Here is a 119,570-nt window from a genome sequence, read left to right as displayed (position 1 = left end):
GGAACAGAGAAAGTGGGCAGGGCCTTGAGCACAGGTCCTCTGTGACCCTGTATGGGCCTCACAGCCAGTCAGCCTGGTCTACAGGGTCCAGCCAGCTCCCAGCAGGGGTGGCAGAGCCTGAGGAGCAGCTAGAGCTACCCAAGGCTGGGGTGTGTACACACATGTATGTGCAATGTGTGTATATGTGCATGTGTGTGTATTTGCATGTGTGTTTGCGTGCATTTGTACTGCATGTATGGGTACATGCCTTCAGGCTCATCAGCTTAGGGTCACCATACTGGGTCAGTTATGGGGCATCCCCAGGGGCAGCCACCCTCCTAGGGCTTCCTTGCAAGGCAGGTCCCACTGCATCCACACCTTGCACAGCTGTCAGGGCACGGGCTCAGGCTATGGGGAGACGTGCCCAAAGTCCCACAGGGGGTGGCAGCAGCACACAAATGGGGCCCCAGGCCACCCCCACCCCAGAGGCTGTGGGCCAGCCTTGCTGGAATGCCTCCAGCATAGCCAGAGGGTCGGGGCCCCTGTGCAGTCAAAGCACCCTCCCACTCCAGCAATTTGTGCAGCTTTTGGGAAGCCCCGCTGTCTGCATCTAAGGAGTGGCCGGGAGCCTGCTGTATGGCAGGACCAATGGGTATCTCGAAATGACTTTTAGTCTCGTCAACTGTCCAGGGCTCCAGGCCCCCATGAGAGGCGCGTCTGCCCTTAGTCTCCCCCGGACTCTGAGCTCACCTTGAAAACTGAGGCTCAGCCCGTTCATTCCTGAGGCTCAGCCCAGCAGACTTGGCCGTGCATCCGGCTGAGAGCCCCTCCCAGCTCAGCTCCTCCCATCCTGCATCCCGCCCGCCTTTCTCCAGGGAGCCTGAATGTTGGTGTTCCTCTAAATTCCCATGTTGAAATTCTAACCGCCAATGGGATGGTTTCAGGAGGTGATGAGGTGTCAAAGGCAGAGCCCTCATGAATGGGACCCCAGAGAGACCCGACGCCTTTTCCCATGTAAGGACACGGAGAGGAGGTGCCGGCTCTTAGGCAGCAGACCCTCACCCAGCCCAGAATATCCCCATGCCTTGATCTTGGACTTCCAGCCTCCAGAACTGTGAGAAATGAATTTCCGTTGTTTACAAGCCACACAGTCTAGTGGATTTTGTTACAGCAACCCGAGCAGATTAAGACAAGCACCTCCCAAAGAATCACTGGCACAGCAATCCCTGTCTTCAGCCTCCAGGGAACCTGACCTACGACAGCAGCCCTCCCAGCTGGCATTCCGGCTGCCATGTGCTGTGATGGGTGCCAGCACCTCTTAGTTGGGGTGAAGGGGAGGGGCCAGCAGCATAGCAAAGGGGAAATCCTTCTGGATCGTCGCCTCTCTCTCTCCAACCCTCTCCATCACCAGCATCAACCTGCAAGTCAGGTCACCTTGAGCCAAAGCCAGAAGGAGCCCCACCCTCGCTGGGCTGCTCCGTGCTCAGGCTGCTCCGTGCTCAGAGCTCACCCTTACCCTTGCTGGGCTGCTCCCTGCTCAGAGCTCCACACTTCCTGGTAGAGTCCCCTGAAGTTCTCCTGCCCAGAAGTTCCTTCTTTCTGCCCAGACCTCGCTCAGCACCGTCATCCTAGGAATAAAATCCCAGGAATAAACTCATCATTCCAGGCCTCCCAGGAACTTGGGTTCTGGTCTTGTCTCTGCCCCGCCCTCTTGTGCAGCTGCTGGGGGCCTCCAGCCCCTGCTCACTCACCCACGCCCTCTGCACCCTCCACTTGAGAGAATTCTGGTCATTCCCCTGGCCCTGCCCTGCCCCGTTGTCTGGGAGTTGCTGGAGGGCTGGATCATCCCCTCACCCTCTCCCTGTCTCTTGGTGTGTCTGGCCAGGGCTCACACAGGCAGCTCCAGGGAAATTCCTGTGGCTCAACTGCTGGGTCCTGCACTGCCACCACAGTCACAGCCAGCTTGAGCGGTGACAGGTGGGAAGAAGTGAGTCAGGGGAGCTGACCTGCAGGAGGGGCTTTCAGGAAGGAGGCATCCTACAACCCCAGGGCGCCATGGGTGTGCCCCTTGGAGGCTTGAAAGCCCCTTTGGTCCTGGGCAGGACCTCCAGAGGGAGCACGGCCAGCGGTTTGGGGTGGACCTGCCCAGATCTTGTCTTCTGCATAAACAGGCACACGGCCTGGGCTTCCCTGCCACTCACACCTTGATTGGTGGCTTTCTTGCGTCCCCTCTATAGCAGAGGCTTGTTCATCTTAACCACTGATGTCTCTTACATTCTCTAACTGGCCTCTGATTGGAAGACAGGACTCTCCTGTCACAATCATCATTACTTTGTTTTTACCTTCGATGTTGCACTGGACATCTTTGTACGGTGGCCTCTCTCTGTGTGAGTATTTCCACAACATAGACCTCTAGCGGTGGAAGTGCCAGATAAGTTCTGGGAGATTCCACCAAATTGTCCTCCAAACCCCTGTGTCAGATGCGCTGATGGGAGTGTGCCTGTTCCTTGCATCCCCTCCCTGGCTGCCATTACCAAGGGGGCTGTCTCCGCCGGGCTCTAAGCACACGTGTTGCCACTGCTGTTTAATTTTCTCATCTTAATGGTGGTAAGACCAAGCAAACACGCCCTGGCCACGGTGTGTCCTGTGGATGCCTGTGTTTTTCTCTGCCCATTTTTGTCTCCTGTTGATCATCTTCCACCACCAGGTCCTTCTAAAACGGCTTTGTCCTGTATCTGGAGAGAAGTGCATGGGGTTGGCCCGGGGCTGCCCACGACGGTGCCGCCTTGGTCCTGGAGAGAAGCGCGTGAGGTTGGCCCGGGGCTGCCCACGACGGTGCCGCCTTGGTCCTGGAGAGAAGCGCGTGGGGTTGGCCCTGGGCTGCCCACGATGGTGCCGCCTTGGTCCTGGAGAGAAGCGTGTGGGGTTGGCCCGGGGCTGCCCACGACGGTGCTGCCTTGGTCCTGGCTTCTGGCCTGCTGCATGGTGGGACTCCACCTGGCTGGTTCCAGCCCCATCTGCCCCCACTTCTGCTGCCCGTGCATGGCGTCCAGGAAGAACTGGGGCCCAGGACAGAAGGAAATGGGAAGAATGTCAGGGTGTGTACATCACCCAGAAGTACAAATGTTCCTTGAAAATTCTGAGCTGCTCTGTCCTGAGCTCCAAGAAACTTGCAGCTGTGCTGAATTATGCGTGGCCACAGCGGCTAAGGAGTCACAGCTAAGAATGTGCTGAGATAGGGCCAGCTTCTCAGGTTGCAGAACTGGTAGCTCAGATCCTGGGACTGTGACAGCTGGACCCACAGGGTCCTCCTGCTTTGGCCCCTCCCATGCGTATCTTAGCCAGGAATCTTTCCAGATTCTAGTTGCTAGAGGCAAAAATCTCAACCCCAAATGGCTTAGCAAAGGGAATGTATGGATTTGTGTGATGGAAAGTCTAGAACAAAGTTCAATTTCAGGTGTGGCTTGATCCAGCAGCTCAGCACTATTGCTGAGAACCAGGATTCTCTGTGTATGTTTGCAGTTCCGTCTTCATCCTGAGACCCCCAAGATGCTTCTGGCAGCTTCTAAGGCTGCAAGCTTCATGATTTGCCTCTAGCAAGAGGAAATAGCCTTGCACCAGCACCCCGGCCGAAAGCTCACGCTCCACTCTGATGGGCCTAGCTGGGGTCGTGTGTCCACTTCCAAACAATCACTGGCCAGGAGGATAGAATGTGCTGACTGGGTGCCCTGGGCTCCAAGCTCCAGCCCTGAGGCCCATGTAGACTCAGTTTCCCCAGACTGTGAGGACCCCTAGCAGAAGACCAAGGTGTTGGGCACGGAGGGCGAGGTATTGAGAGCCTTGCCTCAAACTGTTGCTGTGTGGCTGTGCTTCCATGGTCCCGAGGGACCGGGAGACTCTTCCTGTGTGATCAGAGTTGTTCCCATGTGTCCCCAGGCCCAGCCAGTTGCCGACAGCCAGAGTGGTACCAACACTGGTGACCGATTGGTGGGCATTACCAGCTTCCCAAACTGGGATGCCTCTCTCCTGCAGGACGGGGCAGTGTGAGGGTCAGGGTGGGGAGGGTGGGGGAAGAGAAAGGACTGGGCTACGGGGACACTGAGACATCTCCCCACCCCACCCCTGCCCAGGAAAGGGGGGCGGGGCTTGTGCAGAGGCATATAAACTGTTGGCCTGATCAGCAGTTTAAAATGTTGTTTCAGGCCGGGTGCCGTGGCTCACACCTGCAATCCCAGCACTTTGGGAGGCCGAGGCGGGCAGATCACCTGAGGTCAGGAGTTCGAGACCCGCTTGGCCAACATGGTGAGACCCTGTCTCTACCAGAAAAACAAAAATTAGCCAGGCGTGGTCGTGGGTACCCATAATCCCAGCTACTCAGGAGGCTGAGGCAGGAGAATTGCTTGAACCCGGGAGGTGGAGGTTGCAGTGAGCCAAGATCTCACCAATGCACTCCAGCCTGGGCGACAGAGCGAGACTTCATCTAGAAAAATAAACTAAAAATAACATTGTTTCAATATTAAAACAAGCTTAAATACATTACAAAGTGAAATTCAAGTGCATTTTAAGGATGAAACAGGAGCTCTTGAAATCCCAAGTTCATATCAGGCAGCTCTGGCTGGGCCAGGTCTCAGAAATGAGATCTGTTTCTTTAGAGACTTTGAGGAATGCTCACTGGGTCCCCAACTCACATCTCTGTTTTGAGATGACTTTGTTAATTAGTCGTCCACCACGGCCAGTGTCGATTCATTCAACATTGACATTTTTGAGCGTCTGCTGGTTCCAGGTTCTGCACTGGGAGTATGTAGGGGGGCAGGCACAGCTCGGAGTGTCCCCCTTCAAGGGATGATCAGATGGACGGCAGTGAGCACCACAGAGAGCAGGCGTGCGGGCCCTAATGCAGGCGTTGGCCCTGCCCCGGGCGCTGCGGGGTAGTGAGGAAGCAAGGGAAGCAAAGACCCGGCAGCAGGAAGACTCGGTGTGTTTTTGAGCCTGGAGAAGCCACATGCCTCCTCTCGTGTGCTGGAGACACAGGGACAGCTAGGCATGTGCCTGGCCCCGGAGTTCCCGAGCAGCACAGTCTAGAAGGCTCACAGCCGCCGTCCCTGCTACAGCCAGCAGCCGAAGCAACCAGAAAATGCACAGGGGCATGGCAAGTGGACGGCCACGTGTCCACGTCTCTAAGGACTGCGCAGCCATGCAAACAAGCAGACCATTGCCACCAGGACACAGACGAGTCTCATGCCACACTGGACATGGTCTGGGCTGTGCCATCCACTTACATGGATCCCCCAGAACAGGCGAGACCCACCAGTGCTGGGCAGGGGCCGACGCCTGCTCTCGTCAAAGAAAACTGAATGCAGAGGCCATTGGTTTGGACAAAGCTCCTGCAGGAGGCCCAATAGACAAAACCAAAATGGAGTCACTCATGCTGCGGTTCGTAAGATCTGTATCTGACCGCCCCCATCCTTCCCAGAAATCAGGGAGAGATAGCAGCCGAATCCCCAAACAGGCCACCAGAAGCCAGCAAGAAACCAACATGATAAGGAAGTCCCCTCTGCTTTAACTTTTTTTTTTGAGACAGTCTCGCTCTGTCCCCGGGCTGGAGTGCAGTGGCGTGATCTTTGCTCACTGTAACCTCCACCTCCCGGGTTCAAGCGATTCTCCTGCCTCAGCCTCCTGAGTAGCTGGGACTACAGGTGTGCACCACCACACCCAGCTAATTTTTGTATTTTTAGTAGAGATGGGGTTTCACCATGTTGACCAGGATGGTCTCGATCTCCTGACCTCGTGATCCACCTGCCTCGGCCTCCCAAAATGCTAGGATTACAGGTGTGAGCCACCGTGCCTGCCTTTTTAATTTTTTTTCTTTTGAGAGAGAGTCTCACTCTGTCACGCAGGCTAGAGCACAGTGGTTCGATCTCAGCTCACTACAACCTCCGCCTCCCAGGTTCAGGCAATTCTCCTGCCTCAGTCTCCTGAGTAGCTGGGATTACAGGTGCCTGCCACCACACCTGACTAATTTTTGTATTTTTGGTAGAAACCAGGTTTCACCATGTTGGCCAGGCTGGTCTCGAACCACTGACCTTGGGTAATCTGCCCGCCTCGGCCTCCCAAAGTGCTGGGATTACAGGAGTGGGCTTTAATCCTCTACTTTAACCTTTACAGGAAAAGTAACTTTGAAGTGACCAGCGCGCCTTTGGTTTCTGTCTACTTTCCTCAGGCCTCTTCTGTCTGTGAAACTGACCTCCGACCTCCCCTCGGCTCATTAGAGCATTCGTTCTGTTTTATGGAAAGAGGTGTTGCCCAATTCTAGAGTCGCAAATAAAACACAACTAAGATCTTGAAACTAAATGTGTTGTTGTTTTGTCTCTGACACTCCTTCTTGGGGAGAAGCACTGACTGGGGGCCAGCAGGAGGGGGTTTCAGGGGAGCAGGAGGGTGTGTGTGTGGCCCTGTGGGTGACTAGTGATGAGGTGCAGCTTACTACCTGCACACAGGTGTCTCCTGCTGAGGGCCCCCACCTGTCTGCAGGTGCGCCCTCTCTGTACCGCAGTCCAGGTGTCCTCTCTCTGCACCCTGAGTCCAGGCGTCCTCTCTCTCTGCACCCTGAGTCCAGGCGTCCTCTCTCTCTGCACCCTGAGTCCAGGCATCCTATGCTGTTTGCTCCCACACCAGGGTGAGGAGGCACTGCCAGAGCCCCAGCCCTGGGGACTGGGAGTCCCAGGACCTGGAGTGAAACTCAGCCCTTCCACTTCTGAGCTGTGGGGTCACTCAGCGCGTCCCCACCCCCGTCTCCTGTAAGTCACTCAGCACATCCCCACCCCTGTCTCATCTGCAGAATAGGAAAATGGACGGTTGCTTCCTCCAAGGGTTCTTGTAAAAGTAAACAAGGTGAAGGGAGGATGGTGGGGACGGAAGGAAGTCCCTCGAGGTGAAGGGAGGATGGTGGGGACAGAAGGAAGTCTCTCGAGGTGATGGGAGGATGGTGGGGACGGAAGGAAGTCCCTGCTACGGCTGCTGTGGGGGCTTCTCAGTGCAGGGTGGTGCCTCCTGGGCTCCGGCAGGAAGAGGGAGGGGCGGAGACTGGGGAGGGCACTGGTGTGTCAATCAAACTAACGAGGGCAAGGAGAATGCGAGGCTGCCTGGCGCTTCCTGTGCTTCCAAAGCCAGGACGCGGTCGGGGGGCCCTCCTGAGACCTTCCTCACACTTCCTGCTCTGGTTTGAGTGACATCTCCTTCAAAATTTGTGTTGAAAGAGAGTCCCCCCTGCAACAGCATTTAGACATGTGGCCTCTGGGAGAACGGGACGAGCACCTTGTGAATGGGATCCAGGGGGAAGGGAGCACCCTCTCCCCCTCCCACCTTGCACCATGTGAGGCCACGGCCTTCATCCCCTCTGGAGGAGGCAGCGATCAGGCGCCTTCTGGAAGCAGAGAGCAGCCCTCACCAAGCAGAGACCCTGCTAATGTCAGTGCTGGACTTCCAGCCTTCAGAAAAACTCCATTCTTACATACAACCCAGTCCAAGGTGTTTGTTCCAGCAACACAAACGGAGCGAGATGCTTCCCAAACACTGGCTTCATGTGACATTTGGGAATCCTAACCCCATGCGGGGCCTCCATCAGGAGAGCCAGAGAGAGGAGAAGGAGAGAGAGGGAGGGAGGGGCGTGTGGCGCTGGCCTCCGGGGAGGGCAGACAGATCCACAGGCAGCAGCCTGGCTTTCCTTCTCTTTGATTTTTTTCATTTGTTTAATGATCCGAATGCTTGAGCAAGAAACCCCAGCCTCGCCTGCCTCGGCCTTTTCTCTTTGATCCCTGAGTTGCTGAGATTAAAGATGAGGTCCCAAATGAGAGCTACCAAGATGCGGTCGAGCGGCTCCAGCCCCTAGGCTCCCACAGAGAGGGTCTGGGGAGATCCAGGGGAGGGGCTGGCTTGGGGCCTGGATCCAGGGGAGGGCCAGTGAGGGGCCTGGACTCAGTGAGGCCTCCGTCTTGTACTGTGTCGGGCTCAGGGCAGTGAGCCCTTCTCCTGCTGGGGGCCTCATGCAGAGAGTTGTGCCGGGGGGACCCAGGGGGCTCTTTGAGGGCTGGCAGCCAGTCCTGGGGCAGCCTCATCTGCAGCTGACCCTGCTGCCCCCTCGAGAGGCACTGGTAGCACCTGCCACCCAGCTGGGTCTAGGCTGCGCTGGTCTGGTGTCCACGTTTACTCCTGGTGTCAGCCAGCGGCTGCGGCCACGGCCCTACCCCATACGCGGTGCACCCCGAGGCTGGTGCAGCCCATGCTCTGTGCTGGAAGAGCCCACACCTGCGCCGGGAAGCCCTGCAGAGGCCGCGGCTGCTGCCAGGCACTAAATGTCAGCTTGACACAGCCTGGCGCAGAGCTGGGTTCTTTCTGCCCCCACTCCTCGGCTGTGTGGCCTCCCCGAGACTCAGCTTTCCCCTCTGAAGACAGGGGTCAGGCCACCTGCCTCAGGGGCCAAGGAGAGCACACTGGACAAGCACAGGGCTGTGTGCTCGGTCCCGGCCGAGGCCCAGGGGTGCAGTCTGCATTGGCTTGGCTGTTCTTGCTGGTGGCATGGGGCCTGGGGAAGGATGGAGCCTAACGTAGGCTCAGGAGGAGGGACGGCAGGCCAGGATCCAGAGGTGTCTGTGGGGCGGCGATGGCTGTGGGGTGGGCGAGATGAGCCACACCAACCCTTGCCGTCAAAGCTTCCTCTGCACCCAGGTGATCCGAGCTCCCCACCAGCGCAGTGGAGTGGCTGTGGCTGCAATCCCCTAGCCCCAGCGCCCTGCTCCAAAAGCAGAGAGGCCAAGGCAGGAGACCGCAGGAGCCCTGGGCCCACTGCGTGTCTCAGGAAGCTCCCTCTCCCCTTACACTTATTTGCTCTCCTCTCGGCTGAGGCTCCCTCTTCCTGAAGGGTGAGTGTTGCAGGGCAGGCAGGCTCGGGGCCCAGCCAGGGGGCAGCTGCAGCCAGGGCCAGGGGCATTGCAAAGCACCAAGAACCGAGGACACACAGGCTCGGGGTCTCAGCTTCCTGCTGTCCGTCAGTAGAGCTGGGAGGGACACAGGCTGGGTCTCACCTGGCCAGAGGTGTGGAGGATGCAGAGGCCTCTGACCGGACCAGCCACGTTCACCTTCACATTTGCCATCACACCCTGAAGCCTGCGGCCACCCGTGCAGCTGGAAGCTGAGGCGGCAGGTGCTGAGCCAGGTGGGTGTCAGACCGGGGACTCAGAATCCTGTGAGGCCTTCATTCGGTTCCCACCTGCTCTGCGTGGGAGACTTGGCTGAAGTGGAGGAGAAAGTCAGCAGACCCGCAGGAGGGTGCGTGCGAGGTGCACAGGGAGCTGCTCTCTGGGGCATGAGACACCACCCGGGCCTTCCCAGGCTCACAGCATCCCCTGGGGAGGGAGGCCCCACATGTGTGCACAAGAGCCACGGGGATCTTCTCCTTAAACAAGCTACGTGACTCTCCCGGGACAGGCCCACCCACCCAGAGCTCCCATCTCTGGGAAAGGACCCCTGACAGGAAGGACAGGAAAGCCCTGAGGCTGGTTCTGTGGTTGCCACAACAGGAGCCTGGAGGAAAGTCAGGAAAGGTGCAGCCTGGGGAGCAGGCTCAGGAAGACGGCCCGGAGGCTGGGGCTCCCCTCTGGGAGCTGCGGCCATGATCCTAGCTGCCCCTCTGTCCCCTCAGCCGAGGGCTCATAGCACCAGGGAGAGTCTGACGGCCACGCTCAGGCCGAGGCCATGTCTCTACGGCCAGCCCGAGGACGCGATTGATGTTGTGCACACACAGCCCGCATGGCTGCACAGAAGCATCCGAGTGAGGGAGAGGCGGCACTGCCAATGGAAACCAGGGTGATTCAGTGACAGACGGCCCAGGAAGCTGACGTGTCTCTGCCTCCGAGAATAAGAAGACAGGATGGGAAACGATATTTCTGGCGAAGAACAATTCCAAAATGGTGGTGGTGGCAGGGTGTGTGCTGTCAGGGCCGGAAGTGGGGGGCTGCACTGCTCTGTGGGGAGCTGGCATCTGGGTGGGTCCTGAGTGTGGGAACAGAGTTCAAGGGGGTGGGGCATTGCGGGGAACAGGACCACACGTACCGTGAGGGTCCAGGGAACAAGAATCTCACCCAGGAAGCCTGGGCTGAAGCCAGCTGGGAAGAAGCTTCGGCAACTCCCAGGCAGCTCCCAAGAAACCTCTGGGAAAATGCCCCACCCGAGGCAAGCATCCTGGGCTGCCCCTGAAGTCCAGCGCAGCCTGATTCCCACACTGGGAGTGCACACACATGTTGCATTGTTGGGCAGGACGTTCCTTTCGGGAGGGAGAAGCTGGGACTGGAGAGACCCGGGCCAGGCTCTGAGCCAGAAAGGGGCCTCTCTGTGTGTCTGCAGTAAACTGGAAACCAACCAGCACGCTTTTCTTTCAAAGGAAGAACAGAGTCGACAACATTGCCTGTGGGCCTGGATGAAGGGGTCGGGCTGTGCTCTCTGTGGAGCCATGGGGATTGGCCTCTCCTTCTCCAGAAGTGTTTGTTGCAGTTGAAAGTTCTGCCAGTTTCATCTGAAACTCTGTGGCAGTTCTGGCTGCCCTTGGTGCACGGGGACAGGGATGTTTTGGCAACAGAGGGACCTTTGCAGCCCCGCACAGCCTCTGTGGACAGCTCTGCCGGGAACCCAGGCTTGGGTTCCTCTTCCTTTCCTTTACCTGTTGTTTCTGCCACAAGGAAGGTCTGCCCTGCGGGCAGGCTGGGGCTGCTGCAGGTGTGGGAGAGCAGCGACTGAATGGTGGCCCCCCAAATCTAGGCCTGGCACAGTGGCTCACACCTGCAAACCCAGCACGTTGGGAAGCCAAGGCAGGAGAACTGCTTGAAGCCAGGAGTTTGGGGCAAGGTTCTTTGCAGATGTGATTAAGGATCTTGACATGAGAGCATGCTGGATTACATAGGTGGGCCCTAAATGGCATCACAAGCATCATAACAAGTGACACACAGGAGAGGAGGAGGTCATGCAAAGGTGGAGGCAAAGACCAGAGCGATATGGCCACAGGCTAAGGACGCTGGGAGCCACGGGAGCTGGGAGGGGCAGGAAGGACCCTCCCCAGAGCTTCGAAGGCAGTGCAACCCTGCCCACACCTGGATGTTAGATGTCTAGCCTCCAGAACTGTGACATAATAAATTTCCATGGCTTTAAGCCGCTAGTTTATGGGAATTTGTTATGGCAGCCCCCAAAAATGAATACACTGGGTTTACTAAGAAAGATAAAAGGAGAAGACGCACAAGGTCCTGGTCTGAACAAGCTGTCACTCTCCTGAGTTTCCCTGCCCTGGAGGCCTTTCTCAGCTTGCCAGTCCTCCCAGGAATGCATGGGCCCAACTCAGCCTGCGTTTGTGCTGACTGGGGTGGCTGTCCTTCCATTGCTGTCCTTCTCTGTCCTCCTTTGTCCATCACTGTCCTCCTCTGTCCATCACTGTCCTCTGCTATCCTCCACTGTCCATCACTGTCCTCCGCTGTCCATCACTGTCCTCCGCTGTCCATCACTGTCCTCCGCTGTCCCCCACTGTCCATCACCGTCCCCCGCTGTCCATCACTGTCCTCCGCTGTCCATCACTGTCCATCACTGTCCTCCGCTGTCCATCACTGTCCTCCACTATGCATCACTGTCCTCCTCTGTCCATCACTGTCCTCCGCTGTCCATCACTGTCCTCCGCTGTCCATCATAGTCCACCTCTGTCCATCACTGTCCTCTGCTGTCCATCACTGTCCTCCGCTGTCCATCACTGTCCTCCTCTGTCCATCACTGTCCTCCACTGTCCTCCGCTGTCCATCACTGTCCTCCACTGTCCATCACTGTCCTCCACTGTCTGTTGCTGTCCATCACTGTCCTCTGCTGTCCATCACGGTCCTCCGTTGTCCATCACTGTCCTCCACTGTCCATCACTGTCCTCCGCTGTCCATCACTGTCCTCCGCTGTCCATCACTGTCCTCCACTGTCTGTTGCTGTCCATCACTGTCCTCCGTTGTTCATCACTGTCCTCTGCTGTCCATCACTTTCCATCACTGTCCTCCGCTGTCCACCACTGTCCTCCGCTGTCCATCACTGTCCTCCGTTCTCCATCACTGTCCTCCGCTGTCCATTACTGTCTGTTGCTGTCCATCACTGTCCTCTGCTGTCCATCACTTTCCATCACCGTCCTCCACTGTCCTCCACTGTCCATCACTGTCCTCCACTCTCTGTTGCTATCACTGTCCTCCTCTGTCCATCACTGCCCTCCATTGTCTTCTGCTGTCCATTATTGTCCTTTGCTGTCCATCACTACCCGTCACTGTCCATCACTGTCCTCCACTCTCTGTTGCTATCACTGTCCTCCTCTGTCCATCACTCTCCTCCTCTATCCATCACCTTCCATCACTGTCCATCACTGTCCTTCACTCCTCGGTAGGACCATCAGCTTTTACTCTCTGGAAACTGGATGATATTTTCCTGCCTGGCTGCTCCAGCTCTGCCCAGAGTCCCCCAGGTGGGCAGGCTGTGGCATTCCGGCCCCCATTCCCCAGCCCCTTAAGCGACAGACTTGTTGGGAGCCTGAAGACAGCCCACCTGTCCTCAGGTGTCACTCATGCTCACTGCAGTTTGCTGCTGCCCCAAAGTCTAGCTCCGGGCAAGGGTGGGGGCCTCTGACTAGGGTCTTCCCATGTGGGATTCTGTGTAAGGATGGAGACATGCTGCCATTCCGCTTTTAAAGCTGTCACTCTTAAGCAGAAGGAATTTGAACAAGAACAAGAGCAGATGAAGTGTCCCAGAAAACCTCACCACCCACAGCTGGCCAGGACCTAACAACTGACCTGGGCCAAGTCACAACTGCGTCACCCGTGAACCAGGTGTGCAGACGGAACCCGCCTCTGGAGGCTGCTGTAACGTTCACGTGGCGACACTGCGCCTGGGGTCCCCGCGGCTGGCTGCTGCCGTCAGTGTGCACCAGGGCAGGTGGAGCATGGGCTGTGCACGGCATGGGCCCTGTGCAGACCTGCTCTGCTGAACTCTCAAAGGGGCTGTTCTGACCCCTTCACCAGAACTCGTAACTTAGGAGCAGGGGATGCCCACGACGGCTCCTGGCTCTGACACTGGCTCCTGCAAGGGACACTAGGGCATCGTCGCATCCTCAGCAGGTGAAGGCTTTTGCTTTCAAGAGGAAGAGCAGGCAGCCTGGGAGGACAGAACTGCAAGGCACATGCATGTCCAGGCAGCTTCCCCTGTGAGAGACCGAGAGAGAAGGATCCACCCACACAGGCAAGGCTGAGCAGGTGCCCCTTCCTCTCCCTCAGGACCTCAGCAGTCGGCTCCGGGCCTTCCTCTGCTTACGTGGCTCCTCTGCTTACGTGGCACCTTTGCGAATCATCTTCTAGGAGTCCACGTCCTTCCACCAATGGCTCCAAGTGCCTGGAGGAACCAGGGTTATGGGGGGCAGGGATGGTACCGCCGTATTTAAAAATCAATGTCTTACATATTGTATAAACAAACATTAATTTTTTCACATCTTTTAAAAATTGGGATACAATCCTCACACCATAATAGTCACCCCTTTAGAGTGTAGTGCTCAGTGGGCTGCAGTATATTCACAGAGCTGTGCAAGCATCACCACCATCTAATTCCTGAATATTCTTATCTCCCCAGCACTGCAAACAACCTGAGGCTCCCCCTCCCTCCACAACTGGCCACACCTTTGCTCTCTGACCTTTGGGGCTTGGAAGCTACCCCCCCCACCCGCCCATGAGCCTGGATTACAGATCTGGGGTGGCTCCCCGCAGTGCAGAAAACCTGACCCTTGGTCTTCTGTTAACCCCTCCTGATCCCCAGGACTGCGGGACACACAACCAAAATTAGGAAGGCAAGAATCCTCAGTAATTTGTAAAATCTCGAGTGGGGCAGGAATTCAGGTTGCCATGGGAAACCCATCTCAGGCTCCTCAGGCGGTGGGTGGCAGTCAGGGAGCCTGCCCTGCCACTGAGTAAAGACCAAGTGGCAGCCCTGGCCCGGCCACCTGCCGTGATCTCCTGCTGTTCTGCCCCCACGGGCTTTCTGACCGGCTGACACTCTGGCTCACTGTGTCCACATCCTGCTCCTCGAGGGCCTGGCTGGGACCCTTCCCTGCCTCCAGCACAAGCTTCTTCCGGAAGCGCAGGCTTTACCGGGCTCAGCCCCATCCAGACCCCAGGACCTGCCCTGGACAGCTGGGTCCTGCCTCCACCGTGCACAGGGCCTCAGGCTGTCCCAACCCCAGGCTCCATAGGCCCCTCCCGCGCAGGCAGGAGGCCGGTCCAGGCAGTTGGAGCAGACCTGGCCTTCAGGTCTCAGCCTTCCAGCAGAGGAGCTCCCTGTGGGAGGTGGGCGAGCCCGGCTCACTCCCTCCTCCTGAGTCCTCGGCCCGCCCGTGGAGGGGACCTCTGAGCTCTGGACCCGGGTCCAGGACTTCTCCAAGCCAAGGAATCTCTGAGACTTTCAGAGAAAACGCCTCGGGGATGCGGGTGGCTCAGACCCCCTAATGGGAAGGTTGATGGGGATCTCACGCCGGAGGGCGCAGGGCGGGAGCAGGTGCCGCGAAGGTCATCCTGGAGGAGGGGGCGGACGCCGGTCATCCCTGCCGCGTCCGGGGCGGGCTCCCCTCAGCTGCAGGTCTGTCCTGGGGCCGCGGCGCCGCCCCTCGCTACCCGAGAAGCCGCGCCATCGCCCCTTTAAGAAGGGTCCCCCTCTCCGGCCGGCGCGAAGCCCCCAGGGGCCGCAGGCGGGGGTGGGAGGGGAGACGCAGCGCAGCTGTTACCCGGGGGTGGGGCTGGGCCGGGGGTTGCGGGGAGGAGGGGGGAACGGGATGCGGAGGGGGCGGGGTCGAGGCTGCAGCGCTTGGGGAGCGGGGGCGGGAGCCGAGCGCGGGGCACCCGGAGGCCTCCTGTACAGGCGGCACCATGGGCTCCTGCTCCGGCCGCTGCGCGCTCATCGTCCTCTGCGCTTTTCAGCTGGTGAGTGGCGACCCCTCCGCGAGCCTCCCGGAGCCCCAGGTGCCCGACCCACGGCTGCTGGGTCCCGCGCCAGCTCCAAGGGGGATGCCTCGGACCCCGGGCTGCTGCGGCCGAAGGTGGCGTCGCCTGCGGGGCGTGGGGAGTCGCGGCGCCCGGTCCCGTCCCCGGTGTGCGTGCGCGGGGGACGGCCGCGGGTCCGGAGCGGCGGGGACAGGTGCCGGGGAGCGGCTGGATGGGCGGGCGGGACGGAAGCCTTCGGGCGGGGCCGCCTGGACCCCATCGCCTGGGGAGGCGTGTGCGGCCCCGGGTGCATCCCCGGGTGCGCGCGTGTCTCTGTCTGTGCGAGCGTTTCCCGCAGCCGGCCCCGGGCGCCGAGTGAGCGGCCAAGTTCCGATTGTGAGATCCGGGTGGGGCGATGACGGAGGCTGTGCCTGCGAGTTTGCGAGTGTAGGGGGCGGGGGGTGAGAGCGTCCTGCCCACCCGCGAGCAAATCGGCCCCGCCCGCCCCCGCCGCCCCCCATTCCGCCCGGCGTGGAGCGATGCGGAGGCGAGAAGGGGCTGGAGCCGATGCCCGGGGCGCAGCGCGGGTGTCTTCTGTATCGGGATTGGCCGGGGCTCCCTCGGCCAAGTTTCCATTCTGCCCCGGAGTCCGAAGCTCCCTGGGACGCCTAGGAGGCGGATTCTTTCCCGGAGCCCGCTGCCCTCGAGGGAGGGGGCTAAACAAAGACCTCGCTAGTCCGGGCTGGGGAAGCTTCTTTGCTTCGATGCTAATTGGCCCTGGGTCTCCCGTCTTAAAAAGGAAACGATGCTTTGTGGGCTGCGGAGCGCAGCTAGACCGCGCGCCTCCCTCCTCCTCCTGAAGCTAGAAGGGCCAGAACGGGCTGTTTCAGAGTTTTGAGCAGCAAAACCCTCGGAGTCAGTGGCTGTGCAGCTTGGGTGTCCTGTCCTCGGCTTAGGGGCACAGGCTTGTGGGGGGACCTGGGCACGGCGGAGGCATCGTGTCCTTCCTCCAGGAAGGAAGGAGCTTCCGGAGCTTTCCTGGGAGGCTCGCTGGGGCTGCGGAGATAACCTGAGGCCCTGCAACAGGCTGGGGAGCCCAAGGACCATCCCAGGCCTTGGAACAGTTGGTATCTTTCAGTGAGTGGCTCCTCAGTGGCAGGAGTCCCTTAGGAGACTGATGGGGAGGGGCTGGAAGCAGGAATGGGGAGGGCAAGGGTGGTCCACTCGAAGACTCGAATGCCCGTCGGATGACCTCATGAAGGACAGGCACCAGCCTGGACGGTACCCCAGTTTGGAGCATGGCCAGTGGCAGTTGGTGGTGCGTGGGCGTCAGGAAGCGAGGCTGCTTTGGGGGACACTAGTGACATTGGTTTCCATCTGTTGAACGTGGTGTGAGGATGTGCTGGGGTTGATGGTGCTGGGGTTTGGGCAGGAGAAATGGGTGCTTCAGTCTCAGGTGCAGGGTGAGGCACGGCTGTGCTGGTCGGATGTGACCTCAGGGTGCAGAGGGGCGGGTGGGGTCGTGTTCCCGTTTCACCTCTGCGGTGGACAGTAGACAGATGGGCGCACATGCAGGCGCTTGGAAATTTGGTTGCAGCCAAGAGGGAAAGAGTCATCCTGGCTTGAGGGCCGCAGGGCTTCACTAGCAGACCTGGGGACTCTCCAGGGACTGGGCAGAGCCGTGTCCTCTCAGGGCCAGCCTCTAGGGTCGCTGCTGAACCGCAGCAGGGAGCTGTCAAAGGCCTTTTGTCCTGGCCGCGCTGGTAATCTGGCAGCCCACTGTGCCTCCTCTGCCTTGGGGAGGAAGAGTCCTTGACCACAGCTCTAGTCACTGCATGGGGGTGGAGGGCCCGGGAGGAAGACGGGGTTGGGCAGCCCTTTTTTTTTTTTGACAAGTCTGAGAATTTTGTGTTACCAAGCTACAGGACAAAGGGCCCAGGCATCTCTTCTGAGCGCCTTTCTCCCCAAAGAACAGTGTGAACTTTGCTAGCTCTAAGCGGGGCTGTGCCGAGTCCGATTCCCAGGCTCTGCCTTGCTGCATTGAGGAGACCCTGGGAGCCAAAGGCCCAGGAAAGGGTTTGGGGCTGGGTCCTCGCAGGGCCACCAGGGTCACCTGCTTCCATGGTGGCATGAGACTCACTGCTCACGCATGTCGCCACATGTCATGGAGCCCTGAGCCTCTGCGAGCCTTGGCTTCGAGATGAAAAAGACGCCCCCTGCCCCTCTGTGCTGCAGGGTCTCCATCCTGGAGCCAGACCTGAGGCTGCTCCTCAGGCCGAGACCCCTTAGCCGAGATGTGCAACATGTCCCAGCCGCCAGCTCAGACCTCACAGAACTGTGCCCGGCGTAGGCAAAGTGGGCCAGGGCAAGAACTGCCCCCTTGGGGGGCTCGCTTACCTTCCCCCCGGGGCTCCGGCAGGGCAGACATCCCTCCTCGTAGGTTAGTGTCCTCTGGGCAGTATGGGGAGGCCTGAGACTTAAGAGTTTTGTGGGCGGCAAGCCACCCAGGTGCCGAGGCAAGAGACCGAGGGTACGAGATGTTCCACTGTAATAAAACATATAATACAACAATAGTTATACTAGATATAGATCATAGACATGATTATATATGAATATCATTAATAATTAGTTTGTAGCAATTACTTTTTGTTCCAATATTATAATAATCCTTGCTCTACAATCGTAACCTAGGAAAAACCAGGTCATACAGAGATAGGAGCTGAGGGGACATAGTGAGAAGTGACCAGAAGGCAAGTGTGAGCCTTCTGTTATGCCCGGACAGGGCCACCAGAGGGCTCCTTGGTCTAGCGGTAATGTCAGTGTCTGGGAAGAACGACCGTTGCCAAGTGGACTGTGGTCTAGTGGTAGCGTCAGTGTCAGGGAAAAACACCCGCTACTTAGCGGACTGGGAAAGGGAGTCTCCCTTTCCCTGGGGGAGTTTAGAGAAGACTCTGTTCCTCCACCTCTTGTGGAGGACCTGACATCAGTCAGGCTCGCCCGCAGTTATCCGGAGGCCTGACTGTCTCCCTGTGATGCTGTGCTTCAGTGGTCACGCTCCTAGTCCGCCTTCATGTTCCATCCTGTACACCTGGCTCTGCCTTTTAGATAGCAGCAGCAAATTAGTGAAAGTACTGAAAGTCTCTGATAAGCAGAAATAATGGCGTAAGCTGTCTCTCTCTCTCCCTCTCTCTCTCTGCCTCGGCTGCCAGGAAGGGAAGGGCTCCCGTCCAGTGGACACGTGACCCACGTGACCTTACCTATCATTGGAGATGGCTCACACTCCTTACCCTGCCCCTTTGTCTTGTATCCAATAAATATCAGCGCAGCCTGGCATTCGGGGCCACTACCGGTCTCCGCGTCTTGGTGGTAGTGGTCCCCCGGGCCCAGCAGTCTTTTGGCTGGGATGGGGGATGGGGGATGGAGTGGCTGGGGTGGGGGATAGGGTGGCTGGGGTGGGGGATGGAGTGGGTTCTGCAGCATCTTCTCTTCTCTGGGTTGTGCTTCACCAGCACGTGGGAAGGAGCTGGTGACGGGTGGGGGCAAGTGCACCAGTCCCTGCAGTTAGCGGCCTGGTCATGGCTTTGCTCAGGTTTTCTTGGTCTCCTAAATATAAAATACCAACTTTATATTCCTCAGGCACCTTTCCCTCCCCCCCGCTGGTTCTCTCTCAGCCCCGTGTGGAGGGCCAGTTCAACAGAATCCTGTAATGTCCTGAAGTGGAGGGGAGACTGCCTGCCTGCCAGAGAGCAGCCTCACCAGCACTGTCCCCAAGGCCGAGATGCAGGCAGCAGGCTGGGGCCTCGGCGTCCGGTACCCTTGTGAATCTGCATCAGTCCCTCCCAGCCATCTGACCCCCCCGAGTGGTGTTTTCTGGGCTGTCTGTGTGTCTGTCACCTGGCCCTACAATTCGTGATTTAGAACAGCGCCCGGTGTTCCCATTCTCCAGATGAGGAAACTGGGGACAGAGGGGATGGGGCCTACTCAAGGGAGGAATGCTCACACGGGGACAGACGGTGACACGCAGGGACACACGGGGTCCTGTCAGGCTCATTTGGGGGTTTTTCTTGGAAGAGCCAAGCACACAGTAGATGCTCAGTGCCTGCTCGGTGGTGGTTATGGAGCAGGAGTTAGAGCCCTGGCGTCCTTCGTCAAACAAAGGTGTGGTGGGCGGGCGTGGGGAGGAAGTCCCTGCTGAGATCCTGTCACCTTGGCCCAGTACCTGGCTGGCGGGCCTGGGGCCTCCCTCGGGTCCACCCTTCATGGTGCCCGCCCTGCTCCTAGGTCGCCGCCCTGGAGAGGCAGGTGTTTGACTTCCTGGGCTACCAGTGGGCGCCCATCCTGGCCAACTTCGTCCACATCATCGTCGTCATCCTGGGACTCTTCGGCACCATCCAGTACCGGCCGCGCTACGTCATGGTGGTGAGTCCTGGGCCCAACCCCCTTTATGGGCAGGTGGGTTGGGGTGACCAGGATGGCGGCTCCCATGGCACCATCCTGGCATATTTTCCTGGACACCACTGAACACCCCACAAATGCCAACCCAGACCCCTGGGTTCAGACCTCTTTGCTGCCTGGACATCTAGAATTCTGGTTTGGACGGAGGGGCTTTTCCGAGGCTGCTTGAAGGAGCAGCTGCATATATTGGGGAGCCCCAGGCACTGAACGCCTTCACGAATTCATGCCCTCAGTAGCCAGGGATCTGGGTGCTGCCATGATCCCTGCTTTACAGATGGGAAAACAGGCACAGAATCACTGCCGCAAGCCCAGGGTGGGACCTGGACCCCAGCAGACCCCTGGCCGTACTGTCCTTGCTGCATCCTCTGGAGAAGCTGAAAGAATGTTCAGAAAAATGTCTCTCTGCTCAGTCAGCATTTTCATTCAGTGCAGAACCAAATAATCGGTCCAGACCAGTGGTTTGCAGCTGACTTTTCCTGTAAAGGGCAGATGGTAAATACCTTAGGTGCTGTGGCCCGTGCAGTCCCAGCGCAAAAGCAGCTGGGCTGTGTGTACACAAATGGGTGTGGCTGTATCCGCAAAACTTTATGCACAAAAGCAGCTGGCAGCTCTTTGGGGCGCTCTCTTGGGGGTGGTTTTTGGGGTGCTCTGCAGTGGAGGCCTGTGCTGTCCACATGCAATGTCTGCCCGGTGAGGCGAGGACAGGTCATGGCAGCTCAGCTGGGGATGCTGTGTCCGTACGCCGACCTGTGCTGGGGCTCCCTTGAGCTGGCTGTCCCACCGCCTCATTCCTGGGGCACCCACATGGGAAAGCTCTGAGACGTGTCCCAGGGTGGGCTTGGGGGACCCCTTTCTCCATGCTGTGCATTTGGGGGCCGCCAGACTCAGGAGCAGAGGCCGCCCCTCCTATGCGATCATGGGACCCCTTCCCCCAGGGGCTGGGTGCAAGCAGGTGTGCCCGGGAGCCGCGTTCAGCTGCCGCCCCATCCTCTCCTCTCCCTAGTACACGGTGTGGGCAGCCGTCTGGGTCACCTGGAACATCTTCATCATCTGCTTCTACCTGGAAGTCGGTGGCCTCTTACAGGTGAGTACAGACCGGGAGGCAGTGGAGACCCTTCCCTGGGGTCCAGGCTGGGCCCCTGGTAACACCCCCTGTGTTTGCCCTTCATCTGTCATCTGAGGCAGGGGCTCAGTCTGTGCATGGCTCTGTCCCCAGCACCCAGAACAGCCCTGGTCTGTAGTTGGTAACTCAGTAAAGGTTTGGGGAAAGACCAGTGATTTGATTGGTGAAAGAAAGGCGTCTGTGGGTATTGGCAGGTGAGGGGGCTCCAGCTGGGGAAGAGGGGCCTCAGAGCAGGGGCAAACTCTGGCAGAGATGTGCAGGTGAATGGACACCACCCTCCTGGGGCCACATGAAGTCCTCTGTCCCAGCCCGACCAACCCTCCAGGCTGGTAAAGCCTCGTGCTTCCTGCAATGCAGGGAACCAGGAGAAACAGGGTGGGGGCCATCGCGGAGCCGACCCTGACCGAGGCTGTTTCAGGCACTTTGCTTGCAGCTCAGAGGTTGGTCCTAAAGCCAGGGTGGGTGGATTTTGGTCTCCCCCAGGGGCTCTCTGCTCTGGCCTGTGCAGCACAGGTGGGCACTAGGGCAGGTGCCCATCCAGGCAGACGGGCCCGCGCTTCCTGGAACCATACCTGGGGCTGCAGCCGGGGAGACTGTCCTGAGGCAGACACACGTCACATGGCAGCTTTGGCCAGAGGCACGAGGAAGGGGCCCGGTGCCCCTGAGAGCGAGTTCTGGGGTCTGGGCAGGGAGGCCTTCCTGGAGGAGGAAGTGTGTGGGTCGAGGGCAGGCACAGGAGCGGCTGGGAGGGCCTTGGTATTCCTTTCCATACCATGGCTGGAGCCCTGGGGGTAGGGTGCAGTGGGAGGACAGGGGAGGTGGGAGGACAGGACCTCCCCTTGCCTTTCTGTGGTGGTGTCCCTGCAGGCTGCAGTGGGTGAGGCCGCCCACCTCCTGGTGCTAATTGGCCCTGCTCCTGCACCTCTATCCTAGGACAGCGAGCTACTGACCTTCAGCCTCTCCCGGCATCGCTCCTGGTGGCGTGAGCACTGGCCGGGCTGTCTGCACGAGGAGGTGCCGGCAGTGGGCCTCGGGGCCCCCCATGGCCAGGCCCTGGTGTCAGGTGCTGGCTGTGCCCTGGAGCCCAGCTATGTGGAGGCCCTACACAGCGGCCTGCAGATCCTGATCGCGGTGAGCGTGGGGAAGGGGGCCCTGGGGTAGGGATGGGTTGATGAGGGAGGGGACGTGGAGCTGGGGGCTCATCTCCCTGGGGTGGGGCCAGCTGACCAGGCCCCAGGCCTGTCTCTGCCTTCCTCATCCCCCACCCTTGCTGGAGAGGTTAAGGTATCATGGGTGGGTCCCATGTGGCTGGCACCTCAGTGCCTCCTCTGCAAACCACCTCCCCCAGGCAGGGCCAACCCAGGCCCTTTCTCAAGTTGAGCGTGGTGTTTGCTGTGGGGAGTGGGAAGGACTCGGATCAGGCCGAGACACCCTGCCTCCGGCTTTGATGGCCCCAAGGAGGAGGGGCATGCATCTTCCTGACAAACCCATCCATGCGTGTCCTGCTTGTTCCCTCGGCTACCCCGAGCCCATGCCAGTCACGGGAAGTGGACGGAGCCTGAGGCTGGGCCGGCAAGAAGCCCCTCAGCCTTGTCGGGAACCCTGGAGTATGCACCTGGCAAGGCTGGCACCACGTGACCCAGGTCTGACTGGACAGGGATTCTGTGGTCCCGGGTGGCGCTGAGGAGCAGCTGTTGCTTGTGCAGGAACGGGACTCTGCCATCCTCTCTGGCCCTGCACGGGTTGGTAGAGAACAGGGGCTACAATGCTGCTCCTGGTCTGGCCACATGGCCACTTCCCCGCTGTGCCTCCTCTGTGAGCCTAACAACCTCCCCGTGCCTCAGCTCCCACTTCTGTAAAATGCAGATGGTGCCAGTGCCTTCTCGAAGTGCTCAGAAGGAGGCAAAAGCTGAGGCGGATGTGTGGAGGGTGCTCGGTCAGCGTTTCACCTCAAGAGCTCCTGGGGCAGGGCCGATGTGACTGTAGCATGGCTGGTGCGGTCGCTGGAGGAACTTCTGACCGATCTCGAGGCTCCCTGGCTTGCCCTGGTGCACACGGTGGTGTTGACGCAACACACCAGGTGGACATGGGGCTTCTAGGAGCGAGGCTCCATGGCCAGCAGCTGGCAGTGGAAGCGGAATTCCAAATCTAAGGAGCCCGTGGCCTGAGCACACGTGACGGTGTGGGTGGCCTCGTGAGCTCCGCGGGCTCCTTCCTGGTCCTGCAGGAAATCAGGCCAGGCAGGTGCTGCCCCATAGCAAGGGGCCACAGACGCACCCCGCCAGCTCCAGTCGGGGCCTGTTTCTCCCACCAAAGCCACTCAGCAAGGCACAGAGGGGGCCCCAATTGTCCCCAAAATATGTGGAACTCAGGTGCCTGCCACTGGAGGAGAAAGAGTCAATTTCACAAGTGTGCACATCAAAGCTCCCGAGATTAGGCTTTGTGAGGAGGCAACAGAAACAAGCTAGGCCGGACGCGGTGGCTCATGCCTGTAATCTCAGCACTTTGGGAGGCCGAGGCGGGTCGATCACGAGGTCAGGAGATGGAGACCATCCTGGCTAACATGGTGAAACCCTGTCTCTACTAAAAATACAAAACAATTAGCCGGGCGTGGTGGCGGGCGCCTGTAGTCCCAGCTACTCGGGAGGCTGAGGCAGGAGAATGGCATGAACCCGGGAGGCAGAGCTTGCAGTGAGCCGAGATCACACCACTGCACTCCAGCCTGGGCGACAGAGCGAGACTCCGTCTCAGAAAAAAAAGGAAGCTAGAGGGGAATGAATGAAGATTCTCTCGGAGCTCTCGGAGGGGGCTGGCATGCTGTGGGAGCCGAGGCTGGAGGAGTGGGCGCTCTGCGTGGCTGGGGAGGTGGGGCCTCCTGTTGGCTTTTATCCTGACTCCCAGGGATGGGAATTTCTTTGATAGGATGTGGTTTCTAAATTCCAGCCAGCTAGTCCTCGCTAGGAGCCTGCCCCTGCTGTTTGCTCTGGAGGGTCTGGGAGAGGCTGGCGGCTTGGTTGGCCTCTGCCCAGCTGTGCTGGGGAGGGAAACGTTGGTGACAAGAGAGTTGTCTGACAAGGCCAGGCTCTGGGGGGTGGGGCGTGGGGCCTGCAGATCCCAGGCCTCCATGCAGCAGGGAGAGGGGAGAGCTTCAGGGTGGGCCTGGGGCTGGAGCCAGGAGGATGAGCAGGAGGCGGTGGTGTGCAGGGCGGGGAGCACGGGGGTGTGGGACAGAGGTGGCCTGCAGGTCCCCAGGAGGGCACTGGCTGGAAGGGGCATCTTCCAATGGCTCCCTAAGCGCGGCTGCCTGTTCAGCACCACGGCCAGCTCCAGGACGGGGGCGTCTTGGGCTCCTTTGGCGTGGCGGGGAGACGAGCCATGGAGGTTGCCCACCCTCGGCCCTGCTCCCACCTGGCCATGGCATGGAACCAGAAATGGGCATTTGGGACACAGCTGCTTGAGTTCGCCTCAATATCAAGGAGACAGGTCTGCCTGCCTCGTGGTAAGAGAGGTCTCCTGGCCCCTGACTGACCCCTAGAAAGGAGCTGGATTTCCAGGAAAGCAACCGCCAACTCGCCTGTATCAGATGGGGTGGGGGGTCGGGGGGACAGAGCCCAAGCATGTCCAGCCCTGGGGCCTGGCCTGCATGTCCTCTCTCCTCTCCTGGGCACGGTGGCCTTCACGGGGGGCTGTTGGGCCAGGTCTATGGAGGAAGAAATCAAGACCAGAAGATGAAGTGAATTTTTGAGGTCACCCGGCTGCTCAGAGGTTGGCCTGAGGTGCAGCCAGGAAGGTTTCCTGCTTCGTTCCGGGGCCCCTCCAGTCACAGAAGTCACAGACCCACTGTCGCCTCCCTAGATGTTGTGGCCTGGAGTGTCTCCGGCCAGGCCCTCTCGCTCATGCTGTTGGTGTTTCTGGCTGCGGCAGCACTGCCTCCCTTTGCCAGAGCCCTTTTTCCCTCAGTGGCCCTGGATGCAGGTGTCTGTGAGGTGTGTGGGGCTTTGCAGTGGCCTGCCCTCTGCTCTGGACTCCCAGTCCTTCCCCTCTCCCTGCCTGACCCCTGCCCCACAGGCAGCAGCCAGCCCCCAACTCTGCCCGGAGTTGCCCGCTGTACCCCGAGTCCTCAGCCTGTCTCTCCTGCACTTTGCTGGGCTCAAAACTAGAATCCCAGATGGCTTGCTTCACAGAGGAGGAGGAACCCCTGGTGGCTACTGGCTGGAGTGGGCTGGGGCCAAAGGCAAGAGGCCCGAGGGGACGCTGGGCTGGGTCTGTGCTGGCCTGGGGTTCATCCAGCCTGGGCTTCTGTGTCCTCACCCTGCTCCCTGCAGCCACTCAGGCTGACCTGGTCATCTTCCCCACCCAATATCCATTATCCTCACCCACCTGCCCCTACCCAGTTGAGTGGGGTGGGATGGAAGGCAGGGGTGCGTCCGGAACTTGAGAGCTGAGGATGCCCACGGGTCAGCTCTCCCACTCCATGTTACAGAGGAGGAACCTGAGGTCCAGGAGAGGCAGGGCCTTGGTGGTCTGGGGCGCTCCGGTGCGTCTGCCCACATCGCCGCAGTGACACCCCGCAGTCTCGCCTGGCCGCACTCACGCCCCTACCTGTGGTGTCTTTCAGCTTCTGGGCTTTGTCTGTGGCTGCTATGTGGTCAGCGTGTTTACGGAGGAAGAGGACAGCTGTGAGTATGGGGCCTCCGCAGGCAGCGGGGCGGGAGACGGCTACAGAGGTGGCAGCTCTGAGTCTGTCCTGTCTGGGGCAAGGCGAGAGACCTCCCCACTTGGGAGGGACCCCACGTCCAGCAGGGCCTTGCTCACGGCTGTAGGCCTGAGCGAGGACTCGCCACACACCAGGGAAGAGATGAGCAGAGGTCCTGGCCTGGGGGCTCCAGTGGTCAGCTGCCCCCCAGGTCCAAGGGCTCCTGTGCTTCGGGCTGGGCCTGCCCTCATGATCCCTGCAGTGGCCACAGGTAGAAGGTCTGAGCTCAGACTGCCGAGGTCCAGGCCGATGCAGCCTCCAGGCAGATCAGAACCGGGCCCCATGGCCAGGACGTTCACATCAGGCCCTCAGTGGCAACCTGGACCCATCTAGGCAGCTCAGAACCAGGCCCCGCTGGCCGGGACACTCACATCAGGCCCTGGGTGGCAGCCTGGACCCCCAGGCCCCACTGGTCGGGACGTTCACATCAGGCCCTTGGTGGCAGCCTGGACCCATCTAGGCAGCTCAGAACCAGGCCCCGCTAGCTGGGACACTCACATTAGACCCTCGGTGGCAGCCTGGACCCCCAGGCCGCACTGGCTGGGATGTTCACATCAGGCCTTCAGTGGCAGCCTGGACCCATCTAGGCAGCTCAGAACCAGGCCCCGCTGTCCAGGACACTCACATCAGGCCCTCAGTGGCAACCTGGACCCATCTATGCAGGGTTTTCATTTTCCCTCTGCTCGCCAGCCCCTGTCAGCTTTCCTGTGATTTGCAACACGAGTGGTCCACACTCAGGCGCCCTCGCCGGGCCCCTCATCCTGATGTGGTCTCACAGGAAGACCCTGTGGAGAAGGATAGAGCCGGGTGGGGAAGGGCAGATGCCAAGCAGGGTCTGGGTGTGCCCAGGGGGCCCACGGTTCCTATGGACAGAACTATCCCTGGGGTCAGAATCCAGTTCAGAGCCATCTGTCCCCAGGACTCCAGGAGCCATGGAGTCAGCAGTCCACATGTCAGAGGGCACCCTACCCTCAGACCGGGCCTGATTCCAGAGGCGAGGAATGCCCTCAGAGCCTCAGCCCCCAGCGCCCAGCATCCCTCAGCCACTCTGCTGCTGATCCTAAACCATCACTCAGAGCTCAGCCAGCTTCCTGGGAGGAGGCAAACGGCTTCCACATGCTGGTTCCATTCAAACATTTTAAGATGGGAATCCCATTTGAACCTGGGGTTCAAAATGCATCGACTTTGCCCAGCAAGCCCCTGCCGCCTGCTGGCTGTGCAGACACAGTGTCAAGGAAGCCGTCGGTCTGAACGTGACAGAGGGTGGCCGGAGAGTGGGCGGAACACGGTGCAGCCCCTGCACAGGCTGGAGGACCCGGGCTGTCCTACCCCCGCCATCCCCCGAAGCCATCCCTGCACATGCCAAGGACCCGGGCTGTCCTACCCCCGCCATCCCCTGAGGCCGTCCCCGCACAGGCCAGAGGAACTGGGCTGTCCTACCCCCGCTGTCCACCGATGCCATCCCCGCACAGGCCGAGGACCCGGGCTGTCCTACCCCTGCCGTCCCCCCAGGCCGTGTCCCCTCTGCTGTCACGTCAGGGCTCTGGGCACCGTCTGTGCCCCCAAGGACCCCTTGGGCTTTGTTCTCTGGTTGGGCTTGTTTTCCACTCTGACATCTTTTCCATTGTGTGGGTTTTGTTTTATTTGGGTCTTGATTTCTTTCAGTTGATTTCATTGGTGGATTTGATCCATTTCCTCTCTACCATGTCAATGAAAAGCCACCCAGCCTCTTGTCCAAGCAGGCGTACTTGTAAGTATGGCTGGCAGAACCTGCTCTGCGGCCAGCCTGGCCAAGCTGGCGCTCACAGTGAGAGGCTGCCTTCCCTGGGGGCCTCACCAGGCACCTGCCTGTCCGTTCTGCCATCCATCCGTCCATCCATCCACCCTCACTTTTCTAACATCTGCTTCCTGCCAGGCTCTGGGGTGGTACTGGGGCTGCAGAGACCTAGGACCCAGTCCCAGCCCAGAAGCTCAGAGCCCAGCAGAGATGGAGCCTGTGGGAGGAGTTGGGTCCAGGAGTCGTCTCTGAGTCAGGGGCCGCAAGGGTGTCCTGAAGAGCCACTTCCCAGCAGGTGGCATGGGGGTGCCGTAGGGGTCTCTCCGTGGCAGGAGCTGGGGACCTGGTTTCCTATCTGGCAGAACCAGACTTGTTTCTTGAAAGGCAGTGTCCACAGCTCTGCAAACCCCAGACTTTGGCATGGGGTGCCGGGGCTCCCAGCTGGCCTCCTCTGAAATAGCTTTTGCCACACAGCCCGCCCTGTACACAATCCTAGTTTGGGGCTCAGAATAGGTGGCTGCACCGCCCCTGGGCTGCCCAGGCCCCCAGAGACTCCTGATGGCACGCCCCTGGGTAGCCCCGGCCCTTCTCTCCTGAAAATGAGGGCTGTCACGGCAGGGGCCGTTCAAGGTAGCAGGAGCCCAGCTCCCATGTCAGAGAACAGGGGAATAAAGACCTGGGCAGGGGTGGGGTCACACGCAGGCCCTGAGCCAGGGTCCCAGGCACACCCCTGGGTGAGCCCCCACTCCACTCCCAGCCCCACAGGCCAGACCCCACTGAGATGTCAGTAAACAGGCACAGGACGCTGACCTGCTGGCACAGGGAGAGGCAGTGGGGGCTTTCCAGAGCCCCAGCCCCACCCACCTCCTTTCTGCCGAAGGTCTGAAGCCGTCCACTGCTTGGACTTTGTTCCATTTCAGGTTCTCCAGGGGGAGGGGGTGGCAGCCCCCAGTGGCCGCCCCAGCCCTGTTCCCCCAGGTGCTCTCTGACCTTGTCCCCCCAGGCCTGCGTAAGTGAGGAAACAGCTGATCCTGCTCCTGCGGCCTCCAGCCTCGGCGACTGACCAGTGACAATGACAGGAGCTCCCAGGCCTTGGGACATGCCCCCACCCAGCACCCCCCAGGTGGCCAGCAGCACCTGCCCTGGGTTCTAAGTGCTGGACACCAGCCAGGGCGGCAGGGCAGTGCCACGGCTGGCTGCAGCTTCAAGAGAGTTTGTAATTTCCTTGCTCTTAAAAAAAAAAAAGAAAACATACAAAAGAAAAGGCAGAGCCCCACATGCCCACCTCCTCCGGCAACATGGGGGTCACAGCTCTGCCCCCAGGCCGTCTTCTCGTCGAGGAGCCCCTCCCTCAGGTGCCCACCTGGGGCTGCTGGACCCTCGGGCTGCAAGCACTGCTGCTGGGATGCAGCGACGCGGGAACGGCGCAGCCTCCCCAGGAAGTCAATGTGAGCCCCGAGACCCCTCAAGTGGTGAGGGCCCCAGTTGAACATGGAGGGTGCCCAACCCCAAACTCGTGCCGGAAGAACCCCCACCCCACCCAGGAGCTGAGGCTGATGGAGCCCTGGGGTGGGGGCTGGGCTTGACCAGGAACGGCAGAGCCAGGCCCCAAGGCATAGGGCAGGGCACGTGGTGGTGACGAGCAGGCGGTACTCTTGTAAAGAGGGGTCTTGGGCAAACAGTTCCAAAGGCTCCCCCAGGTATCATCAAGTTGGTAAATAAACAGGAACATGGCCCTCACCCACTCTCCGGAAGATGCTGAGCTTGGGGGACAGTCAGGGGTACTCAGGTGGGGCCTGAGGCCTGCCCGTTCCTTAAAATACTGGAGGATAAGCACGAGGGGGAGGCAAGGGGCCCGGAAGGGGGTGTCCGCGGGAGTGGGGGAAGTTTGGGGAGCAGCCTGGAGCCAGCTGGACCTAGGCAGGTACTGCCCTGCCGGCCTGGAGAGGTGGTGACCTGTGTCTGGTTGGGCGGGTGGGGAGGCAGCTCGTGGTCTGGAACAGGCTGCTGGGTACATTCAGGGAAAACCCACTTTATTTCTATTCAGAAGCATTCAAATAGGTACAGTAAAGCCATCCCCCACACCAAGCAGGGGCTTCCTTCTCCACCCCGGGCAGTGGTCGGGGAATCAGGGCTGGTCAGTGCTGGGTGGACACCAGCTCTGCCGTCCTCAGCAGGCCCAGAACACAGTCCAGAACAGGCAGAGAGGGGCAGGGAGCCCACTCCGCAGCCCAGCTGGCCAGCCATGGCACCTAGAGGGAGAGGAGGGGTGGGTAACTCAATGGCAACCGACCATCACAAACAGCCTCAGGTCCCAGAATTCCCTGCCCGACCACTTTGTCCCCCGCCAGAAGATCTTCAGACACATCCCGGGGATAACTACAGAGGCCCTGGGGAGCCCCGAGGCGGTCACAGCACCTGTCCCTCGGCCAGCATGGGGCATCCCACCCACTTCTCTAAGAACAGGTTCACACACCCCCTTCCCACGCAGGTGTTCCCACCATGCCTTGGTCCCGGGTTGAGGCCAGGCCCGTGTCTTGCTTGTGTAAGCCCAACCCGGCCCACCCTGTTTCCCTAAACGCCTCCAAAGCCGGCTTTCCTTGACCACTGAGGAAAATCAAGGCCGAGAGGAGCCAGCAGGCGTCGGTTAATGCGGGCAGGCAGAGCTGTGGTGGCCCCCAGGGCACGGTGCTGAGAAGGACCAGGCCCCAACCTAAGCGTCAAGGGAGGTAGTAAGATTGATGGGCACTATCAGTGGGACCTGGGGGCGGGATAAAGACAGGCAGACGCTGCCACCCGGGAAGGGCCTGCATGGGTTCAGGAGGGCCGGGCACGGCCGGCTCAGGGCCACCTCCGGAGGAGGGCTGGCTGCGCGTGGTGCTGGGGCACTCACCTGGCCTAGGACAGGAAGGTGCGCACGCGGCTGCGGACGGGGGCTCTGCAGATGGGGCACAGCTGCAGGCTGGGGGCACACTCAGCACAGACCAGGTGGCCGCACGGCACAAAGACGATGGACACGGCGCGGTCCAGGCACACCTTGCACCTCCTCTCCTCCTGCAGCCGCCGCAGCTGCTCCTCCACATCCCTGGCTCCTGGGGGCTCAAGAACCCACCACGCCCTCTGGGCCTGGGCTGGACTGACTCCTCCTAGGAGGACAGGCCTGCAAAATGTCCCCACACCCTGGCCCCCACCCTCTATGGGCCATGGAAGGTTGGGGTCACCCGGCCCTCCCCTGCCCCAGCCCCCACCCCAGGGGGTCCCGGGCCTGCACCTGGCTCCTGGGCGCTTTCAGACTGGACCTCTCTTCTGTGCGTGGGCAGCTCAGGGTCCCCAGAGGCAGGGACTGTGGACAGTTAGGATAGACTTGAGGCCTAACTGCCAAGGAGAAAGCCGGGCTGGCCCAGATACAGGTCCGCAGCCTGTGGGGTCCAGTTCTGGCCGAGAGTGGAGGGGCTGCAGAGTACCCCCGCTCCCGACACTTCTTCCCACCCCTCCCACAGCGTAACAGGATCCAGAGGCTTCCTGGAGGGGCCACCAGAGAGCCTGTCCCTTGTCCAAGGCCCTCTGCACATCCAGCCCATCTGGCAGTAGCTGCAGATGCTGTGTGCTGGGCACTGTTGGGGGTGGTATGGCGAGGAGCGATGGGCTGTGCCCAAGGGGTAAGCTGGGAGAGAAGCAGAATGGGGCCTGGCACTGGGGGAGGCCCCTGCCGCCCCACCCCCACCCTCACATAGCACAGCCCCCTGAAGCCAACCCCGGCAGCAGCCTCACACCCAGTCACGTGCCCGTCACTCTCCCTGCTGTCCGGGAGGGTGGAGACACCCAGTGGCCTTGGCCAGGCACAGGCTGCAGGCGCACAAGGAGTCAGCAGGGGTGGTGTCAGCTCTCACCGGAGGGGGCCGCAGGGGCTGCATCTTCCGGTTCTTCCCACGGGTCCTGGAAGGAGCCAGAGACCATCGGTGCCTTGGGGAAACAGGAGGGGCAGGACCCCACTGCCGCCCGGAGCCCCGAGGAGAGGTGGCGCTCACCCAGGAGCCCAGCAGCAGGGAGTGAGTCTCCTGCACACTGTGGACAAAGTCTCTTCCTTTTGACCGGAGCAGGAACTGACAGCTGCAGATGCCCCACAGATGTAGGTTGGGGTTCAGGGCCCCCACTGTCTGCTTCAAGCCCTTGGATCCCCGGGGGTCAGGGTTGGGCCCCCTCCTCCCGCCGCCCTGCAGTGCCCGTGGGCATGGGCGAGGAGGGCTGCTTTGGGGACGCCTCCATGGGGTTTCAGGGTAGTCCCATGGGAGAGGCATTTCTGCCCCCAGCAGCCCTTCCGAAAAGGGGCCCTCACAGGAAAAGTGGGTACCTGCTGGCCAGAAGCACCATCCACAGAGGGGCCTCCCCAGTGCCCTGTGGGGCCAGGGAGGCAAAGCAGGCCTGGTGTTGGGTCGACAGAGCCGTTGGGGGCCCTCCCCTGACCCGTGATCAGACCCGGGACCCCCCGGGGGCGGCCGGTACCTGGGGAACCACTTGGCATGCTCGGTCCAGGGGTCGTCCCCGCGCTTCCAGCTCTGCAGGCCCCCGTAGCAGAAGAAGCACCTCACCTTGTCCTGCTGGCCTGGAGTGCAGAGAGATGCTGGCCCCAGCCAGGCCCCACCCAGTCCCCGGGCCCCCAGTGTGTCCTTCCAAGGCTATGAGAGCTTCAGCTGGAGGAGAGCTCCCAGGTGGCGAGAAGGAGGAGGGGGTGGGCAGGGGGCTTGGTGGGAGATGTCACTTGCACCTCATTAGCATCAAAGGTGAAAAGGGGACAAGGGTGACTGGGGTGCCGGCCAGGATGGGTGAGAATGTTCAGGAAAGGACTGAGCTGGCATTTGCATTGTTCACAGAGTGAGCAGTGGGAGCCCCCCAGGGCTTGGCACATCTATGGCCCTGGGGCTTTAGGAGCCAGAAGGGCCCCTCCCCAGGTCTCTGTTTCCCAAGATGGATTCCCAGTGAGAGGAAAAAGGGAGGCTGCCCTAGAAGGCCAGTCTGGGGCCAGGCTCGGTTTTAGGAACTCACGCCTCCCTTTGGGGGTGGGGGACCCCTCATCTCTCTACTTCCTGGTGGCCCCGTCCCCTCCTCGGCATCCATGCGATACGTCACCTGCCACTGACATCACAGGTTTGGGCTGCATCGGGCACTGGACCTCTACCAGCCCCAAAGACCCCGGCTCTGCACCTGCTATGCCTCTTGCCTGGCCTTTGCCTGCTAAGCCTTGGACCTCCAGGGAGGTGGGTGAGCTGGGCCTGCCCCTTCACGCCACAGCTCCTGACTGTCCCAGCCACTGTTCCCCCCACCAGCTGTCTTAAGTTGGTCCAGCCTTACCAGGATGGTGCCCCCCAGAGCCCACTGCTGACAATGACCGTGGCTGTGCCAGTATTTGTAAAGCCCTCGGTGGGCCCTGCTGCCCTGTCCTTCAGCCAGGAAGTGGCAGAGCTGGGACCTGAACTCAGGTCTGACCACATGGTCCGTAGCTGTAGGGCTGAGGAGCAGGCCCAGGCCAAGACTAGGATAGGTACTCCGGGGACTTGATTCAGTTGGGGAAGACCAGACAGTAGCTGCCAGGTTGGGGCCTGGAGAAATTCCCCACAGGCTGGGCATCCAGGACCTTCTGGCTGACCCTTGGTCACCCTGATCCTGTTCTTTAAACATCTCCTCTCCCTGTGCAGAACAGCAACAGGGAAGATGAGGGCCCCAGGCAATGTCAGCCCCACCCATTTCTATCACAAAAGGGTATTTGTGCACCAAGCTGGCGGCCTCCGAAGCTGAGACCCCCAGACCGTGGCCAGAGGCAGCCCCTCCTCATGTCCCACGGTCTGAAACACTCAGCCAGCAGAGACTCTGGGGGAGGGTGTCAGGCACGAGCCCGTGGGCACTGAAGCGGCTTGCAGGACCACTGCTCCGTCATCAGGCCAGACCCTTCCTGTTGGGGGATGGATGCTACGGAGGAGGCAGAGCCCTGGGCTGGAAGGGTCCAGAATCGTGCCCGGGCCCATGGCAGGAAGGCCCCCCCGCCCGGGACTGACCTGTGTGGAAGAAGCCGGCAGCAGCCAGCAGCTCGGGTGGCACCTCAGCGGTCAGCGGCCAGTCATAGAAAGAGGCCAGGCGCAACTCCTCAGAGCCCATGCCGGGGAAGGCAGGCCCCCTGGACAAGGTGGCCCCGGCGCCCTCCTCCTCTTCCTCCTCTGCCAGGGGCCGCAGCTGGCCCAGGATCTGCCCATCCACGTGGTCCCAGGCTCTGCAGGTGTCCAGGCCTAGGACAGGGCTGCCCAGAGAGCGGGGTCCACAGTGCTCCTGTGCGGGACCATCACCAGCTGCCCAGTGGCTCGGCTGTGGTCCACAGTGCAGGCACTTGGCACTGTCTTTAGGCCCCATGGAGGGAACACCGGCTTTGACCTGGTTTGCAGCAGAAATGGGGGCTGATGGCCAATCCCAGAATATGCCCAGCTGGCCCTTCTGGAGCTCCTGACCCCCGGGGCCCACCCCGGGGACAGCAGGGATAGGCACAGGCCTGCCACCAGACACCCTGGGAGGGGAGTATCCCAGGGCCCACAGCTTTCTGGAAGTGGCCAGGGTGGCCTCTGGGGTCACATGCTCTGTGCAGCGGGGGCGTGTCATGGGGCCCCTGGCAGGGTTGCAGATGCTGCTGACTGCACGTGAGCAGGTCATGTCTCTCTGAACAAGACAGGAGGGAACTGAGCATGGAGACCCCTCCCCAGGCTGGTGCCTGCCCCAGGGCTGTGGGGGAGGGGTTGGGGAGCTGGAGATGATGGCTCCAAGGTCAGGCGCCCAGGGCAGCCTCTGGAAGCAGAGAAGGCTCAAGTAAGGACATATGGGCTGTGCTGCCTGTCCAGGCAGGGGCCGTGACCCCCCACCTTGCAGGGGTGACTCTGGCCTCACAGGGGCCTAGTGCTGCGTCTTGCAGAGCAGGGAGGCAGGTCACCCGGCTGTTCTCTGAAACATCCCTCTGCCCCAAGGGGCTTCCGCAGGTCTGGGAGCAGCTCTTGTCCTCAGGCCAGGAAAATCAGAGCAGAAAGAAGGGCCTGAGCTGCCCTCACCTCCCCCTCCCCCTTCCCCCCTTCACCCTCCTCCTTCTTCCCCTTCCTCCTCCCCTTCCCCCTCCCTGCTCTTTCCCTCCTTCCCCCACCTCCCCTCACTTCCCCCCATCTCCCTCCACCTCCTTCCGTACCAGCCTCCCAAGGTAGCCAAGGGAGAGGCTCTGATGTCCCCAGAAGAGGAGTACTCAGTGTCAGTGCTGGAATCAGAGTTCCTGAGGTGTGCTGTGACCCTGGCTGCTGGTCCCAGCTCCACACTGCGCCATGCTGCCAGACCCCACAGCGAGGGAACAGGGAGGAGCCCTTCACCCCACAGCGAGGGAACAGGGAGGAGCACTTAACCCCACAGCGAGGGAACAGGGAGGAGCCCTTCACCCCAGAGCGAGGGAACAGGGAGGAGCCCTTCACCCCACAGCGAGGGAACAGGGAGGAGCCCTTCACCCCACAGCGAGGGAACAGGGAGGAGCACTTAACCCCACAGCGAGGGAACAGGGAGGAGCCCTTCACCCCACAGCGAGGGAACAGGGAGGAGCACTTAACCCCAGAGCGAGGGAACACGGAGGAGCACTTCACCCCAGAGCGAGGGAACAGGGAGGAGCACTTCACCCCACAGCGAGGGAACAGGGAGGAGCACTTCACCCCACAGCGAGGGAACAGGGAGGAGCCCTTCACCCCACAGCGAGGGAACAGGGAGGAGCCCTTCACCCCACAGCGAGGGAACAGGGAGGAGCCCTTCACCCCACAGCGAGGGAACACGGAGGAGCACTTCACCCCACAGCGAGGGAACAGGGAGGAGCCCTTCACCCCACAGCGAGGGAACAGGGAGGAGCACTTAACCCCACAGCGAGGGAACAGGGAGGAGCCCTTCACCCCACAGCGAGGGAACAGGGAGGAGCCCTTCACCCCAGAGCGAGGGAACAGGGAGGAGCACTTCACCCCAGAGCGAGGGAACAGGGAGGAGCACTTAACCCCACAGCGAGGGAACAGGGAGGAGCACTTAACCCCACAGCGAGGGAACAGGGAGGAGCACTTCACCCCACAGCGAGGGAACAGGGAGGAGCACTTCACCCCACAGCGAGGGAACAGGGAGGAGCACTTCACCCCACAGCGAGGGAACAGGGAGGAGCCCTTCACCCCACAGCGAGGGAACAGGGAGGAGCCCTTCACCCCACAGCGAGGGAACAGGGAGGAGCCCTTCACCCCACAGCGAGGGAACAGGGAGGAGCCCTTCACCCCACAGCGAGGGAACAGGGAGGAGCCCTTCACCCCACAGCGAGGGAACAGGGAGGAGCCCTTCACCCCACAGCGAGGGAACAGGGAGGAGCCCTTCACCCCACAGCGAGGGAACAGGGAGGAGCCCTTCACCCCACAGCGAGGGAACAGGGAGGAGCCCTTCACCCCACAGCGAGGGAACAGGGAGGAGCCCTTCACCCCACAGCGAGGGAACAGGGAGGAGCCCTTCACCCCACAGCGAGGGAACAGGGAGGAGCCCTTCACCCCACAGCGAGGGAACAGGGAGGAGCCCTTCACCCCACAGCGAGGGAACAGGGAGGAGCCCTTCACCCCACAGCGAGGGAACAGGGAGGAGCCCTTCACCCCACAGCGAGGGAACAGGGAGGAGCACTTAACCCCACAGCGAGGGAACAGGGAGGAGCTCTTAACCCCAGAGCGAGGGAACAGGGAGGAGCACTTAACCCGAGTGAGGGAACAGGGAGGAGCACTTGGAACAGGGAGGAGCACTTAACCCCAGAGCGAGGGAACAGGGAGGAGCACTTAACCCCAGAGCGAGGGAACACGGAGGAGCACTTAACCCCACCGCGAGGGAACAGGGAGGAGCACTTAACCCCACAGCGAGGGAACAGGGAGGAGCACTTAACCCCACAGTGAGGGAACAGGGAGGAGCACTTAACCCCACAGTGAGGGAACAGGGAGGAGCACTTGGAACAGGGAGGAGCACTTAACCCCAGAGCGAGGGAACAGGGAGGAGCCCTTCACCCCACAGCGAGGGAACAGGGAGGAGCCCTTCACCCCACAGCGAGGGAACAGGGAGGAGCCCTTAACCCCACAGTGAGGGAACAGGGAGGAGCCCTTAACCCCACAGTGAGGGAACAGGGAGGAGCACTTAACCCCAGAGCGAGGGAACAGGGAGGAGCACTTAACCCCACAGCGAGGGAACAGGGAGGAGCACTTAACCCCAGAGTGAGGGAACAGGGAGGAGCACTTAACCCGAGTGAGGGAACAGGGAGGAGCACTTAACCCCAGAGTGAGGGAACAGGGAGGAGCACTTAACCCCAGAGCGAGGAAACAGGGAGGAGCACTTAACCCCAGAGTGAGGGAACAGGGAGGAGCAACTTAACCCCAGAGAAGCCAGGGGCAGAACAGGAACCCCAGGGACACCTGGGCGGGACAAAGAGGACAGCTGGATGGGGCCCAGACTTCGACACCCCCCAACCCCCGACTGAGCCCTCAACCCCAGCAGACCCAGCTCATCCACCCAGCTGGCCCTAAAAGCCCCCTGTCATCCTTCGGCCGCTCTCCCCTGCTGTTCCGTCCTGGATGGGGGCGTGCAGGCTCACAGAGTTTGGAAGAATAAAGAGGAGTCTCACGCTGCAGGGCCGCTGGTTGCCACGGGGAGCGCAGGTGAGCAGGAGAGGGTTAGCTGCAGTGAAAACCGTCCCTGAGCTCGCCTGGAAGCCTGGCCCACTCACTTCGCACTGCTGTGCCGCGTAGACCCAGCTGCTGCCCACCACACTTTCACACCTGCTCCCCACTCTCACTCACGGCGGGGGCTGGGGCTGCACCCACCCTCCCAGGAGGCCTCTGGTGACTGTTCGGGTCATACTCAGGCCAGTGCTGCTGGGCCCCAGCGAGACCCCCAACCCTTTCCTATCCAAAAGCCACCTGTTTTCCTGCAGAAATCAAAGTGAAGGATGTGGCTGGAAACCCCTCCCAGGCTCTTAAGGCCTCTGGGGTGTCTGCAGGCCCTGCTGAGGATAGAGCCCAGAAGCCAGGGCTGCAGGGGGCAGAGGGAGAGGCAGCAGGAAGCTCAGGGGCAATAGGAGGGGTGGGCTGTCGGGAAAGGGCCTGGGGGCCGGCAAAGGAGTTAGGCTAGACACAAGGTAGAACTTCCCAATGTGTTTTCTGGGATGATCTCAGGGTACCACGCCTTCGTCCCCTCTCTGTCCTCCAGCGTCCACCTCTCTTTCGCCCCCTCCCTGTCCTCCAGCGCCCACCTCGCCTTCGCCCCCTCCCTGTCCTCCAGCGTCCACCTCGCCTTCGCCCCCTCCCCGTCCTCCAGCGTCCACCACGCCTTCGCCCCACCGCTCTGTCCTCCAGTGCCCCCTCAGCACAGCGGTTACCTTTGGTCACTTCAGCAAAACCCCGAGTGTGGGCCTGGGGCCCTTTCAGGAGGACGTGGGCCTCAAGCTGGGTGGATGTGCTGCCTGGTTCCCAGTCTGCCCGCAGTGCACCGGGGAGGTGGGACGAGCAGCCACTGTCTCCGCCTGCTTCTTCCAGGGGAGGGCCACATGCAGCACCCAGGTTTGCTCTGAACTCTCAAGCTGGGGACCCTCTGAGGTGGGCAGGCAGCAGAGGCCACTGCCATGGCCTGTTATGGGACCCTCTCTTCCCACTGCTTGGGGCTGGGAGAGGAGACAAGGTTGGTGTCACTCCTGGAAGTGGAAGGAAAGGCCCTGGGCCCACTGGGGAGTTGGGGGTAGCTGGGCCATAAGCCCAGCCCCGCTCCTCCGGTGGGATGGCTCCCCGAGGTCCTGTGCACCTCCAAACCCAGCAGGTGTTTCTCCACACGCATCCCAGTTCCATCCCAGGGTGTAACTGTGCAGGGAGCTACCGAGGGGCGCTCAGCCGCTTTGCCGTGCGCGGCCGGCCCAAAATTCTCAAAACAAGGACTATCCATATGTTGCTTATTTAATTAAATAAAAAGAAATAAGGAGCTAAAGATAACGGTCATGTGCCTATTCCAGAAGTGTTGGGAATACTGAGAGTATAAAGAAAGCAAAGTTCGCTGTCTGAGCCATCCCTGTGGGCACCGGGGTGTGTGTGTCTGGATTTGGCAGTTGCCCTGCAGCTTTGCAGGATGACGCCGTGGGGTGGGGCGGGGTGCATGGACACCTCTAGGCTTCTTCGCAATTCTGCATCTACAATGATTTCCAAATAAAAGCTGGGAAAACCCGTATGCCTTCTCCCTGCCGAGCGGTAAGCACTGCTCTTACTATTTTGCCGTTTTCTTTCAAACATACCCTACACATCTTTATTTGCTATTTGCCCATTTTTCAAAATGAATAAACATCTGTCAGTACCTAGGAGGGCCCCCTGTGATGCCCCCTGGGTCCCTGTGAGTCTTTACAATTAAGTCTCCCAGGTGAGAAGATGTCAGATGGGGAGCCGTGGGGAGAGGCCTCCAGGTCAGTGAGAAAGGAAGCCCCGGGCCCAGCAGGGACTCCCAGAAGCCCCAAGACCCCACAGCAACTGGGATTTGCAGCTAAGGGAGATCCTGGTCTCCCTGCAAGATTTGGAACCAGCAGGAGTTGGAGGAGAATCTCCCTAAATTGAGGCCCCCCACAGTGATGGGGACTAGCCTATGAAGGCAGGAAAAGAGGAACGTCGTCAGGGCCGGGCTCAGCACTCTCCACCAACAGCTCCCACCTCCTCCGAAGCCATCCAGCCATCCGGGAAAGTCCACGCCCTGAAACTGCGTGTGGGTGCCACACGAATGAGCCCTGCTCTACTCCATGAAGCCTGGGGTTGGGGCCACGTGGGCAGATAGGCAGACCCGCTGGGCACAGGGTTCCTATTCCTGTGTGGAGATGGGGGTCTCAGGAGGGGCCTCCAGAGAAAAAAACATCTCCCCCAGGGCTGATGCCTGACCTTTCACAGACAGAGCCTCAGAGTCTCTTCCTGTTAACTTTTCCTGTGGGAATGCTTTGTGAGTCATTAGCACTTTAGTATAAACAAGACTCTCGACTTTCTCAGAAGGAAGGTAGTGGGATTTTTAGACAGGGATGGGATTAGCCTGGGATAAGAGGGCTGAGTCAGAGCCTGTGGCGGTCCAAGTGCTCTGACCAGAAGGTGAAACTATCAGAGGCATGTGAACCAGAGCAGCTCCACGTTGAACAGGAGCTGGGTAAAATGAGGCTGAGACCTGCCGGGCTGCATTCCCAGATGGTGAAGGCATTTTAAATCGCAGGATGAGACAGGAGGTCAGCACAAGATACGGGTCATAAAGACCTTGCTGATAAAACAGGTTGCGGTAAAGAAGCCGACAAAAACCCACCAAAACCAAGATGATCAGGAGAGTGACCTCTGGACGTCCTCACTGCTACACACTCCACCAGCGCCAGGACAGTTTACAAATGCCATAGCAACATCAGGAAGTTACCCTAGATGGTCTAAAAAGGGGAGGCATGAATAATCCACCCCTTGTTTAGCGTATCATGAAGAAATAACCAAAAAAGTGGGCAACCAGCAGCCCTCATGTCCGCTCTGACTATGGAGTAGCCATTCTTGATTCCTTTACTTTGCTAAGAAACTTGCTTTCACTTTACAGACTCGCCCTGAATTCTTTCTTGCAGGAGATCCAAGAACCCTCTTTTGGGGTCTGGATCCGGACCCCTTTCCTGTAACAAAACTGTCTCCACAGGGCTGACAAGAATTGCATGTCGGGTTCTGGACAGAAATATTATTATAATTAAGCATTAATCAGACTGCACGGTGGCCCGCTTTCTCGCTGCTAAACATCACCACGTTGCCCTCGGTCGTGACCACTGTGTTCCCATAGACGGGATCCCTGATATTAGAGTCATGAGGCTTTTGTTGAGGATTCCTTAAGATGTTTTTCAGACCCCAAATTCCAGCAACCAGTTTGAAGACCCTCATGGAGGGATGGGATCCACATGAGAACAGCTTCTCCACTCTGTCCCATGGCTTCACCCTGCAACCTTCTACTAATCAACCATCTGCACATTTAGTCCACTCCAAAACTCTGGAAAACCCCAGCCTCAAGGCAGGAGGACTGCTTGAACCCAGGAGTTCAAGACCAGCCTGGACAACATAGTGAGGCTCCATCTCCACAAAAAAATTTTAAAAACGTAGCTGGGCATGGTGGTGCACAACTGTGGTCCCAGCTACTTAGGAGGCTGAGGCGGCAGGATTACGTGAGCCCAGGAGTTGAAGGCTGCAGTGAACTATCGATAGTGGTGGGAAAGGAAGTGCTGGCTAGAGGAGGGCATGGTCCCTGGCTAGGGCTCCACCCACAGGCCTGTGTGCCCGGACCTAGGTGAGGATAGACACACCCTGCCTTCATGTCCAAATGTTGCATTTCCCAAGACCACCCTGCCCTGCCACGCCATCTGGTGCCTATAGAAACCTAGAAACCCTGAGACCTAGCGGCAGGTACCCAAGCCCTGGACATGGAGTGGAACCCATTGGCAGAACACACAAGCGGCTGGACGTCGAGAGGCCGTCAGGGGGAGCACGCTGGCAGAGGAGCACACTGAGACCCGGGCAGGCGATTGGCTAGTGGAACCATGCAGAGTTTGGCCGGGATGGTCGGACGAGAGCCCGAGCTGCCGAGCTGCCTGACTCCAGGAGAAAGCCATCTCCCTTCTGGCTCCCCCATCTGCCGAGAGCTACTTCCACTCAATCAAACTTTGCACTCATTCTCCAAGCCCATGTGTGATTCGATTCTTCCGGCACAGCAAGAACCCTGGGATACAGAAAGCCCTCTGTCCTTGCGGTAAGGCAGAGACCTAATTGAGCTGGTTAACACAAGCCACCTACAGACGGCTAAACTAAGACAGTGCCCTGTAGCACATGCCCACTGGAGCTTCAGCTGTAAACATTCACCCCTAGAAGCTGCCATGGGGCTCCCTGCCCGTCTATATGCTCCCCTAGGGGTTTGAGTGGCGGGGCATCAAAGAAGCGAGCCAGTCCCCCATCGCAGCCCCTGCGAGGGGACAAGGAAATCTTTGCCATTTCACTATGATTGTGCCCCTGAATTCCAGTGTGGGACCCTGTCTCAAAAAACAAACAAACACCAAACAGACATCAAACAACAACAACAAACCCCAGCCCCAGATTCCTCTGGGAGATGGATTTGAGGTTCCCTCCCAGCAACTTCTTTAGTGACCCTATGATTAACCCCTTCTCTGCTGCAACCCAGCATCTCAGCATACAGACTTGCCCTGTGCATTGGCAGCAAACTATCATGGTTACAAAGAGACAACTAGGGCTAGGAAGGAAGAGAGTTTCCCTCCAGCTGTAGCAGGAGGAGTCATAGACAAAATTCCTCAGACACTGGATTGTGGAAAGAAAGAGCTTTATTCAGCTGGGAGCGTCGGCAGACTCACGTCCTAGAAACCGAGCTCTCCGAATAAGTAATTCCTGTCCCTTTTAAGGGCTCACAACTCTAAAGGGGCTGTGTGGGGCGGGGGGGCGTGATCGATTGAGCAAGCGAGGGGTACCTGACTGGGGGCTGCATGCACCAGTAATCAGAACGAAACAGAACGGAACAGGGAGTTTCATAATGCTTTTTTATACAATGTCTGAATCTATAGATAGCACAAGCAGTGAGGTCAGAGGTTGAATTTTAATACCAGGCCCGAAATGTGGTGCCCAGTTGTCTATGATTTTTCACTTCTGCCTATTCTAACTTCTACTTTTTCAGCAAACAAGAAATTAAGTGTAAGACAATATAAGGAATGGTCTCCTCTCTGACAGCTAGATGTCAGCTTGCTTTGGGATTCCCTGGGAGGGTCCCAACCAGGACAATGTGCCAAGCCCTGTGCTAAGGTCATCACCCACATTCCCTCACTGATCTCCTCAGTTACCCTTTGAGATGGGCACGGAGCTTATTTCAGAGGTGAGGAAACCGAGGCTCAGAGAGGGGTACAATGAGTTGGCTGAGAGCGGAGATGCAGGCCCAGGAAGCCTGTCCAGGGAGGCAGCGGCAGCCACTGCCGGGGGAGACATGTTCCCCACACGTGGGGTGGGGCCGCAGTGGGGCGATGGCCTGAGAACCTGTCGGGAAGCCGGTGCTCCTGTGCCCTTCTTCATCAGGGAGGGGAGACGGGGAGTGTGGACAGTTCTTTTGATGGGGCATGAATGATCATCAGGGAGAAGAGAGGGACTCCAGAGACAGGAACTAACTTGTAAGTGATTCCCTTTGGAATTCGAATGACCTCTAGAGGAGACATTATCTGGGGGACAGGTCTGTCCAGGTAAGGCTGCATTGCTGCTGCCCTCTTTTCTGAGGTTTCAGGGAAGGGGTGGAAGGTGACTGCGCTTCTCCGTGGTGGGGCCTGGCCTAAGGCAGAAAAGGGAAAATCACAGCAGAGCCTCTTCCAGCATCTGCCACCCTTCAGTGGCCTCTGACTTAAAGCAGTGAGTACACCAGGGCACCATATGTGAGCCAAAAATAAAATTCCAAGCCCCTAGTTGACTGAATGGACACCCCTCTTGGCCAACGGTACTCAAGGAAACCTGAAAAACAAGTTCAGGCCATGACAGGAAGTTGGGGGCCAGACAGGCCTCATGAGACCTCCTCCTTTTGGAGTTCAGGAACAACTGACCAGCATTAACATTAAAAACGAGCTCTTAAGCCTGACAAAACAGGCCAGGCACAGTGGCTCAGGCCTGTTATCCCAGCACTTTCGGAGGCTGAGGCCGGAGGACCTCCTGAGCTCAGGAGTTCAAGACCAGCCTGGGGAACATAATGAGACCTCATCTCTCAAAACAAAACAAAACAAATTAGCCAGGCGTGGTGGTGTGCACCTGTCGTCCCAGCTACTCAGAAGGTAGAGGCAGGAGGATCGCTTGAGCCAGAAAGGTCCAAGCTGCACTGAGCTGGGCCACTGAACTCCAGCCAGGATGACAGACAGAGATCCTATCTCCAAAAAAAAAAAACCAAACTGACTAAACAGACTGTAAGATCCCGAATGCCAGCCTGATTCTGGCATAACATCACATGACAAACAAGGAAAGAAAAATATTTTATCCCCAAATACATTTCTTTGCCATAGTTTGAAAAGGCCTTATTGGCTGGGCATGGTGGCTCAGGCCTGTAATCCCAGCACTCTGGGAGGCTGAGGCGGGTGGATTGTCTGAGCTCAGGAGTTCAAGACCAGCCTGGGCAACACGGTGAAACCCCGTCTCTACTAAAATACAGAAACTTAGCCGGGTGTGGCAGCGTGTGCCTGTAATCCCAGCTACTTGGGAGGCTGAGGCAGTAGAATTGCTAGAACCTGGGAGGCAGAGGTTTCAGTGAGTGGAGATCGTGCCACTGCGCTGCACTCCAGCCTGGGCAACAGAGTGAGACTCTGTCAAAAAAAAAAAAAAAAAAAGAATCAAGACTGGGCGCGGTGGCTCATGCCTATAATCCCAGTACTTTGGGAGGCCAAGGGAGGCAGATCACCTGAGGTCGGGAGTTCGAGACCAGCCTGACCAACATGGAGAAACCCTGTCTTTACTAAAGATACAAAATCAGCCAGGTGTGGTGGTGCATGGCTGTAATCCCAGCCACTTGGGAGGCTGAGGCAGGAGAATCGCTTGAACCCAGGAGGCAGAGGTGGCGGTGAGCCCAGATCACATCATTGCACTCCAGCCTGGGCAACAAGAGTGAAACTCCATCTCAAAAAAAAAGAAAAAGAAAAAGAAAAAAGAAAGAAAAGACCCTGCAAAGCCATCTTGCGTGGGGGAAAATTGGTGTCTGTAAAGAATCTCTATTAACATAACTAGCTCTTTCCCTTCCAGGCCCTCCCAATCCTGAAGACGTTACCTGAGCGTCCAGCACCTTCTAAAGGTCTACATAGGAAACATTTGCCATCTATTGTCTTTAAGGACAGACACTTATGGGACTTCATCTTCGTAGTAAGAACCTCAGTCTCCACAACCCCTTATCTTAACCCAGATGCTCCTTCCTATTGGTCTTTAGATAATAACCTGACTCTTTCAACCAACTGCCAATCAGAAGATCTTTGAATCCACAATCCACCCAGGACCTGTAAGCCCCCACCCAGGACACGTAAGGCCCCACCTAGGACACGTAAGGCCCCACCCAGGACCCGTAAGGCCCCACCCAGGACACGTAAGCCCCCGTCTAGGACCTGTGAAGCCCCACCCAGGACCTGTAAGGCCCCACCCAGGACACGTAAGCCCCCATCTAGGACCCGTGAGGCCCCACCCAAGACCTGTAAAGCCCCACCCAGGACACGTAAGCCCCCATCTAGGATCCTTTGAGTCGTTCTGCCTTCCTGAACCTGAGCAATGCGCACCTCACATGTACTAATTGATGCCGATGTCTCCCTAAAAGGTAGAAAACCAAGCTGTCACAACCACTGGGACACAGGTGCTCAGGACATAATGAGACTCTGCCTCAGGTCACGGTCACTGGTATTAGGCTCAGAATAAACCTTTTTAAATATTGTACAGAGTTTGGCTCTTTTTGTCACATGTATTTTGGGGTGAAATTCGCCGGGCTGCTTCACCACCCTGGCCTGCTGTGGCATGGCCATGCCCCACACCCAGATGTGCCTGACGAGGGCCTGGGACAGAGGGGCCTCGGAGGCCTGGTGTGGTACTGCAGGGACCTCAGGTTCCCTTCCCCACCCTTCCCTGCCCACGTCCTGCTTAGAGATCTGTTTGTGGTGGGAGAACCTTGGGGCGGGGTCCAGCCTGCCTCCACCTGTGGTCCCCACAACCACTGCGTCTGGGCCGTCCAGTCCTGGCAGTCCTGGGATTCTGGGTCAGTGGCTGCAATGAAAGGCTGGGCTTGTGGTTTCAGTCACATGAGGCCAGGTCCTGCTCGCCTCCTGGCCGTGCCGGCTGGAATGAGGCTGGACCTGGAGCCCACTTAAGCTGAGGAGGAGGAAGAAAGGGGTGGGAGGGAGGAGGAGGAAAGGGGTGGGAGGGAGGAGGAGGAAAGGGGTGGGAGGGAGGAGGAGGAAAGAGGTGGGAGGGAGGAGAAGAAGCTCCAATTCCTGTTCAGACCTCAGGCCTGGGTTCCCAGGAAGCTCAGCAGGTGTATGCTGGGCAAGGTGGGCCGGTTACTCCTGTGACAGGCAACCCTCCCGTGCCCAGCCCCACTCCTGCTGAAACAACCCTGAGTGCCCTCGCCAAAAGTGGCTGAGCTGATCCCCTCCTCCCCAGCTTGGGGGGCCAGAGCCCACCAGCGCTGGAGCAACCCTCCCTGTGGCCACAGAGCAAGGACTCCAGGTGACCGCAGGGCTCTGGACAAGTGCATCAGAGGCCCACAGGAGGGGCTTCCAGCTTCTGAGCCTGGCAACGGCATTAAGAAGCTCGAAGTGAGACAGGCAGGCTGGCTAGTTTCCTGTTTTCAGATGGTCTGGAGGGGCCGGGTGCGGTGACTCACACCTATAATCCCAGCACTTTGGAAGGCTGAAGCAGGTGGGGATCACTTGAGGCCAGGAGTTCGAGACCAGCCTGGCTAACATGGTGAAACCCTGTCTCTACCAAAAAAAATTAGCCCGGTGGGGTGGCATGCGCCTGTAATCCCAGCTACTTGGGAGTCTGAGGTGGGAGAATCGCTTGAACCCAGGAGGCAGAGGTTACAGTGAGCTGAGATTGCACCACTGCACTCCAGCCTGGGCAACAAGCAAGACTCCATCTCAAAACAAGGCCGGTGCAGTGGCTCACGCCTGTAATCCCAGCATTTTGGGAGGCCAAGGCAGGCAGATCACCTGAGGTTGGGAGTTTGAGACCAGCCTGACCAACATGAAGAAACCTCATCTCTATTAAAAATACAAAATTAGCTGGGTGTGGTGGCACGTGCCCGTAATCCCAGCCACTTGGGAGGCTGAGGCAGGAGAATCGCTTGAACCCCAGAGGCGGAGGTTGTGGTGAGTTGAGATCACGCCATTGCACTCCAGCCTGGGCAACAAGAGCAAAACTCCGTTTCAAAACAAAAACAAAAACAAAGACAAACTCAGGACCCCAATTCACTCTGCCACAAGAAAAAAATTAAACTGAAAGCTAAGTCATGTGAGAAGCTGCCTTTTTTTTGTTCCTAAGCAGGTAGTTACAGATAACAGGTGAAGCATCGCTACATGAGATGTTTACCTTACTTCATGCAAGTGCAGGTTTCCGAGCATGAGAGGAACACACAGCTGACGATTCCCCGCCTGCTCCTCTTCTCTTGCAGCATGTGATTACCAAGGCCTCCCTCTTGCCCCTCCAGCCTGCTTTCCCCCACTTTAAATGGTGGGGCCCTCAAAAGCATCTTTGGAGAAAGGCACAGACCGCAGACTAAAAGGACATGTGACTCCATGTGCTTTTCTTCTGGGCATGTCCCTAACCTTGGCAAAATAAACGTCTTGATCGATTGAGCCCTGCCTCTCACGCTTTTTGGCTTACAGCTTCCTCTCCGAGTCTTAGGTGGAGCTCTCCAGAGCAGACCCCAAAACAAAAATGAGCAGTAGGTATGTTCCCGAGCGGTCACTGCCCTGGGCACCCCGCTGAGGGCCTCCCAGAGCCCAGGGACTCCCCAGGTGTCCTGCCATGGGGCCAGCATCCTAGGGCAAGTCCATCCCTCTGGGCTTTGGCTGTGGTGAGCGCTGGCTCCCAGCCAGCGCCTACAGAGCAACAGGCAGAGTTGCAAGAGGCCAGCAGGGAGTGTGCTGAGAAGACCAGCGTGGGCCCAGAGCAGGCCCCACCACGGGCTTCTCCCCACCTGCTGAACTGGGCTGGGATGGATGCTGACCCAACCATGGGTCTCAGTCTGGATGGTCAGCGTTCCTCAGTGCCGCTGCAGCTGTCTGGACCACACCTCCCGCGGCTGTGGCCCAACTTGGGTCCATTAGTCTGATTTATTTTCCTGGCATGCCTGGCCCAGGCCTGTGGGGGGCAGGTGTGGGGAGAAGCTTATTCAGTACAGCTGAGCCTGGCTCCTTCCTGCAGCTTCCCAAGCCCCTGTGGCTTGCGAAGCTGAGCTGAGAGGCCACCTAAGGCCAGGGATGGACAGAAGGCCTGTATTAATGGGGAGGGCGGGAGGATGAGAACAGCAGGCCTCTGTTCCCACAATCCTGCAAAACCCAGACATCCACTGAACAGCCCTGCTATCTGTGAGCTTCTGGGCATCATTTGAAAACATGAGATGCGCCATCTCTGGCCCCAGATTCCAGGCTGGGAATCCAGGAGGTGGTTGAGTCAGCTTTAGGAAAGGCTAGATCAGGGAGCTCTGGGACCACAGGGACGACTCCGGAGAGGGAAGTGGAAGCAAGAGGCTGCAAGAGGCAAACTGGACACTGCACTCCCCAGCTCCACACGCAGAGTGAGCGGGACCAGTGAGCACTCCCCAGCTCCACGCGGCAGAGGGAGCAGGGTGGATGAGCAGGTCTTAGCAGCTTGCCAGCCTCGCTGAGTGTTAGGCATATGTGGAGCCATCAGGCTCACCCGGAGGTTTCAGGCTCACCCAGAGGCCTCCTGAACATGTAGGTCACCAACTCCACCCCAGACTACTTTGATTTCTCTGTTGGGGGTGGGTGGGGGGACAGAGGGGTGGACATGTGTGTTAATTAAAGCTTTCTGGGAATGTGAAGGACCAGAGTTGAGTATCACTGCTTAGAGTCTGAGCTTGGCCGTCAAAGACATTAGCCACTAGCTGCGTGTGTCCATTGGAATTTAATTAAATAAAATTGAAAGGGCAGTTCCTCAATTTCAAGGGTTCAATAGCAGCACCTGCTGGACACAGCAGCCCACAAGTTACAGAATGCCCACCAAGTGGGGTGAACCCCTCTGGCTCTCCCTTCCACATGCTGCCTCCCAGCTGGGGAAACTGAGGCAGGTCCCTGGGGAGCTGGGAGGTGCGCGCCAAGGACCTAACTCCTGATTCAGAGCTCCCTCTGCTGGACATAAAGGAGGTGACAGCACAGAGGTGACACCAGGGGCCTTGGAGCTATCCCTGCAGACAAGTGACGACCCCGGTGGTGGTCCCAGGTATCCCCAGGGTGAGCATGAGATTGCGAGGAGCCACACGAGGCTTTGGAGAGGAGGTGAAGCAGGCGGCTTCAGGCAGAGGGAACAGTGTGGTCCTGGGGGATGTGCATGTGGCTGGCATCCTGGGGACTGTAGGCAGACGGGGGTGCCGAGGTGTGTGGGGCTAGCGCACGGGTACCTGGAGCCCCTGGTCCAAGAGGCACTTGGAACAAGGGAGGGACCTGAGCAGGGCTGGACTGTCCAGACACACTCCTCCTCTGTGGAACTGTGGGCCAGGCCCGAGGTTCGTATGTTATGCTTGTCCCTATGGTCAGGACACTCAGCTGCAGGTGACAGAAACTGAAAGCTAAAAATGAAATGTATTGCTTCACCCAACCAAAAGCACAGAAGTGGACCATTTCAGACTCATCTGGATCCTGGTGTTCAAGCATCTTCATTCACTTGCTTCTCCCTCTCCGGGCTGGCATCAGTTCCAGGCAGGGGCGGCTGCGGACAGGTGCTGTGCTCACAGCTCAGCACTTCCAGGAAGAAAGCATCCCATTCCAGAATTCCAGCCTCTGTCCTGGACGGGTGCTCACAGGCTCCAATCAGGCCCAGGTGAGGCATCCACCCCCAACCACAGGATGCCCTGAAAGAATATTAGGAATGAGGTCACTCAACTGAAGGGAGCTGCATGCCGGGCCGGCCAGTAGGGTCACCCAAGACAACTAGCAAGCCACGTGGAAGGGTGGGGGAGTCCAGGTGGCCTTCCCCGTCCTGGGACAGGTGCTCCCCTGGGGAGAGGCTGCTGTTTGCAAGGGCAGATGAACGCAGCAGCGTCTTTTGCTAGCGCAGTACTCAGCACCCCACACGCCTCCCTGTAGCACCGCCCAACCCCACGTCCTGTTCTCCAGAGCCAGCCCTGCCCATTCTCATTCCTGCCTCACCTGCGGCCGTCCCCAGGCACCTGGCCCAGGTAGATCCAGCCATTGTGGGGCCTCCCTTTCTGGGCCACCTACAGCTGTAGCTGTGAAGTCTGAGCCTGCAGGTGCCTGTGTCACCTGATCATGTTGGTTACTCTGTGGTCCTCCTCCTGACATGGTTTCCTCCCCACTTTCTTGCTTGAGTCTTCCCCATGGTCCCCCTCTTTGAAGACCTCTAGTAGAGCCCCAGAGTCCTGGTGGCATCCAGGGACTGCGCTGGTGTCTTTCAGACCCAGGACTGGCCTCATAGGATGTGACCCAAGTGGCCCCACACCCAGAGGGTGCTGTTGTCACCATCTTGATATTAACACGTCTTTGAATTTGTGTTTTGTGAGTGCCGTCTGATGAGATGGTGGCATGCGCCTGCACTTGGGGTCTGGGAGCCTGACTTGGCACAGCCCTCCTCCCCCAACCCCCAGGAATGGTGTTTGGCCACCCAGTGACCCCTGCCAACCCTCATCCCAGCAGGGACCCGGGTGTGGGCACAGAGGGATCAGGGGCACGGCCCGTGCACGGAGCCACGGGGACAGGTTCAGGTGCCTGTGAAAGTTTCCCCACCCCTTGCCCAAGAGCACATGACGTTAAATGACAAATAAAAACACCATCACAGGTGCAGAGAGGGGCGCTGGAAAGAAGGAAAGAGCCTTCTCTTGCTGTTTGAATGAGGGCCCCGATTTTTCATCTTGCCCTGCTGGGACCCTGCCTGGCTGCCAGGCGAGGCCTCTCCTCACCAGAGCAGAGCCCAGTAGGCACCTCTTGTGGCAGAGCCTGCGTTGTCTCACCGCTGAGGGTGGCCCCGGAGGCAGGTGGTGCTGCAAGAGCAATGCAGGCCTGCAATCCCTGCAGTCCGCAGCTACTGCGATGACCAAGGCATGCTCACATCTGCTCCCTGAGCCTCCACCTTGGGGCAACGGAGACATCGGCCCCAGAGCACCTGGCACTGGTACTTACAGACAGATGACAGTTCTCTGCAGTGGGAGATGAGGCTCTTGGCAAAGTGGAGTTGAGACACCCCCATTTCAACTCCTGGAAAAGCAGGGAGGGAGCTGAGGCCTGGAGACCAGCAGGCCCGGGGCTGGTGGCTTTACTGTCCAGGCTGGGCTGCTGGCCCCTGGGGGATGTCATGCCGATGGAGCAGGGCCAAGGACAGGGCAAGTGTCAGGGCTCAAGAGCAGGTGAAAGCTCAGGGAGCTGCCAGAGTAACTATGTGGCCTGGGCACTTTCATTAACTTCTCAGAGGCTTAGCTGCTCCAGCAATCCAGAGCTGCTCTAACTCCCTCGGCTCTCTAGATGCAATGCAGAGCTTCCTTCCACGTGCTGAGCTGTCTTCCCCGCACCTGCACTCGGCAGTGGACACGGGGGGGCCCTGCTCAGGGACCTGACCTTCCAGTGGGCAGGCAGGTGCTGCTGTGTCCTGCCTCCTGCTGTCCATCCACCTGGGGCACCCTGCCTGCCTGCCTGCATCCTCACTTGGCGAGTGCCTGCCTATCCTGAGTCTCTGGGCTCCTCTCTGTCCCGCCTCCATCACAGCCCAGATCCACGGTGACCTATCTACCTCTGCCTCCCATCTGGGTTGCAGGAGCAGCACCTGGCCTGTTCTGTCCCCGTGTGTGGAGAACAGCAGGTGCTCAGTGGAGCTAGATGAACCTTTGCAGGGCTATGGAAGGTCCCAGCACCAGGAGCTCTGCTGGGCAGGGGCCACCTCGTGCCCCCACGCCCCACACACATAATAAGTATGTGCTCAGTTCACACTTGTGGGGTGAATGGTCCAATGAGAAGCTTACGGAGAGAAGGTTTGAAAACTGTAAAGTGCCGTGCATCATGGGAGGCATGTCAGCGCACTCCACGTCAGCGCACTCCCCACACTCCACGTCAGCACACTCCACGTCAGCGCACTACACGGCCGCACACTCCACACACTCCACGTCAGCGCACTCCACACACTCCACATCAGCACAATCCACGTCAGCACACTCCACGTCAGAACGCTCCCCATACTCCACGTCAGCGCACTCCACACACTCCACATCAGCGCACTCCACGTCAGCGCACTCCCCATACTCCACATCAGCGCACTCCACACACTCCACATCAGCGCCCTCCACGGCAGCACACTCCACGTCAGCGCACTCCCCATACTCCACGTCAGTGCACTCCACACATGCCACATCAGCGCCCTCCACGGCAGCGCACTCCACGTCAGCACACTCCCCATACTCCACGTCAGCGCACTCCACACACTCCACATCAGCACACTCGTCAGCGCACTCCACGTCAGCACACTCCACGTCAGCGCACTCCATGTCAGTGCACTCCCAAGGCACAGGGAGGCAGGAGGGGCCAAGAGAGCAGGAGCCGGTTTCATCCAGGACAAAGCAGCCCCACCAGGGAGTACAGTGGGGAGCACTTTTGGAAGGAGGCCTGCCGACTGGGGATGAGCCTGGGGTTGAGCTGAGGGAGCAGATGAGGACCTGAGACAGCATTCGTGGAGAGGGCAGCTGCGTGAGTGGCTGGTGTCCATCGAGACAGATGGGTATCTTCACCGAGAGCCCCCAGAGGCCAGCTGCAGGGTGAGCTGTGTCCGGCACTCAGTAGGGGTTTGGTTCAGCCAGGGATCATCTGAATTCAGGGCCCACAGCGTTTGGACCCTGCACCCAGCTCAGAAACCTCCTCTTGGCGGGGAGTTTTGGTACCGCCTCCTTGGGGGCCATCTGGCAACATCAGCACAATGGCCAGCGTAAGCGCCTTTGTCCCAGTGATTCCATGGGCAGTAGCCTCCTGCCAGGTGTTTTCGCACATGTGTGCATGTGTGTTGGGGCCAGGACACTCACTGGATGAGGCTGGAGCCCATGCCCTCCCTGGAGAGTAGGTGGGTGGACGGTGGGTGTTGATACTCAGCAGCCCTGTGGATCCCCAAAGTGCGGTTTCCCAACAAGTGAGATGCAAGGGCAGATAGTGGAGACAGAGACTCATGCTTGCACGCACAGGCAGGCATCTGGAGGCCTCCCTCTGTGAGGGGTTTGGGGGTGGTGGTTTTTGCTTCCCACCTTATATCCTTTGAGTGCAAAGATAGCTTTTTAACTATGCGCCTGTGTGACTTTCAAATAAATAAAAACCCAAACCTTCTTAATGTCAGTCATGTTTAGACAATCCCATACCACTTGGGGGTGCTGCCAGGAGGGGGTATTGCCGGGAGGGGGTGCTGCTAGGAAGGGCTCTTGGATGAGCAACAGGTTCCCTGAGCAAGAAGTTTCCCGTCTGAAGGCAGACGGCCCACAGGGGATGGGATCTTGTCTGTCATTGAGGGCACAGGCTTAGAAATGGCAGACATTGTCTCAAGACGGCTGGGCCACCCAGAGAAGTGGCCAAAGTCCTCTGATCCATTTCCATCCATGACATGAGGAGCTGCCTGCTCCCTGCGAGGGAGAGACAGTTGTTCCCTAACATTCGGTGCTGGGTGACCTCCCTTTTCCTGGCCAAGAGCTGGGCTGGGGTGTGAACCTGGGCAGGCCGGGCAGTGGACGTGGCCCTCCAAGGTTATAGGCAGCTCAACTCCTGATTTTCTGTGACACCCTCCCAGGTCCTCAGGCCTGGCCAAGGTAAAGGCTTTCCCCCCAGAACTGGCCTGGGGACCTCAGCCCCCGCTGCTGGTGCCACAGCCCCTGCATTCAATTCACTTTAGGGCCCCCTGTTCCCGTCAACTAGACCTGTCCTGCCCTTGGGCAGCCCCCAGTCTCCTTCCGTGTTAGGGTCAGCATGGAGCCTTCTGGAGTTCAGGGCAAAAGCCTGGGTGGGTCCAGGCAGTGGCTGTGGGATCCTGCCAGCCTCTTTCCTGGCCAGTGGGGCTAGGCTGGCATGGTGGTGCTTCCTCAGGCCTCACTGTGGGGGCCTCTCCTTCCATCTACATTTGTGAGTAGAACCTACTCAGCCCCAGGAGTCACCCTCCAAAATCTCTCCATAGGCATCACTGTGAGGCCTCCCCAGTGATCTCTGTAGTGAGCTGAAGAGTGTACCCCCAAAACTCATGTCCACCTGGTACCTGTGACTTTATTTAGAAATAGGTTCTTTGCAGATATAAACACATGACGATGAGGTTATCCTGGATTAGGGTGGGCTCTAAATCCAGATGAGTGTCCTTGTAAGAAGAGACACAGGCACAGAGGAAAAGGCCATGAGGTGACGGAGGCGAGGAGGAAAGACCAGGAAAGGCTGCCGGCCTCCACCGGAGGCTGGAGGAGACTAGGATCCTCCCCGAGGGCCCTGGAAGGAGCCTCTGTCTCCACTTCAGCCCAGCAATACTGATCTGAGACTTCTGGCCTCCAGAACTGGGAGAGAATAAATTGCCGTTATTTTAAGCACCCCAGTTCCTGGTACTCTGTTAAGACAGCTCCAGGAAACTGAAACACCTCTAGGTTCCTGCATTGCCGGCACTCAGCCATCTAAGAAGGCCCCTAAGCTCAGAGTGGCCACTTCCCGCAGGGCCAGTGCTGCCTCCTGTGACTGGCTGGGTATTTGTGGGTGAAGGCAGCAGGTAACAGCCAGTGTTGACAGAGCCCCGGCCTGACGCCAAGGGCTGCACACCCAGTTTCTTCCGCACACTTATCCTGTGAAAGGAGAGTAATTACCCCACCACAAAAGAGGAAAGGAGGCCTGAGGCTGAAGGCCCTGTAACTGGCTGTGAGGCTCTGAACTCCAGTGGTGACCACTGCACCGTCCTGGCCCAGGGATGGGAGCTGGGGGAGAAGACAGACGGGCTCCAAGAGTCCGAGTGTCTACTCTGACCACCCAGACACCCCCTTGCTGCAGTCATGGCCACCAAACAGGTCAGTGTCCTGGGAAGCAGGCACTCAGGTCCTGCCCAGGATGCGCAGGCCTTATCACACAGAGGCAGGTGGCAGGGTGCCCCCAGGAACCCCACTGTCCCTACAGTCCCCACACATCTTCTCCATGTCTGCCACCATCCTGGAAACGTGCTGTTCATTTTCGGATCTACCCCAAATGCACAGATTTCATCTTGGCCTGAGATGCCTGCCCATGGCCCAAACACATCAAAGTCCCAGTGGATCCAGATTCATCCTCAGGGCACCAGACATCCCCCAGCTCTGTTCCAGGGAAACAAGCCCAGCCTGCTTTCCCCAGCTTTAGGCGAGGCAGGGCTCCAGGGAGACCTGGTGATGAGCAACTTGGAGCAGCAGTCCTCTCTGTGGCTGACCGGCCTGCTGGGGGCAGTTTCCACCTCCTCCTGCAGCAGTGTGAGAGGCTGTCTGCTGCCCCACTGATGCGGATGTCCAGGCTTGGAGCCGTCTTGGGACTCCATTGCCGTCCCTGCTGTCACTGTTCACCCTGCTTAGCGCATCTGCCCGGGCCCACTTTGTGGAAAACACTCATTTGACGTCAGCCTGCCGGACACCCCATTCCAGGTCTTTCTCCTTCAGCAGGACCCAGATCCAGGCCACGTGAAGATGTTACACCTGCCAGAGCTGGAAAGAAAAATATCAACCTGGAAGCCTCTGTAGGGAGTTAGCCACAAGAGTGGCAGGAATGGATACTGGCTGCAGGGAGCGAAATTCAACACCTGACCAGAAGGGCGTCCAGGCTGGGGATGCTGAGGGGTTAGGAACTGAGAACTGGGCTCTCTTTGCACAGTTGCAGCTAAGAAGGGGCTGTCCATCCTCGAACAAAGATGAGAAGTCCCCTAGCCCGGCCTAGGCTGGGGCACAGAGCACTGCTGTAAGTCTCTTTTCCTCCTGGCGATGAAATCGGGGTCAAGAATCTAACATGAGAACTTGGTTATAAGCCGGCGAGCCTCTCGCAGGTCCAGGGGTGCATCCACAGAACAGCTGACCTCCGGGACCGGGCTCAGGGCTCCGCTGCGGCTGAAGGCCAGGGCCGCAAAGCGAACAAAGCCCGCAGGTCCCGCGGCAAGGGCCGGGGCGCGCGACCTGGAACACGCGGGGGCTCGGAGCTCTGGGCGGGCAGGTGTTTGTTTGCGCGTGGGGGAAGGGCAGACCGACCCCGGACAGACCCGTAGCCCGGCTGTCGGACCAGAACAGCGTTTAGTCTTCGGACCTTGGGGAAAACCACAGTGGCCTCAGTGCCCGTAGCGCGTCGGGGGTGCGGCTGTAGCCGGGGTGTGTGTGGGGGGGGGTGCACACCTGGCCGCAGCCCGCCAGCCCCTTCCCGCCAGGCCCCGCGGCGCCTCCGGACACGCCCCACGTGACTTCCCCGGCTCAGGGCTTCCCCGCCCAGCCAGCTGCGGTCCCCGCCCCGCCGCGCGAGACTGGGACCTGAGAGCGAAATCCGTCCCGTAAGACGGCAGCGCGCAGGCGCGAAGCGTGGCGGCCCGGCGCGGCGCTCCCGGCCTGCCCCGCGTGCACGCTGACGCCGCGCAGTCTTGTCCCCTACCGCCGCCGTCGCCGCAGCTGTCGCCGCCGCCGCCGCCATTGGAGTCGACGCCTCCTCAGCGCGTCCGCGTCCCGGGCTCACCGCCACTGCCACCTCGTCAGGGGCCCGCGCGCCCAGCAGCCGCCGCCGCCGCCCGGCCGGCGCCCGGGGAATTGGCGGCGGGGCCCGGGGCCGCGCGAGCTAGGGTGACAGGCCCGGCCTCTGGGGGAGGCCCGAGCCGGCAGGCGCCCCGGCCCCGCGTCTAGTTGTTCATGAAGCATGTCGGCCACCAGCGTGGACACCCAGGTAGCGGGGCAGGGTTACAGGGGCCGCGGCCGGGGCCGAGTCGCGGGGTCTGGGTTGGGGTCCTGGGGCTGGAACGCAGAGCCCGGGGTCGCGGGGGCCGGGCCCAGGCGGAGCCGGGGTTTTGGGGCCAGGGTCGCACGTGACCGCGCCTCGGGGCCAACGGAGCTCGCGGCCCGTTGGAGATCAGTTCTCTGGTGAATAACTTTGTGTTTCCCTCTTCCCCCGGGTTGTGTGTACCCCACGTCCCGGCCTGCGGCGGTGCAGAGAACAAAAGGACAAGATAATAAAGGTGAGCGGAGTCCCGGGACGGCCGGCGCGGGCTGGAGTGGAGGAGGACGGGGAAGGAACGGTCCAGGAAGCTGCGTCTGGAACCGGAAACTTTCTCTCTTCCGCCAGCTTCAGGGAGATAAAACTTGAGGTTGTGCGACGATTCTGGGAGATTTGACAGGTCGAAGACAGGGGCTTCTCAAGAAGTGAATAAATGATTGCTCAGAGTAATTTGGGCCCTTCTTTCCCCACTGCATGGTAATGGATTTGCTTTGGGGAAGGGGAGGTAGGAGAGCCGGGTGGACATGGCCGCAGGGGATGAGCGACTTGCCTTGTTCCGCCCAGCAGGGGCTGCTCTAGGAGAGGGGCAGTCCAAGGTTCTGCAGGCTAAGCTCCATATTCCGGGTAGTTTCAGCCCCTGTTTTCCAAGTCTGTTAGCATCTCCTGTGACATTATGGCTTGGGATAAACCCTCAGAGCGCACTTGTGTGAAAACTGTTAAGTGATACTTCACGTTTACTTGGAACACTTTTTTAGCCAGTTTGTGTGTCAGCTCAGGTGTAACCAAATACGGTTCATCTTGTTTTAAGATTGGAAAAGGCCCAGCACTTTATTTACCTTTGCTTTCTTTTTCTGGCTGAGCATAATAACAGTGGGAAGGTAAGTGGTGTAAAAGGAAAACCAGTCTTGGGGCACCCAAATCGCTGAGCCAAAGGGAGAAAGCTATGCTGGGAACTGCTGAGGGCAAACCTGCCTCCCATTCTATTCCTGAAAAAGATAGCTTCTAAGACAAAGAAAGTTACATATCTCCCCCAGAGTTTCCCCACAAGGAAATTCCTGGTGGACAAAGGACAGAACTCAGAGTCATTCCTGCTCACTGAGATAAATGCTTATCTGATTGCTTCCTTTGGAAAGGCTAATCAGAAATTCAAAAGAATGCAGCCGTTTGTCTCTTATCTACTTATGACCTGGAAGCCCCCACCCTGCTTCAAGTTGTCCCGCCTCTCCGGACCAAACCAATGTACATCTTACATTGATTGTTCTCATGTCTCCCTAAAATGTATAAAACTAAGCTGTGCCCCGATCACCTTGGGCACATGTTGTCAAGACCTCCCGAGGCTGTATCATGGGTGTGTCCTTAACCTTGGCAAAATAAATTTTCTAAATTGACTGAGACCTGTCTCAGATATTTGGGGTTCACTGTGGAGAGTCAGATAATAGCTCCCAACAGTCCTTCAGTTGCAGCCCCTTCCCTCCTAAGTTTTCTTCCCTCCGTTCTCCATACATCTGGGCATACATTCTGCATTTGGGCTTTTGGAGGCTCCATTTGTATTTGCCACACATAAGTCTTCTTAGACCATGTCAGTTTTCACCCTGGTTATGTGTTCCTTGCACTATGTGTTAACACTTAATTTGGTTAACCTCACCAAATTACGATTAAGCCTTTATTTAAAATTTAGCGTAAATTATTGAAAGTTTCCCGTCCCCCTTCTAATTAGTTGTGTAAACATCAGTTCTATACTGGTTGTACTCCTTTTAAAAGTAAAGCATAATTTCTGCTAGAAATAGATGGAAATAGACTTTGCTAACTTTGACTTCCATGCTTAAGTAATCTTTTAAAATTTGAGGGTAATATTTTGCAACTTTTTGTTCTAGTACAAAATGGTTCTTTACATCAGAAGGATACAGTTCATGACAATGACTTTGAGCCCTACCTTACTGGACAGTCAAATCAGGTGAGTTTATTTTGTTAGCATATATTTGTTTTTAAGTTGGTTTTAATTGTTTTGTAACACACCTTTACTGTCATTTCTGATTTTTAAATTATCCTAAACAACAAAGCAGCAGACTGTAAAGTATTAGAAATGATAGAATGCTCATGAAGATGTGCCTCCTGTTAACCTTGGGCATGAGTGGGGTGAAAATGATTTTCCCCGTGGAGGAGGCAGCATCCCACTGGGGCCGGGATGCAAACAGGTCTAGTTGGCTCCAGTGTTTGTGGGTCAGTGGTGTGTCTTGCCTTTGACGCAGTGGAGGTGTGTGTGTGTTTCTGAAGCTTCCTGGTTATTTTTAGCTCTGGATGATTGGAATTGTGGTCTGGGGAAGCAGCTAAGAGCTGGGCTGTGGAGCGACTGTGAAGCCAGACGCCGCCTGGGTTTCAGTCTTTTTTTTGAGACAGAGTCTCACTCTTGCCACCCAGGCTGGAGTGCAATGGCGTGATCTCAGCCTACTGCAGCCTCTGCCTCCCGGGTTCAAGCAGTTCTCCTGCCTCAGCCTCAGGAGTAGCTGGGATTACAGGCACCCACTACCACGTCTAGGTAATTTTTGTGTTTTTAGTAGAGACGGGGTTTCACCATGTTGGCCAGGCTGGTCTCAAACTCCTGACCTCAGGTGATCCACCCGCCTCGGCCTCCCAAAGTGCTGGGATTATAGGCGTGAGGCACTGCGCCTGGCCTGGATTCAGTTTTAACTCCACCACTGACTGGCCTGTGTCCATGGCTTGCCTTCTCTTGCCTCAATTTCCTTTTCTGTGGAAGAGAGAGAGTAGTAACTCTTTGTAGAATTGTTGGGAGGATGACATCAGATGGTGCACATAAAGCGCTGAGACAGTACCTGATACAGCAGGGCCCAGCGAGTCATAGCTGCCCTGTTTTCTTAGGTAATTCAGGCTTTCTCTGCCTTGGCACTGTGGACATTTTGCATGGGAACATTCTGTTTTGGGGGCTGTCCTGTGCATTGTTGGATGTTTAGCAGCCTCCCTGGCTTCCCACCCACTAGATGCCATTAGCAACTCCTTCTCCCCATCCCCAGTTGTAGCAAGCAAAACTGTCTTGGTGGATGTTTTTTGGGGGATACAATTGCCCTGGTTAAGATCTACTGGGAGCTGCTCTCTCTCCTCTGTGCTGCTGTTGCAGCAAAACTCTCAAGAGAAGTGGTGTCTGTTTATGTCTGTTTAAGAGTCCAACTCGGGAATCAGACTTCCCCTGCCTCACTTTTCTACCTCCAGGCTGGTGGCTTGGATGAGGGGCTGCACCTCTGTGAGCTCCTCACTTTGGTGAGCAGGCCTCATGGGGCAGCACAAAGCAGATGCTCTGAGTGCTCCATTTCGTGTGCTGTGATTCACATTCCTTCCTCCGCCATTCCAAGTAGCCCTCAGCTACTGGGCATGTTTGCTTTAAAGTAAGACCGGGCTTCACCTCTTCTCTGTGAAGAAATAAAACTAGTCTGCCCTTTTCTTAGGTGTCTTAGAACTTCTTAGAGTGTTCCTTCATCCCCTTCCCTCCTACTGCACTTGGTGAATCAAGCAGCTTAGAGACCAAGAAACCTTGTACAGATGGAGCCTTGGCAGCCCCGCCCCCCACTCCGACCCTGCTTTTGTTTCTTGTCTCTTGGTTGCCTTCCGAGAATCTGCCCCCCTCCTCTGGGCAGAACTGACTTGACTTTAGTGATGGGCCTTTGGATAGAGGTAGTGGTAGGAAGTTAACTGATTTTTTGAATATCTTGTTTTCTAGTGTGTTCTTATTATTTTAGTACTTTAATGGTATTATGTACTGAATTTTAGCCAATAAAGGGGGAGGGAGGTTGCATCAGTACACTTAAAAGTGTGTGTGTGTGTGTGTGTGTGTGTGTGTGTGTGTATTTTGGAGACAGGGTCCTGCTCTGTTCCCCAAGCTAGAGTTCAGGGGCATGATTATAGCTCACTGTAGCCTCAAATTCCTGGGCTTAAGCAATCCTCCTGCCTCAGCTTCCTGAATAGCTGGGACTACAGGCATACACCACTACACCTGGTGATTGATTGATTGATTGATTGTAGACACAGGGTCTCTTTATGTTGCCCAGGCTGGTCTTGAACTTCTGGGCTCAAGTGATCTTCCTGCTTTGGCCTCCCAAAGTGCTAGGGTTACCGGTATGAGCCACCGTGCCCAGCCAAAAATATTTTTATAAAGTCGGAGCTTTTGTGTTGTTTGGGAGGATTTCTTTACAAATCGATTATTTTTATGTCAGCGGGTGTCTTAGCTCCATATGTAGAGTATACAGTATGGTTTTATAACTTTTGATTTACACAGACATACCTCTGGAGCCATGGCCACAGTTAAGATAGTGGACATATCCATTAGCTCTGGGTCCTTTTTTGTTGGAGACAGGGTCTCACTCCATTGCCCAGGCTGGAGTGCAAGGTGTGATCACAGCTCACTGCAGCCTCGACTTCCCAGGCTAGGTGATTCTCCCACCTCAACCTCCCAAGTAGCTGGGACTGCAGGCATGTGCCACCACGCCCAGCTAATTTTTTAATTTTTAGTAGACATGAAATATTGCTGTGTTGCCCAGGCTGGTCTCGAACTCGTGGGCTCAAGCAATCCACACGCATCAGCCTCCCAAAGTGCTACGATTATAGGCATGAGCCACTGGTGCCCAACCTAACCCTGGGTACTTAAAAGAGAAAAATCCAGATATGGTTTGTAGTAGCCAGTTGGAGGCTACTGTGGTTCCTGTTTTGTGTGAAACTGTAATACTTAGAATGGTTTAGAAAGTCTTAGGAGAATGCCTGCCTGTTAGGTTGGTTTCACTTGTAATGGGCTGTGAGGGGTTGTTGTCGTGTGGCGGGGGTCCTTCCCTCAGAGAGGCTTCACCCGCCAGAAGCCTTGCTGTGCTTCTGGCGCTAGAGTTTCCGTCCTAGTTGCCCCTGAGGCCCTTGCAACTGTAGCCGCTCAGTATCTGTCTTCTAGTCTGTGACTTGAATGGGAGTTGGGGGAGCAGAGGAACTGGGAGTGAAGGGTTCTGGGTTGGGCTTGATTGTCGTGATTTTCTCTCTCTTTTTTTTTTGTTTTTTGAGACGGAGTCTCGCTCTTGTTGCCCAGGCTGGAGTGCAGTGGCGCGATCTCAGCTCACTGCAGCTTCCACTTCCCAGGCTCAAGTGATTCTCCTGCCTCAGCCTCCCGAGTAGCTGGGATTACAGGCACGCGCCACCATGCCTGGCTAATTTTTTTTGGTATTTTTAGTAGGGACGGGGTTTCTTCATGTTGGTCAGGCTGGTCTTGAACTCCCGACCTCAGGTGATCCCCTCGCCTCTGCCTCCCACAGTGCTGGGATTGCAAGCATGAGCCACGGTGCCCAGCCGATTTTCTCTTTTGAGGCTTTGCCTGCTCAGGGACTTCTGGTTTCCCAGTTCTCTGTTGTTTTCTGAAAGGAAAGACTGTGAAATGACCCAGAACAGTTCCTACTCAGAGTTTAGAAGACACTGTCTCGGCATGATGCCTGAGTTGGGAATAGATGCCGCTGGCCCACCAGGCTTCCTTTACACTCCCTGATCAACAGACTGAGTGTGTTTGCTGTGATCCCGCTGACAGAAATTACCAAAGCCATCTGGGCATGGGGGAGATGGCACCTGTACCTGTGCTGCCGGATGCAGTTTTGGTCAGCAACAGACCACAATATGATAGTGGTCCCATAAGATTATGATGGTGCTGAAAAATTCCTGTCACCTGGTGATGTTGGAGCTACCATGTTTAGGGCAGTGTATTACTCAGGTGTCTGTGGTGCTGCAGTAGGTGTAACCAACCCTACTGCCCCAGTCATACCAGAGTATACACCTGCAGTTACGTACAGTACCGTACAGTACGTAATAATTGGTGATAAACGACTGTTACTACTTTATGTAGTTACTATACTTTTAAGAGTGTATTCTGCCTACTTACTAGAAACAAAGTTAACTATAAAGCAGCCTCAGGCAGATTCTTCAGGAGGAATCCAGAAGAGGCATTGGTGTCACAGGAGATGACAACTCCATGCGTGTTGTTGCCCCTGAATACTTTCCAGTGGGGCAAGATGTGGAGGTGGAAGATCCAGACCTTGTGTAGGCCTAGGCTAATATGTGTGTTTTTTGTGTCTTTTTGGGTTTTTGGTTTTTTTTTTTTTGTTTTGTTTTGAGGCAGGGTCTCTCCCTCATCTGGGCGGAAGTGCAGTGGTGACTCATTGCAGCCTTGACCTCGTGGGCCCAAGTGATCTTCCTGCCTTATTTTTGATTTTTTGTAGAGATGAGGTCTCACTGTGTTGCCTGGGCTGGTCTCGAAATCCTGGGCTGAAGCAGTCCTCCTGCCTCAGCCTCCCAGAGTGCTGGGATTACAGGCATGAGCCACTGTGCCTGGCCGTGTCTTCATTTATAACAAAAAAGTTCAAAAAGTTAAAAAAAAATTTAATAGAAAAAAGCTTATGGAATAAGGATATAACCAAAAAAATTTTTGTACAGCTATATGACATACTTGTGTTTACAAAAGAGTCAAAAACTTTAAAGCTTTTAAAAAAGTAGTTTGTAAAGTAAAAAGCTACAGTAGGCTAGAGTATATTATTGAAGAAAGGAAAATTTAAAAATTGAGTGTAGTCTTAAGTGGACGGTGTTTCTAAAGCTGACAGTGGTGTCCAGTGAGAGCCCAAACCTTCACATTCACTCACTGACTCACCCAGTGCCACTCAGGCCTACCTGCTCCATTCACCGTAAGTGCTCTGTACAGGTGTCCCGTTCTTGATTTCTTATACCGTATTTTTACTGTACTTTTTCTGTGTTTAGATATGTTTAGACACACAGATACTTATCATTGATGTTACAGTTACTTCCATTATTCATTACAGTTACACGCTGTACAGGTTACAGCGTCAGTGTGTGGTAAGGATGCTGCCTCCACGCTCACATGTCTCTGTTTGTGTAAGTACACTGATCACACAGTGACGAAATTGCTCATCAGGTTTTGGGTGGTTTTTTTCACTGAACACAATGCCTCATCAGAGCATCTAGGACTTCTTTGAGAACAGCCTGGAGATGCTTGGCACAGGGCTTCCTGCTGTGCCTGGGCAGCTCTGGTGGGCCCAGGGTGACCTGAGGGCCAGCAGGGGAGTGTCAGTTTCTTGTGGCTGCATCTAAAAATATGGGCTTCCTTAAAATACCCAGTGGCAGTGCCTGCTAAGTAGGCATTTGCCATCACAACGGCTTCCCAGAAACGCAGCTGGAAGGATATAGTGGGATCTTAACATGCTTCTTACTGGCAAGTTGCTGAAACAAATGCAGAAATTCTGTCAGAAACTGCTGTCTCTGCATATTGATGCCACCAGCTGAGGGACTGAAATTGCAGCCTCAGAAGGACCAGTCCTGAAAACAGATCTGAAAAAGTGAGCAGCCAAGTAAGTAAATTAGGGTTTTTCGGTTATTTTCCTCTAACATTTTCTCTGTGCTCCCTAAGGCTTCTCCTGAAGAACCACAGGTCATCCTGGTAGGCCTGTTCCCAGTCCTGGGTCAGAGCTGGTTCTCAGGAGCCATGTCACTCCCTCACTTTTCAGCAGTACCCTTGATACTTTTCCATTTTACATAATTAATTATTTTGTTTGTTTTTTATTAAGCAAATGCTTCTCTCTGTTCCTCTTGGGCTTCTGAAGGGATCCTTTTTGCTTCTCCCTCTAGTCGCTCCTTTTGGTCATTCCAACTCCATCTCAGAAAAATGGATATAGGAAGTAAACTTAACCAGTTTTAACTTCAACTTAAATGGTTTTGGTCATTTGGATGGAAGTTTCTTTTTTTTAATGTGGTTAAATTTGAGTAAGTATGTAAAACTGCTCTTAGTTCTTTTTTGTTTGTTTTTGTTTTTGTTTTTGTTTTTTTTTGAGACGGAGTCTCACTCTGTCACCCAGGCTGGAGTGCAGTGGCGCAATCTTGGCTCATGGCAACCTTCACCTCCCAGGTTCAAGCAATTCTCCTGCCTCAGGCTCCGGAGTAGCTGGGACTACAGGTGCCTGCCACCATGCCCGGTTTAGTAGAGACGGGGTTTAACCATATTGATCAGACTGGTCTCGAACTCTGACCTTGTGATCCACCTGCCTCGGCCTCCCAAAGTGCTGGGATTACAGGCACGAGCCACTGTGCCCGGCCTAATTCTAATGTAGAGTTAGGGCTTTTTTGTGTTTTACTGTTTGGAGTTTCAAATAACCTGGAGATAATATGTTCCCTGATTATTTAAAGTTTCTTTATCATTTTTAAGTTAGTCACAGGAGGAGGCTTAAGAATCTAAAGTTGTGTTTTCCTTTGTCAGGGGACTCCGATTTTGCCTTTAAAATGTGTTAATCTTTCTTTTTCTTTTTTCTTTTGTCTTTTTTTTTTTTTTTGAGATGGAGTTTTGCTCTTGTTGTCCAGACTGGAGTGCAGTGGTACAACCTCGTCTCACTGCAAGCTCCGCCTTTCGGGTTCAAGCGATTCTCCTGTCTTGGCCTCCCAAGTGGCGGCGATTACAGGCACGTGCCACCATGCCCGGCTAATTTTTTGTATTTTTAGTAGAGATGGGGTTTCACTGTGTTGGCCAGGCTACTGTCAAACTCCTGACGTCAGATGATCCACCTGCCTCGTCCTCCCAAAGTGCTGGGATTACAGGCCAGAGGCACTGTGCCCGGCCAAAAATGTGTTAGCCTTTCTTTGATGAGGTCTTCAGTTCTCCGCAGGGGCTGCAGTGAGGTGCCTAGCATGTGGAAGTGTTCAGCAGTCTTCTGTGGAGGCGGCTGCAGAGTAGCAGGATCATGGTTTTGCTTGTATTGTCCTTAAAAGATCTGTTTATGCCACTCATTTACGAGGACCAAAATATGCTTGCTCAGAGGAAGTAATGTGTTAAGAACAAGCTTTGAATTTGTTCTTTTTTTTTGGAGGGGCGGTGGGGACAGAGTCTCGCTCTGTAGCCCAGGCTGGAGTGCAGTGGCGCGATCTCAGCTCACTGCAAGCTCGGCCTCCCGGGTTCATGCCATTCTCCTGCCTCAGCCTCCCGAGTAACTGGGACTACAGGCGCCCGCCACCACGCCCGGCTAATTTTTTGTATTTTTAGTAGAGAGGGGGGTTTCACCGTGTTAGCCAGGATGGTCTTGATCTCCTGACCTTGTGATCCGTCCACCTCAGCCTCCCAAAGTGCTGGGATTACAGGCATGAGCCACTGCACCCGGAGTTAATGCAACTATATCCCTGAGAAGTAAACTTTCACACTCGTAACTCAGTGCCCACGGAGCCTTGGCGCTAAGGAATGTTGAGGGAGCAGCACAGCTCGCCTCCAGCACTTGGCAGCGAGTGAGCGCTGAACCTGTGCCTGGCTGTGCGTGAGACAAAGGGAGGTCAAAGGCCCTGAAAGGAGGCTGCATGTGTTTTCCAGGCAGCCCGAACTGTGCGTTTCCAGTTGTCTCCCACGCACTGTGACCAGGATTGTGACTGGGACAGCTTCCCTCACCAGGGAAGGAGTGTGGGGCAGCAGCCTGACATGTGGCTCATAAGGAAGGCAGAGGACAGCATCTCCAGGTTTTCTTATGTACAGAATGACTGACTTCACATAGCTTTACAAATTAACCTGCTTCTTTACCCTCAGAGTTTTGGAGGAAAGATGGCAGATGTAATAGGAAATGCGCTGTCAGTGATTGAGGTAAAAATGGAAATCCGGCCCACAGGACCCCAGGTCACTATATCCAGCCTGCCTGTGTGGCCGTGTAACCCGTTGAGGACAGAAAGTGTCAGGAGGGTTTAGGGCTGCCAGCAGAGCTGATTAGTGTCACCGTCTTCTGTGGCTCAGGGTGTGGATGGTGGTGATCTGGAGCTGAAGGGTTTGCAGAATACTGGCTGGAACTGCAGGCCCTGCACCTTGGGTAGAGGGAAGCTGGATGGGTCATTTGTGGGCTCTCTTGTCTGTGCGGCCTGTGTGCTAGGTGTGTCCATTTAATACTTAAAACGGATTTTCAGGGATGTTGCATGCTGAATGTAATGTTCATTTTTTTACGTGGTAAGTGATGTCCTGTCTTAGTTAAGGCTTTAAGTGTAAGTCAGAAGTGTCCTTGGGCATCAGTTTCTGTGGCCTGACTCCTCTGGTTGGTGTTGTGGCCAAGTGGATTAGAATACCACACAGCCATTGAGGTCATTTTTTTCCTATCTGCTCTTTTTGCCTGGGAAGGAAGATGTGTTGTGATTGCAGCGCTGCTGAGGAGCATGTGTCCAGCTAATGGGAGGAGGAGGGCTGGCTTCCCTGTGTGGGGGGACTGTCTTCTTGCCTGCCGTCCTTGAAGGCACCTGCGGCCAGCGACTCAAGGAGCAAGTCCTGTGCACAGACTGCCTCCCTGATTCGCTCACCCTCCTGTCTGGGCCTGTTGGCCAGGGCAGCACCCGAGGGAAAGGCTGCAGCAAAGGAGCCAGCATCATGGAAATTGTTTTGAGGGAGAATAAGCTCAGATTAATCTCATGTTTGTAGAACACTGATAGCATCCCACTTGTCTTCTTATACCCCCAGAATCTCAAATTTGTATTACAGGGAAACAGCAGTTAGTGCATTTTAAAAGATGTTTCTGGGGCCAGGCGCTGTGGCTCATGCCTGTAATTCCAGCACTTGGGAGGCTGAGGCGGCTGGATCACCTGAGGTTGGGAGTTCGAGACCAGCCTGGCCAAGATGATGAAATCCTGTCTGTACTAAAAATAGAAAAATTAACCGGTGTGGTGGTGTGCTTCTGTAATCCCAGCTACTTGGGAGGCTGAGGCATGAGAATCGCTTGAACCTGGGAGGCGGAGGTTGCAGTGAGCTGAGATCGCGCCACTGCACTGCAGCCTGGGCGACAGAATGAGACTTCGTCTCAGAAAAAAAAGGGGGGGGTTCTGGAATTGTCTGCTCACAAGTGGAGAAGTCAACAGGAAGAAAATTAGAAAACAAATTGGATTTCTGAAGCCCTCAGCATTCTAGGATGGGAGCAGGAGGCAGGAAGTGGTGGCCAGGTCACCGGTTCATTAGTCCGCTGGTGTTGGGGCACTGCCCCCAGGGAGAGCTGCTTGTGGTCACCCCTCCAGTGAAGCAGGCCTGTTTCAATGTCTGGGATCCCACAGTCTCCCTCATTGCCTCAGCTACCTTCCCACCTGGTGTCCCGGACTGGGTGCTGTTATCCTTCATAGTGTGGCCTTTGATGCCAGTGTGAGAGGTCAGTGTGGCAGGGATGAGGTTGTGAGATGAGGTCTGGAGCATATTCTCTTTATGTAGAACCTTCTGGTTACTTGGGGGACTGGGGGGAGGGGAGCAGGAAAACTAAAAATCCAAAAACGGGCGTCACAGACTGGAGAGCCCTGTGTTTTACTTCCTGCTCTGTTTTCTGTAATAGCATTTTGGCACTCTTAGATGATGCATCTAGGCGGGAGCCTTCTTACCTCACACTGGACCCCTTCTCACCCACCTGTGTGCAGGTGTGTGTGCACACACACATACAGACACACCTCACACGAAAGCCATTTTAAGGCAGTGTTGGAGGGACCCAATCATGACCAGACCCTTGGTTGGGTCTCTCCAAGGAGATGCCGTCCCAAAACTGCTGACCCTAAGTCTAAATTTGTGCCCTGGGCAGCTCTTCAGAGACCCCTACGATGGGGTATTCAGGCACTCACCTTCTCTAGCAGATCGTTTTGCCTCATGGTTCCGTCACTTTAAAACTACTCTCTGAGGTTCCAGTCACTACACAGACATGTTTTCATAAGGAAGCCCAGGTGAGCTGGCATCCAAAGCGAGGGCTGCTCTGCACCCGGAGCGCAGAGTCCACACTTTGGATGCTTTCTCTTGGCTGAGGAGCTGGAGCTAGCCAGGGCCCTCTGTGCAGGGGCCTACTCCAAGAGCCCAATGCTGTGCCCAGGAAATCATGGGAATGTGAACCCCCTTGGACTTAGAGGCAGGGGCCGTCTGCTAGGAAGGGTGTGTGGAAGGAGCCTCTGAAGCACCCTTGAAGGATTCTGGGAGAGCTTTGGTCCAGGTATGGGAGAGTGTCCCAGGAGGAATGTCAAGGCCCGGAGGTGGGCGCCCAGGCCTGCTGAGTAATCAGTGAGCTTGGGGTCTGTTTTCTGGAGCAAACTGCCTCATGGCCCTGCACATCCTGGCTTGCCAATGGAAATATCTCTGCCGTACAAAGCTGTTTCGGTTCCCATGATGCCGTCCGTGTCTGTCATAAGCGTTGTCGTCAGCAGGCAGGGGTTTATTCCTAACTCTGGATTCCTTTGTAGGTAAGAGTAGAGGGAGGGGCTGCTACCTTGCCAGTTCTAGAGAGGCTTAGGTTAGTCATTTAGCCTGAATTCAGAGCCTTGCAAATGATGCTTCGTATTTTGAGACGGCACCCTGGTTTGTGTTCATTATTAATTTCTCTGTCTTGATTTGGTTCTCACATTGGCGACTACAGCTTTCCTTCTGGAAGGAGTAGCCCCATGCTGTGCAGGTTTTGTTTTTGCTCCACCTGTGCTTAAGCAAGAGGCGGTTGGCATTCTCAGCATCTCCTCGTGTTGTGGAAGTGGTGTAACTTGTCACGTTTGCTTTTGCAGAGTAACAGTTACCCCTCAATGAGCGACCCCTACTTGTCCAGCTATTACCCGCCGTCCATTGGATTTCCTTACTCCCTCAATGAGGCTCCATGGTCCACTGCAGGGGACCCTCCGATTCCATACCTCACCACCTACGGACAGCTCAGTAACGGAGACCATCATTTTATGCATGATGCTGTTTTTGGGCAGCCTGGGGGCCTGGGGAACAACATCTATCAGCACAGGTTTAATTTTTTCCCTGAAAACCCTGCGTTCTCAGCATGGGGGACAAGTGGGTCTCAAGGTCAGCAGACCCAGAGCTCTGCATATGGGAGCAGCTACACCTACCCCCCGAGCTCCCTGGGTGGCACGGTGGTTGATGGGCAGCCAGGCTTTCACAGCGACACCCTCAGCAAGGCCCCCGGGATGAACAGCCTAGAGCAGGGCATGGTTGGCCTGAAGATTGGGGACGTCAGCTCCTCTGCTGTCAAGACGGTGGGCTCCGTCGTCAGCAGCGTAGCACTGACTGGTGTCCTTTCTGGCAACGGTGGGACAAATGTGAACATGCCAGTTTCAAAGCCGACCTCGTGGGCTGCCATTGCCAGCAAGCCTGCAAAACCACAGCCTAAAATGAAAACAAAGAGCGGGCCTATCATGGGGGGTGCGCTGCCCCCTCCACCCATAAAGCATAACATGGACATTGGCACCTGGGATAACAAGGGGCCAGTGCCGAAGGCCCCAGTCCCCCAGCAGGCGCCCTCTCCACAGGCTGCCCCACAGCCCCAGCAGGTGGCTCAGCCTCTCCCAGCACAGCCCCCACCTTTGGCTCAACCGCAGTATCAGAGCCCTCAGCAGCCACCCCAGACCCGCTGGGTTGCCCCACGCAACAGAAACGCGGCGTTTGGGCAGAGTGGAGGGGCTGGCAGCGATAGCAACTCTCCTGGAAACGTCCAGCCTAATTCTGCCCCCAGCGTCGAATCCCACCCTGTCCTTGAAAAACTGAAGGCTGCTCACAGCTACAACCCTAAAGAGTTTGACTGGAATCTGAAAAGCGGGCGTGTGTTCATCATCAAGAGCTATTCTGAGGACGACATCCACCGCTCCATTAAGTACTCCATCTGGTGTAGCACAGAGCACGGCAACAAACGCCTGGACAGCGCCTTCCGCTGCATGAGCAGCAAGGGTCCCGTCTACCTGCTCTTCAGCGTCAATGGGAGTGGGCATTTTTGTGGGGTGGCCGAGATGAAGTCCCCCGTGGACTACGGCACCAGTGCTGGGGTCTGGTCTCAGGACAAGTGGAAGGGGAAGTTTGATGTCAAGTGGATTTTTGTTAAGGATGTGCCCAATAACCAGCTCCGGCACATCAGACTGGAGAATAACGACAACAAACCGGTCACAAACTCCCGGGACACCCAGGAGGTGCCCTTAGAAAAAGCAAAACAAGTGCTGAAAATTATCAGTTCCTACAAGCACACAACCTCCATCTTCGACGACTTTGCTCACTACGAGAAGCGCCAGGAGGAGGAGGAGGTGGTGCGCAAGGTGAGTCTGGGTGTTGCAGGCAGCTGCCATGCAGATGTGTCCTTGGTGTTGTACTTAGACCAGGTGGCCTGGTGGTGAGCAGATGCGGCAGGTCCGCCGAGCTGAGTCTCATGACAGGCAGCTCCCAGTTGGCCGCAGGTGGGCGGGCCCGGGTCCTGGCAGCCTTGTGGGCTTTCCCTGCGGAGGGTACTGCTAGTAACCAGTGATGGTATTTGAGTAGATGTCACCAAACGACTTTGATCACTTTCCAATTATAATTGAATAATTGGGACCACAGTGTACACATTCTGTTACAAAGAATTTGAGGGTAACTTTCTCCTCTCCTTTTTGAATTGTGATACTTTCTGGAACAGTGCTTCCCAGCCTCTGTCCATGAGGAACACTTAGGTGATACTCCCGCAGCACTGCGGTGGGCACGTAGGGCATCGAGACCCCACCTGGCCAAGGGCCCTTGCTTCCCAGGCACTGTCCCTCAGTAGTTGGGAATCTCTGGTCTTTGATCTGGAGGTCGTTGCTTTATTTTTCTTTTAAAAACCCAGTATCCTGCAGTTTTTGGAAACAAACTCACTCCATCTGGGTCGTAAAGAAAATGGTGGTGGTGGGGTAGGTTTGGAATCCAGACATTTTATAATAACAAATATGGATCCTATATCAAAAATCCATTGACTGGGCCTTTTTGAGACAATCCTGATTTCCTGGGATACTTGTAGCCAAACTCCTGAGTCTGTGCTGTCATGTGATGTCTGACGGGACTGAGTGTGTTTGCTCTTCAGAGGGGCTCAGATGCCCGTAAACTGGCACCAGCAATGGGAAAATGATGATGCTGACATACTTCATAATGCTTCCTTTATTCGAGAGAGTTCATCCTGAGATTCTCTCCTGCTTTTTAAAAAATATCCCTTCCTGAAATGTCAGTTGATAATAGATGGGTTTTCAGTGTTTTTTTCAGTTCTCTATGTTAAAGGAATTATTCACCTGTGAGCACCAAGTGTCCTAATGTATTTTGGGCAGAAAGGCATGTACATGGCATATATAGGGATGTATAGAGTAGAGCCGCCTGCACTGTCTGCAGTCCACGTTAAGCGAGTCCTGAACAACTTGGGGCTTGTGGAACTTTGGAAAAGTATCAGTCCCTCTCTTTTGTGAGAAGAGAAGAGGATGTCATTTATTTCCAGTTACTGAATTCTGAATTAGTTACTGAAATTCTGTGTTTTAGCTCTTTTTTTTTTTTTGAGTTGGAGTTTTGCTCTGTTGCCCAGGCTGGAGTGCAGTGGCGCAATCTCGGCTCACTGCAACCTCTACCTCCCGGGTTCGAGTGATTGTCCTGCCTTAGCCTTCCAAGTAGCTGGGATTACAGACAATAGCTCTTTTAGGTATAAAATGAATACTGAGTTGCTAAATTTGCAGGGATAATTGCTAATGAAGCTTTAGGTCCTTAGCTGGCTAAACTGGAAGCTGGCTGTGTGTGTGTGCGCATTTTCCCATTGCTGGTGCCAGTTTACGGGCATCTGAGCCCCTCTGAAGAGCAAACACACTCAGTCCCGTCAGACATCACATGACAGCACAGACTCAGGAGTTTGGCTACAAGTATCCCAGGAAATCAGGATTGTCTCAAAAAGGCCCAGTCAATGGATTTTTGATATAGGATCCATATTTGTTATTATAAAATAACAACAGTATCTTAAATACTGTAATACTTGGGTTTCATAAAGTGTGCGGACTCCTGACCCGGTTGGTGTTTTTAAAATTCTAGTGTCCTACAACTTGCATTATAAAAACTTGATCTAGATAACTGCTTTTTTGTGTCGGGTTATGGGTTAAGCATCTTGGTAAGCAGCTTGCAGGGTCTGTGGGCATCTGCCTGCAGGCAAGATCCAAGTGTTCCTCAAATCACTGGGTGCTCCAAGGTGAGTCCAACAGAGCCGCCGGTGGAGCATCATTGGAAGGAACTTGGTAACCCTCCCCTAAACTGTTAGCCAAGCTGGAAAACTTTGGGCCCATGTGGGTCATTGTTAACATTAATTCATTTTATTGAAAGTGACAAATGAGAACCTGATTTGTTAATGTTTGGTGGAATTTCAAATAGCTTTTTTTTTTTTTTTTTTTTTTTTTTTTTTGAGCCAATCTCACCGTCAGCCAGGCTGGAGTACAGTAGTGCAATTTTGGCTCACTGCAACCTCAACCTCCGAGGTTCAGGCCATTCTCCTGCCCAGCCTCCCAAGTAGCTGGGATTATAGGCGCCCACCACCACACCCAGCTAAATTTTGTATTTTTAGTAGAGATAGGGTTTCACCGTGTTGGCCAGGCTGGTCTCAATCTCCTGACCTCAAGTGATCCGCCCACCTCAGCCTCCCAAAGTGCTGGGGTTACAGTTGTGAGCCACCGTGCCCCGCCTCAAATAGCTTTTTTTTTTTTTTTTTTTTTTTTTTTTGAGACAGGTCTTTCTCCGTCTACCGGGCTGGAGTGCAGTGACTTAATCACAGCTTGTTGTAGCCTTGACCTCCTGGGCTCAAGCAGTCTTCCTGCCTCAGCCTCCTGAGTAGCTACAGGCGTGCACCACCACGCCTGGCTAATTTTTGTATTTTTTTTGTAGAGTCAGTGTCTTGCTATGTTGCCCAGGCTGGTCTTGAACTGGGCTCAGTCTTCCCACCTTGGCTTCCCAAAGTGCTGGGATTATAGGCATGAGCCACTGTGCCCGGCGTCAAGTATCTTTTAAGCTTATTGGGCAGTGTAGAGAAGTGGAAGTGGTCCTTGAGGAGGTCCCCAGACTGGACTTGGCTGCTCGCCCTCCCTGCCTGCCAAGGTGCTCTAGGCCCTGTGCTTAACGGCTGGGCTAGTGGCTCATCCAGGATTGGAGTCTTAGGTGTCTTGAGGCTGAGACTCTGGGTGTCTAATGCTTTCTCCCTCTGGGTTTCCCATGAAGAGTCAGTGCAGTTTTTTTTTTGTTTTGTTTTTGTTTTTGTTTTAAGACAGTATCTTGCACTTTTGCCCAGTCTGGAGTGCAGTGGTGTGATCTCAGCTCACTGCAAGCTCCGCCTCCTGGGTTCACACCATTCTCCTGCCTCAGCCTCCCAGGTGGCTGGGACTACAGGCGCCCGCCACCACGTCTGGCTAATTTTTTGTGTTTTTAGTAGAGATGGGGTTTCACTGTGTTAGCCAGGATGGTCTTGATCTCTTGACCTTGTCATCTGCCCGCTTCGGCTCCCAAAGTGCTGGGATTACAGGCGTGAGCCACTGCGCCTGGCCGAGTCAGTGCAGTTTTAAGAACAAAGTAATGTACTGAAGAGAGAGTTGTGCGGTTGTGCTGGTGGAGCCCCCTGAGCAGTTTTCTCAAGGTTCTCTCAGGACTTCGAAGAACAGACCCACCTTTTCTTTATCATTTAGAGTTTGGCCCCATTGCTGTAAAGGTCATAAACAAGTTGAGTATTGAGAAAGTGAAATAGAGTTAGCATTTTGCAAGATTGCTGTCCAGCTATAAATGTAGAAACATACTGATTTCTTAGGATGGCAGTAGCTTTTATGGCAGCAGAGTCAAACCAAGTCCTGGGTTGATACATTTTTTGGTTTTAAAAAAAACCTAGAAACGGCCACTTCTTAGCTTAAAACAGTGAAAGTGGTGAGCATCCCACACTGTGAGCATTGCTTAGTTCCTCAGACTGACTGTCCTTGCCCTGGTGGCAGGTGACCCTGACCTGACCCCACATCGACCTCCAGGCCGACTCAGCAGAGTGGCTCTTTGACTTTGGAAACTAAGTAAAGAACAGAGAGAATCTTAGGCCATAAGCATTTCCTGGATGCTTGTTGAGCATTCCTCGAAAGAACGAGCTGTACTTCTTTGTCTTTTTTTTTTTTTTTGAGAAATTTTATAAGGAATAGTATTTTTTAAAGAGCACATAGTAAACTTTCTAGCTGTTTATAAGGGCTGAAGGGAGATGGGGATCTGGGGAGTTTCCCTGTGAGTGGCTTTAACATCAGCTATTTGAACTCAAGAGATTGGTATTTGCTTTTTAGGAACAGCAATACCTCTTCTGTTAAGAGATTGATTGATTGAGAGTTTCGCTCTGTGCCCCAGGCTGGAGTGAAGTGGCACAATCTCAGCTCACTGCAACCTCTGCCTCCTAGGTTCAAGTAATTCTTGTGCCTCAGCCTTCAGAGTGGCTGGGATTACAGGCGCCTGTCACCACATCCTAATTTTTTTTTTTTTTTTTTGTATTTTTAGTAGAGGTGGGGTTTTACCATGTTGACCAAGCTGGTCTCAAATTCCTGAGCTCAGGCAATCCGCCCGCCTTGGCCTCCCAAAGTGCTAGGATTACAGGCATGAGCCACCACACCCAGCCTGTGAAGAGATTTTTTTTAACAGAGAATTTTTAAGAGAATGCGAAATACAGAGTTCTTAATTTTTCCAGTTTTACATTTGAGGGTAGGGAGGAAATGTTAATTCTTAAGAGTAGGACCTGCCTATCCAAGTCCTTAATCCAAATACTCTGGAACCTTCTCGGGACAGAGAACACCACAGCTGCTTGTGAGAGCAGCCACGGTTGAGGAGGCTGGTGTTTATTCCATTGCCCAGCAAAGTTTATTGTTAACCTGAAGACATATTCAGTCCATTTTTAGCAAAAGAGGAGGTTTCAGGTTAAATGTTTGGGTGTCCCGCCCGCTGGTTTTCTTTTATTAGTTTGCATCTTGATAGATAAGGGGGCCAGATGAGGGTGGATGTGCCTGGGATACATCTTTTTGTTTTGTTTTTATTTCGAGATAGGGTCTCTCTCTGTTGCCCAGGCTGGAGTGCAGGGCAGATAATAGCTCACTGCAGCTGAAAACTCATGGGCTCAAGCGATGCTCTCGCCTCAGCCTCCTGAATAGCTGGGATTGCAGGATGCGTCACCACACTCGGCCTGGGACACCTCTCTAGCTGAGTGGTACAGCGTGTGCTCCTTAGATCGCACATTTTCATCTTTGGATGCTGCCTTGTAAGGAGACTGAAGGGGTTTCTAGACCCTGCTACTCAGGGAGGCCAGTGTGGGAAAAGATTCGGGTGTAAGTCTCAAGCTTGTGTGTCACACACACTCTGGAAAAGATGATTCTCTTCTGGGAGTGGGCAGCAAACCTGGTCAGAGGAGCTTTGCCTTGAGCCGGTCTAGCCATGGGGGATTGGGGAGGGGCGTGCTCTTCCCCGTGGCGTGGGAGTGGGAAGGGCCTGAACTGGACAGGCCCACACGGGTCCTCCTGCCCTTCATTAGCCACATGACACAGCACCTTGTTAGCCAGTTGAAAGGATTTTGGTGTCCTTTGAGCCACTGAGAAGTTTAAATGAGATAAAATACAGAAGAACAGCTTCCATCTCCCTGGCCTCCTTGAGAGCCTGGTGCCTGCCAGCTCCTCCCTCTGAGTGTAGAGACTTTCACATTGCTGTGTCCTTCCATGTGGAATGATAGTGGCACATGAGGGAAAGACAGCTGTGGGAGGCGAGGCTTCCCAGCAGACAGGTGGACCATGTGACTGTTGTGGTTGATGAGTTTCTCCTGGTAGAGGGGGTGGGGAGAAGGCCATGCCCAGTGTGGCCAGTCCCCCACAGAGCAGGCCCCAGTGCAGCTCAGAGTTGTGTGCTGGTGTGGCTTGGGTACCATTCAGGGTCCCGCCTCCAGATTTGCAGGTGCTGCTAAGGGGCAGCCTTGGATCTCACTTTTGGGAGGGATTCATTGGTGTGGTTACTCTGCGTTCAACTCTTGTCTTTTGTTTTTACAGGAACGGCAGAATAGAAACAAACAATGAGGGCGAACCAGTTTCTTACATGTTCTAACGTTTGACTTTGAAAACAGTTTAAAACACGTGTGCTTGGTCAGCTCCAGTGTGTCGTCCCGTGTGGGGGTTGAGTGTTGCATCTTTGCCTTTCTTGTCGTTGATTTTTGCCCAGATGGATCTGCATTTATTTGTACTTTTTCTATGTATTATAATCTTGTAGAAGTCACTAATAAAGGAGTATTTTTTTGTCAGCTTATCAATCAGACTGATCTAATGTGAAATATAAGTATCCTTAAAAACAAAGCATCTATTTTGGCAGAAATTATGTTCTTAAATTCAGTCATTTGGTATTGTTCTATGAGACTTCATATTTCTCATCCCTGTATTGCTTTATAGCAAACATAAGAAACCATGAGTCATTTTTGTCATTTAGAGTATTCTGATAAAATCTCTTGAAAATACTGAAATCAAAAGGTTAATGATTTTTTGTTCATTCTGATTTGTCATTTTATTATCTGTTACTGGTCTGAAGTGCTAATTTACCCATTTGATTTTTCTACTAGACAGATAACTTTTAATTTTTCAAATTTGGCAGACACTTTTTTTTTTTGGAAAATCTTTCCTTCCATATCTGTTGCCCACTGAACAGCCACCCATCCCTCACTGTCCTGGTGTCCGATTGGGCTGGATGGTGTTGAGGCATGATGTGTGGAGGAATTGGAAGGTGCTTTAGGTCTGGTTCAGGTTCGGGCATTCTTTGTTGTTTGCACATCTTTTTAAATTTTACCCCTTTTCTTAATCCTAATGCCATCTTAAGTTTTTATACCAATAATGCTGAGCTTTAAGTGTAGGATCTGGTAGTACAGACAGTGTGATGGATGATACTGCTGGTTGTAAATTTCACCGTGTGCGTCTAATTTTTTTTTCCTGTTGAATGGGTAAAAACAAAACAAAACTTTTTTAGAAAATGAATTTGCTGTCATGTTTTGTGGAATGAGGGACCGTTGAGCTCACTACCACCTGGAGTTTGAGTTGAAGCATGAAAATGGTGCCCATGCCTGACGCTCCAGCGCCTGGATCTGCACGTGCCCTTGTAGAGGATCCTTACCGTCCTAGAGAGCAGACGCTTTCTGAAAACTACTTGCTCCAAAAGACCCTCTGAGTTAACGTTTCAGCTGTATCATTAGACTTGTATTTAGAGCGTGTCACTTCCTCTGAACTGTTGCTGCCTGAATGGAGTCCTGGACGACATTGGGTTTTTCCTCTAGGAGAATACAAGCCTTAATAAACAATACTATTTAGCAAGCCTGGTGTCAGCTCATTCTTCACGCTACTTGATGAGTTTATGTGCTGGAGCTTTTTAAGCTGCAAAGCCATTCGGGGAGTCACCGTAGAAAGCCCCGTGTTTCTCAAAGTGTGGGATTCTCGTTCCCTCGCTTTGGAAGAGGGAGCTGTTAATTTCCTTAAGACTATAAACTGCATGGCACCATCACCCACCCCTCAGCACACGAATGTGCAGACGCAGCGATGCGTGCAGCACCTGGGCACCGCTGCCTCCTTTCCGGACTTGGCTCCTCACCGTCTCCCTCCATTCGTCCTCCAGTGCCTCTTATTTTTTATGCGATAAGAGTTTAATACCTGTTTAGTTTGTTTTCCTTTTGAGGTAAAATTTACAAGCAGTGAAATGCACATTGTGTACATCTGCAGAAGATGACAAGTATGTGATAGTTACACAATATTAGCCTCAGCCCAGAAAATGCTGAGCTCAGGCAATCCGCCCGCCTTGGCCTCCCAAAGTGCTAGGATTACAGGCATAAGCCACCACACCCAGCCTGTGAAGAGATATTTTTAACAGAGAATTTTTAAGAGAATGCAAAATACAGAGTTCTTAATTTTTCCAGTTTTACATTTGAGGGTAGGGAGGAAATGTTAATTCTTAAGAGTAGGACCTGCCTATCCAGGTCCTTAATCCAAATACTCTGGAGCCTTCTCGGGACAGAGAACACCACAGCTGCTTGTGAGAGCAGCCACGGTTGAGGAGGCTGGTGTTTATTCCATTGCCCAGCAAAGTTTATTATTAACCTGAAAACACATTCAGTCCATTTTTAGCAAAAGAGGTTTCAGGTTAAATGGGTGTCCCACCCGCTGGTTTTCTTTATTAGTTTGCATCTTGATAGATAAGGGGGCCAGATGAGGGTGGCATCTTTCCCAGGCAGTCACCACCTCTGCCAGAAGTTAGTTGGTTTAAGGAAACACAAAATGAGAACAGGGGAAAACGTGTCTGTTCTGACGGGCCAGTTAGAGGTAGGCTGTGTGCTCCCACCTGCAGCTCCAAATGCTGCTGTTATTTTAGGGAAGTGTGTTTTCAACCTCGAGTGGCTAATTCCTTCATATTTTATGCCATTTTCTTGCATATATTTGAGTCCTGGCCTCCTTTAAAGATGAGTTCCCGACTTTTAGAATGCTGGGCCGAGAGGTGCTGAAAGGTGGCAAGCATGACGACAGGTGCCATGCTTTATCTTTGTTGTTTTCGTTGTTGTGGAAGAAGTGGATGCTGTTGTCCCCACAGAGTGGGAGGTGGTGGCAGGGACTCTGGCAAGTGGTTGCTGACTGGCTTGTGAATGGATAGTGGATTGTGCGGTCTAGACAACACCTCCCCTGAGGCCTCTAAACGGGAGGAGGCAGTGGCTTCTCCCTCTGCCAACTTGGAAAGTTTTGTAGAACTGACACCGTGTCTGGGTGTTTGGGGCTTCCTGCCTGCATTCGTGGTGGATGGTGATGCCAGGCAAGGAGCCAGGCCCACCAGGGGAAGGGAGAACCGAAAGGCATAGGTTTGTGGAGTGAGAATTGGGGGGGGGGGCGGGGGAGGGATTTCATCTCATTTTGCTTTATAAAGAGCTGTAAGTTGTTAGTATTTCTCACCCCTGCCTCCCTAAAAGCCAGCCACATGAGCCCTATTCCTTTTTCCCTCTGCCCCTCCCCAAAGCCCACCATGCTAGAATTCTCTTTTTTTTTTTGAGATGGAGTTGTGCTCTTGTCACCCATGGTGGAGTGCTGGAGTGCAATCTCAGCTCAGTGTAACCTCCGCCTCCCGGGTTCAAGTGATTCTCCTGCCTCAGCCTCCCAAGTAGCTGGGATTACAGGCACATGCCACCACACCCGGCTAATTTTTGTATTTTTAGTAGAGATGGGATTTCGCCATGTCGGCCAGGCTGATCTCGAACTCCTGACCTCAGGTAACCCACCCGTCTCGGCCTCCCAAAGTACTGGGATTACAGGCGTGAGCCACCGCGCCCGGCCCATACTAGAATTCTTAAATGTCATAATGAATTGCAAGCTATTGGAAAAGCCTTCAGCTGGATTTGCAGTTTGAGGTGCCTCTGGCTGTAGAAGTTTCCTTGGAGGGGCTGGGTGGTAGCTCAGGTGCAAGCCCAAGTGTGCTCCGGGCTTCTGGTGGGATACAGGCTGGCTCTGCAGGTTGCTGTCTGCATTGGGTCTTAAACGGCCAGGCAAGGGGATGACATGGAGGAAACGTGTGGCCTGTGGTACTTTGGGCTGAATCCTGTCCCTCCAGGCCCCTCGCTGTCCAGAATTGTTGCAGTCTTTGGTAGGACAGAAATGCCCTCTCTGGCCGGAGACCAGCTGTAAGCCCAGGCCGGCTTCTGCTGTGATCTCACTATAGGAGGCCCGTGAGAAAGGAGTCCGCACCTTGGCTCCCAGCTCGGGGCAGCCCCATTACTCTGTGACTTCAGTCACCAGACCACAACTCATGGCTCCCCTCAGTATGTGTCTCCATCCCATGGACTCCACACAGTGTGGGCGAGGCATTGGTGGCCCGCCCTCCTCCCTGCGCATCCCCACGGCCGGCGCTCACGTTTCCCTGCAGCCTGGAGTTGCTCCATCACGTAACTGGCTAACTTTCGGGTGCACATATCTGGAGTTAAAAGAAGTGCCTTGTGCCGGGCGCGGTGGCTCACACTTGTAATCCCAGCACTTTGGGAGGCCGAGACAGGCAGATCACGAGGTCAGGAGATCGAGACCATCCTGGCTAACACGGTGAAACCCCGTCTCCACTAAAAATACAAAAAATTAGCCAGGTGTGGTGGCGGGCGCCTGTAGTCCCAGCTACTCGTGAGGCTGAGGCAGGGGAATGGCCTGAACCCGGGAGGCGGAGCTTGCAATGAGCGGAGATCGTGCCACTGCACTCCAGCCTGGGCGACAGAGGGAGACTCCATCTCAAAAAAAAAAAAATAAATAAATAAATAAAAAGCGCCTCGGCCGGGCGCGGTGGGTCACACCTGTAATCCCAGCACTTTGGGAGGCCAAGGTGGGCGGATCACGAGGTCAGGAGATCGAGACTATCCTGGCTAACATGGTGAAACCCTGTCTCTACTAAAAATACAAAAAATCAGCCAGGCGTGTTGGCAGGCATCTGTATTCCCAGCTACTCGGGAGGCTGAGGCAGGAGAATGGCATCAACCCGGGAGGCAGGGGTTGCAGCGACCTGAGATCATGCCACTGCACTCCAACCTGGGTGACAGAGCAAGGCTCTGTCTCAAAAAAAAAAAAAAAAAAAAAAAGCCTCGCTTATTCCTTCATAGTGTTTACATGATAAGAAGAGAAAGCTGTGCGCGATGGCTTACGCCTGTAATCCCTGCACTTTGGGAGGCCGAGGCGGGCGAATCACCTGAGGTCAGAAGTTTGAGACCAGCCTGACCAACATGGAGAAACCCCGTCTCTACTAAAATACAAAAAAATTAGCCGAGCATGGTAACGCATGCCTGTAATCCCAGCTACTTTGGAGGCTGAGGCAGGAGAATTGCTTGAACCGGGGTGGCGGAGGTTGTGGTGAGCTGAGATCACGCCATTGCACTCCAGCCTCGGCAACAAGAGTGAGACTCCGCCTCAAAAAAAAAGAAACAGCAAAAAGAAGCCCGGTTCAGAGGCTCCTCGAGCCACCAGGCTCCTCCCTGGAAGGTCTCTTCTCAAGAGTTCCTCCTTATGACTGAGAAGGATTATCTGGGAGGCGACCCTGGTGGAAGTGTGAGAGAGTGGCCTGCTTGCTGGTGAGTCACGGGGTATTCAGATGGTGAACAGCAATCTAGGTTCCCTCCTTTCCTGGCAGCCGGCCACAGGCCTAGGTGTCTCATACATCATCGCCAGCTGGACCAGGTGGAAGAATCAGCGTTGGGCACGGGCGAGGCCTCGCCCTGCTGTGTCGCTCGGCTCGTGCGAGAGGGAGCTAGACTTGCCGATGTCGGAATGAGCATCGGGCCCAGGCCTCAACTCCAGTAAGTGCCAGGGGTGCCCACCAGACCTGCTGGCTTCCTGCTGTGGCCCAGGGCTGAGGCTCCTATCTCAGGACAGGTCTGCCACGGGGCCCCTTTGCCTTTGGGAAGTCCACACGGCCTGTGGGGTTGTTTGGGGCCAGCATCCTCCCTCCCCCAAGTGTCCTGGTCACCCAGAGTCAAAGAAGGACCAGCAACTGCTAACGTCTGGGCAGAGCTTGGGCACAGGGGCCTCCAGTGTATCATGGACAGAGGCACGTCTTGGGCACTCCTCCGACTCTGCAGCCTTGGAGAGGGCGAGCCGCCCGAAGTTGGTCCTAAGCTATGGGAAGCCATAGCCCAGCACATGCCCGTCACGGGGCTCTGTGGATGACAGTATGCTGACGCTCCTGGTGTCCTGTGGAGGGTGAGGCTCGGAGATTGCAGTGCTGCTTCCCGTGGGTGATGGTGGGGCTCCTATGGGCAGATGGGGAGCTCGGACACCGCAGCGCCACTGCTTGGTGCCCCGAGAAGCTGTGGGGTGGGAAGGGTCTCCTTCAGGGCCGAGGGCAGCCTTGACACGCTGCCGTGGACAGGGCTGGGCCCCTGCAGGCTGGGCAGCCCCAGGGCAGCTTCTGAGGGGACAGGGGAGTGGAGTAGGTGGTGCACAGGTGATGAGGCCCTTGGGGGCTTTGGGCTTTGGCCACCTTTGTGAGACCAGGAAGAGCGTTGCCTTAGTCCTGTGGAACTGTCAGGCTTGGAAGAGGAGACTTTCTGTGGGTGGGCGGCAGCTGCTTCTCTGGAACAGCATCCCCTGCTTGGACCTGTGGAGGGCCCAGGGCACAAGGGTGGGCAATGGTGTGCTTCAGAGTGAGAAGTGCCTGGGGTCAGTGTCCAGCCCAGACAGGAGGGGACGTCCAGAGCTGGTGTCGTGGTTCCCCTGCCTCCCCCAAGTGCCGGCTTCTGCCGTGATCTTCTCATCATAGGAGGAGACCTCAAGGTGCAGTTTGCTGCTTGGGCTGGGCCAAGCTGGGCTAACGTAGCCCTAGCTGTCTCCAGAGATGGTGGCAGGTGGCAGGTGAGGTCATTCCTCAGTTTGGGTACAGGTGTGCAGGAGGGTGGCCTTGACGGGGCCCCAGAACACCAGGTCCCTAGGCCAACTTGCTCTGCCAGGCCTCAGGGATGGGATGGCCTCCCTTCCCCCTCCCCCTTATATTTTGAGAAGCTTGCTGCACCCTGGGGCTGGGCGTGAGCACCTGGAGGTGCAGGGACAAGCAGAAGCTTGGGGCTGGGGTGGGGGCACAGGTGTCTGTCTTCACTAGCTGGGGACACTGCATCCCTGCAGAGGAGTGGTGAGAGAGGGACTCTGGTCCCAACATCAAGAAGAGCTGCTTGAGGTGTATTCGAGGGGCTGGTACGGGGTGGTGGCTGGTGAGGTGAGGGCATTCCTTTTTTAAAAAACTTACTTTGGAAATAAAGTCAAATATACAGAAAAATTGCAAGAGTAAGCATAGTATAGAGAATACTCTTCACCCAGATTCACTTATTGTTAATATTTTGATCCCTTTCCTTGATCATTTGGTTGCTGTGTATGTCTGCATGTGTATTGCATGTTTGTGCATGTAGTGTGATGCTTATGTGCATGCGTGTATGTGTAGATATGCGCATGTAGTATGTATGCCCGTGTGTGTCTGTGTGAGAACTATGTGCAATTGTGTTTGTATGCATGTGTGTGCCCGTGTGGTGTGTGCACTTGAGTGTGCACGTGTGTGTGCCTGTGTGGTCTGTGCACTCGTGTGTTTGGTGTATGTGCATGTGTGTGTGCCTGTGGTGTGTGTGCACGTGTGTGCCTGTGTGGTGTGTGCCTGTGGTACGGGGCACATGTTTGTGCCTGTGCGCACTTGTGTGTGTTCCTGTGTAGTATGTCTGTGGTGTGTTGTGCACAGGTATGTGCCTGTGTGGTGTGTGTGCATGTGTGTCTGTGTGCCTGTGTGGTTTGTGTGCTGGGGTGGCATTTGTTTTGGGAACCCTGGGCAAGAACAGGAGGATGCAAAGCCACTGCTCTCCACCCCTTTCCCCTGGCTACTCCAGACGGTGACTCCTCCCTCCTCCTCCGCAGGTGCAAGCCCCTCAGCCTGGTGGGGTCTCGGTTCAGTGGGAACCTCAGAAGTTGTCTGGCTTCTTCCTGCCGGGTCCCCTGGGGCTGGTCACTCAACCATCTCTTCTGAGCTCTGGGCCATCCATCCTCCTGGCGATCCATCCTCCTGTCACCAGCCCCCCGCCGAGGTCCCCACCTCGAGTTGTTCTAATTTGACAACTTAAAAGCCTCAACACCCCAAGTTGCAGGATGGGGAGACAATGGGGGGTCACTGAGGTCGCGGCAAGGTCTGGAGGGGCCACACCAGTGGGGGACCCTTGTCATCACCAAGGAGAGCAGTCCCCAACTTGGGGGGGTTGTTCATGGAGAAGCCAGGCTGGTTGGGGGAAATGACGAGTCCAGCAGGTTTGGTTTTGCAGGTGGACCAGGCCGGGGGTGTGCTTGGGTGGAGGCTGGGCGGGGCCTCTGCCTGTGTACAAGGTTGGAGGGGTGTGGGCAGGGGGCAAGGGGTGCCAGGGCTGTGTGGAGCAGCCTCGCGGAGCAGGGAAGTGGGCCCCGCTGTGGGAGCAGGGTGCAGCAGAGTGCAGACCTAGGGACAGCCGGAGAGCTTTGGGATGTGGGTGTGGCCAGGAGCCACTGGGATTTGCTCCCTGGGAGAGTAGCACCTGTGGAACGGTCCCACATAGGACAGTGGGTCCTGGAGGAGTCCCGCGAGGGGGTGTTTCTGTCCCGGGGGTGGTCGTGTCCCAGGCACAAGCTCCCCTTTGTGTCTGGGGAAGCCCTGGGCAGTAGAATCCATGGAGTTGGAGGTGGGTTTCGTCCCCGCAAGTGCACAGAGTAAAGGGAGTGCCTGCAGCCAGAGTCAGGAGTCCCAGGAATTGGGCCAGGACCACAGCCCCTTCTGCCTTCCTGAGAGGCACTGAGGGGCCCTGCCCCCTGGGTCTGTGTAAACCTAGGGTGGTCTCCTTGTCGTTTGTGAGACTGATCATCCCGGGTGGGAAGTCCTTCTGAGTGACAGCCATCCGTACCCCCTGCCCCACCCCCGGGAGACTGGCTTCTCCACACCCAGCACCTGCTGCAGATGGAGGTTCCACTTAGGACGGGGCCTCTGTGCTTCGTGCCTGAGCCTGAGACGATCCCGCCGGAGGCCGATTTCCAGCCCCGCTCACCGGTGGATCGGTGAGTGGCTAGTGCCTGGGGCTCAGCCCCTTTTGGGGTCCTTCCACCTCCCCAGGGCTGATGTCTGGATTTCTTTCCTCCCCCAGGAAAGGGCCCAGAGTGCAGGACCCTGGGCTGCATGAAGTACAGGCAGCAGCATGGCCAGCATGGAGGACCCCAGTCACTGAAAGTGCCTTTATGCAGCTCCAGCAGGGCCTCCCCACAGTCTCCCCATCCCTAAATTCACTTGGAACCTGCAACTGAACCTTCTGGGGCTCTGGTCACTGGCTGCCTTCAAGGGAGTGGGGCCAGGGGACCAGGACTGACAGAACATGACCTGAGGTCAAGGACGGCCGGCCGCGGCAGCTCAAAGGAGGAGGAGACTGGTGTGGACCGTATGTGTCCTGGAGCCTTTCCCGAGGAGGTGGGGGTGTGTGAGGGCCAGGCTGGAGGGCTGCTGAGCCCTGGGGCGGGCCTGAAGTCTGCGGTCTCCCCAACAAGCACAGTTGCTTGTTTTCCAACAGGCGGGGAGGCAGGTGGCTGGGTGATGACAGGCACAGCACTGGAGAGACTGCAGAGGCTGGGATGTGAGCCTACATCAGGGCAGGAGGTGAGGGGACTTTGGGGTGCAGGAGGTGGGGGTGGGGCAGGCACAGCACTGGAGAGCAGAGGCTGGGACATGAGGCCACATCAAGTCAGGGCAGGGCAGGAGGTGAGGGGACTTTGGGGTGCAGGAGGTGGGGGTGGGGCAGGCACAGCACTGGAGAGCAGAGGCTGGGACGTGAGGCCACATCAAGCCAGGGCAGGGCAGGAGGTGAGGGGACTTTGGGGTGAAGGAGGCGGGAACAGCATTGGCAGCTGGGCACCTGTGTCTGAGGGTCAGGAGCAGGCGAGGGCATGGGGTTGTGGTCTGAGGGGGACTTGGTTAAGTGTGGCATTGAGGAGGCCAGGGGCTGGGGTAAGGGTGTCCAGAGAGACCTGGAGTGCGGGCCCAATCCCTGCCATGCCCAAGCCCCTCGGGGCTGGTCCTTCCCTCTGCCACTGCCCTGCTCCAAGCAGACCCCCATTTGCTCCCCACCTCTCTGTGAGCCAGGGGCAGGCAGCTCAGTCTTCTAGGGGACTTCCTGACACTCAGGGGCCTGGCCACAGGGCACCGGGAGGCAGGAATGTGTGTTGCCCGGAAGGCAAATTGTCCCACCTGGCCTTCCTGGGAGGGAAGACATCCCTGAGGGTGTCTTGGCCCCAGGGCCGTATGGGGAGCAGCTGATGTTGGGGGCTGACCACTCTGGGCCACACCCAGCCTGGGGTACCTGCATGAGGCAGTGTGGAGCCTGCTCTGCTCTGCTCTTGCCCCCTCCGCAGGTCCTCAGGCTGCTATCTGGGGAGGGATGCCACCAAGCAGATGTCAGAATGGGGTGGAGGAGGACCTGCCTGGCCTGGGAGGGTGGAACCTGGTTGGAGAAGGAGGTGGACTAGCAGCACCCGGTGACTAATCCCGGTCTGGCCTCTCCTTGCCAGTCACCACCCCTAGTGGCTGGTGAGGGACTTGAGAATGGGGCGGCTTCGGGAAGTGGAGGCCAAGGGGAGCCCATGCCCCAGGAGTGTCAGAGCTTTGACGCACATGGTGTGTCTCTGAGACAGACCAAGTTGGGACCTGAAGGATGAGTTGGGAAAGGGATGTAGGAGCATGAGAAGAGCCTTCCAGCCGGAACATCCTCATGGACAAAGACTGCCAGGCAGGAGGGCCTGAGCATTCTGGGAGTCCGGAGGGCCCAGGGTGGTTCTTTCCTACCTTGGAGCTGCTCTCTGTACCTCAGCACCCCCCACACACAAATGGACAGGTGCACACAAAAGCACACATACATGCATGAGCATCTGGGTGCACACAGGCACATACATGCATACATGTACAGAGAACATACAACACAAACACGTGGACACAACACACATGCCTGCCATGGGCACGCAGACACGTGTGATCATATGCCCTAACGGGCACGTACAGACATGCATGATCATGTGCCCTACCACGGGCACGCACCGACACGTGATCATGTGCCCTAACATGGGGATGCACTGACACCCATGATCATGTGTCCTTCCATGGGGATGCACAGACACGTGTGATCATGTGTCCTACCATGGGCACGCACCGACACACGTGATTATATGCCCTACCATGGGCACGCACTGACACACGTGATTATATGCCCTAACATGAGCAGTCACAGACACGTGTGATCATATGCCCTACCATGGGCACATACAGACATGCTTGATCATGTGCCCTACCATGGGCACGCACCGACACACGTGATCATGTGCCCTACCATGGGCATGCACCGACACGTGATCATGTGCCCTACCATGGGCATGCACCGACACACGTGATCATGTGCCCTAACATGGGGATGCACTGACACGTGTGATCATGTGTCCTTCCATGGGTATGCATAGACACGTGTGATCATATGCCCTACCATGGGCACGCACCAACACGCGTGATCATGTGCCCTACCATGGGCACGCACCGACACGTGATTATATGCCCTAACATGAGCAGGCACAGACACGTGTGATCATGTGCCCTAACATGGGGATGCACAGATACGTGATCATGTGCCCTACCATGGGCATGCACTCACACGTGTGATCATATGCCCTAACATGGGCACACACCGACACACGTGATCATGTGCCCTACCATGGACATGCACCGACACACACGATCATGTGCCTTACCACAGGAATGCACAGACACACATGATCATATGCCCTACCATGGGCACGCATGACATGTGTGATCATGTGCCCTACCATAGGCACACACTGACACGCATGATCATATGCCCACAGGCATCCCCAGGCATGCTCACACACAAGCACACAAATGTATACACACATGCACATATGCATACAGGCACACACAGGTGCACACACATGGGCCGTGTAAAACTAATGTAAAGATGATAATGGTCCCAGATAAACAGGAGCCCCTTGGGAAGGATCCACCTTCTGCTCTGTCTGGGTGCAAGCCACAGCATCTCCTCAGGTCTGTAGTTCTTGAGGGGATCTGCACATGAGGAAAGGTGGGGTTTGGCTGGAAATGGGCTTTTCTGTGGGCTGTTTGGTCCTCAGGCTCTTGGGACATCTCCAGCCTTTTGGCAGGTGGGCTCTGACAGGGGGTGCCACCCTGCCCAGGGTAGCCACTGTGTCTTCTAAGCAGGACTGCCTGCCCCCAGCAGATTCTGCACTTCTCTGGGTGTGAAGTCACTGGGAAATACCTTTTGGGGGCCAAGACAGGGGTCTTCTCTGGACATTTGGGAAGACTTGTGGGGAAGGGACACCGGAGACTGTCCAAGGTTAGCTGGGTCAGGGGCTGCTTAGGCAGTGATGACCAGGACCTCTGTGGCCAGAGGAGGGCTGTCCTTATGTGGAGCTGGGGACCTAAGCATCACCAGGCTGATCTGGCACTGAGGCCCTGTAGCTTCCCCTCCTGTGTCCTCAGCATGCAGTCACCCTCCTAGAAGTATATGGGTCTATGGAGTGACCTTTGGGTGGCCACAGTTCAGTGGATCTGCATCTCTCCCTCATCCCCACTGCTTCAAAGAACTGAAAACAGGACCAGCCAGAGGGAGTTTAAATGGCCCCACTCTGCAGGGTCCATGGTGATGGTGCTCCTGCTGCTGCTGCTACTGGTGATGACGATGATGGTGGCAATGGTTATGTTGATGGTGGTGATGGTACTGATGGTGGCAGTGATTATGGTGATGATGACTGCTGACATTTACTGAACGAACATGTCTAAACTTACCCTCCAGCTACAGATGAGTAAACGGAAGCACAGAGCGGTGAAGTCTTGACTCCAGGAGTCTGAGACATGCCCTTGTACCAATGGCTGAGGGGGCCCCGCCTTCCTGTCCACTGTGACCAGGATGCTCCTGCTCTGTTCCAGACTCTGTTCCAGGTGGGTTCCAGGCAGAGCCCAGACTACCCTCTCTGCCCATGGAGGTCCTGTCCCTGCAGACCCGCCTGGACCTTGGTGGCGCTTGTGGCTCCATTCCTAGGAAGGGCTCAGAAATATCTGTTGAATGAACGAATGAATGAACAAAGAGCATCCTGGTATGCAAGGGCCCCCGTGTGTCCCTCCTCCCCTGGTCTGAGGTGTGTGGGGCAAAGGGCAGTCTCCCTGTGGGGAGGGGCCTACCTCCACCCATTGCTCATGCAGATGGCCTTTGAGTCTGTGCGATGCTCGAGGTCCTTCTGGGGCCTAATTCTGCCAGGGGTCTCTCCCCATCCCTGTCCAGGCGCAGGATCCTGTGGCAGCTCCAGGGCGCCCTCACGTGGTAAGTACAGGCACCTGCAGGAGGGCCTGGCCACACATACAGAGGTAGCTAAGCAGTGTGTTGGGGAGTTCTGCCTGTGCCCCAGGTGGATGGTTGTGTGCCACATGGTTGTACTTTGAGACCTTACCTCAGCCTGGTCTGTGTGCTCGTGGACATCTCCATCCTGTCCCTGCAGAAACGTGCCCACTATGGAGCACTGACCCTATGTGCTGTGTGTGGACTGGGTGCAGCCTGGGGCTGGAAGCCTGGTCCCAAGCCTGGTCTTGGTCGTTTGTTCATGTGGGGCTGAGATCCTGCTCATAGGGCTGGACATTCCTGGGGTTGGCCAAGGGTCTGTGTCTCAGCTGGGGCTCTCAGCAGGAGGGTCCAGAGTGGCTGTGCCCCAGCCCAGCCCACGTGCCTCCCAAGTGTTCAGAGGTGGTGGCATAAACTCGCGTGGCAGAGCGGCCCCCGGACCAGGCTGGAATGCCCAGCCCACTGGATTCTGGGGTGCCTCTGGCCCATGTTCCCAGCTGGTGGTGACTCGGGGCTGGGGAGCCAGGGGCCACAGCATCTCAGGAGCAACCCGACCAGGTCTGCTGAGATCTGCTGAGGATGCAGAGGGGCTGTGTATTTCCATCTGGCTCAGTTTTACCACTCATGGCCCTGAGGAGGGGGCTTAGCTGCCCTCAGCTTTGAGCTGGCCCCCAACCCCATGGCCCCATCAGAGCATCTGTAGAAATGGCTTGTGGTGGGGGAGTCTCCCCCGAAACACTCCTGTTCCCCAGCACTAGGGCCTATTTCTGCCCCTGTATCCCTGTATTCCTGCTGTGAGTCTTCTGGGTGGTGAGGGCTGCCTTCTGGGATCTGGCCTGGCCAGCTGGGGTGGGGGTTGCAGAGCTGAGAAGAGGAGAGGTGTGGCCATCTCTGTGGCAATCATGGCTTGGCTGATGCTGAGTTTCAGAAAAGGAGCCAGAATGACCTGTGTCTCTCAGCCCTGCAGGGATGAGGATGGCAAGAGGCGGGGTGCCTGGCCGTGCTCCCCCTGAAACACATCCCCAGCCCCGGGCTGGGCCCCACCCTGGCCTCAGCTTCCCCTGGAGAGCCTCTTCTTGATCTCATTCACGGTGTTGCCACCGGTTACCCCGAGGCAACCCTGGGAGACACTGGCTTTATTTTTCCCCTCTACCAAGGAGGAAATAGAGTGCAGAGGGAACTTGATGCTGGGGCGGGCAGGGTGGCTGGAGACATGGAGCCTGGGCCTCCACCTGGTGAATAACCAGCAGCCTCTGTCAGGCCAGGCCAGAGTCCAGGGTGGAGGAGTGTGGCTATGGTGATGCATGCGAGGGAGGGTCCTGCTTTCTGGCTCTGTGGCAGCTCTGGGGGCCACAGGACATAAGGCTCCAAGGTGTGTGTGTGTGCATGTGTATGTCATGAGTGGTCCCAGGATCAATGCCAAGCCTGCTGGATTCCAGGGCTGCCTCTGGCCCATGTCCCTGGCTAGCGGTGACTTGAGAAGACCCTGCCACCTCTGGGACCACGTCACCCTGCAGAGGCAGACTTCTCTGCTCTGTGCTGTCACTGTCGGACAAGGCCTCTCCATCCCTCTAATAAGCTGGAGGGAGTCACCCTGTATCATTTCATTTTTTAGTTTTTAATTCATTCCCCAACATTATCCCCTATGCCCCACCCCACCCAGCTGCCAACTGTTCCTGGCACCCACAGTCCCGAAACAGCAGCTGGTCTGGGCACCAGGGGTGAAGGCTGGGCTGTGAGGGTCTGAGCTCTGGGGTCATCACTGCCAGGAGACTGGCTTATGGGCACGGCCAGGAGGCAGCCAGGGGCAGAGAGGCTGAGAGCCAGCTCCTAATCTCAGCCCTGGCCAGAGACCTGCTAGGGGGCTTGGACTTGAGGGGAAGGAGGGCGGGGGCTCCTGGCCAATGGCCACACAGGGAGCCCTGCCTGGAGGTGAGGTCAGGGTGGAGCCCAGGGGCTGCAGAATGGAGGGACTGGCTGCCCTGGCCCCTGCTGATTGTGGCCTGGCCCCTGCAGCTCCTCCCACCTCTGCTGCCCGTGGACCGGGGGATTTGGGGGAATTTCAGAGGGGACTGTGGGGCCTGTGGCTTCAGCCTCAGCAGCTTTATTAGGCTTTATTCAGAATAAAAATCTTCGGGCCAGGGAAGAGGTGTCTTATTCCTCTGGTCCGACACTGGGGAGGGCCCTGCTGGACAGCCCTGAGCTGGCCTTGCTGGGTGCCATGGTCTGGTCAGAGGGTGTCCCAAGCCCTTGGCTCAAGTTTGCTGTCTACCAGGACCACTGCCTGGCAGCCGATCCAATGCAGGCTGGGTGCTGCGGATTCAGCTGGGGGTATGTGCCCAGCTCTTCCTGAGTGGAGGCGGGCAGTGTCTGTGTGTGCGTGGGAGGTGAGACTGTGTGAGCATGTCTGTGACTGTGACTGCGGGTGTGAGCAGGAGGAGGAGAGGCTGAGCTGGACACGCAGGGCAGTCGTGGTGGCTGCAGAGCATGGTGATGGTGGCCCCTGCCCCAAGGGCCTCTCATTGAGGCCAGCAGCTCAGCTGCTGCAGGTCCGAGTGGACCCTGTGGCACATGGGGCCCTCCCCGCACTGCGGCAGACGGTGCTACAGCCACAGTAAGGCCTGGCCCAAGGAGGTGCTCACTCAGCTCTGCAGGTCCTGTGTAGTGAGCTTCCCACTGTGTGCCCCATACCTACTGGGCTGCCCACTTTCCCGTGTCCCCCATGAGCTGGAGCCCAGAAACCACAAGTCTGCCCTGGGGGCTGGGGCCCAGGTGCACCACTGGGGGCAGGCATCAGGAGAGGTAGCTCCCTGACCGTGGCAGAGTCCAGGAAGCTCTTCCTAGGAGACCCCACAGAGACTGACTGTCTAGGGACAGTGCCAAGGGCAGTTTGCCCATGCGCTCCCACCAGCTCTCAAGTGTCCCCCTCCCCAGGCTACTGACATGGAAGGTCCATTCTGGCCAGGAGCCAAGTCCCCAGGAAGGAAAGTGGTACAAGAACAAAGCCAGAGCCCCCATCCCTGGCCCCAGAGGAGGGAGCAGCCAGGGGCCACCTTCCCTCTGAGGGAAGGGCCAGGCTGGAGCTCCAGCTAGGCTAAGGCCACATCTTGTACCCCAAAGGAACACCCCACTCCCACCAGTCCCTTTGGTATTGTCCTGGAATGATCCTGGGGCCCCTACCCCTTCTCTAGGACCAGAAGTGCCCCTGGGGGGTGCTGCCTGTCCCCTCACAGTGGGAGGAAGGAAGAAGGGGACGCCAAGCCCCGGGGTCGGTGCTGTGGTCAGGCTGGGGCTTGCTGGGGCTGCCTATGCCACTTCTGCGCCCTCCAGGGGGAACCTGCCCCTGAGGAGACTGGTGGACCCTGTCCTGACTCTGCCTGGCTGACTGGGGTGGGGGTGGGAAGATGGAGGCACCAGGGGCTCCTGCTTGTGTCTGCAGCGGGCGACTTGGGTGGAGGGGCTGGAGGTCTGTGCTGAGGACAGCCGCAGGGGCAGGTTCCCTTTGTGGCCCTGCAGCGGCGGTGGTGGGGGTGGAGATGCCACTGCCTGAAACTCAAATGGTTCCTTTTATCCTGAACTTCTGCTCCCTGCCTTGGGCCTGGGGCTGGGAGAACTTCAGGCGACTCAGACTCCTGCTTCGGATTGAAGCCGGGGAGGAGAGGCTCAGCCTCTACCTGGTTAAGAGGAAAGAGGCAAAGCTGCAAAGCCAGGTCTGGCACTCGCCCCAGGGGAAGGGGGCTCTTGGGGAGGGGGTCGTCCTCTGACCGTCACCGGGGCATCGCAGCCCAGCCGGGGCCTGGGATGGGCGCGGGGGAGGCGGCGCAGAGGCGGTGCCGGGCGTCAGCAGGTGGCGCTGGCTTCCGGGGACAGAAAAAAAAAACCCCTGCAGCAAACCCGAGTGGGTGTCACTGCGGCTGCAGATGGCGGCGGGGGAGGGATTTGTCATTTTCTCCCTGGGCTGCGGAGTCTCACGTGCCTGGTCCTGCACAGCCCAGAGCGGGCTTTGGGGGCGGGATGCGGTCCGGCGTGTCCACCGCCCTCGTTTGGACCCTGGAGGCGGACGCAGACCCGCGTCCCCATGCGAGCCTGGTCCTGGGCTGCGGGGGCTGCTCCGGGGCCACAGCGAGCGCCGCCCCCGCCCCGCCCCGCGGCTCAGCGGCCTGAGGAAGGGCAGACTTAGCGGTGACCTCAGACCCTGCCCCAACTCCTCCCACGTTGCCGTGGCAACTGTCCAGGGCGCCCGCTGTGGGGGCGAGGGCCGCACTTGGCCGCGCTCCCGTCCCGCGGGGGCCGCCCCGCCGCCAGCACCGCGGACAGCGCCGCACCCTAGCCCGCCGCCCCGCGCACCCGCCCGCCGCTCCCCGTGGACCCTCCCTTTGTCTCCCGGCCCCCGCCGCCCTCTGCGGGCGCCTGGGCGCTCCGCGCTGCGGACACACGTGGCCGGGGGCCGGCTGGCCGCAGCCTGGCCCGGGCCGCAGGCTCCCCCCTCGGCCGCCCCCACCCGCCCCGCGACGCCAGAGGCGTGCGGGCCCCTTTGTGTCCCGCGGCCAGATCCCCGGCCCGGCAGCTGGGCCGCCCTCTGGGCGGGCGCATTGTTCGCCGGATTTGTCCGCGGCGCGAATGGCCGCCGGGGGCCGGGCTCGCCTTCCTCCCGCGGGAGGGGCGCTGGGCCGGACGGGCTCGCGGGCCATTTCCATGAGAAAGGAGCGGCGGAGGCGCCTCTCTTGGCATTCACCGCGTGCCTTAATTGTATAGACATTAAATCAAGGTCCGCTGTGAACACGCAGAGGGGCCCTCAGGGCTGTGGCGGGCGGCGAGCGTCGGGGCCGGGGTCGGGACCGGCTCGGGCTTGCGTGGGGTCCTCGCCCGAGGGGCGCGAACGCTCAGGCGTCTTCGCCGCGTGGCGGGCAGGGCGGGGGCGCTGCGCTCAGCCGACTGTGCTGTCCCAGTCCGCCCCCGACTCGGAGGAGCCCACACTTCTCCCCTTTCCGCGGCAGAGAGTGGGCCCCCAAGTGCGTCCCTCCGGGCGTTCCTGGAGCTGGGGCGCCCGGGAATCGCGGAGACGGATTCCGGGGGTGGGGGTGGTGAGCGCGTGCGCACCCGGCCGCCTCCCGCGGGGCTCCGAGGGGCGCAGAACCGCTCCGACTGGGCGGCGCGAGCTCCTCCGCAGCTGCCTTCCCCTGCCGTCCCCCTGCCCGTGCCGACCCAGGAGCGCGCACCGAATGCGGTTAAAAGAACGAATCTCGATGCTCAAAGATGAAAACTCGTCTCTTTTTACAACCCAGCGAGCTCGTCCTCTCCGCGCGCAGCGGGCCCGCGAGAAGGCGCTCGAGCTGTTCGTGGAGAGAAAGACGGGGAGACCCAGAGAGGCCGCTTGCCCGGCTCGCCCCGGCCCGGCCCCGAGCGTAATTACCAGTCCCGGCTGGAGCCGCTGCCGCCGCCTCCGCTCCCTGCGCCTCCCGCGCCGCCGCCAGTTCCCGCCTGCTCTTCGGCTCCCGGGGGCCCCGCGCGCTGCTGCCCTGGGCGGAGAAGGGCGCGGGAACCCCGAGAAGGGAGCCAGGCAAGTCCCCGAGCGCCGCAGGCCGGCTGCGAGCCGAGTGTCCACGGGGTCCACGCTGCGGGCGCCCAGATCCTGCTCGCCCGGCCCGGCCCCGATGCGACTGTCCCCGCGCCCGCCGCCGCCGCCGCTGCCTCCGCGCGTATCCGCGCTCCGCTCCGGCACCGGGCGATTATCACTGGGGCGCGCGGTGACGTCACCCGGACACCGGCCCCGCCGCTGCCTCCCCGAGGTGTCCTTGAGAACTGCGGGGCACGCGCGCCGCGCACACGCGCACACACGCACTGCGCGCCTCGTGCCTCCCGCGCATTCGCGCCGCGTCCCGCCCCGCGCGCTCCTAGGCTCACGCGGACGCAGCCTTCGAGCGCCCTCGACCGTGCCCTGCGCCCCGCGGCCACAGGGAGGCCCAAGGAAACGCCTGTCTCCCACACACTCCAGCCCCTCACATGGCCCTCCAGCACCCACGCGCGCAGCCCCTCCAGATGCACATTGACACCTCCAGCCACACCCCGCCACGCGCACGCCTCGCCACGCGCACACCTCGCCGGCACGCAGCCCAGCGGCACCCGCAGATACGCACCCGCACTCGGGCCCTGACCGCGGGTTCGCGTCTCCTGTCTCGCGCCCGCAGAACGCACTCTGCCGCGCAGCTCACACCGCGGCCCTCCAAGCCTCTCAGTCCTGAGAAAGGCAAGGGTCCCGCCGGCCTCCTGCGGATGGCCCTGCTGGGCTCCGTACAGTGGGGAGGGAATTAAAGGTCGTCCTTCCCCGCCCCCATCGGAGCCTGCGGTTCTCACCGTTTCAGACCCGGATGGGAGCTCTTGCCCGTAGGGACCATGGAATCACAGGCGACACTCCACGGCCCGACTGCAGTCACTGCCAGCTCGATAGGGTCCTTGGGGCGCCCCCAATCTGGCCCTCTAGGGCCAGGGATCAGTGACTTCCCCAAGCCTCACCGTCCGGAGCCTCCCCCGCTGGCCTTTGTTTAGACTGCAAGGAGCGCAGGCCAGCGCGGCCGGCAGGCCTCGGTCCCCCTCTCCTTCCTCCTAGGGCCAACCCAGCCCCTGCGCCATCTGCCCTCGGAGCAGAGCCTGGGCCTCCCTGGGCGCAGGTCCTGCTTCCTTCCTTTTCCACCCTCTCCAGCACTGCCCAGCCTATGGACAGCCGGTTAGGAAGGGCGGCAGGAACTCGGGTTGGTTCTGCCCCCACCGCCTCCGCCGGTCCTCAACCATCAGGACGCCCCTCCCCCTTTGGTGCGGCTTCAACCTGACCCTTCCCAGCCGCAATTCCTCGCCCTTCGCAGGTGTCAGGGACAGCCTTTCTTTCTCACAGGTCACGCTCAAGCCCTCTACTCCTCCACAGCCCAAGGGGAACCTTCTGTTCCAAGCGCAAAGCTCTGGAAGCTGCCCCAAGCCTGCGGGTGCCGGCAGCCTCAGCAGGTGCAAGCCGGGCGCTGGAGGGGCTGGAGGGGTGGGGAGGCCAGGCTGCAGCAGCCCCGCTTCATTGGAGACCGTTGCCCTTGGCCTCCAGTGGTCGGGATCGGACTCTCACCCTAATGAAACGGGGGCAGTCCCCAGGGCGGTCCTAGGCTCCCAGGCTGGTCCTAGGCTCCCAGGCTGAGGCATCCGCTGTCCATGGTGTTGAAACGGAACCCTGAAACCTCCGCCTCGCTTTCGGACTTTATACCCCCAGCCCTCCTCTCACCAAGGGTTGGGGCCAGGAAGGCCGGCTCCCGGCCCCCTCCCCTCCCGTCCCCCACCCTTAGCTTCCTGGACGGGTCCAGGACGTCTCCGGATTCAAGCTCCCTGGAGCTTGTTCCCATTCTAAGGGGAAAGACTTCTTAGCACCCCCCATCGGTACCTTGGCTTCGGGGACCCCATATCTTTTTTTGGGTCTCTTTTCTGTACAGGGCCGGCTCCACCAGGGGCAGGGTGGATCGCCACCCCTCGCAGACCTGTTCCCTCACCTGGCGGAGCACCTTCGTCCTGCCCACTTTACCTTTGGCGGAGGCCTCTCTGGCAGGCCGGGGTGGGTAAGGTGGGAGGCTGGGGGTCGCCCCCTTCCCTTGGGTCACCCTAGATTTTTGTACATCCCTAGAAGAACCCGGCCCCTCTTGGAGTCCTGAGTAGCGATCGGGGTCCCCGGCTCCCCACTTCCACCCCCGGTGTGCAGCGGCCCCCAGCGAGGCGGGCTGGGGGAAGGGCCGTCTAGGGCTTGGGGGCGGAGCCGGACGGTAGGAGCCGCGCGGGAAGGGGAGCCCGCCTGCAGCCTCTGCCCCGCCCGCGCCGCAGCGTCCGCTCCGATTGGGACCTTTTCGGTGGCCCCGCGAGCTTCGTAGGTTTCATAAAAGTCAACTTACTGCTGCCGGGCCCGGGCTGGGGTCTGTGCTCCCCCCGCTCCGCGGGGGCCTAGTCTCGCCTTGCCCGGCGCCTTCTCTCCGCCGCCGCCCACGCCGCCGCCTCTCCGGAGCACACGGATAATTTGTTTGTGGATTTGTTTATTTGCCAGCTCCGGGGACAGTGGGGGAGGGAAAAGGGGCGCGAAGGTGGGGGCGGCGGCGCTGCCGGGCCGGCTCGGGCTCCCGGTTCCCGGCGGCCGCCTCGGTGCGCACAAAGGCGGGCGCGCAGCGGGGCCGGCAACTTCGCTACGGGTCAGGTGGCTCCGGCGGGGGCGGGAGCGGGAGGAGGAGGGGAGGGAACACGGGCCGAGACCCCCACCCCCTCCCCCTCCCTCCTGTCCGCCACCCGTGAAAGCCTCCGAATAGCGTGGGATTAAACAAATCAACAGAACCCGTGGAGAACCCCTCCCTTTCCGCTCCTTCTCCCTTGTCACCACCCGCTCCTCCTCTGCGGGAGGCCTGTAATTCCTCCAGAAAGAGGAAAGGCCGCGGCCCACATCTGGGAACAGCTGGCTCACCACCTCTTGACCCTTGACCCTGCCCTCCTTTGGAGTCTCCTGCAGACCACCCCCCACCCAGCCCCTGCAGCATGCAGAGGTGGGGAGGATGTGGGAGGCCGGATGGAGGTGCCCACAGTACAGATGTGGGAGGCCGGATGGAGGTGCCCACAGTACAGAGGGAGTGGGGTCCTTGCCACCCAGTGGCCCACAGCTTCCCACTTCCAGCTGGGGTGGTCAAAAGAGCTCAGAGGCCCCCACCCAGTGCCTCACCCAGGGATGGCGGAGACCTCTGTCTGGCTCTGCAGCAAGGCCTGGGTCCTCCTCCCCCCCGGCACCTGTGACTGTGACCCCAAACATCTCCCTTGTGGGTAAGGGGCCTCCCATTCCTCCCACGCCAGGCTAAACCTCCCAGAGGTGGGCAGATGCTTGGTGCCATGAGGAGCAGGGGCCCCTGAAGGCCCATCCCACCTAGCAGGGGCCCTTTTCCACCCCCAGGAGCTCCAGGGACACTGCCAGGCGGCTTCATCCCCAGGACTAGGGGGTGGGAGTGCAAACATGGCAACTGCCCCCACCCACAAACTCAGAGGCGAGGGGCGGGGGGCAGGGAGGCTCCATCTGCAGGTGCTCCCTCCACACCTGTCCCCTGGGCTTGGGTCTGGACGAGGCCAGTCATGGGGCCCCGTGCCTGGTGGGGAGAGGGAGGGCCTCTCCTGGTCTTGCTCCTCCTCACCCTTTGTAGCGGGTGGCAGGGACCCCGCCTGCCTGAGCGCTGAGGGTGGGAGTGCCACAACCGACCACAAAGACCTCGATTGTCAGCCCGCCCAGGCGCACAATAGGGTGGGGATAGCACAGGGCCTGGGGCCTCCGCATGGAAATGAGGCCACTGCCCCTTTCTCTCTGCTCCCGGCCTGGCCCCCTCCTCCCTGGCCCTAGTGAGAAGGAATACACAGACCTTGGACTGACCGTCCCAGAGGCGGAACTCCTTGTGGGTGCTGCCAGAGCTGCGGGGCTGAGAGCTGCGCAGAACAGAGGTCAGGTAAGCACTGCGCCTGGGCGGACAGGGAGGCGGGAGCCGGTGTGGAGTGAGGGGAGCTGGGTGCCTGGCTCATGGCGGGAATAGGCCTTTTGTTCCCCAGGGGCCAATATTTCAGCCCGAGGTGCGAACCTGGCCAGTCCCAGCCTCCCTGGCCATGCACTGTTGCTGGGGAATTGGGGATATGGAGCCTGGGCCAGCAGCCCCCAGCCCCCGCCCCTTGCCCAGGGCTGGCCGCCCTCTACAGGGTGCCTCTTGGCTTTGGGCAGCTGCCTCCTTCCCATTGCCTCCAAGCCTAGCCTAGGGTCCTAGAGGGTGTGTTGCGGGGAGGGTACGGAGGCTGGCCCCTGCTGGCCCCACCTAGGGATCTTGGTGTCAGCAAATTACCCTGGAGGAGTTAGGGGTGAGCAGCTTGCCCCAGCACTGCTCTCTTCTCTAGAAAGATGGAGGAGTTTGAGAGCAGGAGCTTCGAGAAGGCTCTGGGGCCTTGTGGCCTTGACTCCTCCAGTGGTAACCCCTCCTGCTTGGCTTTGGGGTCACCCCAGGCATGCAGGGCCCTGCAGGACACCCGTTTAGGGCACTTTCCTTTTGAACCTGGGCCTCAGGACCACCCAGAACAGACCTGCGCGGAGCTGGGGCAGGGTCTCTCCCAGCCCTGGGTCCCCCTCCATGCGACCCAGCAAAGTTGGATGCGGCCAGCGTGGCCACAGGGTGAGGGCTCTTTGTCCCTGAGTCCACATGGGGCGGGGACTCTGTGTGGCCTCCTCAGTTACAGCCTGACCTCTAAGTGGGAGCAGGGGGCATCTGACAGGGAGCCCTCCCCTTCCTCAGGCCCTCAGGTGCCCCCCCATGGAACCCCCTCCCGGTCACAAGGGCGGGACTTGGCTCCATGCCCCTCCCCCTAAGTTCTCAGAGACCCCAGCACTCAGGACCCCACCAGAGGGAGCTCCACCACAGAGGCGCTTGTGGGGCCCAGCTGGCCCAGGCACCAATGCTCCAAAGGTGGAACTTCCGCAGAAGTGGCTTGGCTCGGGGTGCAGAGAACAAGGCCATCCTTGGCTGGGCTGACAGCTGCTGGATGGCTTGCAGCTCATGGTCCCGGGGTACGGCTGGAATGGCCCTTGCTCTGTCCCTCCCTCCAGGACACATCTGCCAGTCCTTTCTCAGGGTTCAGGTCCCCATCACTCTCTCAGCACCTGCCCCTGGTCTCTGTGTCTCTCTTTGGTCTTTGAGTCTCTCCCTGGTCTCTGTGTCTTTGCCAGTCTCTGTGTCTCTCCCCCTGGTGTCTGTGTCCCCCCAGTCTCTGTGTCCCCCCGGTCTCTGTGTCTCTCCCCTTGTCTCTGTGTCTCTCCCCATCTCTGTGTCTCTCCCCGTCTCTGTGTCTCTCCCCATCTCTGTCTCTCCCCATCTCTGTGTCTCTCCCCATCTCTGTGTCTCTCCCTGGTCTCTGTGTCTCTCCCCATCTCTGTCTCTCCCCATCTCTGTGTCTCTCCCCATCTCTCTGTCTCTCCCCATCTCTGTGTCTCTTCCCATCTCTGTGTCTCCCTTGTCTCTGTGTCTCTTCCCATCTCTGTGTCTCCCTTGTCTCTGTGTCTCTTCTTCTGGTCTCTATGATTCTGCTCATCTCTGAATGTCTCTCCCATAGGTCTGTGTGTTGCCATCTCGCCTTTTCTTGGTTCTCTCTCATCTCTGCACCATCTTCCTCCCCAACTTCCTCTTGCTCATCTCCATCTCCTTCCATTTACCTCTCAGGAGTGACTCCAGCAAGAAAGGAGGGCCCTCGAAGGAGCTTCTCAGGCTGCTGTCTGCTTTTAGGGACATGGGTATTCTCTTACCTCACTCTTGGGGGATGCCCCCTCCACCACTAAGTCAAATGCCACAGGAGTGTGCCATGCTGGGAAGAAACTGGAGCCTCCACCCCAGGCCATTGCCCTAGGGCCGCCTACCTCCCTGTGTAACTGGGGCTGGGCATCTAGGGGCAGGGGAGGAGAGGACAAGCCCAAGGAAGGATGGGCTTAAGAAATGGGAGGGGTTCCTGGGGCTGAGCAGAACAGCGGCCCCCCAGGCAGAATGCACCCCTCCTGTCTGACCAGTGCAGACCCTTCAGGGAGGAGGCATGAGAGCCCTGGGATTTCCCCGGGTCGCGGAGAGGCGTGGGTCTCTGTGCTGTCCTGGGTCTTGCTGCAGTGGGGGACACACAGCCTGCTCCTTGTGCCCAGCCCCCTGCCTGGGGCAGCTCTGGGAAAGCAGGCAGGGTGGACCTAACAGGGCAGTATCCTGGGGTGGGGGCTAAGGATGGCACACCTGTGGGGTGCAGAGAAAGGACCTGTTAGTGCTGGTTTGTCTTCGAGTCTCAGACACTCCAGAATGTCCTTGGGCAAGTGATAGTGATTTTCCACTAATAGTGGAAATAGAAAACTCTTTTTAAAACACAGTTACTTAAACGAATGAGTGGATAGAAGGGAGATCTTCTTTCAGGAAAGGGGCTCAGTCGCCACAGGGGCTTCTGTGCTTCTGGAGGGCCTCACGGTTTCTGCACAGAAGGCTTATGTCAAGCATTGGATTTCATGCTCTAATTTGTGACTTTTGAAAATCTGCTATTTTCCTTGGACGCTCGCTTGATGGGAGGTGTGCCTGGAGTTGGCATCAAATTGGGGTGGGCTGACCCTGGGGCTATCTGGGGCACTCTCCTTGTCACTGGGGGATTTTCAGGCTGGACAAGGGAATGTGAGCCTGCATTCTTGGGAGATGCAGCTGAATGTATCTGCTGGGGAGGAGCAGAGGCAAAGGATGGACTGGTCCCTTGGAGGTGCACCGTGGTCTCATCCCTTGGCCATCCCCAGGACCACTTTGTGCAGCTCTGTTTCCCACTGTCTTTCCAAGCCTTCTTTCTCCCCATATCTTCCCTTGGAAGTGGCTTAGACACAAATTCTCACTAATGTGTGAATGACCGACTGTGAAGATGTGCTGCATCCCAGCCAGTGCACAGAGATCCCCTCCTCCCTTTGGCTCTGGTGGCCGCCTGTGCTGCACCATGGGCTCCGAGCCTCTGGCTTTGGCTGAGGGAGGGGAGGATGTAAGGGAAAGGAGGGGAGGGAGTGTCAGCCCCCATGCCCCTTGCAGGACTACTCACCACATCCCTCTGGTCTGGAGGGGCGGCAGCCTCAATCTGTCCAGCCCCAGGATGCCGTTCTGTCCCTGGGTTTCCCCACAAACTGGCCGTGCCACTTGTTAAACCCTCCTGCGATCCTCAGCTCAAGGGTGCCATCTGTTTCTTTGCCAGTTGTCTTTACTGGGAGGGAATGCATCAATGGCAGGAATTCCTGCCTCTCATACCGGGGCAAGAAACTCTGGGAGCCCAGAGAGGCACCTTCACCCTGGCTCCCCCATCAGCAACAGTCTCTGTGCAGGTTGATGGAAGGGAAGGGCCTTCCGGTGGGGGACCAGTGAGGCTGTTGAGGATGCTAGGCAGGGGTGGGGCAAGAGGCAGGGATGGGGAAAGCTTAGGCCCTTCCTGAGCTCCACCCAATGTGGGGTGAAACAGTGCTGGGAGATCCGGGGACTGGGAGGTGCCTGCATTCTGAAGGTGACTGTGCAGAAGCTCAGAGCTGCCCCAGGAGACTGGGGCAGAGTGGAGCGACCTGGCCCTGAGCAGAACAGAGAAGGTGGCAGTGGTAAGAGTGATGCAGTCGCCAAATTCACAGGGATCTTGAGGGCCAGACCCTGACCCCAGAGCTTTACAGGAACCCCCACCTAATGCTGAGGGGAGGGTGCAGGGAGAGGAGAAGGGCAGGAGCCCTGAGTGTTGACGATGGAGGCTGCAGAGACCAAGTGAGGGGCTCACCCTTCAGGCCCTGCAGGCTTTGGGAAGAGGAAACCCCACCCAGGGATGGTGGGGGAGCATTTACAGAGAACAGACCAGAAGAGCAGCCTATCTTTCCAGTCCTGCAAGAAGAGAAACTTCTAAAGAATGGACCAGGCTTGCCCAGCTCTTGAGGCCCCAATTCCTGATTTCCGGGGGCCTCCCCTAGCGGGAGGTAGGATGCCTGAAATCCTGCCCACCCTCTGCCCAGATGTCCCTGTACTCCCTGAGGCCTGAGCGGGAGCCACACTGCCCTCCCCATCCCGTGCCTGGGATCTGTGGGCTCTGCCAGCAGGGGCAGGAGGTGCCACACGGTGAGGGGTGCCTTTGCTCCTGGCTTTGCACTGCCCGGCCTGGGAAACGCAGACCCTGCATCTCACCACTGCCTGCAGGGCCCCTACACTGAGCCTTGGGGACTCTCCTGTGTGCTGGCTGACTGAGGGTCACCGGGGGGCTTGGAGTGCCACAGGACATCAGCCCCTGTGGGGGTAGATCAAGGCAGCCAGCAGCCCCGCCACGCAGCTGTGGGTGAGGATGGGGTCCCAGCAGTCTGCTCATCATTCCCAGCTCTGAAGAGGGACCTGGGACCATGCCTGCAGGGTGCCAAGCTCCAGGCTGGGTGGGGCAGCCACGGAGGTGCTCACTGCTGTGTCTGTGCCATGCTACTACTGCCCTAGGGCTGGCGCGTGGGGTCCTCGGGTCCCTGGGTGGGGCCTGCCGAGGCCTGGGTGGTGGCTGGTGCCATCCCAAGGCCCTTCCTATGGGGCTGTTTTGTTCATAATTTGGTTTAATTCGAAACAGAAGTGCCTGGAACCTGCCTTACATCCCTTCTCCTCCCCTCTGGGCAGCAGGTTTTAGAGGGGACATGCCATTTGCAAGGCTGCAGTGGCACCATCAGGGCGGTTGGCATGGTTGGGGTCTGGCTGTCCTGCCCCAGGAGCTCAGCACACAGGCTCGCTGCAGGGTGTGGATTCTCTCTCTGGAAGATTCTGGGGTCTCACAGGGCAGGAGCCACTGTGAAGAGGACAGAGGGACGTCATCCAGGGCATGGGTCTCACATCCCGGGAAATGAGGGTGCCAGTTGCACCTGAGGACCTGGGGCCGGAACCTCACCATGGTCCATCTTGGGGAGCGCCTTCCCTGTATGCTTCCTGCTGTCCCTGCCGGACCTCAGGGGTCCTCTCAGGCTGTGCGTCTCACATGATAGGACCAGGAGGTGCTGCCTGGGGGACCCGGTGGGGGCTCCTCCAGAGGCTTTGCCTCAGAAGGGGCAGATGAGGCCTCTGCATGCCGCCGCATCTGCAGGCGGGCTGGCACCACTGTTCTATCTCCTTCCAAAGCAGAGAACACAAAGGCCGCCCTGCCAGCCCCTCCCATGCCTGCTGGCCCCTCAGAGCCAGGCCCAGACGCCTGCCAGGGGCTCCTCACACCTGGGCTTTGTTGTCACTGGCTGGAAAGGCTAGAGGTAGGGCAGGAGGGAGGGGCTGAGCCAGGCTCTGCTCTCCACAGGGCGGGGTTTCCCTGGGGGTCCCCAGAGAGCATGGACAGCCGCCACCTTTTCCTCCTAGGACCAGACCCCAGGGACCCCCCAGTTCCCCCACACACCCCTCAGCGAGCCAGGTTTGAGGCTGCAGTTGCCAGAGTGGGCCACCCCCAAGGGCAGCAGCAAGAAAGCAGGTTCCAGGCGTCCTCCTCCTTTCAGCCCTGCTAGGAATGGGAACTGGTGGTTTCAACATTCGCTGCAGCCATGCTCCGCTGATGGGGCCCCAGCAGCCTGTGGTGTGAGAGGAGGCTGGGGATACAAGGCGCCCAACAGGGTACAAGTTCCCGCCCAGCAGCTCTCCATTTTCCCCTCGTCAGGGTGTGGCGGAGGTGGGAAGGGAAGGAGGCTGTGGGGTGCCAACTCCTTGGGGGTAGTCCATTCCAGCAGCTGCTGAGGAGGGGTTGAGGTGGGGGCTGAGGAGGGGCTGAGTTGGGGGTTGAGGAGGGGCTGAGGTGGGGGCTGAGGTGGGGGCTGAGGAGGGGCTGAGGTGGGGGCTGAGGAGGGGCTGAGGAGGGGCTGAGGTGGGGGCTGAGGTGGAGGCTGAGGAGGGACTGAGGTGGGGGCTGAGGTGGAGGCTGAGGAGGGAGCTGAGGAGGGGGTTGAGGTGGGGACTGAGATGGAGCTGAGTGCTGTTGGGACCATGAGTGATTCCAAATCTGGAATTAATTTGGTAAGTATTAGTCAAGGGGATGGATGGCAACTTGTTGCAGGAGGGATTTGGCGTGTCCACTGGCCTCGGCAGGACGGGCTGGCCATTCCAGTGAGCTGGTGGCAGCCAGTCTGGATGTCGGGATGTTGGTGTCTGCTCTGTGGAAACAGGAGCAATGAGGATGTGACTTAGTCAAAGACTGAGCTGTGGCTATAAAACGGGTTTCCTTGTCTTTGTTTCACAGATGATGAGACTGGGGCTGCAGGAGCAGCTGATTCCATCTTGCCCTGCAGGAAAGACTGGGAGGCCGTCCCCGTGGTCTCACTGGCCTCTGCATGGTGACCGGGGTCTCCAGGGGAGTGGCCGGGTGCCCTGTTGGACGTTCTGTAGCGAATTTGTCTCTGGGAGAAGAGCAGAGAGATGAAGGCCTCCATGCCACAGCCCAGGCCGTGTGCATTTGGTGTTGACCTTGGCCACAGGCCGAGGGCGCGTCTGCGAGGTCTCTGCATTGCAAGGCCCTTCTCCTCCTGAACTGAAGGCCTTCTTCCTCCTTTCCCCTCCTGATTCTCTCGCCCTCCTGGTGCATCCAGGTGCCTGTGATCCTGTTCCCGTCCTCAGCATCCCGGGCTCCGTTCTTTCCACCTGGCGTGTCGTTCCCTGAGCTGGAAGCTCCTGCCTGGGTCCTGTCCTCCTGCTGTTCCTCATCCAAAGTTTCATGGACACCAAGACAGGCAGCGCCCTCCACCACAAGCTGGGGAGCCCTCGGGCCCTGGTGTCACCACATCTTCTTGGACACCTCCACCTTCCTGGCTTCTGCCTCTTCTTCCTTCTGACGTCTTTGTCCTGCAGACACCCTGGGTCTTGCTCTGGGTGAGGCATCCTGGAGCTGAGACCTTGAGGCCTGACCTAGTGGTGCCCCTCGGCACGGCCCCTTCCTGACAACACAGTGGTGTCACAGGATTGATTCTAATGCCTCATGCTCCCTAACAGTGAAAGTGACAGTCAACTGGGCCTGTAGCATGTTCAGAGGAGCTGGCGAGGAACCCCCTGGCGCCCAGGAAAGCTGGATCTAGCGCAGCCCCGCACAGCCTTGGTGGAGGCCAGCTGTGCCGTTTGCCACATGCCCTGGGGTGCACGCTGTCTGAGGGTGCACCCTGTGCAGTGACATGGTGGTAGCCCCCATGTGGAGGGAACAACAGCAGTGAAGACCCAGGAACCGCCGGCTTCCAGGAGGAGGCCCTGGTCTTTCTTCAGAGCAACTTCGAGGTGTGACCCAGGATACACTTTGGAGAATGCTGTCCGATGGGCAGCCCCGGCCTCTGGTGGAAGTACACGTCCCTCATCCCAATATAAGTGCGGGCCAACTCCTTGTGCGGATACCCAGGTGTTCACTTCCCTGTCCATGGAGCACACATGAAGCACCTACTGAGTGCAGGGGCACCACAGGTGTTGGGCAGAAGGGGCAGCTGGAGGGCTTTGGGGCCGGGGAGGGACAGGAGGTGCTCGCTCTCGTCCTTCCTTGAGTGGGGCTGTCTCAAGAGCTGGGTTCAAGGGTGATGCTTCCCTTGTCTGTTGTAGGCCTAATGGAGGATCCGGGGCAGCAGGACCCAGAGAAGTTGTCTCTGGCCATGAGCTTGGCCCTGAGCTCTGTGAGTGGCTCTGCCCTCCCTGCTTGTCCAGGTGCCTCCCGCATCCCAAGCTCAGGGCAGCCCGGGTCTTTCAGTTCAGTGCTGAAGAGAGTGCCCTCCATGTGTGCCCGCCATCTCTTCGGAAGGCCGCCTCTGCTCTGAGGGTGCGGTGTGGGCCCTTACTCTTTGAAGGGTTGCGGTGATGGATGGGTGAGCGTGTGTGGGGTTCGAGAGTGACCCAGGTCGGTCCTACCACCTGGAGCTTGCAGACGGGAGCCCCAGGTGAGAGTGGGGTTCCTCCCAACTAGGGGGCAGTGGGAGGTGCTGGCTGGGTCTGTCTCCCGTGAGGGCCGGGCCCAGGTGACTGTCGATGGTGAGAGGGGTGTGGCCGCCCTCCCGAGAGCCCACAGTCAGTGGATCAGGAGCAAATGTCTCAGCCTCGAAGGTGCCTAAGGCCCTTGCCCAGCTGCGGTTGAGAACCTTCTGCAGGCCAAGCAAATGGGAGCTGCAGCAGGGAGATTAGGCAGCCTGCCGGCCGTGGGATCGGCTGCAACAGGGAACCTGGGGTCTGCTCCTGGGAACACCTTCCTGGGCTGCCCCTACCTGGCCGATTGGACCCAGGTGGCGGCTCTAACCCATCCTGCCCACCGTGCGGGCCTGAGGTGCGTGAACAGGATCCAGGCCCATGGCCACTAACTGTGTTATTCCTGTGCGTTCCTTGCCACCAACCCTCCCACCCCAGGCCCCTCCACCTGAGTCCTCAGCCCTAAGGCCCCTGTGTCTCTGCCCCCAGAGCCAGGCACGGGGCCAGCACCCAGAGTTTGTGGCCCTCTTTTGCTACTGATTCATCCGTCTGGGACTGGGTTCTGGTCAAGGGGACTTCCTGAGAAGCCAGTGGGGCTTAGCTTCCAGCTTCGGGGTCCCTTCTTGCACGGACCTCTGCAACACCCTGCACCCTGCACCCAAGTTTTGTGCGGCCTACCATCCTCTGGGCCTGGGACTTGAGGCATCCCAGCCTCTTCCTACCACCATGTGGGGCATTAATCATAGGGTTGACATTCTCCCCACTGGACACAACAGTGCGTCCACTTTTGAAGCTGTCAAAAGAGCTGTGTATGATTCAGGGCAAAATGGGATTCTCAGAATCCCCAGAATTCACTGGGGAAAATAATGAAATGAAGGAGAAATATAATCCAGCAAAGACCCTGCTAGCCCCCTGGGGGTTCTGGCAGAGCCAGGGTCCCTGCCCCAGCTTGCACCCCAGGAGTTATGTGGAGGAAGTGAGCAGTGCCTCCTTCATGCTTTCTGACTGCTCTGGCCAGAACCCCACTGCAGTAGATGAGAAACTGCTGCAGAGCCCAGGAAGGAGATCCTGCCCTGGGCTGGCCCCCAGCTTTCTCCAGCCGTCACCCCCCAAACTAGTTGTGCCTAGAAGCTCCCAGGGGTTGTGAGGTCATTGCCCAGATGTGTGTCGGCCAGGCCTGTGGTTGCTAGTTAGTAACTGTCCAAGGGGGGGCACTGGACCATCTCCTGCAGGAGCCGCTGCACTGTGCCCGGTCCCAGGTAGGAATTCAGGCCTTGCCAGGGCACCAAGGGACCCACTGTGGGACCAGCAACCTGGCTGCCTGCACAGGTGGCAGAAGATTTCAGTAGAAACAGCACCAAGCAGTGCCAGGACCCCTGGGCCAGGCCAGGATTAGGAAAGCAAATTGGACCTGTTAGAAAACTCCGGGGCCAGCAGGGAAGCGGGGAGCCTGCCCTGTGTCAGCCAAATGGTTAAAGGAGAAGAGTAGAATCCAGGGGAAATCAAGCCGTCAATCAGCCTGATGCATATTCATGAGGCGCCAGCCCTCCCCGGGCCTGTGCAGCAGTGTGCTCCCCTCTGTCTGAGCTGCTGTGACATGGCAGCTTCCGCCTCCGCCTGCCTGCAGTCAGCCCCGATTGGCCCAGCCGCTCTCTTGAAAATGCCATAGCAACCCCTGGCTGGTTGCCTAGCAATTCCTCCCTTTTCCCTTTTCCTCCCCTAAAGCCCAAGCCAGTAATCCACAGGCTACTAGTGGAACATGTCTCTGTGCCATGGCAAGTGCCTGTGTGTGTGTGTGTGTGTGTGCACGCGTGTGTGTGAGAGGACAGATCTGGAAGGGACCACTTCCTGCCAGCAGCGTCTCAAAGACTTGGGAGTGCACCTGCTGCCTGTCTCAGTACCAGCTCACCTGCTCAGGGGAAGGGGACATGGGGGCATAGACCCCTGGCCCTGGCAGGGCATCCTGTGCTGCTCACTTCATTATCACCAACCAGGATCCCCAAACCTGAGTCACTGGGGAGCCGTGGCTGCCATCAGCATGGTGGGATGGAGGGTTGGCCTTCAGCCCTCCCAGGTTCCTTGATGCTGAAGCAAAGATGACTTTGACGCTCAGGCCCCAGCCAGCGGAAGGACAACGGGCTTCTGCCATTCCGTGGACCAATGTGGGTCCGAAGGGTCCACCATTCTGCACAGGGCCAACTTCAGGGCAGCTGTCCGGGGCTGCAGATGCTCCCTCACAGGCCAGGTGGGGCTTTCAGCTGTGACAAAGTCCGGATGTCCACCCCTGGTGAAGCCACTAGGAGGCTGTGGGGGAGCCGAGGGCAGTGTCTAGGAGCCATTGAGTTCATCTCAAGGCTCTCTTTCCTCTTGGATAGTGTGTGCCTGTTTGCATGTGTGTGCCTGTTTGCATGTGTGTGCCTGTTTGCATGTGTGTGCCTGTTTGCATGTGTGTGCCTGTTTGCATGTGTGTGCCTGTTTGCATGTGTGTGCCTGAGCATATATATATATAGGGTGCCCTCAGAGAGTGCATTGGGTGATGATGACTGATGTGGGCAGTCTTTTCTTTGATCAATGGAAGCAAAATCATTTAAGGCCCGCGCTGAGCTTCCCTCTCTGGTTTCCTGTTAAACACAGCAAATGTGCGTCTCCAATAAAAAGCTACACAGCAACTTAATCTCCGATCGATTGCGAGGAAAGGAAAATAAAACCCTGCTCCCTGGGGATGGGCAGCCTCGTAGGCAGTTGTTCCTGATATAGAATGTGGGCAATAAATGCATTAAATATAAATGGAGTGACGGATAAGAGTGATAAACCCTGGTTCCTCCACACTAATTGAAAACCACGTCAAGGGTTGATGAATGTAGAGGTCCTCTGGGGCAGCGGGAGGCCCTGAATCTGTTCGTGCTGGGCGCTCACCCTTCCTGGCAGGCAGGGGCTGTGCTCTCTGTCTGGGGCAAGGGGTGGGGTTGGGCAGGTGGGGAGGGCATTTGCAGCAGGTCCCAGGAGACACCCGGCACCTGCCTGCCCGAGCTTGCTCCACTTCCTGGGAGCTTCCCTGGACAGTCTATCCGATTGTTGACCTGTCACCTCCCTGAGCCCCAGAGCGTCCTGTAAAGCCGGTGCATGATTCACAAGTGTCTTAAATCTCCAGAGACCATGGAAAGGCTGGGATTCCCCTTTTCAGGCCGGGAGGAGTTTGTGGACCCCAGCGGGTGCCATGGCGGTGCTCCAGGTGCCGTGTGGAGCTTACAGCATGGCCTGAAAAGGACTCGTTCAGCCCTGTGTCTGACTCCAAGGCTCTTTCATCCCATATTTGACCAGTATCTACCAGGACACAACGATGGTCCAGGCCCTACGCTGGATGCTGCGTGCAGGCAGGGCTGAGCAGTGGCTCTATCAGCATGGGCTCCCTGGTCAGCCAGGAGACCAGTCTGCAGCCCCACAGCACTAAGAGCTGCGGAGGGAGCCAGAAAACAACAGAAAATTCTTCCCTCATGTTCTGGAGATCAAGGATCTGAAATCAAGGTGTGGACAGGGCCTGCTTCCTCCAGGAGCTCTGTTGGTGGGGGATGTCCTTCCTGCCTCTTCAAACTTTCAGTGGCCCCAAGCATCCCTTGGCTTGTGGCCGCCTCGCTCCAGCCTCGGCCCCCCTCTTCACGTGGTGTTCTCCTCCGAATTTGTGTCCATCTCTGCTTCTCTGTCTCACTAGATTTGGGGCCCACCCTCATGCATGGTGGCCTCATTTCAGTATCTTTCCCTTCGTTATGTCTGCAAAGACCCTTATTCCAGATAAGCTCATAGTCTGAGGGTCTGGTGGACAGGAAATTTGGGGTCTAATACGTGCCCAGTAGGGATGTGGTCAGCGGGCCTGCATGGCCGCCGGAGGCAGAGGAGGTGGTGAGATCCTGGCGCAGGCAAACCTTGCCAGGGGCTCCACGTGTGCAAATGGCCATGGAGTGATTCAAAGGCAGGAGTGGGGGCACCCAGGGCAGGGAATGGCAGGAAGGGGACTTGGAGGCCAAGGGAGGAGGCAGAGGCCCTCCTGGGGCTGGACTCTGTAGTGTTTGGGGGTTAACTGGGGAGTCAGGGACTGGGAGGGCCCCTTGTTCTTGGGTGCAAAGCTTATGTTAGGAGCTACAGGACGTGGTCAGCGGCTGGCTGACCCCTCAGGCAGGAGGCTGGGCCCTGGTGCTTACTTCCCACTGTCCTCTGTGTGTGCCCGGCCAGGCCTCCCTGGTGCGGTGCCCCAGGACCTTGTGAAGGAAAGAGGCGGAAAAGCCCGAAACAGCACCACAAATGTCACCATGGAAGCAACAGGTGTGTCCCTTGCAGGAACCTCCGGGACAGAGCAGCAATGGAGGGGGCTTCTTGGGGCCTTGAACGGTGGGCACGTGACCCATGACCACCGGTCTGTCCTCCCAAAGGCTTGGCCGAGCCACCAGGTCTCAGTGTGGGCAGCAGGGGAGGTGTCTGAGTGGGGGGGCAGTGGGTGCCTAGTGTGAAGCCAGGGCGTCTGTCACCACTCAGCCTCCTCCAGATGGGCCCAGGGGCTCCCAGCCATGCTGCAGTTCTGGCCTAGATCCCAAGGCCCCTCAGCAGGTGTCCTCAGCAAGCCTCCCCCGGCTTTGGTCTCTGCACCTCCAGGGTTGGAGCAGATTTGCCTCTCGGGCTCTAAGGCCTCACTTTTCCCAGGCAGGTATGGGAGGGGCTGTGCACACGGCTGACAAGGGCCTGCTTTTCAGGTGGCGGTCCCGAGTGCTCAGGAAAGCACCCTGGCCTGGGGGCCCTCCCTCCATGGAGAGGAGCCTCCCTTGGCTGCCCTGGGCTATACTTCCCCTAGCCCGTGAGGATTGTCCAGTTCCATCCAGCAGGACACACGCCCCTGCCAGAGCTTGGATGTCAGAAGAGGCCAGGCCCTCCGACCTCAGCATCCTGCTTGGGAGCTGGCAGCTCAGCCCAGCTGCACAGCCTGAGGCCCCCAACAGTGGAACTGCTCAGGGTGGATGTCCCCTCTGGTCACTTGGGAATGTCCCCTGTGACGGCAGAAGCTGCACGGTGCCCACTGGGACCAAAGTGGGATGTTTGCCCGCTCCTTGCTCCCTGAGCCTATAGACCCTACCAGTGGATCCCATAGCTGACAGGAGACTTGCCCAGGGCCAGCTCTGGGGCCTTGGCTGTCCAGCTTTTAACAAGAGGCGTGGCCCAGCTCCTAGTGGGCATTTCTGAAATGCGGGGCCATCAAGCTGCTTCCACAGGCCAGGGCTGTGGGGCTCAGAGATTGCCTCCCTGGGCACATGGGATCCCCCAATCTGATGAGCCCCTGGGGGGGCCTCACTGCTCCACTCCCTCTGGTGGGAAATGGACAGCCTGGGCTGGATAGGAAGCAAAGTGCCGTCCTGCCTTGTGAAAAGAGGGTGACCCAGTCTGTGCAGGGCCAGGCCCAGAGGTGAGGAGCGGAGCAGGCTGGGGCTGGTAGCATGGTGCGAGGTGGCCCCACAGACACCCGGCCCAGGGCCTTGTCTTTGTTCCCCAGCTCCTGAGTTGAGCCTCACCCACAGGCCCCTGGGAGGAAGCAGGGTGACGGGCCTGACCATCTCGCTTTCTGTGCTTTTCTTGGGTAACTAATAGCTTTATTGAGATATAACCCACATACCCCACTTCACTCTTTCAAAGGGCACAATTCAATAATTCTTAGCACAGTCACTTTTTAAAAATTTTTTTTTTTTGAGACAGAGTTTCGCTCTGTCGCCAGGCTGGAGTGCAGTAGTGTAATCTCGGCTCACTGCAACCTCCGCCTCCCAGGTTCAAGCAAATCTTCTGCCTCAGCCTCCCCAGTAGCTGGGATAACAGGCGTGTGCCACCACACCCAGCTAATTTTTGTATTTTTAATAGAGACAGGGTTTCACCATGTTGGCCAGGCTGGTCTTGAACTCCTGACCTCGTGATCCACCTGCCTCAGCCTCCTACAGTGCTGGGATTACAGGCGTGAGCCACCACGCCCGGCAAGCATAGTCACTTTTTTAGCATATTCACAGGCCTGTGCAGCCATCACCCCGATCTACCTTAGAACATTTTTATCCCCCAAAGGAAGGTCTGTGCTTCTTTACCTCGCCCGTCCCCACATCTGTCCCGGCAACCGCGCCTCTACTTTCTGTCTCTTCGGAAGGATTTGCCTATTCTGGATGTGTCATATACACAGAACCACACAATACACGCTGTCGTGTGTGTCTGTTTATTCACTGAGCACAATGTTTATGAGGCTCCCTGACGTTGTAGCATGAATCTGCACATCAGTCCTTTTGTGACCCAATCACATTCCTTTGTCTGGGTGTGCCGCGTTTTCCTGATCTGTTCATCAGGATAGACATCTGGGTTGTCTCCACGTTTCGGCTCGTCGTGAATGAAACTGCTGTGAACATGGGTGCACATATTTTTGTATGGCTGCATGTTTTCATTTTTCCTTGCTACATGCCTAGGAGCAGAATTGCTGGGTCACGGGGTAACTGTGTTTACCCCAAGAGAATGCCTCCCAGGGCTGGGTGAGCACCACCTGAGTACATGGGGCCCCACAGCTGAGCCCTGGGAGGGACCTCACAGCCTACCCCAGAGGTTTTGAGGAACTGCCAGACTATTTTCCAAAGTACCTATGACATTTCACATTCTCACCAGTGGCGTGCTAGAGTTCGTCTTGCTTTTCTTACTCTCTGGAGACTAAAGTCATCCATTCACCCACCTAATCCTCCATCCACCATCCACTCATCCACAATCAATCCACCACCAATTCGCCAACTATTCACCCACCTAGCTACCATCCATCCACCATCCACAGCTCACCCACCATCCATCCACCAACCACAACCCACCCACAATCCATCCACCATCCACTACCCATCCACCATCCACAACCCACCCACCATCTATTCACCCATCCCCCATCCATCCACCATCCATCAACTATCCACCATCCACAACCCACCCACAATCCATCCACCATCCACTACCCATCCACCATCCACAACCCACCCACCATCTATTCACCCATCCCCCATCCATCCACCATCCACCAACCATCCACCATCCACAGCCCACCCACCATCCATCCACCCACCTAGCTACCATCCATGCACTATCCACAATCCACCTACCATCCATCCACCATCTAGTCACTCATCCCCCATCCACTATCTACTCATCCACCCACTCATCATCCATCCACTATCCATCCCCATTCACAATCTACCCACCACCATCCATCTTCCCATCTACCACCCTCCCACCCACCCACCACCTATCCGTCATCCACCACCCATCCACCATCAATTCACCATTTATTCACCCACCTACTCATCCACCCAGCCACCATCCATCCACACCCCACCCACCATCCATCCACCATTCACCATCCAGTCACCCATCCCCATCCATCCCCATCCACAACCCACCCACCCCCATCCACCATCCATCCATCCAACCATCCCCTGAATTATCCTCCTACCCATTCGTCCTTCTGTTCATTCATCCTTCCACCCACCCACCCAGTCATTCACCTATCCATCCACGTGTTCCCCAACCACCTGCTGAACACTAAGCCTGTGTGATCAGGACTCAGTGCTGACAACCTTCCTGTCCTCTAAGTGCTGTGAGGATCTTGAGCAGGGGAAACACAGTTGTAAGCATGTGCACGCTCACTCAGGAGCGTGGGCACTTTCCCACCCTCACTCAGGAGCGTGGGCACCTTCCCACCCTCGTTCAGGAGCGTGAACACCTTCCCACCCTCACTCAGGAGCATGGGCACCTTCCCACCCTCGTTCAGGAGCGTGAACACCTTCCCACCCTCACTCAGGAGCATGGGCACCTTCCTGGGAGCTCTTTTGCTTTTTTTTTTGAGACGGAGTCTCACCCTGTCACCCAGGCTGGAGTGCAATGGCGCGATCTCAGCTCACTGCAAGCTCTGCCTCCTGGGTTCAAACGATTCTCCTGCCTCAGCCTCCAGAGTAGCTGGGATTACAGGCATGTGCCACCACGCCTGGCAAATTTTTGTATTTTTAGTAGAAACGGGGTTTCACCATGTTGGCCAGGCTGGTCTTGAACTCCTGACCTCGTGATCTGCCTGCCGTGGCCTCCCAAAGTGCTGGGATTACAGGTGTGAGCCACTGCGCCCGGCCGCTTTTGCTTTCTAAAGGAGGAGTGTGATGGGGCGATGGCTGCACTGGCGCAATCATGTGCGTGGCGGAGCTTCAGGCCCTGATGACCCTCTGGCTCAGGGACCACACACTGCTTCCCACACGGTTCTGCCCATCCGCAAGGCCCCCACCTCTAGGACTGACCTCCCCCAGGAGCCTAACAGGGCAGCAGCACTTCTCAAACATAAATGTGTGTTTGAGTTGCCTGGAGGTCTTGTGAAAATGTGGACTTGGATGGGGGGGTCTGAGGTGAGGCCTAGGATTCTGTTTCTAAGGAGCTCCTGGGAGAGGCTGATACTACACTGTTTTGGAGAAGCCCAGGGACCAGGCGCCTGCGCTGCACTCTTCCAGCCCTCGCTGCTGTAACGTGCATCTCACCCCATCAATTTCCCTCGCTGCTGTAACAGGCATCTCACCCTGTCAGTTTCCCTTGCTGCTGTAACCTGCATCTCACCCTGTAAGTTTCCCTCGCTGCTGTACCATGCATCTCACCCTATAAGTTTCCCTTGCTGCTGCTGCTGTAACATGCATCTCACCCCTTCAGTTTCCCTCGCTGCTGTAACATGCATCTCACCCTGTCAGTTTCCCTCGCTGCTGCTGCTGTAACATGCATCTCACCCCGTCAGTTTCCCTCCCTGCTGTACCATGCATCTCACCCTGTCAGTTTCCCTCGCTGCTGTAACATGCATCTCACCCTGTCAGTTTCCCTCGCTGCTGTAACATGCATCTCACCCTGTCAGTTTCCCTCGCTGCTGTAACATGCATCTCACCCTGTCAGTTTCCCTCCCTGCTGTAATATGCATCTCACCCTGTCAGTTTCCCTCGCAGCTGTAACGTGCATCTCACCCTGTCAGTTTCCCTGTTGTTGGCACAGGGAGGTGTTATTTCTCTAGACAGACAAACCTGCCCAAGGCAGGAGCCTCCCCTTGCACACCTTGAAACCTAGCGTCATTGCGGGGCCGTCCGTCATAGGACGCCCCATGGGCTCTGCAGGAAGCACTGGGGGCTGATGGAGGACTCCTTAGCCTCCCCAGCTAGCGCCCCAAGTGAGTCATCTGTGGTCACCCTAGCCACCAAAGGGCCAGAAACTTTGAATCCCCATGGGGAAACTGGACCCAGGAAAGAGGTGCAGCCACAGCCCACAGGCCTTTGCTGCCAGGAAGGATGGTTTTGGCGGTGGGGGGCGTAATCCCACCTGAATCCAGAGCTCCGTGACCCAGTGCGCTCCACGTGGTCTGTGCGCTGTGGGCTGCCGCCAGCCTGGCACAGTGAGGCCCCTGCCAGCAGCTGGCAGCCAGCAGGGCTGGCAAGGGCTGGGCACACAGCGATAATCCCGGCCTGCTGTCCCCAGGGAATTAGTGCCCGCTAATACCTCCTGCTCCCCGGGCCAGCACTCTGCCTGACCTCGCCACCACAAATAGCAGCGCGCACGAGCCAGGAGCTTCATCTTTAAAAATTAATCCAGCTCAGCACAGAATTCAGGAGGCATCCCTTTAGACAAAGGTGCTCAAGGTCGGGGGAGACAAGGCTGGCTGGGAGCCGTAGAGCATTGGTTCTCCTGTAAATAGGGCAGGGAGATTTTATGGAAGGGAAGAGATGCCACCTTCTCCCACAGGCTCCTCCACTGTGGAGGCCATGGGTGGGTGGAGGCCCAGGGAGCCGGCTTACGGGAGAGATTTTATTGAATGAGGGAGCAGAGTTTGTCTCGGAAAAGGCCCAGAGTAGTGGCGGGGTGAGAAGAGAGGAGCAGGCCCACTGGGGATCAGGCTTGGGGTCAGCCAGGGCCACTATCTTTACCTGAAGCCAGTGGGACTCCACAAAGGCCCTCCCAGCCCTCACTCCGCCCTGTGCCGTACTGTGTCCAGGGGCTGCAGTGGGGCAAGGGGTAGGTGCTGCTGGTGGGAGGTAGGTGGGGCTCGTGGGCCCCAGGAACCAGTGGGCTCCCAGAACAGAACTTCCTGCTCTGAGGCCTGCAGGGTCCGCAGACCTGGCCTCTGTATCCAGCCTGGCTTCCACCCATGGCAGCCATGGAGCTGAAGCCGTCCTGAGCCTGCTCCGGCTGCCCCTGGACAGAGACTCTGGGGCAGGGTTAACCTGCACCCCTGTCCGCTGCTGCCTCTTGGACATCTCAGCCAGGCCTGGATGGAGCTGCCTCCAAGGGGCCCCTCTGCCCTTTAGCAGATGCAGAAGAGACATCACTGGCACCACGGGCGGGACCTGTGAGACCCCCAAGTGGGGAAGAAGAGGCCGGAAGAAGGCATGTAGGAGAACTGGCCTTCCTCACTGCTCCCCTCCTCCCTCCCCTCCCACTCCTGTATTCCAGCTGCCCTGCCAGCCTCCAGCCTGGGACATCCCCTTCCTTCTTACACAACCCCAAGGGTGTTTGGGGTCCAGGGTGGGGAGGAAAGGTTTCCAGAGAGCCAACAGCTCTATCCATGGGAAACCAGCTCTGCTGAGCAGGGGGCTTAGTCCCATCTCTGAGACAACTGGGGCTTGTTCCCATTTCTGAGACAACTGGGGTTGCCTCCAGCCTCTAATGCCAACAGGAAGGAGGGCTCTGTCTTGCTTGTCTGCTGTTTCACGAGCAATTTCCGCCCTGTACATGTGTTTTGGAAACCACCTTGTGTCCTCATTTAAAAGCAGAGAGCAGAACTTTGTAGCTGAGACAGGCCCTTGGATATGGGCTAGGACCAGGCAGCCTGCAAATGGATAGTGTGGGGGAGGAGGGAGGAGGGAGGAGGGAGGGAGGAGGGAGGAGGGAGGAGGGAGGGAGGAGGGAGGAGGGAGGAGGGAGGAAGGAGGGAGGAGGAGGAAGGGATGAGAAGAGGGAGTCGGGAGGAGGGAGGGAAAGGGGAAGGAGGGTGGGAAAGGGGGGAGGAGGGAGGGAGAGGGAGGAGGAAAGAGGAGAGGGGAGGAGGGAGGGAGAGGGAGGAGAGAGGGCAGAGGGAGGAAGGAGGAGGGAGGAGGAAGGGAGAGGGAGGAGGAAAGAGGAGAGGGGAGGAGGGAGGGAGAGGGAGGAGGGAGGGCAGAGGGAGGAAGGAGGAGGAAGGGAGAGGGAGGAGGAAAGAGGAGAGGGGAGGAGGGAGGGAGAGGGAGGAGGGAGGGCAGAGGGAGGAAGGAGGAGGGAGGAGGAAGGGAGGAGGAAAGAGGAGGGAGGGAGGAGGAAAGAGGAGGGAGGGAGGGAGGAGGGAGGAGGAAGGGAGGAGGGAGAAGGAAGGACGGGGGCAAGAATCTGGGCATTGCAGGAGGAGACCAGGGGAGATCAGGCCTGATCCACACCCCCACCTGCCTCTCACTGGCTCTTTCAGCCGCCGGAGGGCTGGTGTGATGACATCCCTGTACTCCGGGGTGGCTGAGGCCAGTCCATCTCCCTCTTCTCTTTCCTCTCCCTCCTTCCTGCTTCTCTCTCCTGCTCCACCTTCCCCACCTTGCTCCCCCTCCCCGCTGCCTGTTCTTGGTGGCCCAGCACGGTGGTCCCTGGGAGGCAGTAGGAGGGCACCTGAGGCCGGGGTGTGCGACTCACCCTCCCTCCTGCCTGGGGGTTGTTGAAGGAGGCTCTGAGAGCGATCTCCACCTCGGGGAGGACATACACTCCATTCCTGAGAAGAGTTTCGAAGTCATTGAGGGTTGTGGCTTCAACAGTGATTTTACAGATGCTCAAGATGTCCTCGCTCATTTTCTTTGATTATGCTTTGATTTAAAAATCCAGGCTCATTAGATGCTGTAGAAAGAAACCTTTCCATAATTTAGCACCTCTTTCTATGAGCACATTAGTAAGAGATGCACCTTTACACGGTGCAGGTGTGGGACCCTTGGAGGGTCTGGCTCCCTGAACAGCACCCTGGCCTTGATTACTATGTTAATTTGGAAAACAGGTCATTGGAAATTAAATTGCCTAAAATAGGTCACCAATTATAACTCTGCATTCTATTAAAATGAGAGCAACTGAAATCTTTATTAGTTTATTGTAATTAAAGGCAAAATATTCAGAGTTGAATTATTGCTGGTTCTGTTTTGCATCTTGGCACCGCACCTCCTCTGGCGGGCCTCGTGAAATGCCGTTTAGAAAGACCCTGTCCCTCCGGCACCTCGACTCAAGAGTCTATGAGAATCATTTTATGACTGAAGTCCCAGCGGGACAGAAAACAAAGGAATAATAAACACAGTTTTTAGTCATTATTAATCAAAATGAGAAAAAGTTTTATCCATTAGCAAAATGGGACCTCTACACTGACCCCTCCTCCAGCAGGACCCACCCCTGTGGGACTTTGTGTCTCAGAGCCCCAGGGCGGGGCCAGGAGAGCCGGCGGGTAAAGACCCAGAGTCCTCAGCCTTTATTCCTCTCTGAGTAAGCTGTTGCAGCCTCGTTTTGCAGGTGCGGTGACTAAGGCACAGAAAGGCTAAAGAACAGGTCCAGGGTCACACAGCACATGTGTGGGGAGCTGGCGTTTGAGTCTGGCCACCTGGCTCTAGAGTGTGTGCCATGACCCCTCACTGTCATCCACAGATAATTTGCAAGGGTTGTTTCTCCAAGAGTCCTGCGCACGTCCCAGATGGGACAGCTCAGGGTATGGGTCTGGCTCAGCCACCTCAGCCACGTGGGGCAGGCTGGCTTTCATTCTCCTCAGAGGAGGAAGAGCTCACCCAGAATCCCACTTTCCTGGGACACAGCTGAGGCCTTGGACACGTTAAGTAAAACAGAGGCCTCCTCCGTGGAGGGGCTGCTTCTGGAGAGGCCAAAGCCCAGGACTCGAGAGGCACTGAGCAAACCTTGTCCTCCACGTCCTCCCGGGCTCTGGGTCACTTCAGCCACACTGGGTACAGGCAGGACTCTCGGGAGCAGAGGACCGAGGCCACTTCCACTCTGCCCCGCCCTCTGAGCCCCCAGGATGGGTCTTCTCCCAGGCGGTGGAGGAGATAGGTGGGCAGAGTGGGTCCAGCCCACAGTGGCAAGCAGGGAGGCGGTGTGGCCCCTCGGGTGGCCCCTTGCCACCCTACCCCCGGGCCTGGCTCTCCTCTCTCAGCCTGAGCTCTCCCCCTGAACCACAGTCCCTCGCTCTTCCCTGACACCCTCATTGGAGTGGAACGCCTGAGATTTGCCTCAGTGGCTCCAGGTGGCTCAGGTGTGCCGAGGGGGGAGCACCGCAAGGAGCAGCAAAGTAGGACTCGTCTGGCACTTGCTGGGGGAAGGGACCCTCATTGGTCCCCTTGTGGATGACAGTGAGGGGTCAAGGCACACACTCTGGAGCTGGGTTCAAATCCCAGCTCCCCACACACCTGCTGTGTGACCTTGGCCAGTTCTTGACCCTCTCTTTGCCTTAGTCTTCCTGTGCTTCCTGCTGGGTGGTCCTGGT

At 57.4% G+C, this 119,570-nt stretch overlaps 3 protein-coding genes and 1 long non-coding RNA gene across 14 annotated transcripts; 3 read left to right on the top strand and 1 right to left on the bottom strand.

Annotated features, from left to right (window-relative positions):
- The first annotated feature begins 14,881 nt into the window (after positions 1 to 14,881).
- On the top strand, positions 14,882 to 28,850 carry NKAIN4 (sodium/potassium transporting ATPase interacting 4). Of its 9 annotated transcripts, XM_054468104.2 has the most exons (8): positions 14,882 to 14,996; positions 18,633 to 18,806; positions 19,278 to 19,415; positions 20,455 to 20,535; positions 21,508 to 21,705; positions 25,193 to 25,253; positions 26,996 to 27,080; positions 28,111 to 28,850. In XM_054468104.2, exons 1-8 carry the CDS (start codon positions 14,943 to 14,945, stop codon positions 28,118 to 28,120), a joined length of 801 nt encoding a protein of 266 aa, XP_054324079.1. In that variant the 5' UTR covers positions 14,882 to 14,942; the 3' UTR covers positions 28,121 to 28,850. The 9 variants fall into 9 exon arrangements, with proteins under 9 accessions (XP_054324079.1, XP_054324081.1, XP_054324077.1 ...); XM_054468106.2 differs by lacking the exon at positions 18,633 to 18,806; XM_054468102.2 differs by lacking the exon at positions 14,882 to 14,996 and having other exon boundaries at positions 18,436 to 18,806.
- Positions 28,851 to 29,119: 269 nt separating this feature from the next.
- On the bottom strand, positions 29,120 to 33,698 carry BIRC7 (baculoviral IAP repeat containing 7). Of its 2 annotated transcripts, none has more exons than XM_054467848.1 (7): positions 33,158 to 33,698; positions 31,611 to 31,710; positions 31,136 to 31,217; positions 30,998 to 31,043; positions 30,379 to 30,450; positions 30,001 to 30,253; positions 29,120 to 29,359 (listed from the first exon to the last, which is right to left on the bottom strand). In XM_054467848.1, the coding sequence occupies exons 1-6, from the start codon at positions 33,504 to 33,506 to the stop codon at positions 30,006 to 30,008; spliced, it is 897 nt and encodes a 298-aa protein (XP_054323823.1). In that variant the 5' UTR covers positions 33,507 to 33,698; the 3' UTR covers positions 29,120 to 29,359; positions 30,001 to 30,005. The 2 variants fall into 2 exon arrangements, with proteins under 2 accessions (XP_054323823.1, XP_054323824.1); XM_054467849.1 differs by having other exon boundaries at positions 30,001 to 30,199.
- A 21,777-nt stretch (positions 33,699 to 55,475) lies between these two features.
- On the top strand, positions 55,476 to 76,980 carry YTHDF1 (YTH N6-methyladenosine RNA binding protein F1). 2 transcript variants are annotated; one of them, XM_054467450.2, is made up of 5 exons: positions 55,476 to 55,806; positions 56,071 to 56,095; positions 57,729 to 57,808; positions 68,413 to 69,933; positions 75,679 to 76,980. In XM_054467450.2, the coding sequence occupies exons 1-5, from the start codon at positions 55,780 to 55,782 to the stop codon at positions 75,703 to 75,705; spliced, it is 1,680 nt and encodes a 559-aa protein (XP_054323425.1). In that variant the 5' UTR covers positions 55,476 to 55,779; the 3' UTR covers positions 75,706 to 76,980. The 2 variants fall into 2 exon arrangements, with proteins under 2 accessions (XP_054323425.1, XP_054323428.1); XM_054467453.2 differs by lacking the exons at positions 55,476 to 55,806; positions 56,071 to 56,095 and adding an exon at positions 56,117 to 56,224.
- A 6,614-nt stretch (positions 76,981 to 83,594) lies between these two features.
- LOC134738887 (uncharacterized) lies at positions 83,595 to 108,448 on the top strand. The gene is made up of 6 exons (XR_010125111.1): positions 83,595 to 84,219; positions 84,306 to 84,593; positions 84,723 to 84,808; positions 88,020 to 88,165; positions 97,948 to 98,050; positions 104,346 to 108,448. It is a non-coding gene; the product is annotated as an uncharacterized LOC134738887 (long non-coding RNA).
- Positions 108,449 to 119,570: the final 11,122 nt, after the last annotated feature.

This window comes from Pongo pygmaeus, chromosome 21 (assembly GCF_028885625.2).
Source record: "Pongo pygmaeus isolate AG05252 chromosome 21, NHGRI_mPonPyg2-v2.0_pri, whole genome shotgun sequence".
Lineage (NCBI taxonomy): Eukaryota > Metazoa > Chordata > Mammalia > Primates > Hominidae > Pongo > Pongo pygmaeus.
The sequence above is the reverse complement of the archived record's forward strand: the minus strand, read 5'-3'. Positions and strand labels throughout refer to the sequence as shown.

Coding starts and splice junctions, on each gene's coding strand:
- NKAIN4 (XM_054468101.1), top strand. CDS start 18,456: ATGGAGTGGGTTCTGCAGCATCTTCTCTTCTCTGGGTTGTGCTTCACC. Junction 19,416..20,454: donor GGCCGCGCTACGTCATGGTG/GTGAGTCCTGGG, acceptor TCCTCTCCCTAG/TACACGGTGTGGGCAGCCGT. Junction 21,706..21,922: donor GCCTGCAGATCCTGATCGCG/GTGAGCGTGGGG, acceptor CACCTCCCCCAG/GCAGGGCCAACCCAGGCCCT.
- BIRC7 (XM_054467848.1), bottom strand. CDS start 33,506: ATGGGGCCTAAAGACAGTGCCAAGTGCCTGCACTGTGGACCACAGCCG. Junction 31,044..31,135: donor CCCTGCTGCTGGGCTCCTGG/GTGAGCGCCACC, acceptor GGCTCCTTCCAG/GACCCGTGGGAAGAACCGGA. Junction 30,254..30,378: donor TGAAAGCGCCCAGGAGCCAG/GTGCAGGCCCGG, acceptor CTGTCCTCCTAG/GAGGAGTCAGTCCAGCCCAG.
- YTHDF1 (XM_054467450.2), top strand. CDS start 55,780: ATGTCGGCCACCAGCGTGGACACCCAG. Junction 57,809..68,412: donor TTACTGGACAGTCAAATCAG/GTGAGTTTATTT, acceptor TTGCTTTTGCAG/AGTAACAGTTACCCCTCAAT. Junction 69,934..75,678: donor AGGAGGAGGTGGTGCGCAAG/GTGAGTCTGGGT, acceptor TTGTTTTTACAG/GAACGGCAGAATAGAAACAA.